Below are 144,179 nucleotides of genomic sequence, written 5' to 3'. Positions count from 1 at the left end.
TCTTAGAAATTGATGCAAATTCGAGAGTAACATTTTCATCATTAATGATTCAGACGACGGTATATTTAGAGAGAAAAGGAGTCAAAATATAAATTAATTTTAATTGCATATTTAAGTAACCATTATACTTTTCTTTTTTCATCATAAAGAAAAAAGTGTTGCCAATTTAAACTTATTTTTGCACTGGTGTTGTTGGCTGCCTTAAGTTGACTGGGGAAAGCGGCGAAAAACACCACAACCAACAAATCAGACGATATTGATCCTTTTCAATCTGGTCGAAAGAGGGCGATAGACCAGCTATTGATCTAGTGTGTGAGTGGATATTATCAAGGAGCTACTGTCCTGATCTTTTACCAAAAGGTAAACTAAACTTTGTATCCCAGATGAATTCACACATGACATGATTACTGAATAAACAGATGCATATATGAATAGATGGATTAATATATTACTGAATTAAGAAACTAATAAATAAAAATCAATCAAAAACAAGTGACGAGACTAGTCAGATGGATATAAATAGAAAAAAACCCAATTGATTCAATAAATAAAGAGGTCTAATATATATTAAGAGTGCTGAAAAAGGAACCAAAATTTGCAGGATGATTAAGTTTAAATATTTGCATTGTAAAAAGCATAAGCACTACTGTATATCCTGAATAATATTGTATGTTGTTTGTTGGATATGGAAATAAAACGTAATGAAAATGATATAGAAAAAAGGAAAAATTAAACTAGTTATAACATGTACCTAAAAAAAAATACTTAAAAAAAAACACCAAACTAAAAAAAAAGGACTGCACTTTACTTTCTGTCGCAATAAGCATTATATCTCTTCGAAAGTTGTATTAATTTGATGAAGTTGGTCTGGAAGGAAATTTGTTGTGGCAGCCGTGGTTATGATCAAGGTAAAGGGTGACAATGACGGTGGTGATGATGTTGACTGTGTTGATGTTGGTGATAGTGATTGTGGCGGTGCTGGTATAGTGGTAGCGGTAGTAGTGATGATGGGGATACAGATGACGGCGTTGTGGCAGAAATGTTTTTTGTGGTGGTGATGATGATGATGATTACAATAATGATTATGATTAATGATGGTGGTGATAATGATGGAAATGATGGTGCTTAGATATCTCATTTCTTAGACTACTGTATATAATTCGAAATATTCCGACCGCCGTCCCTTGCCCCCCCCCCCCCCCTCCCCTTCCAGGATCGTCACCCATGGTATAAAACAGGACGCAGTGATGGTGATGACGGTTGTAACAGCGAATGTTATCGCATTGCCTTCTTACCCTAAATAGACTGGGCTATTTTGATGTCTATGAAGACGGGGGGGGGGGGCTGATTCGACCCCCCCCCCTTATTCACAGACTCTTTATAGGATTCTGATCGAATGGTTTTTTTTAAGTCAATATCACAATTCTTTTCTTATGTATTATATTGTTTTTAAATGTCTTAACTATTTCTTTGTTTTTCGACCTTTTTGTTCTTTGTTTTTTTCAATGGAAATCGTCCGCGACTTTATTCTGACCATAAACAAGATGAAATTAATTGAGTTTGATTAGTAAAATTGAAAATAATGGTACAGTTATGAATTTCGTCTAAAAAACACAATTAGCATGGATTTGTACACAAATTCGCGTTTTTGAGCAAACATGCACTTACGAAATGTTGCGTAATATCGGAATCACGTCCCCGGCGGCGCGTTTCCGTTTTACACCCTGGCGAAGGCATTTTCCGGAAAAGTAGCCAAAAAGCGACTAGTGAAGAGTCTACGTCTACGTTTGTTTACATTATCAGCTGGGCGCGCGATCCAAAGTCCGCATCGAAGTTATCCGCAGAACATACCGTACTTGCAAATGCAGCTGAGCTTATACTTTCCAGGTTCAATACGAATGTTTGCCTTGATCATTTGCCTTGCCGATTTGCTGATGTCTGTCTTTCTCTCTATCTGTCTATATATCTATCTCTCAAATTCTATCTCTATCTATCTATGTAACTGCAGTATCTATCTATCTAATAATCTTCTCTGTCTCTCTCATTCTTTATCTAACATCTATCTATCTCAAATTCTCTATCTCTCTCTATCTATCCATCCATCTGTCTGTCTTTCTCTATTTCTCTCTCTCTACCTACCTATGTATAAACTACAGTATCTATCTGTTAATTTGTTAATAATCTTCTCTGTCTCTCTCATTCTTTAATTATCTATTTAACATCTCTCTCTATCTATCTATCTATCCATCTGTCTGTCTTTCTCTTATTCTCTCTATCTATTTATCTATCTATTTTTTAACTTATCTATCTGTTAATTTGTTAATATTATTTGTCTCTCTCCCTCTTTATCTATCTAACATCTATCTATCTCTCATCTATCTATCTATCTCTATCTATCCATCTGTCTGTCTTTCTCTATTTCTCTCTATCTGTATATCTATCTGTTCATTTGTCTATCTTCTCTGTCTCTCTAATTCTTTATCTTTCTATCTATCTAACATCTATCTATTCTCTATCTCTCTCCTAGCTTCTCTAGCATCTGTCTGTCTTTTTTCTCTTTTTCTCTTTGTCCGTCCATATTTCTATCTACAACATCTCCCTCTCTCTCTCTCTCTCTCTCTCTCTATCTATCTATCTATCTATCTATCTATATCTATCCTTCTCTCTCTCTTTATCTTTATTGTGTATGCTATTATGTTAATATAACTTGTATGCCCTGCTTGTTCTGTTACTCAGATATGTCCTGGGCGCTCCCTTTATGATTGTATATTTTTATTCCTTTGAACGATTTGAATGTTAATAAAGTGATGAATTACTACTCCCCATCTCCCTCTATATATCAAGCTCTCTGTCTCTCCCCCTCTCTATCTATCCATCCATCTCTCCCTCTTTCTATCTATCTATCTATCTATCCACCCATCTCTCTCTCTCTCTCTCTATTTCTATCTATCTGTCTGTCTATCTTGTCTCTATCTAATTATCAGTCTTCTATATCTATCTTTCGGCAGCTTCTAAGTGTATCAATCCATCAAACTTCAATTTGTCTTTCCATTATAAGTATCTGTTTATTTTGATTTTGTCTGTCACTCTATTCATTTAGTTAATAATTTATTTTTTGTAAAAAACTATCATAAACAACGCGACTGCAAAAGCATGTTCGGATTTCACTCCTGACTGCCGCTCTCTCTGTACATGAAGTGCCGAGGAACTCTGTGCTCTGATCAGTATAACTGTACGTGCAAATTGCATGCGGTAGTGCATAGTGGACTCGCCTGTGTCGCACGCTGCATGCAACCAGCGACGTGTGTAGACTCTTCACTAGTCGCTTTTTGGCTACTTTTCCGGAAAATGCCTTCGCCAGGGTGTAAAACGGAAACGCGCACCCCGGCGTCGCAAATTTGGTCTCAAAAGTTGCGCAAAGACTTGAAAAAAAATTATGGAACGGCGCTGAGCCAGCTTTTCACGTTACAGATTTATCGCAAAAAATGTCGAGGGGGAGGGGATGAATCAGCCCCCATTTTTTTTTTAAAGGTACTTCCCTTTTCACTACAAATATCGACCTGGGGCCCGTTTCATAAAACTTGTTACAATAACAAATTGCAATAACAGTTAAAAGCTACTGAAAATTTTCAATCTGGTTGGCTGATAGTAGATTTTATATAGAAATTGTGCATTTGTTCTTATAATAAATCTTTGTAAAACGGTACTCGTATCTTCGTACATCGTGCCGTTTCGAATATTAAAACAATGTTACATTTCTCTTCGTTATTCCCTTTTTTTATCCAGAGCTGCAGAGTGGGTTCGCCTTTAGAAGCGGAATCGTAAAATAAAATCAAAATCAAAACTGGAGAATCCGCAAACCAAAATATCCCATTTTGGAGAAGATGAGAAAAAAAAGACAAATGAAAAGAGATGATTTTTTTTCATTAATAAAAAAAATTAAGATCGCATCCATGCTAGATGCGAAACATCACTCTATTTTTTTTTGTTATTTTTGTTTACTACCTAGATGACTTGATTACTAAACCAGGATAATTATTAGTCTGCAGGCAAAGACCCTGATTGAAACTTTGATCAACAAGTGTGTCTCCACGCAAAGACTAGCACATAGACTGTTTCAATTCTGAGCGAGAGGGCCTTCAGTACACAAGGCATGCGTATAGGCTGCACATTCAGACCCTTAACTCGAGTGAAGGATTTGCACAGCAGACTAGATAATTATCGCCTTCCAACATGCCAAATGAGTCGTCTGTCTGCAATATCAGCTTCGTTCTGCTCCGAGTTAGGCACCTTCTCTTTTTACCGTCTCTTGAGATACGGAACGCGTTCGAGGGGGAAAATGGCGGGAAAACGTTTACCCGCCACAGACGATCAAAAGGGAAGCGCAGATGTTGAAAGATATAAATTTAGCAATATGAATTGCATATCATTTACGTCAAATCATGACAACCTATTTTTAGCATAAAGCAGATATAACAGATGAAAACCAGATAGGTGATTTGTACATTTTTCCCTTTTTCATTAACTCCATATTTTACCGAACTTTTTTCATGGAAATGTGGATAAAACGGATGAAATTTAACTATTGCTCTGTACACCCAATTATACAATGCTTTCAGATTTTTTAAAGGGATAAAGAAACAGGAGAAAAGCGTTAAAGAGACCTAATGTAAGACCTAGTTTTTGTTTTACCGATAGCAAATTGATTTGCTGATATTGAAGTAACATTTCCGATCTTGGTAAAATGCAACCCATCCAATTTCTTTCAAATTTGTTCAATTTTTTTTTGTTCTTCTTGTTGAGATATTGAATAGGAATATTTTTAACATGTTGCGTGAATGGATGTACTCACTGGCGCACAGACGGGTCCTAGGTTCACCCATCCCACCCCCCCCCCTTCCAAAAAAAAAGGGGGAGGAAGAACAAATACGTGCATGGATGGTTTTAAAGATGAATAAATAAGTAGATAATAAGTAAGTATAAAAAATGGGTTCATAGTAAAAACTAATAGTAAATAAATACAATAATTGATACAGATGAATACAATTCATAATAATAATAATAATACCAACATGCTTATATAGCGCATATCACTGCCAAATGCGTCCCTATGCGCTCCATTGGATATTATTACCCTGGCTTTAGCCCCGCAGCCTTTTACAGCGCGGTGGCATTTCAAGGAATAAATTCCTGCCAGGTACCCACTTACCTCACCTGGGTCGAGTGCAGCACAACGTGGACGAATTTCTTGCTGAAGGAAATTACGCCATGGCTGGGATTCGAACCCACGACCCTCTGTTTCAAAGTCCGAAGACTAATCCACTGGGCCACAACGCTCCACGGTAAGATAAACAGTAAGATAAGAGGATGAGGATAAAGAAATGGAAAACAAGTGGTTGATTGATAGCTAACGAATTTATTTCATTCAAAAATTTCAACAAAGTTGCAAATTAAAGTCAAATATAACAAAACGTTATGAAATGAAATAAAAACCTTTTGAAAAGCAAAGCTTGTTATTGAAGGTTTCCTGCATAAAATAATGAATGCATAATTTTGAGTATTGTTTTACCAAATAATTTCTTTAAAAAAACGACTTAATTTAGCCTAAATCATATTCCCTTAAATTTTAAGCACAGATTATTTTTTTAGAAACTTAAGCTCAATTCTCATGACTGGTTGCACCAAAGGGAAGGTACCATTCGGAGGAGCAGTAATGTTTTTTGGGGGGTGGGGGTGGGTAATCTACTTTTAAATTAAAATATCGAATGTGGTTTAATTTAGAGTTGTCTATTTGAGCTTGTATATGAACTCACTCATAAATTTACCCATGATAAAGTACAATCATGAGTTTCCTCCACGTTTGATAAATCGAACAAGATTACATTCGGATACAATGAATTGGCATCAGTGGGGGAGACAAGAGATTGGGTAATTGCAACCTCAACGAACATGCTGTAATGTAATATGTGCGGATGTATATGGTCGGGTAATTTGGCCATTTTTCCCGTCGACTGAGCAAATAAGCCTCGAATCATGATCACCATTTCTTCAATCTTCTCGTGGAGTAGGGGGGGGGGGGCGTAGAGGATCAGACGGACAGTGAGCGAGGGAGACGGAGATAAAAGGAAGAAGAACGCTGACGTAAACATGGTGAAAGGGGAAGGGTAATTAATCCAACTATGAAAAGAATATAATAAAGTGTAATAAAATAAGAACGATAAATTATACAGATGGAGCTAGAGAAAGTATAAATAAAGAAAGACCAGTGATGGGGAGGAGAAACGGAATCAATAAGAAAAAGATAACAGGTATGTAAGGCAAGTAGAACGCAAATTATTTTTAAAAAGCTGAAATATGGATGGTAAAAATGAAGTAATAATTGAAAGTGAAATTTTACTACGTTTGTAGGGGTTTGTATGTGGGGTGGAAGTAAGGTGAGGGATAGAGAGAGAGAGAAAAAAATAGGAGTCGGGAAGATGGAAAAGCAATGCGACGGAGATGGGAAAATGGATAACAGATGGAGGAAAGATCGAACGAGGCGAGATTTTCAGCGAGACTATAGTCACATAATCAAAATGCGACCTCACTCAAGCGTAGTTGACACGCGCCCTTATTACGACTATGCGCGGCGTGTTCGGCACAGCGGACTACCGGCGACAATAAATCGGGCTTTTCTATCATCATTTCTCTTACAGCATTGTAGCTGTTTCTCATAATGTCAGTCTTATTATACATAATAAAGTTCAACATCCGTTTGTCCAAATGCTTGTTTTACTTATTTTTGTCCTTCTGCATTTCCTTTTTTATTCTTCTGTTTCTTCTATACACCCCTTTTTTTTGCAAAATTCTCTTCAGAAGATAGCAATAACTCTATACAATTTATGATATTTTGATCAGTACCGATCGTCTTTAATAACGTTGTGCTATTTCTCAGCTAAGATTCACATTTTATGATATTCGAGGAGCCTGCGTTTTTTGCACAAGGTTTTTGGGAATAAAGGTGGCGGACCCCCCCCCCCGTCCCCTTTCGATTCCTCTGCCCTTGGATGAGAGAAGAGAGTGAAAGGGGTAGAGAGAGAGAGAGAGAGAAGGTAAATCGAGAGGGGAAGGAAGGGGGGGGGGATGGAGGATGTTAGACGGGGAGGTAATGGGTTAAGAATTGTACATTGCAAAAACTCCGGTCTTGATTTAACACCAGCCCGGGATCTATGTATATCCACACCAGAGAAGTATTGAAACAACACCAGTTTGGAATCAAACCGATGCTGTCTCAATATAAACATCTATCTGGTGTTAGACAAAAACCAAACTGGTGTTGTTTCACACCCGTCTGGTGTGGACATAGGCCCTATATATATTCCAGGCTGGTGTTAAATCAACACCGGAGATATTACAGTGTAGGAGAATATAAATAAAAATGCCGAGGATTCCATCTCCCTCTGATCTAGCGAAAATAACAGCATTTTTCATCATTATTTAAGAATTGACACTCTATGTTTTGCGATAGCATATACACTCTAAAAAAAAAACACATTCGACAAGCTGTAGGAGTGGCGACCTTTTCTAGATGTAGCATTTACGTGGTTCGAACCAACACTTTAAATATTGGATTCAGCTTTGTGCTAGATTGGATATAACATTTGGAAACTGTTGTCACTCCTCAAACCTTTCAAAAGTTTATTTAACATTCATTATTTTAAAGTCCAGCTTACATACACCCCAAAAAAAAATCATAACCAAGAAAAAAGGGAAAGAGAGAAGGTTGAAATCCGATGTTATTATTTAATGAATTTTATATGCTAAAATCTATTTTTTAATTGATTTTTGCAATAAAAATGACGTAATTTTTGCTCGCTCGCATCGCTCGCAACTTATTAGAAATTTTACGCGATGTGCCATATCTATCCTTCTCAAAATCTTTGGCTCATTACTCCACCGGTAGCTTATAATCTTAATAAAATGGTTCTTTTTTAATATAAATTACACGACAGAAATATCATCCAAATACCTACATCATTCTGTTCAATTCTCGTAGTTTCAGCCCCACCCCTCGAAAGTTTTTTTCTCAAAGTAGTAAGCCTCCAGCAAAGATGTAACGCTGATACATCCATTGCTGATGCATGCCTCCTTCACTTTCATTACAACTCGAAACAGTAATCTTCTTAATGTATCTTTTTTTCTCTCTCTCTCTTTGAAAATAAAAGTTCTTTCCATGCCGTCGCATTTCTGGGGCTTCCCAATTTTTTTCTCTCGCCGTGCTTGTATTTTGATGCCCTTTGGGCTATTTCTTTTCCCCCATCCCACATGATAGATGGACATCCACCGTCTCCCCCGGAAGAGTCGGCGAACTATTGGGCTTCGTTTTCTACTAAAAACCCTTATTACCGCGAAGCCAGACTCGCACGACCAATCGACTGTGAGCGGAACGCTGGTCGCGTGCTAGCCCGTCCGACTGGCTGAGCCGTCGCCGGGGCATGACCTGTTACATCAATCACCCCTAGGGCTTCCCTTCTTCTCTTTGTTCGGTAATCAAAGTTTGAAAAAAAAAATCAGCACAGAGAAGCAGAAAAGGTATTCATTTTCAACTTTGTTGACTGTCCATAATTTGGCGAGAGATGGACTGTAAAATTGATCAGAAGAAAAGCGACAAATATCAAGAAAACAAGAGATTACTGCGAGGTCATCACTTTCGTCCATGATAAAGAGAGATTATGTATCAATTTCGATCACTGTATATTAAGCTTTAAGGTAATAACACAATCAATACAATGAACTTTGTAATTGGGGACTTGCATCTCATATCTCCTCATATTTATCATTTAAACCAGGAATAACGAGGGGAATGAAGATGATTCATACATTTAACAAATTTTCAAGTAGGCCTCAATAGAAATTTTATAATGTGGCTTGTTAAGAGTAACTAATACAGAACTGCATTAGTACCCTAATTCAAAAGCACGATCTGCTGTTCCGTATACTTCGTAAATAGGCTTACCAACCGCAAAATACTATAGTTGACGACTGGCCTTATAAATAGAAGGGAGCCGAATGTTCTAAATCATCAATTTACATTTTAGCCATTAATCCATTCCCCAATTCATCAATACCTCTTACGAATGTTTTCTCATCTTTTATTGCTTTTAAAAAATTAGGAACATCCTTTTCGTCCGCACCAAAATCTTAACGGTCTTGAAGAAATTGAATATCTAACCACCATCATTTCCATCACTATAATCATCATCATCATCATTACCAACATCATATTTATCACCATCCTCTTTCTCCTCCTCCTCGTCCTTCTCCTCCTCATCATCATCACAATCATCATCATCATCATCATCTTCATCATAAACATCATCACCATCACCATGATTACGATCGTCGTCGTTGAAGTCGTCATCCTCTCCCTCTTCATTATCATCATGATCCATGATTCAGGACCGTCGGCAACATCACCCTTTCCCAACACGTAGAGTTAGTTATATCCTCCATTATCTTTATGATGCATGAATAATTTATGAGGTAGTTGCAATTATCTTATTTTGTTTTTCTTGACTACACTACATAGCCTTGCACTCTGCACCGATTTTCAGAGAGACCGATATGATTTTCATTATTCTTTATATTTTCTCGTTATCCCCGTCATAATGTCAGAAATACAACACATTATCATTACTATTATCATTATTATTATTATCCTTATTATTATCATCATCATCATCATCATTATTTCCATTACCAGCATCTTTTATTATTATTGTTTCAAAAACAAGAAACGCCTCACGCGAGATTTCTGTACTTTTAAGCATGTTAAGCCTACATCTATTCTATTGATGATCAGTCTTATTACGAGTTTGATTTCCTTTCTCATTAATTGAATCTTTCTAAGTGATGAGAGACTTGATTATTCATGAGAAACGCGTGCATCAGTGAATTGTGTTGACAGGTTATAATGGTATTCTCACGAAATGGGAAATGTATCTATCTAAATCAATATCAGAACAGCCAAAACGCGATCGAATCAATTTCCATTGTTTTTTCGCCTTAATCACAGCAAAAGCCATATACCCCTCATTTGTTAACTCCCCAAATTCCATACAAATTTGATGATGCTACCCATTGTGGGCAAGGGGAGAAAATGGCGTCTCAACAACACCGAGTTTACAAAAGGTCTCTCCGCTAGTTATTGTCAATCTCATCTATCTTTGAAGCAATCTGAAAAGTATCGTGGAGCAATACGTCTCGTAGGCGAGCCTTTTGTGTTTTGGTATGAATATTAATGAGAACGGTCCAATTTTGTTAATTAAAAGTGGAAACGCGCAGGGATTTGGAGTAAACTGCTTCACTGATTTTCTTTTTTGAATTATTATCGTTCCTGAGATAGAAGTCAAATTAAAAACTGTGATAGAGAAGGGGAGAAAGTAGGAAAGAGAAAAGGATGAAAAGAGATGGAGAAATTTTCCGGACAAAAACGAAAGGATTTTTTATTAACTTATCCGAATAATGGTACAGTATTATTATATGCCTATATGAGTATCGGAATAAAGGGGGGGGGGGAATCGAGAGTGAATATTTCAATATTTTTGTAGTACACTCTAAAAAATATCGGATAAAAATGCTCCATGAGGTAATTATGTGTCCAACCAATATTGGGCATTTCTTTTGCGCATTTTTCTTTATCCAGTGTGATGAAAATGTTGCCGACTCTAAAGTAATTGCTGCTTATTTTTTAACCTTACTGGACAATACGCTTCCCGCATTGGGTAAAATACTGCCCCAAATTGCTTGGACACATAATTACCCTCGTGCTGGTTAAAATTTTACCCAATATTTTTTACAGTGTAGTGAAATAGTCGTTAGGCCTACACGTTCATTCAGTTCAAAGACATATACATACATAATCTGAAAAATATGTCACAGAAAACAACATAAATCAATTGCGGCTGAGCATCCACAAAAACAAATAACATCCATTACATTTCAGATCAACTTTATCAAATTCCAATTACAAAAATACTTTACAAAACATTGAAACATTAAAAACAGGCAATTCAAAATGAACTGAATGATGAAATAATAATATGTACATGTTCTTATAAATAGTGGATTGAAATGAAGTCTCTATATCCTGTTAAATCGTTAATGATCAGATAAAAAGTAGTTAACATATTGAAATATAACTCGATAAAGAGTTGTCATTTTGTCTCACTCTAGCAAGTGAGATGGCTGATAAAGAATTATCACCATGGTCACTCTAATGGGAGTACATCATCGTTCAGTTTCGAGTGATCTTGAGTCTATTTACTCAATGATGCAAACGAGTACATGTCCATCCTATTTAGCCAAAAATTAAAAAAAGCACCACCTTGGAGAAAAAAAACTAAAGGAAAGCAAGGAGCAAAGTTTTAATAAAAAATTTTATCTTTCTTTTCAGTGATGATTTCTTTTCAGAATGTTACGTTTTTGTTCTGTTGATTATTTACTTTTTTTTATAGATTTCCCTCATTTCCAGGCATTCTGTTGTTATTTTTCTAACGCCGAATCACGAACGAATGAATGAAATCAATGAATCTTGATTTGCAGAAGATACCGTGACTTTATGCACCAATTCGATAAAAGCCTCCTAATGTTATCAATTTGATACAATCTTCAAACATAATGCAATCAACTTGAAATTAATGACCGAATCTCTCACTTCGCCTTTCCCGCATGCGATTTCTTCACTCCCCTCTGGACCAGAAAGCAATTCCAAGAGAACATGGGCCGACTAAGTCACACTGTGTCATCGGATAAGAACTCGATAGCAGACCGACCACACACACATATCGCCGTACGGGAGGTTCATGCGCTATTGGATTGAAATCGATTCAGAGGTGTGACATAGAGCAAAGAAATAGCGCTGTGCGACCTATACGTCTGTCGAATCATTCAGACGAAGAATCAACCGTCAGCCAATCAGAAAGCCGGTCTTAATCTTATTTTCCCATCGTCCAAAGTCATTACTAGTTATCGTCATTGGGGTATTGCAACTCGAACCCGGCCGGTAATGGGCCCGCGCCTGCCGGTGGGCCCCCGGGGCAACGAGCATTCGCAAGAGCTGCCCCCGAAGAAAGAATACACAAGACATGCAAGATGCAAGTATGCGATAAGCTGGAGGGAGGAAGAAAGAAAGTAAGAAGAAAAAAAGATGAAGAAAATAGAGGAGAGTGCATTATCCCGGCCCGACTGCCATGGTTGTTTTAGTGTATCGCGTGTTACTTAGGGCGGCCTTTTTGCGTGTTGAGTGTACTAATGTCACAATGAAGATACTTTTAAATTGGAAGAGACATGAGATGTATGCTGTCATAGTCCGATGTTTAGAGTCATGATACACACATCATATCATTAGGCAAGTCTTTCTGAAATTGCTTCTTTGAAGATAATGAACATGATGAAACAAATAACTAAATTGAGTATTTCTCGTTTTCTTCAATTTTGAATAGGTAAATGATCTCCGGAAATCAAAGCAAAATTGCATGTGTGTTTACTTCAGATATTTATTATCATGATAAAAATCAAATATGATGCATTTGTCATGTAAATATAAGAAAAGTATTCCTTACATCTAGAATAAGGATTTCATTAACTTGATGAGATGTAGATTTAAACTTACCGCCTTCGTGAGAAAATTAGAATTGAATGGAATCAATGTTTCTCCTTTTCCACTCTTTAGAAAAAAATCAATGTATAGTGTTTTTTTCATAAAATACTTTCAAAGTTGATGCTTCAATCGGTTTGAATCATTATATTATCATTGTATATTCATCTTTTTTAATGTTGAATTGAATAAATGAAATTACAGAAAATTCGGGATTAAAAAAACCCAATAAACGTAATGATGGGGATTTGTTCGTCTTTTACTGCATAAAACGACAATGATGAACCATACTAAAGTATTTGCGTGTGTGTTTGTGTGTATATATGTATGTATATATATATATATATGCTTCATCATGGCTCTGTTTTTCTAATTATCTTTAAAAAGAATGAAAGCGATTGTGAAAATTATTAATTTTCGTTCGCGTGCAGCAAAAGGGTTTGAGTGACACTGTTGCGAGTCTAGTAGGAAATAACTCATGCGTGAAATTAAAGTCAACATTTTTAAAAGTTTAACGAATTTCGAACAGTATACAGGCATCAGAAGTTTTCCTATTGTCATCTTATCCAAAAAAGTAAATGAATTGTGATCATACATGCTTTCTCATATTTAAAAAGAAATTGTCTATGTACACACATGCGTAAGTTGCGTACACTTTAATATACTAAAAGGCAATCACGACATATAATCGCACTATGATTACGAGATGGGGGTGAATAATGAAGAAACATTTTGTGCGCACCTTCAATTTCCCGCGGCCCCTGTCCCGCCAAAAGCAAGGTTAGTGATATAATTAATATCTTACTTTATGTCCTAACTCTCTCTCTGACTCTGCTGCATAAAAGTTTCGGAAATGAGGAGAGTTGCGCTGATTTCGATACGACGGTCATTTTTAAATTACATCGCACGCGGCGCCACGCTACCGATGCAAAATTAGACGCCAAAAACAAATCGTTTCTGGCCCATGATGTTATAGGTGAGATGCACGCATGGTAGGTCGTGCAGTCATGCATGGCGTTCCGACGTTACTCCGCTGATGAAAACCCGCTTAGCACGTGACAGAAAAGCAACATAATTTCTGTAACACGGACTTGCAAAATGCTGTATAAGCTACCAATTTCATAAACAAGATGCGTCATTTAGAAAAAAAAGAAACGTTTTGTATAACCTGTCAAGGATTATGTCCATGTGAGCGTTTTTCAAGGAATATACCGATTGAGAATAATACTAATGTCTTTTGTTTTATCTTAGACATGCACTTCCACCTAGGGAGAGATTCAATGTACAAAACTTATAACATGACGAAATTATATTTTAAAAGGGTTGTTGTTTCGTGCTAAAAAAAAGCTAACATCATAAAATCATCATGATGATTTACTTGTCTCATTGTTTCTTTTAATTGAAATGATGTTGTATAAAATTAAAATTACCGATTTATGCTCAATTCAGGCATAAAACGCAATGCCATCATCAACTTTATGTTATTAAACTGTTGATATGTTTGTCTCTTTTTCCTCTCTAATTCGTGCTTTTACACATCACGATCCTTAACATTCTTTCCTTTTCTGACTATAAGTCATCGTTGGAAAAATAATATTTTTAGTCTAATACTTGTAATATTCAGAACCCATAAAATAATAAAGTCAACTCATGTAAAGATGTTTTAATTCTAGAATATTTCTCATTGCTCCACGTTAAGGGTTATCTGATAAATTATTCACATTTCCAGCAACACTTTAAACACCCCTCGATTATTATCTTTTTTTTTTACTTTTACGTATGAAATAGAGGCAAAAGAAGATATCATTGGCGAGCGAACATTACCTGAAGCGTGTGCATCAGTGTGTAACGTACTGCGCATGATCGAACACGTCCTTGTCTGTAAGGACGGCCACGATTGATGGCATTGTGGGTAAAACAAATTGGACAGTAATTTTCAACCAACATCTTCCTTACGATAGTGGGGTGGGTGGTCATGTGATCTTTCTAAATTTCAAAGTAATCCGGATAATTACAAAATCAATGCAAATATCAAGGATGGCTCTTACTTATCCGCCTAAACATGTTAAACGTGATCGGTCAGGTTAAAGAATATTTAAATAATCTCAACGGAATCAGTAAATGAAACATACAGCATGTATTACATGCATGTTATGTGTTGTATAGAGTCGTTCGTTGTAATTACTTATTTACTAACAACTATCATCATGTTTTCTCATCATCTACAGTTAATTTTGAACAGTTTGAAAGTTTGAACAGTTTGTTACAATCTCAACGATGTGTGTAATTTAACCATCAAAGAAGAATGGTCGTTCAAATAAATCAATAGGCCTATTTAGACCCTGAAAATAACTGCGGCGTGATTTGTGGGAGTGGTGGCGCCACACAGGTGTGATGGTATGTAGTCCACAAGTGGCGACACCAAGGTTAATTGTACAAATGGAACGAATTCTCTGTTGCAATAGGTTTACCATTGTTGCCACAGATGAGTGATGTAGTCATACCAGTGGCGCCATGGATGTGTGATGTAGTCATACCAGTGGCGCCATGGATGTGTGATGTCGTTATACCAGTGGCGCCATGGATGTGTGCTGTCGTTATACCAGTGGCGCCATGGATGTGTGATGTAGTCATACCAGTGGCGCCATGGATGTGTGATGTAGTCATACCAGTGGCGCCATGGATGTGTGCTGTCGTTATACCAGTGGCGCCATGGATGTGTGATGTAGTCATACCAGTGGCGCCATGGATGTGTGATGCAGTTATACCAGTGGCGCCATGGATGTGTGATGAAGTCATACCAGTGGGGCCATGAATGTATGATGTACTCTACCAGTGGCACCATGGATGTGTGATGGCATTATACCCATCGCGCCATGGATGTATGATGTAGTTATACCAGTGGCACCAAGGATATGCGATGTAAGTTATGAAAGTGGCGCCATGGACGTGTGATGTAGTCATACCAGAGGCGCCATGAATGTGTGATGTAGCTATATTAGTGGCGCCATGGATGTGTGATGTGTGATGTCGTTAAACCAGTTGCACCATGGATAAGTGATGTTTGCAGTGGCGCCATGGATATGTGATGTCGTGATACCAGTGGCACCATGGATGTGTGATGAAGTGGTGCCATGGATATGTGATGTAGTTATACCAGTGGCGCCATGGATGTGTCATGTGTGATGTCGTTAAACCAGTTGCACCATGGATAAGTGATGTTTGCAGTGGCGCCATGGATATGTGATGTCGTGATACCAGTGGCGCCATGGATGTGTGATGTAGTCATACCAACAGCGCCATGAATGTGTGATAGACTAGTAGCTATATTAGTTTCACCATGGATGTAGTGATGTAGGTTGTGTGATGTAGTTATACTGGTGGCGTCCCGGATGGGTGATGTAGTTATACCAGTGATGCCATGGGTGTGTGATGTAGTCATACCAGTGGCGCCATGGATGTGTGATGTAGTGATACCATTGGCGCCATGGATGTGTGATGTAGTGATACCAGTGCATGGCACCATAGATGTATACCAGTGGCGCCATAGATTTGTGATGTACTCATACCAACGGCGCCATGGATGTGTGATAGACTAGTAGCTATATTAGTTTCGCCATGGATGTAGTGATGTAGGTTGTGTGATGTAGTTATACTGGTGGCGTCCCGGATGGGTGATGTAGTTATACCAGTGATGCCATGGGTGTGTGATGTAGTCATACCAGTGGCGCCATGGATGTGTGATGTAGTGATACCATTGGCGCCATGGATGTGGGATGTAGTGATACCAGTGGCACCATAGATGTATACCAGTGGCGCCATAGATTTGTGATGTACTCATACCAACGGCGCCATGGATGTGTGATAGACTAGTAGCTATATTAGTTTCGCCATGGATGTAGTGATGTAGGTTGTGTGATGTAGTTATACTGGTGGCGTCCCGGATGGGTGATGTAGTTATACCAGTGATGCCATGGATGTGCGATGTAGTCATACCAGTGGCGCCATGGATGTGTGATGTAGTCATACCAGTGGCGCCATGGATGTGTGATGTAGTCATACCAGTGGCGCCATGGATGTGTGATGTAGTCATACCAGTGGCACCATGGATGTGTGATGTAGTCATACCAGTGGCACCATAATAATAATAGGCATTTATATAGCGCCATCTATCTAGAAATATTCTATTCCGAGGCGCACAAGAAAAGAAAGAATGAGAAAGTTTGGATGAGTGTCAAAGTGCCCACTTAGATGGTTTAACTCTTATCTCAACATGAGATTGCAATGTGTTCAATATAACAAATCTATTTCTGAGAAAGAAAGTGTGTCTATCGGAGTACCACAAGGATCCATATTAGGTCCGCTACTCTTTCTAGTACTTATTAACGACCTGCCGAATGTAATAAAGAATGGTCAAGTTACAATGTATGCCGACGACATAACATTATTTTTATCAGGATGTGATATAGATAGTATGAAATTGTCTTTACAAGAAGGTGTAAATGCTTTAAACCAATGGTTAAAATTAAATAAGTTAATTCTCAATGTTGAAAAGACAAATATGATTCTGGGATCAAGACAAAGAATGAACAAATATAATAATTCAGATTCAGATATTTCTATCACGTTTGATGGTAAAGTAATAAATAAGGTTCACTCCACTAAGTGTTTAGGTGTCATAATAGACGATAAACTTCTTTGGCATGATCATGAAGAACACGTTAGTAAAAAAGTATGTGCTGCTCTCGCCATACTGAAAAGGGCTAATCCATTCATTGATGTTACCATTGCAAAACTAATCTATAACTGTTTAATCCAAAGTCAAATTGACTATTGTTGTGAGGTATGGGGTTTAAGATTCATCACACAAACAAATCAAATAGTAAAACTTCAGAAACGTGCTGCCAGAATAATACTCAAAGCAAACGTCCTCACCCCGTCTGATCAGTTATTTAAAACACTTGAATGGTTCTCCTATCCCCAAAGAGTAATGTATTTTCGATGTATATTTATATTTAAGAGCTTAAATAATTTATCTTCCGACTTTTTTGATGAAAATTTTAAATTAGTATCCGAAAAACATAACGTAAATACAAGATCCGCCTCCAATCTACTACTCGATGTCCCAAAATGCAATACTGAATACTATAAATGCTCATTCATTATTTCCTCAATATCAATGTTCAATTCCTTGCCCCTTCATTTAAAAACCCTATCCACACTCTCTAGTTTTAAAAAAGAACTGAAATCATATATAATGTCCAGCAAATGTTAAAATGTCAACGATTCTTGTACCACAAATATTTTAATGATTTAATTTTTCATGCTTTTCTGTCTTCTAATATGTATGATTTATATGTTTTTACCTTGTTTTACATTGTATGTTTTACCACTTGTATATACATGTATTGTTTTTATGCTTTTAGGGCCCCTTTTGATACCAGCTTTTGCTGAAAGGGCACCCTATTAAAATATTGTTTAATAAATAAATAATAAATAACTAATACTGTTAGAAAAAAATAAGATTTCAGTTTGGATTTGAAGGTCTCCAGTGATTGTATAATTCTTAAATTTAACGGCAAATTATTCCAGAGAAAAGGTGCTGAGGCAGAGAAAGCTCGTGCACCATATGCTACACGTGTCTTGGGAGTCTTAAGAAGTTGCTGGTGTGATGATCTCAGGCTTCTAGCTGGTGCATAAGGCGTGACAAGGTCTTGTAGATATTTTGGTGCCAAACCATTTAACACTTTCCAAGTGAGAAGAAGTATTTTAAATTCTATACGCTTCCGGATTGGCAACCAATGTAACTTTTGGAGAATTGGTGAGATGTGTTGATATTTTGACGTACCAGTTAAAACCCTGGTAGCTGTATTCTGAGCATACTGAAGTTTATTAACATTGCGTGAGGTTATATTAAAAAAAAGAGCATTTCCAACATCTAATCGAGATAGTACAAATGAGTGTATAAGCATAGCAGCAGACTTATGGTCAAGGACTTTCCTAATGCTGTTAACATTATGAATATTATAGTATACCGATTGACATATTTTCTTTACATGTGCATCCATAGACATATGTTCGTCAAATACGACACCGAGATTTCGAACTGATGGCAAGGCTTTAATCAAGGAGTCTCCAACCTGTGTAGTCCGGTCCTTAATCAAATGGCTTTGTGATTTAGAACTAATAATCAACAAGTCTGTTTAACTTTCATTTAATTTCAACTTATTGTTTAGCATCCATGACCGCATATCATCAATTGTATTTTGTAAACTCACTAGCAGAGTCAGTTGGATCAAACGACACATACAACTGTGTATCATCCGCATACATGAATGTTTATGCGATGTTTATGCGCAAGTTTTGCTAGAGGACTGGAATAGATGGCAAAAAACAACGGCCAGAGGACTGAACCTTGGGGCACTCCAAAAGGAAGTTTAACAGGAGACGACATATTTTCACCAATCTTGACAACCTGTGATCTATCATGAAGATAAGATGAAAACCAATCAAGAACAACTCCTTCTATGCCACAATATTTCAAACGATCCAATAGCAAATCATGGTCAACAATATCAAATGCTGACGAAAGATCAAGCAGGAGGAGAACAGCCTTCTTGTCACCAACAGCACGAAGAATATCATTTGATACACGAACCAAAGCAGTTTCTACCCCATGACATTTCCTATATGCAGATTGAAAAGGTTCAAACAATCCATTATCCAAGAAATAGTTGGTGAGACGCACAGCAACATACTTTTCTAATATCTTTGACACAAACTTTAAATTCGAGACAGGTCTATAGTTTTTTAATTCCTCTGAGTCTAACGATGGATTTTTCAAGAGAGGAGTGACAAGTGCTTGCTTGAAATCATGAGGAAAATTACCAGTTTCAAGAGAAATGTTGATAATTTTTGTGATTATTGGAAGCAACAGATTCATATGTTTCTTAAGAACCCAGGTTGGAACTGGATCTAATGAGCACGATTTAGCAGGATAAGAGGTCACAATATTCTTAACTTCTTTATCAGTTGTCATTTCAAATGTTTTCATTATAGGAGTAGCTGTATGTGAGGAATCACATTCTTCAACACTATGAGATAAGGTACCCTGCATTGAGTCTAAATTATCCCGGATAGTGGATATTTTTGATACGAAGAAATTACTGAAACGTTCTGCTAGGTCTAATTGAGATATATGTTCCGGCAATTCCGCTATCTTTACAATTGGACAGCTGTTCCTTCAAGTACTTTGCTTTGGCATCTTTTATCATATGCCAAACTAAGAGGCGCTGTTTAGTAAATTTTTCTCTATTTATGTCTGTTCTCTCAGCTCGCCAACGACGCTCAAGTCGTTTACGTAAGCGTTTTGCTTCCGCTATGTCAGATGTATACCAGACATTCCTCGGTCGGATTGTTACTTTACTTTTTGTTAATGGAGCATGTTTGTCCAAGATAGACTGAAGACTAGAATCATATTGATTGACAAGAGTATTGACATCAGAAGTAGGATGTAAGAGAAGATCTGAAGTAAGAATATCAACAGCCAACTTTTCATGATCAATGGCTTTGAGCTTCCTGTATGAAATGACCTTTCTGTTTCTCATAGGTTTAGTTAATTTCAAATTACAGCGTATTGCAGCATGATTAGTGAGAAAAGATGACACCTCCAGAGCTCTGATAAGCTCGTCATCGGTACGCGTAATCACAAAATCTATAATGTGACCAGTTTCACGAGAAGATTCATTTACGTGCTGTTATAAGTTGAAAGACTCGAGTAAGTCAACTTTTTGTTCTCTTGATTAGCAGGATTATCCCAGTGAATATTAAAATCACCAACAACAATCAACTTACTTGAAGTTGTAGTTATACCAGTGGCGTCATGGGCGCATGACGTCTTACTGCAATGTTATAGGAATAACGCATTCCGCGGAGTTGCTTAGCGAGTGCGCATGCTCAGAAGAAACCTCGAGTGCACTGCATATCGCTGAAAAACGACGGGTAAATGCGTTATTCCTTTTATAAGATGGCTAAGTAATTTCGAACGCAATTTTAAGCACCTTATATGAGAAAGAAATAATGAAATAGATCTAAATCAAATATCAAAAATTTTGAAATTGCACTTTCCGTGGGTTAGACAATTTGGGTGCGCGAAATTCGCACGGGCGTGCAGGGATACACTTTTCGCGAATGATCACGTGGTACGCTTTGACCAATCAGCAAGCTGCAAATTATTTAGCCATCTTATAATATATTATTCACTTAATAGCCATCACCCTGTGTTGATTATTCTTACCAAATTTCTATCATTCTCCTCTCCACTCAATGCTTGTGTTGACCTTAATGGCGGGAAATGAAACTATTTGAATAAATACGAGTAAAATTGAACAAGCAAGATACTCAGTGTCCTTAAAATCGTATTTGTAAGTTTTGCACTATTTTGATATTTATCTAGACTCTAATTTGTTAAGAAACTAACGTTAGACCTAGGCCTAGATTAACTAGATCTAGATCTACATAAGCCTTAAAACTAACATTAATCATAGAATTTACTTACCAGATCCATTCCTTGCAAAAATTCAAATTCCAACAGAGATAAAGCCAAAAGCAAAAATTGGTCCTAGTCCTAGTGGTAGTCTAAGTTCCAATGAAATTCCAATTGTTCCAACTGTTCAACGTATAACAACAAACACGAACGCAACATATTTACATAGGGTACGATGCAGTATTTTTAGTCAGCTTATCCTTCGCAAGATAAACATATCTCCTGTTGCTCGAATCTGTAGCAATAGCGAAGTCGTCTGTCCTTAGATCCTTAAGATTCTCCCTGACTCTGTTACACAGGTGTAACATTAGATTCACAAACAACAGCATTCTGGAGACCTCTCGGAGTAGAACGGTCCAAGGCTCGCGAAGTCATTGTTTTTTAAACTTCCTAATAGGATCCTTGAGTGTAATTTAACCCTTTCCTTCAGCTTTCAGTTTATGGAGGACTGCAAAAAACATGTCGTTTGCACATCTAAATTCAACACTGTTGTTTTAAGAAAGTGCCTCTGGAGACCATAGCGTATTGTGATCATGGAACTTTGCGTAACATTGGCCATATTTCCCCGCCGCACCTCTGCGTAGAATGATCGAATGCACTCGCATAACTCTTGCTCCGAGCATTCCGTCTCCACTTTTCCAAACAAAGTCAAGAGGCTTTGCCATACAATAGCTACTGAATATATCTATTGTCTGTTTCACAACATTCTTAGTAGATTTAGAATCCTTATTGTCCAAAAGCTGGTCTAATTCCTCATTGCTCATCAGCACAAATCTAGGCTCCATTTTGAAGTATTGTTGAATTAAACTGGGACTGGACCTGGACCGGAGGGGCCACTTACATTGACGAGTGGATACCATGCGCGACCAAAAAAACACGTAAAAAGGATGTCCTTTTCACGATAGGGCACGTTACGTACGTAACGTGATAAGGGTGTCAAAAACACAAAAATAATGAAAAAAGGGTATCTATTTCGCTAGGAACATTACGTGTTTAGGGTCGAATTTGCGGGGATGTTAAAACAAAATTAAAATGTTTTATAAAGGATGTCCTTTTTGCCCCAACACTTCGTGTTTAGAGTCCGATTTGCGCGAGGTGTAGAAGGTGGGGTCGTACTAAACCAAATAAGGTAAAGCAGACGACCGAAGGACCCGTAACAATAAAACATTCCTGTACTTGTTTAGGGGTTCATTTCAGGGAATATTTGCCAAGAGTATCGTTTTGTTTCCAATTCTTGTTAAGGGTAGGGTTTCACACGCCAATACTTGTTAAGGGGTGCATTTTCAGAATATGGAAATTACGTGTTTAGGGTGCTTTTCGAGACCCCATGGTCGCGCATGGTATCCACTCGTGAATGGAAGTGGCCCCCCCGGGCCGGACTCACTGCACTACATGTATGTACTACATCGCTTTTAAATTACCGGTACGCGGTACTAGTACTCGGCCCTAAAATTTATTTTTTTTGCAATATTTTTTGTTTTGTAATAATATTTATTAATCATTCAGTTCAATACAAATCATCGTACAAATACTCATGGGATTAACATAATCATATAGAGTGGATAAATTCAGTAACAAAAACTAACCAAAAATCAATATTTTTTTTTCCTCGTCCCCCCCCCCTTTCCTCTTATTATTATCATGTTTATTACTACTCTCCTTCCCACTATTACTCTTCCACTTCCTACTGCTTCTCCCGTTATTTTCCTTCGAAGACAATTTGCAACGACACCTCTATATTATTTATCACCACCTTTTTCCAATATTAAAAATTAATATTTTTTTGTAAAACAAATGCACACCTAGTTACCAATAACGCATACAGCATTTCCATTTATTTGAAAGCAATATAAAAGAGCATTGTAAATTAAATGCTTTGCTCACGGGCATAGGTGCCGCAGCCGGGGATCGAACCCCGGACTTTCCATGTATAGCCAGGCGCCTTAGACCACTCGGCCACGGCACCTCACCTCTATTGATATCGAGTTTTGATCGATTGCAAACGATAGCTACTTTAGTCCCACCTATATCATTTTTGTGTAATTGGTAACATCTAATTCAAGAGAGGGCGCCAGACACGTAGAAAATATATTCATGGACCAACTAGTCAATATATTCATCGAAGGTGGACTGGCTGGGAAAATACACTGATTTCGATCATAACTTGAAAATCAATACAATGAAAACATTACTGTAACCATGCAATTCAAATCGACTTTCAGTGTTTTGCTTATTCCATTTTACTCTATTTATTCAAGTCATTATTATCAGCTTGGAGTACCCCCCCCCCCGAAAACTTCTGAACCTCTGAAAATTTCAGTCTCACCGCACCTGTAAAATGACATTTGCTACAGGCTTCATCAAAGTTATAGTGTTGGGGTTGCAATAGGGTTTTATGTTAGGTTTATTTAGGCCAGGGTATAGTCTTAAATCCATGGTTGAAGTTGGTCATTCCATTCATCTTTCAAATTTACAGCAGAGCAATTGTCGCCAGAGCAAATGTCATGGAACCCACCACACCAACGACCTTTGTCAGAGAACACAAAAGACAAGATAATACTAGTACTTCCAATGAGAAGTGAATATTTATATTCAAACTCAAACACTTGAGAATAAGTTACAGTGAAAAAAAAGGTCACATCATTTCACAAACTGGAACATAAATAAAATTGCATAGCGCTCTATAGATACTTAACCTATGTACACAGTCCATAGACAGAAAAAAAAACCAACAACAGTGATTGCCACTGAACAAGTATCAGCAAATAAGAATTTCAAAAGACAACAGATTAAATAACTTGGCACATCAAAGCAAAAGCAAAGCGATATACAATGTAGACATCAATTATAAAACAAATATAAAATGAAGATAAGATGGCTTGAGATTCGTTGCAGGTCCAATAATATATTTCTTAGTCTCGGGTAAATCATTGATGTGAAGCTAATGATAAAATTACTAAGGTCAGACACTATTTTCATTACTAAGTCCCTTGGGAAGGACACAGAGTTCCTTGGATCATTTACTTAATTTTGTAGTTGTTTCTTTGTGTATACATGTATATAATTTTGTTTGTGTTCTTTTTAATGAATTTGGAAGTACTTGAATTGAATTTATTGTCAGTCAGGTACATTATAACAATTATTGAAATACATCATGTGATATGACTTTGAATAAACCATACATGTACATAATGCTACCAACTGAATATCATTTATATTATCAAAACACATTGACTTTCATCACAAATGCTCGAAGAAACAAACATCAAAAACATGTCATTGAATTTCAATCATAGGTGTCTAATTTGTCTCAGGTTACTTTTACCATGAAAACTCAAGGCAAATCTTCAGGAAATTTGGATTGTCTTTGGTATGATGTCTCCAAGAAAGACAAGCTTTGAAGGAAAACAAATTTCTTTTATGACTGCCTTTTAGTGTTCTCAGCAAGCGATACTGACGAATCACAAAGTTTCAAACAATGGTCGGTAATATATTCTTACTTAAATAGCTTGTCTGGTCAGCGGATCATTTATTCTACCTTCCATGGAATGTACATGTATCAGTGAAATCTTGGACCTAATATACCACAAATAATGGAAATTTACTCACAACACAAGATTCAAGTAATTACCATTCACAACATGGGGAAATATTTCTATATTTTATAATTTTTTTACATTAAAATATATGCTTGCTACAAACACAGGGGGGGGGGGATTTTTTTGATAATCTTTGAAAGAATCAGGTCGTTGGTCTCCTGGATTTTATCACTTGATCATACGGAATTCATAATCCTAATCCACACACCTGATTGCAGCTTAATCTAACCTAACATATCGCCCACATGGCAATCTTTACCCACAATATCATCAACTTCAGCAAATGCACATACTCCTCATACAGAGAAATATATGTACATGTATTTACATGCAGAGGAATAAAGAAATATACATGCAATTTCAGGCACAAGTATTCAAAGTGTTTCAATTTGGACAAAAAATATCATACACCTGAATGGTATCACTCACTTTTTGTACATATCTGCACGACCCTTTTTACAAGTTTGATCAGTCAGCAACAGTGAAGAAAAAGAATAGACTTCATCTTTTTTTCAAAAGTTTTGAAGTAAAATTATTACTCAATTTTGTACATTTACTACAATGTTCAGGAGAAGGAAAATATGCAAAATAGTAGGTATATTCATATTCATCTACAAAAACAACAAGCCAGCATTTTAAATTTGATATTGAATACACCAATTGAAATCTCATGAAGCATTTACAAATAATTTTCATTGCAATTATGAAACATTCTAAGAGAACAATATGTCTACTTATGACACTGGAAGGCATGTCTTTCATATATTGTAGAAATTAATATTTTATGTTGGTCACAGAACACAAGATAGTGCAATTATTTGCTGATATATTTCTTCACAAACATCAATACTGGATTTGCTCACACACATGTTAATTCATGAAACATGAATTATATGCTCATAGAAAAAAAATCACACTTTGAAAACACAGGTCATTTTTACATTACATAAAGTTACAACACTGGGCCCAACTGGGCGATTCCATAGAATATGTCAATTCCCCCAAAGTGGGACCTTTTGAAATTATTTGTATACATTTTTATAGTTCATATATTTCAAATGGTGTTATGTTTTCAAATTATCATGGATTGAGCATTTCATGAAGGGAAGTTGGAATGGAGGAAAACCGGGTCAAGTAGCAAGAGATTATATTATCAACCTGCCTACATGTAACTAGGAGGGATCAGGAAAGGGGGGGGGGGGGGGTAATCAGCTGACACAGATTTAAAAACATTTACGACCAACACGTATACATTGTAGAATATACTGATTGTACTCATGAATAACTTATAGCACAGAAATGATCAAAGACAAAAAAAAGACAGAAAATACAGATTTCACATGGAATAGTAATGAAAAGAGAGTATTACAGTAGACAGCATGGAAAAATGTCTTTAAAGAACATAAAAATAAATTAATAAAATCAAGTACACTTGTATGAAGTATAGCATAAAATAACCATCCATTCGTAAACCATAAATTACAAAAGGAAAATGTAAGCTTGTTAGCATTACTATATAAAACACATTTTGGAAATGTTTGAAATAAAACCTTCATAGAAATAAAAGTTAAATCGCTATCAAGCAATAAAATATTTCAACAATATCTCTGATGGTATTTCCTACGAGTAATACAAATTATTTCAAAAACCAAATCAAACAAACAGCAACTATTATAATTGGGTTTAATTCATTCAGCTCCCAAAACAAAGGCATTTTATCGCAACAAGCTTTTGATATTTACCAATCTAAACAATACCTTGTTGAATTATTGTGCATAAGATGTCATTCTACAATGACATCAGTATGAAAGGCCCCCTAAATACTCATCTTGGTATTTCAAACAAAAGTATATCTTCTCATACTTCAAATCATAATGTTAAGTTAGCACACATAAAGACTATACTTCTTACAAGTTTCATTCATTGCCTGAACATTTGATAACGAATGATGTGAAAAATTTGAAATTTAATGTTTAAACATAGAATTCCCAGTGAAGCATTTACACAACGTCACTGATAAACACGTTTTTACGATAATTCACTTTACAACCCCTACATCCACGTTGAACCAACAAATATTGTGCTCTAGGGGCTCTAAAAACCTCTAATCTTATCGACTGGTACATTCTTGAGACAGAAGTTGAGCATATAAGGAACTCCTGGGCGGTGTTTCACAAAGGATAAAGTGTGACTTTAAGTCATGCTTAAGTTTTGAAATGCACATGATGTACAAAGCATAATCGTGTTGAATAACATGCAGTAGGACGCATCCCCTGGGCATAACCTTACAACTACAGCAATATGTTTTATACTGCATGGAACTTGAAATTTAAGTGTGATTTTTAGTCATACTTACATGTAATTCTTTGTTAAACACCCCCTGAACTGCATCTATTTAAATCTGTATATTCCATCATTTTACTTTCAAATATGAAGGACAAGCACATTTACATGTAAATATATAAGGTTTCATTGCTAAGATTTCACTTTATTTTTTTAAATAGTTATTTGATCAACCTAATTTTACAATAACACACGTTGCAGCTTCAATTTCATGCCAAAGAAGATTGTTTCTTAACTTGTTGACTACCACATTCGCATATATTCCATATGCTTTATATGGAATCCACGGGTGCAAGAAGCCGATGGGTTAAGACTTGAAAAACTGCAAGGCAGCTTGGGCACTGTTGTCCGGGAAACGAAACTCAAGGCTGAATTTTGATGTCCCTTCCTTTTCCTTCTCTTTATCTGAAGACGGGAGAAAGAAGAAAAGAAAAGTATGATGAATTCATTATAAGTTCACAGATTAATTTTACTTATTTACCTGATGGTAATTTCATTATCAATTAGATAATTCTAATATGTTTATATTCCAGGCAAGACAATAAATAAAAACAAAAACAAAATACAGAAAATAGAACATATCATATAACAGAGTCGGGTGACATACACCAGCTAATGCATGGACAACACCTAAAACAATGCAACAATGCAGTCTACTGTCCTTCCAAACTGCTTACAGAATATGAAATGTTGAGGCAAGATGTGGATGAATAATCATCGAGCACATAAAGTGAATTAAGACTATTTAAGATTAATCTATCAATCATTTCAGAAATTATTTGATGAATATGAATTTCAAGGGATTCACCGCAATAAAGATGTCTTCTATAATTCTCCAATTCCCTTTTTATTTGTATTCTAATCAAAATGGGTTGACAAATGAAGAAATTACCATTTTGATTGAGGAAAAATGGAACACTTTGACAGAACAATTATACGGAGATGAATATTATGCACAAAGTGTTTCTTAATCCAATCTGGATATAGAGTCAACAGTAGCATAATCTCAACATGCGCAAACTTTACACTTTCAATTCTACTTTTATTAAATTTCTTATGTCATACAGAGCTCTGACAAATCCTCGTATTGCGTGATTGGTTTTCAGGTGTACCGAAGATTAATCTAATCCATCGCGTTCTGATCATTCAGACAGACGAGATACAACTGACAATCGCAGAGTAAATACCAAATGACAAAATAATGAAAAGTATAGCCTTTGGTACATATACAGTAGGCCAATATTCATTCTAATGGCTTTTTATCGCATTTGCGATGTAGTTCCCTTGTAGTTTCATTTAGAAAATGATAAATGAATGTCAATAATGGTGCCAAAATTTCCATGAAGGTCTCTTTAGTAATTGGCTTGAAACTGATTTTATAAATACTGATAAAGGCTGACAAAACTACATCAGATGAAAAAAAAATAGTTCTTTAATGAAAGTACATATTCCAACAACTGAACTGTATGTATTATCAAGAAAGAATGTTGAAACTGATAAGGAAAAAGAGATAGACAACAAAAAATAATTTTTTTTTTTTTTTTACAGTTCTATCCTCACAAATACTAATACAGGAAGGGCATTGCATGTATATGCTAATTCAACATGTCTCAAATGATTTGCACATCTTTAATCAAAATAGAAGATAAGAAAAATGCCTGTGCAATACAGAAAATTATGACTTTTAAAATGAACCCTGACAAGTCACTGTGTGTATATATATATATGTACTTGTGACAGCTATCTCTCAGGTCATTTTTCTGATAATCAATGAGTAAAAAATAATAAAAAAGGTTTTCAAGTTTTGTATAGGAGGCACATATCCAGACAGGCATATTGTATTTAAAAAAACAAACAGCAAATCTACTTGAAAGTATTACAGATGAAATAAATTCAACTCCAGAAATAGGACTCCATTACAGATAACGAGAAAGAAAGGTCGTCAGGCCTCATGTTAAGCAAAGATACAGCTTGTGGTTAGAAACTTTGAATTCCAGTTCACTTAAGGAACCAAAATTTGTTTTTACACAGCAACATGCATTAATGGAATTTATCAAATGGATATGGTACAACAAATAAAGCCTGGTATGAATATTGAAATTAAGAAAACTATAAGACAAGAAGTAAATCCACTTGTTGGTTTGTACATCCCCATCAAGCCATTCCACAACTTAAAATCATATTTTCCTCCATCCAATAAACCCTAAGTGCATTTCTATTTCACTTTGGTATGGTTTGACGAGCAGGCTGTCAACATTGAAAGGGCAGTCACGGGCCTAGGTTCTGATTTATGCCTTGTGTCACGCTAGAATCGCATCAAGGATACAAGAAACATGGTATCTTCTAATGGATTATTTGAGCAGTCTATCTGCATACTAAAAAGCAGAGCTTGCTACGTTGAGTAATCAACATGTGAATCGAATACATGTAGCCCCCCCCCATACACACACTCAGGAATTGAGATTTGAGGTGGGTTGTATATGGAATATGGCTAAGGAATGAAAAAAGATTGAAGCTTTGAAAGCGATTCATGCACTTCATGTGGAGACCTGGGTGGGGGGGGGGGGGATAACACATAATATCACATATTCAAGTTTAGCTAAATCTATGAATACATTAATAAAATTTATGGATTGATTGATTGATTTATTTATTTATTCATTTATTTTCTTTATTTTATACTGCAGGGTAGGCCTGTTCATTTATGCAAAACTGCTCCCTCTGTTGTTATTTATCATGATTAACTTTTGGTATGATATTGATATCTTTCTCACAATTACTAGCAAATAGCAAGTTTTAACAAATTTAAATAAGAAAATAACAATATACAGGGATTAAGTGAAAATCAAGAGTTGAAAAAGAATGACATACAATGTACATGCAGATTCTTACGTCTGACTATAGAAACCCCACTTATTGTTCAAGAACTATAATAATAATAATAGTAATAAGTTCTTAGAGATGGATACTACTATATAAATAGTCTCTATGCATGTTGTTAACCATACGCATCTCTCCCTTTTATGCATGAAAATTATATGCTTGCTGATGATAGGAATATGCATACAACCAATTCACTGAATCAACTAGAATCTTTGCAGATGGCCATGACAAAAGAATTGCAACGGGCAAACTGTTTGGAAATTTATTCAGCAAAGACGACGCAAAGCGATTAAAAACCCTACGCACCTAAGCCTGAAATGAGGACAAAGTGATCGGATATGAGAAGACGAAGAAGAAGAAAAGTTAGTGCAGCAACACTGAGAGTCCCAGAGGGAGAGGCGCGAATGGACGATGGGGGAAACCGGGCACGGCCAATCGGTGAAAGTGATACGGAAGGACAAGAACATCTTTGTTTGTTCGGCGATGCTGCTCTATTCATTCGAGGGGGGCATTCTGATCAAATAGGAATTGAATTCGGGGCAAACAGGCTAAGGGAGATTGGCTGGGGGGCACCTGCCAATGGTCATACACAATTTCACACATTTATTTCTCTATCTCTTTCTCTCTGATCGAGTCGACTTCATTCCTCCATCACAATCAGTTTTTTTCATTTAGCTTACATCACCAACATACTTCAGGAAACTTCAAAAGTTTTCAACAATGTTCCATTTTACAAACTATTATTGATCAATTACCAAAGATGAAATATTTTCGTTCATTTTTCTTAAAATCAATTATGGATGGCAATATTGTTGCTAAGCAACGGGCAAACTTAGGGAGGAAAATGTGTGTGGAAGGATTAAGTGAGATATGTAGTGAGTGAGAGAGGTGGTGAGAGGGGGGGGGGGCAGAGAGAATTAGAGGGAAAGAGAGGTGAGGGAGGGGGAGAGGAGAAGAGTAAAGACAGGCAGAGTGATGAGGGTCAGGAGGGAGGGGATGGGCAAGAGTTAAAGAGAAAGAAAGAAAGAGAGAGAGAGGGATGGGGAAAGGGAGTAAAAGAGGTTATGAAATATGAATACTGAATGCAGATATACAAGCATGATGCCTGAAGAAGACCAGTTTCAGGTGATAATAGAATCTCCCATCCCAGTTTTGTGGGGCTATCATTTATCACCTACTTTTAGTGCAAGACGTCTGGCGGGGATCGGGTTACCCCCGACCCGGCAGGATTGGCACTCATCATGTGAGATTTGTGGGGTGATGATGTTCAAAACGATGCCCAATCGGTGTCAAACACTGATTCATTGTGCTACTTCACATTACACGCCTGACAGCTCCGTCGCGGTGCGGGGAGCACACAGTTTAGGGTGTCCTAGGCTTGGGGAGTGTGGCACAAGTGTCTTGTCTCCCAATTACCAATGACAAATGCAGACTCTTTGAGTAGTAGATTATTTTTCCTGCAACCTGTTTTGCAGCTGCTCTACCCTACTGGTTTCACAGACTTTACCATTTTAAAAAATCAGTTAAAATATATTTATATTACCTGGGTTCCTAAGTATGACCATTTTCTTCTCTGGCATTTCTTCATTTGTTTTCTTTAATATCCTTTTAGTTTTAATTTCATTTATTCTACATGAATACTATTTTTCCCCATTCCTTATTTATCTCTTTCTCCATCCCTTAACCCCCCTTTTCATTTCAGTGTCATCTGTACTCCATTCTTACCTTTAGTCTTCATCTCTCTTTCAATGAATCTTCTTTACTTAATAATTCATTTAATACATTTATGGCAAGTTCCCCCAAGTCTGCGCAGTCCCCCTTGTCTGCGCACACGCGTATCTGCGCGATTCTAGAAAAAGAAGATACTCAACGAACACAAACTTTACACATGAAACACATAGACAAATATTCATTAAAAAATCTCACTCAAAATGGTGGAAAAATAATGAAATTTGGGCATTTCATGTGACGACCTGAAAATGCAGCCTTTCTCATCAAAATAACCGAATCGCGTGCAAAGTAAATGGGTGCGCAGACATGGGGTACCATTTTTTTTAATCAATCTGAAAATGACTGCCCAAGGTTTTTTTTCAAAAAAAGACTATATTTCTTTCAAATTTTTATGAGATATTTGGTACACTTACTCATAATGTTATGAGGAACATAATTAACTGAAAGATTTTGTGAAATAGAAAGAAATTCATGTTAAATCTTAACTCAAATCGTTAGGTGCGCAGACTTGGGGACCACCATCATACATTCATTTCCACAAGAATGGCTACTAGAATGGATAAGATTTATGAAATGAAACAGCAAAGTAATAACATCAAATATCGAAAATAATGCACAAAGTCTCTGGGAGAACTTATTCATATAACTGAAAGTAACTGAGGTGAAAATCGTATGTTAAGTGAGCCTCGGAAGAAATTTTATGATTTCTCTGAGTTCTTAGGGGTGTGGCAAGAAAAAATTGAGATCGACTGCAAATTTCAGATGCAAATGTACAAGTGATTAGAACGATTTTAACTGTAGCAAATCAGATTACACTCCTTGTTTCAAGAAGCAGATTGACGATCAATCACGCATTCGCAAGAAGACTTTAAAAACAACTCAGTAGAACATGCCTGTGGTCCCAAGATCAAAATGACAAGACCACTGTACTGCAGTCACATCACGCTACCACACCTCCCCTAATGACAAATGAAAGTTCAAGTATATCAATATACTGGCAAGGAAGCTTGAACACATTAGGCAAGTCAAGGGCGACAGTTGGGTAGCGTGTAATGACCAAGAAGGCATGTTTGCTCTCATCTCCTTCAACTCCAAAGGCTACTTGAAAGAATCCAGAGTGCACTAATTGATTCATAATACACCAGGCATGTGACCTGCTGCTATTACTACCAGTAGCACTACCGACGGTCAGTGCTACCGGAAGATGATATATGCTGAAATGAATATAACACTGTCACACACAGAAGGGCGCTATTGCAGATCAAAGATGTTCCATTGAGAGCCAGAAGGGCACCATGGCCATTGTCCTTGTACAGCAATAGTGGCCATCTAATTCTCATCAGAAAAATTATTCAAGCTGCAATAATGCCCTTCTGGCTCTCAACCGACCATATAATGCAAAGGCACTAGGAAAATCTTCTGAATCAGAGGAAATCATGATAATAATAATAATAATATAGGGTATTTATATTGCGCACATATCTACCTTGTTAGGTGCTCAAGGCGCTCCTATATTACCCGGCTAAGCTAGGCGTTCATAGCGCACACAGCTTTTTAAGGAATTATTTCCTACCGGTACCCATTTACCTCACCTGGGTTGAGTGCAGCACATATTGGATCATTTTCTTGCTGAAGGAAATTACGCCGTGGCTGGGATTTGAACCCACGACCTTCTGTTTCAAAGTCCGAAGACTAATCCACTGGGCCACAACGCTCCACAATGATCCGGGCCCCTGTGTGACAAAACTTGTTATGATACAAAAAATGGCAATAACAGTTTAAAGCTACTGAAATCCTTCAATTTGATTGGCTGATAGTCATAGAAATTGTTTAGTTTTTATTCTTACATGTCATTATGTAGGGGACCCAGACCCATGAAAAAATTATCACATTTTTACACTTTATTGGAAGAATTTTAACAAGCTTTGTCGATTTTTGATAAGTTTGTCCCAATGTCTAATCAATCTATAAGGAAAAGCACTTTGGTGCAAGGATCAAACTTTGGATGTCAAGGCTAGGAAAAGAGAGAGAGAAAAACAGATACAGAGAGAGAGAGGGGGGAGAAAGAGACAGAGATACAGTAAATAAAGAGAAAGCAAGTTAGACAATGATATCGAAATGTCAAAAAACCTATAGGAGAAGAAGAATGGAAGAAAAAAAATGAGACTGGATTATTAATCACAATTTCTTTTGAAAGTAGGTGATCATTTTTTGATTGAGTATGGTGTTGTAATTACGCTAATTGATTTTCAGATTCATTTTGCCCCTCTATTTGGCAATCCAAGATGAACGCGGCTAGAAACAGGTACATGTATGATTACTAACAGGTTGTATTTGCACTGCAAACCACACTCTACCAGTTTCTGTGATAACAATCATATGCTGAAAAAAAGTAGATTGTTGAAATACCAGTTCAGTATGGCATATGGCTTAAGCTAACAATTTCTTTGTAATGATTGTTCGTAGTAGTAGTTTTGCATGCATGCTTTATATTTGTTTAATGTGAGAATTAGGATTTTGGTAGGGATAAAAAAATAATTGAATACATTTAGCAGCTTTACACTGATATGGTTAGCACAAATCAGTTAAAATCATACATAAATATCACTGGAATGCTATGAAAGAGCATTACTTTGTGAGAAATTTAAAATAATTTTATAATGGGGGCGGGGAGTGGTGGAAGTTGGTTTGGATGTACACTGAGCAGTTTTACTAAAAGGGGGAGAAAAAAAGAGTAAAATTTGAAATTCTTTTATCTTTCATTCTCATCTTTACGAACTTTATGAGTGGATTTTCATGAAAAACCTACTCGTCCATTAGATTCTGTACATGGATTGAGAGGGCAGCTTTAGATAAATCAAATACTGAAATAGAATCTTGAAAAACTTTGCTAATACATATCTGGGATTTAATGAAATTAGATTTCATAATGATTTCTGGTAACATTTATTGAAAACTACACTCATATTCACATTCTCCTCATCCAGAGCATTTTACATACTGCACTTGAACATACATATCATAGAAAAGAGATTAATGTAGCCATAGTGGTCTATCAAAGCTTAAAGGGGGTGGGGTCAAATATAACTTGCTATGAAACTGAAACATGATTCCCAAAAAAGTAAAATCAATCTCAGCTAAGCGTTCAATTTCGAAATCCAACCAATAACAACAACCTTGCAATAAGGCCGCCCACCTTGCGATGAGGCCGCCCACCTTGCGATTGGTCTGAGACCCGTTTTCAGAATAAAATGTAGTAGAATTTGATGCTAACATTGAGACTTTGAATATCTTACTGTGTAATGTTCTAAATCATTGTACGAATACCTATGTTCAATTCTTAGAATAAAAGCGAATTTAATATCTAGTCGTAATGACGTCATAGCAGTCGTACGATTGGCTATGATTTAAAACTAATTTGGCCTTTACTCCAAAATAAAGGCTTGCAATCTTTCAAAATGGTTTTATTAGTATTCTTTCAATTGATTCATACCTCAAATAAAATGACATGTTCAATTCACATTTTCAGAAAATGAGCAAAATGCCATTTGTTCCAAAATCGGATCGCAAACAGTCGCAAGGTGTGCGGTGGCCCTTAAGGACTTTGCCAAAGTTTTAGAAAAGACCATGCATTACTCTTTCATCTCCCTACCACATCCCACTGCATCTCTACATTACAATTACTTTATATTCATTTTAAAGCCGATACACTTCCAACCCATCTCCCCTACCATACCATAAAACAATCACTGCTAATAAAATTTTCAATCCTTTCCAGGAAACTTCTGACTGGAGACTTTCTTATCCAAGACTTTCAAAAAAAAAAATCTTGACCACCGAGATCTACAAACAAGCCATTAACAACCCTCTTAACAGCAACATCAACCAAAACTTGCTAAATGTAGGAGGGGGAAACAGGCAAACGACTTGAAAAATCATGACAGCTCAAAAGCTTCAAATACTGAGATAGGATGAGTGAAAAATCTTAGAGTGTGCAAAGACGGGGGAGAAGAGAGTGCGCAGAGAGAACCGCACTCATTTAACGTGGAGAGGTACGTTTCATCTCTCTCACATCTCAACAGCTAATTCAACATGGTAACATGGACAGGGAGAGGACGAGAGCATGGTGTGGTGTGGTGGTAGTCTTCTCTTGAAAAGCTTTTTGTCCTGTTTACTGGAACCAGTTTGGCCACTTGACTGGCAAATTGTAGATGGTGTTTGCATCGCACTCTAACACACATTCTTCTTTTTTTCCAGTAAACTGAAGTATTCCTGAGAAGGGTATGGCAAGATAAGAGCCGTCTTCACACAAGCAGAGCGTTCAAATTGATTTCTTATCCATTTGATGCGTTGATGTAGTTTCGGTTGTACAAGGGATTATCTAATACTTTGCGAGGATACTTTGTTGCTTAATCATTCTAATTTTTCTTCTTTATTCATAAATCCTTCTTTATGGCATTGTATTTCCCAACCATCTATCCATTCAGTTATATCCAGCTTATGTTATGATCAAACCATTATTTCATCAATCAATCAACTCATTAATTCTTTATCGTCTCACACATTCCAGCATATACCTTGACACAAGTTTTTATGTGAGATATAGTAAACTTGTATCAGGAAAGTAAGAAAACATACCAAAGTGGTAAAGTTAAGGTAACTAACTATGACAAAATATACAGTATATTTTGTGTTCCAAGAACAAAAATATTTGATAAAATTGATCTAAATTGCCACAGATCAAAACGGACAGAGATTGAATCGGACTGAAAGTCGTTTTCAACTGATAAAGAGTCATTTTCATGTGGCTCAAAATGTTTTGTGAAGGATTGCAAGGACGTTAATGTCAATAAATGGTAAAGCTCAACATTTGCATTTAATACTACAAAAGCGCACAAAATATGTGCTTAAACATTCAGAAATTTCTCGAACCATTTGTGGGGGTCGCTGGAATTGCTTTCCGTTCGTGAGTAATTTGAAAATGAATTTGAACTTTTTTACAAAAGAAGCGCAGGGTCACCTCTCGCGAACAATTGATGAAGCTTTTGAACATTCATTTTTACATTTGCCTCCTTGCAAAAATCGGCACTTAAAATGTATCTGTATTTAATTTGAGAGTAGTGTGAGCTACTTGCAAAACGTTCACCAACCGATCTAAAGCCCCGTGGAAACCATGCTTAAAATGTATCTATCTTAAATTCACGAGTAGTGTGAGCTCTGCTTCAGAGGTTTTTCAAAATCCGCGTCATCTAGCAGTCTTGATGTCAACCACCATCTTCACCCTCCACCACCACTTCCTCTAGACCCCCTTCTGTGGTGTATCTCGCCCCCATCACAACCCCCTCATCTCCACCACAGCTCTACCACTCCAGCCCTCATCCCCTGATAAATGACGACTTTCTGTGGTTTTTCCCCCTCCTCACTCAAGATGCAGCCGAGTAGCCGGCGACGCATCTCTGCGGTAACGAGGCTGCCGCGGAAAGAGCGGGCACGGGTTTCTCCCGAGATCCCGTGGAGGACCGACTAAAAGGGATACAGCCTTGTCAAGTGGCTTCTACGGTGGGTCAATACACCCTTGATGACATACAGAAGCACATGTGCTTTTAGGATAGATGGTCTATAGGAGAGCAAAGTAAAGCCGGCACAGCGAATGAAGGTTTTTTCCTTTTTAAGGAAAAAGCTAACCAGGAACATATTGTCATCTCTTGAAAGAAGTCTCTTATTTCTTTTTATCTATAGAATCTATGATAAGAAGGAAGACAATTTTGATTCAGATTCACACTCAGTTACAAGAAATCATTCAATTGAACACCCGGGCCCTGTCTTACATATATTGACGATTGATCCAATCAATTGTAACTCGATGGAAATCGATGGAAATCCATCAGTGTCATAATCTTTTCTATAGAAAACCTGCACAATGTCCTTTGTAAACAAAGAGAAGCACAGTGAATTTTCAAGAAAACAATGAATGCATGAACATACATCAAAGCTGGAAAATATTTTGAACAAACATACATAATGGATGTTGACATTGCTGGCCGTCCATAGTTGTGATTGATCAGATCAATCGCGACTCTTTGTAAGACGGGGCCCCAGGACATCAAGTACTGTACTGTTATATAGACTACTTGGACAAATTTATGAAAACAGTTTTATTAGTTAAACAAACCTCCAGAAAGCAGAGCCTACATAAAAAGGGGCTATCAAATGGAAGTTTAAATAAATGAATCCCACCAAAGATATGTCTACAATTCATATTTCTTTGAGATGATGGGAGAAGGAAATTTGTGGGGCTCAATCCTTTTTTTAACACGATCTAGAGGGGGCATCTTCACATCATTTTCTAAGTTTGCCCCAAAATATTGGAATACATTACCTCATAAACGTAGACAGTGTCGTTCTATTAATGTGTTCAAGAAGATGCTCAAATCTCATTTGTTTGATATATTGCAAGTAGTGTTTCATTTTGCGTACTTTTATTTCAAGGTTTTACCGATTGTATTTGTTTTTGTAGTTTGTATAATGCTTTGTAATTGTTGAAAAGGTTCTTAATAGTAAGAATTATTGTGATCAATAATTAAATTGTCTGTTATATGGGACAGTATTTTGAGACTATCATGGCTTTTAGGTTTTATTTCAATCTCTATAAAATACAACCAACATTGATCTAGAGTAGATGTGGAAAGAGTGAACCTAAACCAATATATTCAAGTAAACAACATGATATACATATATTTTTTTATCAATCCAAATGACACTCTGATTCAAATTTATATGGCAGAAATGCCCCTTTTCATCCCATTTTATCTTACTCTGCAATTACAAAGGTAAAATATGAAAAATGGCATACTTGTACATACATTTCAAACATTAGCAAATTCTGTAAAGATGACAGATTGATACTTCAAAGTTGAATCACATGTTAAAAGCACTTAGATGTCATCGTATTGAATACCTGCTTGGTATTTTGGGGGCGTGTGGTGTAAGAAGATTCTCACCTGTGTGTTATATTGCATTACCTGTAATCCTATATAGACAAAGAACGCTTGCAGGTGTTTGCTTATTTGTGGTGCTAACTCTGTTACACTTAAGTGGTTTATAGTGCATTGGCCTCATACCATAGGATTTTAGTATTGGCTATGGTTAGAAATTAACCTTGAAACAGCTGGGGGGGGGGGGGTTGAATCATCTCCTACACACATTTTCTGTGACCAATATTTTTTAAATGCCGCTTGCTGATTTGCGCATCTTTTTCAGACCAAATTCACGACGTCCAGGTACATGTACGTGGCTACAAAGTTACAGAAAATTTTGTATGCACATGTCACACCTAAATTACTCCAAGAGGTGATTTTGCGTTTCAAGCCAATGCAAATGGAGGGTTCTAACCTTTATCATGAAGATATTCTTTTATACTTTCATCAATTGGAACTTATTTTAGCATAATTATGATTCAAAAAGTTAGAACTGCAATAAATTTGGTTAAAAAAATAAAGACATGAGAAATTCATATATAACAACGAAAGAAATATTGATTTATTTTTAAACAAAAAAAAATCAGCTTTATCAAGCAAATTATAAAGCATGCACTACCTAGCATATTCATTTTACATAAAATAATTTTTGGGGCACTGAAAGGGGGAGGTGGCATTGATTAAAACAGAGTTACCTGTAAATACAATAAATATCTTAAACATGAATGCTGGAGTAAGAGCTGAACACAAAATTTGAATTTTATGGACATCACGGCTAAAATATACGACCAGGAAAAAAAATAAAACCATAAGTCCCTCTCTCACCATTCGCATTGTGCAAACAGAAACAGAGCATAGAAAAATGGGAAAGGATTGGATGCATTTAGGCTTAATAAATGTCTTGTCGTGTCACAAGCAGTAACAAGATTACCAGCGGTGGCGCGCCCACCCTGTAAGCTTGGGGTACCTACAATAGGATTACCACCATCACTCCCAAGACTTCATCCATGAACAATGCCCCTCATCTCTTAGCAAGGAGGAGAAAGGAAAATTGACGATGGGAGGGAAGAGGGGTGATTAGAGGCTACGGCGAGAGCTGGCAAGATTTCTGGATGATAAGTTTTGCACTGCTAGGAGATGGCATTGGAAGACCATGTATGAAACAGCTAGAATGGCGTAAAGCTTATCCTTTAATAAACATTCCAGGAACAACTATTCATTAATAGAAATATGCAACTATAATCTCAGATTATTTGTTTAAAATAATATAAATTAGGCATTTTTCGGCAAGCCACTACATTTCCATTATTTCACATTTCATTGCTACAATAAAAAAGAGAGATACGAACAGGTGACTGGCTTCAGCAAAAGGTGCAATCGAATGCAACTCAAAAATTAAAACACAACCTCATTTTCAACCAATGAAGAGCATGCATTTGTGACTTGCATTTGATTTTATTTTTGTCTTTGAAAATTTCTCTCTGCAGTGAGCCTCATGAAAAGAGTAGTGGATTGTGTGCTGACAATGTTGAATGAAAATCAAAACGTGGGAAAATATAGTATCATATTGAATTTATACTATTGTAAAGAATCATTGTGGTTTCTATTATTCCCCCAAAGAGGAGAGGGAAGGGGATTATGATTTACAAGCTATCAGCGATATGCGATAAATCCTCTCAAAGAGGTTTGACGGAGCAAAGCAAAGATACAGTACAAAAGCACCATGACCATTCCATCAACACGCAAAAACTACAAAACCAAAAGGATAGTTGGGACTCGAGAGTAATACCAGCAAATCCCCTGCAGTTCGACTGTATGAGAATCAATCAAATGACATGCTCCTACACAGAGGATACACCCATAAAAAGAAAGCCAAAACAAAAGCAAACGAAAAGAGAAAGATTACGACACTCGTGCAAGGCAAGCTTTTCAGGGAAATTTGCAAGATAATATCCCACAAATCCCAGGAACAATGGAAGGCAAGCAAATCACACAAAGTCAGGCAGCAGAAATAACGTCGGAAGATGAGGAAAGGAAAGACGAAAACCAGCGCAGTTTTGATTCCAATCATTTCAATTCAAATGGTCAATCTGCTGCACAATAGAGTTGTATCAATGCAAATTTTTGACAGTGATTTGGCCCCGATTGGATTGCTCGTCTTGCGTTCTTAGGCTACCCGTCAATTCTCTAGCTCTCATATTTACTGCAATCATTCCCCCCATTTCAAATCGCCTGGCTCTGTGAATCTGATTTCACGCAACAAACAAATGCATGGTCTTTGGCACAAAAGTGCAGCACCCTACGGTCGGATGTGTGTCTTTTGACAAGGGCATCTAATGTATCAATCTACAGTTGCATTATGTAGATGTTATTATGCTCCTAATCTAACATACTCCAGGATTCTTGCCCCTCATAGTGATTTCAGTAATGGTGTAATCTATTAATGAAGAACTACTAAATGATACATGTGACGATCTTTTGTGATCGCCCTACTTCAATTGAAGGGTGTAGGATAGCTGTCTCTTGTCCCCAATCACAGTAATTGAATTCAGGACACAAATGTGGTTAACAACATGTCAACAACAATAGATCGTCAAGGATAGGAGTAGGTTTACAAAAGAAATCTCTTTCACTGCACTTTTTAAAATCAAAACAAAAGCATGTCAAATTAACTAGAATTGAATTAAAAAAATTAAATTAATGAAATCATGTTTTTTAAACAATATTAAATGTGATGCCTTAAAAAAATGACAAAATATGTGTACAATTTTTTTTAAGGCATAAATAAGTGTACGAAAAAATTATGAAGATACCAGTGTTCAAAAGGATTTCATCCTGATTTTAAATTGATTTTCATTAAAAAGCAGGAAATGAGAGATACATAAAAATGAAAGTTTGAAAAGAAAATTATCAAAAAAACATAGTTGCACTATTTATAATTATTACATATAAGAGCTGTCCTCCAATAAGTACTATAAATTCTACAACCTGCCAAATACTGCGAAACTTTTCAATGTTCTACCTGCAGATCAAAATGCATTGAATTCATATACATTTTTTCATTCAATTTGAGTGATACAAAATGGTAATTTGAGCACATTGAAAGTCACATTATCAAAATCCAGTTCTGGAGAATGAGATTCACAACTCTTTTCAATTCTTTGATAGATTTTGGTCAAAGCTTCACAGGGGCCAATTGCAGAAAGAGTTGCGTTTATACGCAAGTCAAATAATCAATCGCAAGTCAAAAATGCGCGCTGATCGGTTGAAAATCAAGTTGCCCATGATTTTTAGAGTTGCGATTGATTGCAACTCTTTCTGCAACGGGCCCCTGATCAGTGTTTCATTATTTTACGATTTTAGCCAACAGGACATAGACGTATATCACCTTTAAAATTTCAATGTAGGCATTTGAAGGGAAATGACATTGCTGACAACATCCGTCCTTCAATGTCTGTAGCAAAGCAAACCATGTTATTCATCTCTGAAAGTGACTTAGCACTGCTCCCCAAGATACCGCGTAAATGACTTAACATGAAGTCCCTATTCAAATGAAATTCCAGTCTTATATACATAGGTTCTGCCTGACCTATTCTCTTATGAATAGATACGATGAATCACACACAGGGTAAAATGAGAGAGCACAGAAACGAGAAAAGGAAAGACACAGGGAGGAGTGGGGGAGAAGAAGCCACTCAAAAACAAATATCTGCTTTTGAAATCTGCTTTTCATCCAAACCTCCCCCAACAAGCATGTGTACTTGCAAGGAGAGAAATCAATTTTTGGAAGGCTATTCACGCTCCACTTGAGCCGGCGCTTGCCTGTCGGTTTGCAAGCAGCCGCTTCTCGGCTTCTGCCGGACCGGCTCCCAGGGGGGACCTTATAACGGTCCCACCGGCCTCCTTCAGATGTAATCCGAACGGCCAAAGCTAACAACGCTCTTCCCACCGACAAGCTCATCTTCCCATTTACACGCCAGAGACAGAAAGGAAGAGAACAGAGAAAGAGAGATGGAGGACGGGAAAGAGACAGCACAGGTTGTATTAAGACTATTATACTCTACATGAACTGTTGAACGGCATCTGTAATAAAACATCCCACTATCCTATTAAAGAGTGAATATCATCATCGTACACACATTTATACCCTCAACCCCCTCCCCCTTACATTCTCCGTCTCATCCAATTTTACGAGAGGATTGGGGTGATGCCGTCATGATTGGCAGAGCAGCATTCCTTGTTAATGCCTTGATACATGAGACCAGTCGGTGCTGCCACTTCACATTCTACAAGCACCCTCGGATCGCATCCCTCGCCCTGCCAGCCCCATCAAACTCTGACCATCTTTCCTCGCACCCCAGCCTGTCAGTGGTGCAACCTCAACGACGACGATCATCCAACAACCTGATAAGATGCTTTACGAGTGATGTTTTGCCAAGATTTATGAGATAGCAAATCTGCCTCTTCAGTTTCCTCTCCTCATCAGGGCGTGAAAGAGGAGTTCTTTTTTTTCCATCTCTCTTTTTAAGACTGACTTACGCTTGCTATGGCAAGGTCACAAGCACCCATCCTCCATCTGCACTCCTCTGGCAGACAAAAGAAGCAGAGATTGTTTCCTAAGATACACATACATTCACATCTCATACTGATAAGACAATGGACCCACTTATATACAAACATCTTGTGATGGAAAACAGGATTAGTTTTCTAGCAATAAATATGATGATTGACAGACATAAAAGAAATCGAAGTGTCCTGTTTTTGAGTAGGTAAAACAACTGCCAGATGTGGGATTTAAAAAAAAAAGAGTCCACTATCAGATCTAGGTTTTTCTTGAAAATGATAAATGACAAATTCCATCCAGATGAATTCAGGTTTGGTGACTAATTTGCATTTAGATCACACAGGCTATAACTAATAATGATTCATTGGCCTCGAAGAACATCTTAAATTCATTAAAAGTAGTTGTTTAACATCATTGTCAAATAAATGATAAACAACCAGTAGAATATTTTTTTTTACCAAACATCAAATTCATATGGTATCTTGAAAGCCAATTCTAATAAGAAATAAAATACAATGGTTACTAGAACTCTGCTTTACACAATACATGTATAAAGAGTAAACAATATGAAAAAGCCTTGGAAGAAATTATGTAATAGCTTGTATTCTTTAATAGCTTTTAAATGATTCATGAATTTCAATTAACCATTTGGTTTAATCTCATGTTTGTCAACATTGTTTACTTTAAGGATTTATCCATTATCGTAATGGAGACAAGTTATTGAAAAAAGAATGTTCTTTTCAATGTGCTGCCACCAATAATCATTTAGATAGCAAGTCAAACTACAAATAGAATTAACTGAACTAATTAATAGCAATTTGCATAGGCTGTGTGAAAGAGAAGACAAATTTTGAACCTTTTATAAATTGGCATATTCCACTAAGACAAAGAGCAAACAATATACATGGTTAGATTGTCTTCCTTACCATACACGGTCCATAGCAGTCTAATATCATTGCTAAATATAACTTTCAGAAGCAAACACATATGGAAAATTTAATAAAGATCACATCACTTCAAGAGAGGGCCTAATGAATTAATAAAGACTTGTTTTTCATTCAACAAACAATGAAAGTCAATAATATTACTTATAAATGGTTTATTATAATTGATTTCTGCAATTATGTTAAAAGTTCTTTAAAAAAAAGAAATTCAAAGATTTCAAAAATCATTTCAATTATAAATTATCTCAGTCGCTCATTATCAAAATACTTTAAAGGTTCAAAGTATCACTATCATAACTATGAGGAAGTTTAATACATGTCTGATAGACTGTATTCCATAAATTGATTCAGAGAAAAAGGAGCAGGTCTCTGAAATCTTGCCGAAAAGTGAATAGCTACTGGTCTCTGTGCAATAGACACTTCAATACAATATCATCAAAGTCCAATTTTCATCTTGCTCTGCTCGTAAAGGATCTCCGAGCCTGGACGACGGTTGATGTACAAAGACGATGGAGAAACTACACATATCATCTTGTCATCTACTCGCATTCTGTGTTTTCCAGGAATGACTAAGCAGTGCTCGCTAATGGGATAATGTGTGTACATTTCAATAATTCACCCTTCCCCTGGACCCCACTCTAAATGCATCCATTTTCCGCCCAGGGATGGAGGGGTTGCTAGGCAACGTGGAAGCTTACTCAGCTCCTTATCAAACAAGATTCCCCCTTTTTTTTCCTTTTTTTTTAAAATGCTATGCTTTGCTCCATGAGAACACGTCAGAGGACTTTGAACAGCAGCTAGTGCCAGGGGTTTACACTATTACAGCCACTTGGTCTACTATCATTTGGTCTAATAGCCAGATTGTTGCTATTAAACCATTGACCCATATTATGAACTCTGGTTTAACTAACTTGGTCTACTGTCATTTGGTCCAATACCAAGATAATATACATGTATTCCTGTTACTTGACCATTAGCCCTTACTCTAAACTCTGGTTGAACTTATGTGGTGTAAGTTGTGGTTAAAATATGGACAGCCATATTTTCAGCACATTTGAGCACCACTTGAATTAAATATTTCAAACTGTCTGGGAATGACCAATGGTCACTAAAATCAGTTTTGTACAAAAAATTAAAAGCACTATAAAAAAAAGAAATAAAAACATAGTGTAAATAGAATTTTGACTTCTAACACTTTCTGCATGGACTTGAAGAATGGTTTTACATCTGTAGGTTAAAACAGACTACAGAATACAGACAATTGTTGTACAAGCAATATGGTACAATTGCTCAGATACACATTCCATTTATTTCTAATCAGTGATTAGAACGTTCCCTCTGATACATTTTAGATTTATTTCTCAATCATTTTGGTTTTTGACAGCACTTTCTCTAAGAAAAAAAACAAAAACATTCAATTGCCTCATATCAGCAGACCCTCCTCAAATATTTTCAATTCCTCACAACACAATTTCAGTCTAATACACAATTATGTCAAGTTTGTATCTAGGTAATGAAAATTTGGATAGACCGATCTTAAAGGAGAATGAAACCTTTGGAACAAGATAGCTTGTGTGAAAACAGAAAAATCAGAGACACAAATCAACGAAAGTTTGAAAAAAAAATCGGACAAATAATGAGAAAGTTATTTGACATTTGAATATTGTGATCACTAATGCTATGGAGATCCTCACATTGGCAATGCGACAAAGATGTGTGATGTCACTTATGAACAACTCTCCCCATTACTTTAGTATATATATTTCACTTAAACTGCCTCTTTTATCACATCTGTCAGTAGATCATGTGTTCTTTCTATAGGAGGGCATGTAATACAGATTTTTTAAGAATACATCATGGATAAAAGAGTTTGTATCACCGTAAGAAAAAGCAAAGAGATATTTTAGGGGTATTTTATAGTCCATCAAAGGGAAAGTTGTTCACATGTGACATCACACATCCTTGTCGCATTGCCAATGGGAGGATCTTCATAGCATTAGTGATTGCAATATTCAAATGCTCATAACTTTCTCATTTGTCCGATTTTGCTCAAACTTTCTTTGTTCTTATTCTTTGATCTTTCTGTTTTCACACAAGCCTATTTGTTCTAAAGGTTTCATTCCCCTTTAATGTATCAGAGATTTAGCAACTTCATTTGTCAACTTATTATCTGATAGCTTTAAGAATAATATATATTTTTTAAAAGCAAGTGAAATTAATTGATATTGAAACAAATAAAAAAAACGACCTTCCTTCATTGTTTCCTGCCGAAAGGTAACACCCATGCATGAGTACAGTGGAGGTCAGACAACAGATCAGTCATAACAAAGAATATATAAGGTATAAACCTACACCTTCAATCAGCTAATTTAATTAGATGGGGGAATTCATAGATATTTGATCACCTTCCCGTTGTTCTTTCTCTCGATCAATTTTTACTGGAATCAATTTTGACTTTGTGAATGAAAATACGATTTAGTCTCCGACAAGGCGGGGTTCTTTACAGAGACGGTAATTGTTCCCAGTTATCATTTATTCAAAACATCATACTGCAACAGCAATGATGGTAACGATAAATGAACAATATATTCTGACTAATACAAATAATTTTCCCATGTATTTACTATCATTGATAATTACATGCTTTTGGAAGTGGGGTTCTTCTAATGACCCTTGCAAATCAGATACCAAATCAGACATACATCTCAAACTGAACAATGCCCATATCTATCTAAAGGAAAAGTTTTGATTTTTTTTCAAAGAGAAGAGCTTTTCATATCATGACATTACTCAGGTCTCCAGAAGACAGATGCAGATTTCAAATACATCAAATTGAAGGTGAAGGACTACCCTTCTTAGATTGATGAACAGAGGAAGAATGATGGTAGCTTCGGTGGGAAGATTTCTTTATGAATAAAGTATGTAATATAAGCTAAGTACGTGGGGTCTCGTGAGGGACAGGAGACCAGTAGGTCAACGTGCAAAAGGATGGCAGAGAGGAGAGAGGTTGGAGAGAATGATGAGGGGAAAGATACAGATGAAAAGAGACTGAGAAGAAAAAAAGAGAGACAGAAAGACAGAGAGGGAAGGAAAATGGTATGTCAGACTAAAAGACAGTGCGAAAGAAAAAAAATTGCCCTGCCCCCCCCCCCAACAAAAAAAAACTTAGACAGAAGTACAGAAAAGTAGAGCAAAATGACAGCAATGACTAAGTGTTAAATGAATGAAAAAAATAAAGGATAACAACAAATGAAATAGGTTAACATGATGCGACATATATTTACAACAATGATTTTTAAATGGTAATTTATATACAAAATAATTCATTCAGAGGGAGAAAAAGAGGGAGAAGGCATAAGAAATATTTGAAGTATAAAGAAAACAAGGTGGAGAGAGAGAGAGAGAGCAATGCAGGGATGATAGATGTACCAAGATATCCATATCCTTGATATGCATACTAGTGAAAGCTGAACAGTTCTACAGAGAAAAAAAATGATGAAACAGCATATATAAATATTGTAAAGAATGTGAGTTTGAGTCAGAAATTCACAAAATAAAGAGACAAATGATTGTTGTCTGGGAAAGGAAGTGATAATGTCATTACAAGCATATTTCCAACATGGGCATTTAAATAGCAAGTCTCACTAGCCGTGTTTGGGGATATGGCGTTTGTGGCCGACCACTGTCGTCTTCGGCTCTCCTTGCAGCCCGAGGCTACGTGTAGCGGGTGGATTTTAAGCGTGTTTCTCTTGTTTGGGGGGCAAATTGAAGCAGACGTGGCAGGAGCAAATCCGGATGCAAAGGACATTTCCCATTTCTTTCAGCCGGCGTCCCTGGGCAGGACGGAGCGCGACAAGAACAACAAGAACCTCCACGTCCTAGCCAGGGATGATCCCTTCCTTGTCTGCTGGCGACCGGCTATCAATTAGCAGGAAAAGAGAGAATACAATGAGGCAGCTGAAAGCTTTGTCGGAATTTCCCTGAGGAACATAGCCTGGAGTGGTCAGGGGAATTGCAGCCTAGAAGCTTTATGGGGAAGCCAATGAAATTCCAAGTATACATCATAAAGAACACATAGAGCTGTAGAATTAATGAAATATCACTGTGTCATAATACCCTGGTGGAACAAATTGATCTTTTGTAAAATCATACCTACCTTATGATTTTCTTTGTTTTTACAGCAGGGAATTCATACATTATATAATTACTGTACATTACATATATCAAAATTATTTTCTTTTAATTTCATTTTCATCAGGACTATCAAATTGTCAAGAACAGGGAATATTAGGAATGCCCCCCCCCCTGCAAGTTAAACAATTCAATTTACTTGAAATCTCTTATTTATATCTCACTAACACTTCATAACTTTACACATCCAATATTTCTCTGACGTGCAATCGTGATTGTTTGACCCCACTCTTTTCGCTATAAACCCTATTCCATACTCTGTCGATTCTCCCGACAGACTCAATTTCCATTAGATCCATTTCCAGCTTTTTACAAGCAACATTTTTCACTTAGACCTCTCAGTAGGGTTAGATTTGGAAAAGAGGGGTAGAGAAAGCAAGACCGGGGGGGGGGGTCAGGAGGGGAGAGATAGAAAGGCAGACAGCGAAGAGAAGGGGGAGAGACAGAGACAAATAGAGAGGTTGAGAGGGGGAGGGAGAGAGAGAGGAGAGAGAAAGAGGGGAGAAATGAGCTAGAGATGGAGAAAGAAAGAGAAAAAGTAAGGGAGGATGGGGTGAAGGAGAGAAAAAAAAGTGATAAGAGTGAGCAATCAACACCTGCAGGTAATGCCATCAAGAGAACACCATCAATCCTCGCTTATACGTTTTTGTGTTCCACTCATTACACTCGGACAGAGGATCTTCCCCATGTTATAATTTGAACAGACACAGAACAGATTTTCAGAATTCATTACAAAAAAAAAAGATGGCAAATTCATGTAGCCAAATTTGTTTGATCACATGGATTTCCTGTAATTGTACAGGCAACTCAAAATGTCGCCCTTTCTTCGCCGATTGGGAAATACACAGAGAAAGAAAATTGAAATGACAATGGGGCTATCACCTTAATTAAAACACCTGTCTTCAATGCAAACGCTGTATTCCAATCAATATCACTTGGTCACAATAGAATATGAGATGACACCTCTGCTAATATCCATACATACAAGACACATTTTAACACTTGTATCTGCGTCAAGCCTAATGTTTGCATTGATTGCACATAATGCCCTTGTATAGAATTCCCTACAGAAATGGATATAATTATGCTTGAGTGCTGTTTGAGAATGCTTTCATCAATCGTCAGTTTCTTCAACTTTCTACAACATCTATGTTATAAGTGAACATTTTCTAGTTCATCATCAACATCTCGGCAATGACATACAGAAAAAAAAGGAGACATAAATAGATGTACTAAATCAATCCATCTTTGATCAGGAAGTATTTTCAATTTTGTTCTGAGATGGCATATGTACTAGGAGTATCAAGGCGCAAGTCAGTGAAATTGGTGTTGGTCTCCTTTACCACAAGATGGCGCCCTTTCTCTCTGGGTAGCAGAAAGCCAAGGAAATGTTTACAACACTTAAGAGTGCAGGCCATGATTCATAATTATACCAATGACTGGTTTTGCAAGTATTATGAAAACTACAGCCTCCCATATAAAAAAACTTCTTTTTTGGTCAATTATTGAATTATTGTCTATTCATTCAAAAGTGAATATTTCAGCAACATACAAATTAAATGTGCTGAAAATGGCAAGGAGTAAAAGTGAAAAGATTTCAAATATTCACTTCATTTTTATACTTTTATAAAAGTTTTAATAAAGAGGAAAAGGTACATGAACATAATACATTTTATTATGGAATAAAATCCAAGCATAGCACTAGCAGAGTAAAATTATATTTTTTTCAAATGCTATTTTGTTTTCAAACATGAAACTTTTTTCAATAAATGATGTAATCCCTGTATCATTCAAAGTAGATTTTAAATGTTGTTTAAAGTAGGCCAAGCCTGGCACATGGGGACTAGATCATGTCAGATATTTCTTTATTTCAAATAATACATAACCTACAAAATCAACTTTTTGAACTTCTTTTAACACTTGGGAAAAAAATATGATAGACAAATCATAATTTGAGATGAAAGGGGTAGATGTCGTATGTATCAGCCATCCATTTTCTACTTTTCCCCTTTCTAATGTATAGATTTTTATTTTTTTTAAACCAAGATATTACAAATTAAGTTTGAAAATTCAACTTGGGTTCATGCAATCCAATATGGAGTAGGTTTACAAGAACAAGATAAATACTAACCACAAGCTACCTTAATTGTATTTTTTTCATCTATCAAAGAGAGAAAAGATGGGTCAAGAAAGCACAAGAGAGTTGGTAAATACAACAACTGGTCTTTACATCGCCTTGGCATTCAAGCGGCAGTTCCTACAGCAAACTGTTGAGAGCTGAAAACTAAACCTCTCCCCACAAATCTATCAATTATGAATGCCGGGCCCAAGACACCCTCTTGAAACAAATACAATTTTGATCGAGAATTTAAGCAGAAAACACACACATGAGCTGGCTGTGGAATCTCAACGCGAAGCCCGGGTAGCACAGATATTCTAATCACAGCAAGCCAACAGTATTGGGGCTCTGGTTTCAACATTTGAACAGATGTAGTCAGACAATATCACGTTCTGTTTGATTTTCCGCAATCGGGGGCTTGGTTATGGCCATCTAATATTCCGGGTGGCGCAATTGTGGGGGAATTGTATATCCATTTCAGTTTGTTTTTCTCTACCTGGTCGTGCAAGTCTTTTTTCTTTCCTCGCCGCTCAGGTAATGCCTGAAACTGGTGCAGGGCATGACAACCATGTTTGCCGTTTCACGCCAATGCGCAGTTGCGTAATATGGGCACAGGGATGATAATTTGATCGGACTAACAAGGCACACGCGCGGGAAAAGAATGACGAGACAAGATATGCGAAGAGGGTTTTTGGTCATAGATGAGAAGCAAACGGAAGCTTTTACCAAGGATAGACGGGGGGCCAGAAGAAAAGGAAAAGAAAGAGACAACTGTCAGCCTTGTTTAGCGTAGGTGAATGTTTGCAGAGCTCAAATGGACTCGGAGTTTAGCTTGTCATTCTTGAGTTACCATGCTGCATGGGCTTTCCAGTGCAAAGCTTCGGATGGAAACGGGTCACGTTTATCAATAATGCATTGAATACTCATTGGCTGACAGAGCTCGCCGTGGAAAAGACTAGTCTGGGAATCGCAACAACACGAAACATCAATACTCGACAAGGCCTTCGCAGAGTTTGACACGTTCTGCAGAGAGGCACATCAAGAATATTAAAGTGAACCCTTTTGATAACCTGTGCAAGTTATTTTCTTAGAGAGATGGGCAAAAGCAGGAAAAGGTAAATGTGTGGAAAGGGGAAAAGCATTTACAGAGAAACAGAGTAGAAAACGTAACAGAGAGAGAGAGGAGAAAAGAAAAAATAAGATGAGAAAAAAAAACCCTCTTGTATTCAGTGAAGATAATTTGACATAAATAAACCTGCTGAGATAACTTTGTTTTCAAGACTACTCTTGGGTTTTTTTTTCATGATGGATTTAATTGCAAATTATATGATCACCAAATATCATAGAGCTGTAAAAATAATACATGATGGATATTACTTCCAAATACAATGTATCTGGCATGCATTGATTGGAGAGAGTCAATAATATCACACACCAACTACTTTTTTTTTATTTCATTGTACGAATTTATACAAAGTTTCAATTTTTGCAATTTGGCAATAACAAGACTCTTTATCAAATCATGATAGGTTACAACATTGGCAAGAATCAATCTTTGTTATACATTTTATTTTATTTATTTCCAGGCAAAAGACATCAAGAATAAGTACAAGAAGGAGAAATTACCACCGACTAGTGCCTGAGGATGACTAAAAGAAAAACTAGTTTCTGTTATGAAGCTCTCCTCACATAATATAAAGGGAAATATTGTTATTTATGACGTAATACAAACGAAAAAGTGAATGGGACAATGGATTGATATCAGTTCACTAGTATGCATCCTGGCCAGGATGTGCATATATAGCTGATTTTTTTTTCAAAATTAAGCGTTACTTTAAAAATGTTTTAACTTTCTCATTTTGCATCCAATTTTGATGAAATGTTCGGTGTTACCCTTGTCTATTTTGCTCTTTCCATCAAGTCAAATGTTTGTTAGGGCAGACTTCCTCATTAGCACATACCTTTTTTCGTTCCTATTCAACCAGAACATTTGACTTTACATGACGTGAATTGTCGATAAGTAGTTTGGACGCTAGGGGATGGGTCAATGAGTTTATACGTTTCTGCATAGATTTATGCATTTTGTGTCTAAACATGCTTTAAGACCGAGGAGCCACGCACCACTAAAGTTGGTAGGTAGCCTGGATGCTGCAGGAAGGGTGAATGAGTTTTATACATTTCTGCATAGGTTCATGCATTCTTTGTACGGACATGCGTTAAGACTGTGAGGGGCAGGCACAACTTAGAGTTTGTCTGCAGGTAGTCTGAACACTAGGTGAAGTGTCAATGATTTTACACATTTCTGTATAGATTTATGCATTCTACATCTGAATATGCTTTAAAGGTAAATGCTAGTTTTGGTAACGATATCAAAATGAGTTCGTACAGAATCCAATGAAATGACCACTAAGGTGTCTGTTTGTATAAATAAAACGCATGTGCCAAAGGATTCTGGAAGAAATCGTGTAATTGCTGAGAAATCAGCAAATAAGCACGGGATTCGGGTAGGGCGTCGGGCCCGACACCCTAAGCAATAATTATACATTGTCCCACGTGCGCTTATCTGTGTTGGGGATTTTCGGTGTGAACATTTTTCAGCGTAGTTTTCAAGATTTCACAAAGTCCAGTTAATGTAACTGTACCAGATCTAGATCCTCGATGATATACTGGCAATTAAGCCTTGTTTTACAGACTTTTTCATGAAATCAGTGTCAACTGCAACTACTGGAATTTCTCTTTAAGACTGAGGAGCTAGACACCAGTATGTCGGAAGGTAGCCTGGATGCCAGGGAACGAGTCAATGAGTTTACACATTTCTGCATAGATTCATGCATTTTTTGTCTGAACAAGCTTCACCATTAGGTGACCTGGAAGCTATGGGACGGGTCAATGAATTTATATGATTCTTCATGTATGTATGCATTCTATGTCTGAACATGCCTTAAGATTGAGGAGCCAGACACCACTAAGTCGGTAGGTAGCCTGGATGCTAGGGGATGTGTCAATACCCGTTTCCCATCATGCTATTGACACACCTGGCGAGCGTCGGCGTGCCCCAGCACACCAGTTTGCATGGATTAATGATTAGGGCTTAGGAGCTGTGTCAAGTCAGTGGGGCTGGTGCATTTTAAACTAGGCAGCAGCAAAGTCCTGGGTAAATTCTCAGTCCAGGGACAAAACCGATCATATGATTGATTTTTCATGATTGACTGTTTATTGTGGAAAATGCAATCAATTATAAAAGATTGGTATAGATGTAAATGTGTCATGTCATTAGGGCTGGTGCATTTAAACTAGGCAGTAGCAGGCGAGACAAGGCTGATGGGCAAAGTCCTGGGTCCAGAGACACAACGCTTAGCAATTGAGTTTAAGAATGATTTTCATAACCAATTGTTTATTGTGGAAAATGCAATCAATTGAAAAGTTGGTATACCATTAAATGTGTCATATCCCTGGGGTTGGTGCATTTAAACCAGGCAGCAACAAACAGGACTAGGCTGATGGGCAAAGTCCTGGGTCCAGAGACACAAAACTTAGCAACCGATTGTATGATTGATTTTCATGTTTGTGGAAATACAATTGATTGTAAAAATTAATCCTACAATCAAATGACAGGCTTGGTATAATGAAACCCTGAAATATTGTTCTTCTTTCTACATAATTCATTGACTACTGCACTCTTTTGAACAGGTTAAGTACGAGTACTTCTTAGTTTAATGAATCCTATTGGTAAAATAATTCTGTGTAAAGCTAAATGCCAGTAAAAGTAATGAAATCAAAATGAGTTCATACAGAATCCAGCAATATGACTACAAATGTCCCAATGGATTCTGGAAGAAATTGTGTAATTGCTGAGAAATTAAGTAAGCATGAGATGAGGACAGTTTTGGGTCTTTTTCCAAGACATTGTCCCTGCATGTGCTTATCTGTGGTAGCAATCTCCAGTGTGATAGTTTTTCTGCTTGGATTTCATGATGTCACAAACTATACCAGATCTAGATCCACAATGATATAGTGACAATCAATCTTCTTTCTACAGACTTTCTCAGGAAAATATTGTTTACCATATTAAATTACTTTCATAAATCTGAAATTGCTTATATTCAACTGTCACATGGGAACAACCAAATAAACAATACTCACTTCAGCCATGCCTTTAAATCAGATACTTTATTTCTAAAGCACTCTATGCTCTATCTCTCTCCAATTAACAATGTTCTTCAATTTCCACGCTACAAAACTGTTACTGCCACTAAGGCTCAAATGACAATATTCTTCCAACAATTACCAAACTGCATAACCGTATCACTGCCACTAAGGCTCTGCACAAAACAGATCCTGTATTGATCTGATCATGACCTCTCTAAATATACTCCTAATCCAATACTAACACATAACTTAATATCCGAATACCTTTAACGTTATTAAACACATCATTTTGAACCATCTCTACAATAATCAACAGAAAATATGCGCCTATGATTGTTCTCAGAATCCAAACACGCTCATTGTTTCAGTTCCATACATCACCATTCTGTTCATTCTTTGATGAATAGTTCATACTCCGAAGAATCAATGCTTTAACGACAAAGTTCCAAAGTCCCGCTGTGGAAGATCTTGCTAAACAGCACTCCATTGGTGTCCCAGTCGCATACGTCGGAGTTAAGGATGGGACGGGGGTGCATCCTGCCCCAGACTACGTGCCATCGGTGGTGCTGAACTAACTACGTGTATACAGAATCGATGAGATACCCTGTCAAAACAGGTTTTTCTCCTGTTCTCAAACAAGGAGAATTAGAAGTCTAGACCAGAAATTATTGAAGAAATTATAAAATGAACAAAATCTCCTGAGGATCCATGCCCAGGCTTGGCATGTCCACCTTCTCTAACTGGCTGGGTGTGTCTGCCCCAAGTGTACCTTTCTACACGTCCAGTACAAGGAACATGTTCAAAGTTAATTTGCATATTTGCACCTGAAAATTCCTTAACACAAAAACCTATCCTGGGCTGAATAAAATAGGCATGCAGCTCAATTAACTCTTGCATTAAAGACTCTATAGACTAGACCCTTTTACACTAGGAAATTAAACCTCTTCCTCCAGCACTGATTAACATACATTTCAACTACCTCAGGCACAAGATAAACTTAACTCTTTGCCTGCCACGTACACTATCCCCCTGCGCCACATTAATTTTGGGGTGCCGTGTGCATTGTGTGCGAACTGTGACTTGAGTCGTCGTTGGCAGTCCGATATATGTGCCACGAGTCGTCCGTGGCGGGCAAAGAGTTAATACAAGACCCCTTTCACATTAGAAAGTTAATCTTCAATTTTTCTCACTAATCCCAACACTTAGTCTCATTTAATCATCTTTCACTATCATTCACCACCAATGGCACGATAAGCATGTTCTTACTTTATCTATTTTACCTCTCTATTAATATGTATCATTTTAAGATACACACAAGTAAATGCAATTCTAAATCCACTGTGACATCAACATACTTACAGCAAAGCTGCCCGATTGATGTAAAGTGCATCAGACCATGAATAGTAGATAAACCCATCATCAAAAAAAAGAGGGCATTCTGACATGGAAACATCCTATATTCTCAAAATCATTGGGGTTTCTTTTTTTAATAAAATCCCTATGCTTGTCGACCCACAATGTGAAATTTGAAATCTAAAGAAGATATGAATGTATCCATTCATCAAGAAGATCCAGTTCATTTTAGTATGGTCTCAACTCCAGGGGTCCGTTGCATAAAACTTTTTACCTGAGAAAACTCAGGTTGTTTTTGCCCTGTGTTAAAGTCAATGGCAGAAATCAGACTAACCTTAGTTTCAGTTTTTACCAGAGTTTTCTCAGGTAAAAAGTTTTACGCAACGGGCCCCAGGAATGGCCAAGATCTTAGAAATAATCGAGGTTGGTTTTGGGGAGAATGTGACATCAGAGGGTTCTATGACATTTGCTCCAGCGACAATTGCTCTGATGGTGTCTGCATGTTAAGCCAAACATAAAATCTAGCCTCAGAAACTAAATAACGTAGAGTTTGCAAACTGTAATCCTTATCTTTACATTATTCTGAACCAAAAATTTACCATCCTAACTACATGTATAACCCTATGCCCATTGAGATACAAAGACCAGAGCAAATGTCTCGTCACTGAACCTTATGTGAGAAGAGTGGCAACAGTAAGGAGAAGGAAATCAGCACAGATGCCATGTTTGAAGACCTTTGTTTGAAAAGACATTATATCCACTCTTACTTTCAAGCTAGAGATAAAAGCTTTTGTTCAAAGACAAGTCCTGCCTGAATGATACGTACTACCAATAAACATCAAAATTGAATTCAGTACCTTCTACAACAGAGCATTTTACATAAAAGGTAAAGATTTGAAAATCTAAAATGAATGAAAATAATGAAGCGACAAGAGAAATATAACAAGAGAGTATAAGAAGACAATGGACACAAACCTAACTGCAGATGAACTGTAATTGTTGCATAAAGATATGTTTGGAAAGGAAAGCTTGTCAAAAAATATGAGCTAAAAATCGGAGAATCATCATTTTTTGTAGAAGTACACGTACGTGTACCTAGCATGTCTAAATGGTAACTTAATCAAGTAAGGGACCTGCTGGTTTTCAAGTACCATATAGAAGAGATATGTTTGGATGCATGCTACCATTGAAGCTTGACAATGCGTGAATGTGTTTGATGGCCATGCGAGAGATAGGTTTACCTTCTTAAAAACACTGTTGCTTTTAAGGTTTTAAGATGGCGCGATAGGAGGAGGTAGGGTTACGCAAACCATGGTCGGCGAGGTGAACGCGCCTCTTGATGAAGGAGCATGATAAGAGAGAGACAGAGAGAGAGAGAGGGAGGGACAACTACTCAAAACAAAATCCCTTTTCTTCCATCTCTTTTTTATATTCCATATTTTTGTTCACAGGCTATAGCTAAAAACCTCACAGAGCTGGGTGACGCTCCTCACGTTTAAGTGCCTGCCATAGCCCAATGATTGACAAAGCATACACATGATGTAAAAGATAGTGTTTGATAGCACGATAATTTTGATCACTCTCCTTCCGGCTTTTCCTGATGGGTGTTTTGTTTTATCATTTTTTGACCCATCGTCTTGTTTCTCTTTCTCCCCCCCCTACTCCCCACGGAACTCTATACCACATATCCCATGTCCTTTCAAGGGTCACGACCTTGTACTTGCTTTTTGCAAAAGCAGGGTCTGCTACCTCCAAGTTGCATGTCCAGCTCAGTATTTCAATACCATATTTCATAACGTTTGTGGAGTTTACAGTATGAATATATATTTTTTTCAAATAAATGAATAATACAAGACAAATTTGAATGAAAGAGTTTAGTCAATATTACTACATGGACGATGCAGTATGGAAAACAGACTTCATAGTTAGCATGAAAATACATTTTGCAATGACAAATTTATGACCATACAACCCCTGGGGAATCTGAGGATTGGGGAGGGGGGTGGGGGAGACCTTGCAAGTATAAAAATATGAAGAATTTTTCATTTTAATTTAGATGTCACTAACTAAACAAGAACCAAAGGTCATAATAAAAATTTGCCCAACCTTAATCATTAAGTTATGGTAAATACAATGATAATTGATCTTCAAAGCTTGAATTCACTGTCAAATAAAATAAGAAATAATATATTACAAAGAAAAAAGGTGTGTAAAAGAGGTGTTCTAAAATATGACACACAAGGGGAAGGTTTACACTAAATGTATTCATCTGTATGTGATATTTTGCACAATTCACATTATAAAATCATTCAATATAACACATACCACTCCTCATGCATCGAATGTGATGGAAATAAAGTAAACTATACCATAGGTTTGTGAAGGGCCTTCAATAAGAAAGATATCATCCATAACAGAGTGAGGGCATTAAATCTGAAATACGATCTAATTTAAAGTTTTCATAAACAATAAATGAATAATGATATAGCTTTTTAACTCTTAATGTATGATTGTCAGACATATACACGTATGAAATAAAAATGCATTTTAACATACCACAGGCACATAAAGAAGGATATACATGTACATGTATATCATCAAACAGCAAATTCAAATTATGTATTTATTCCATTGAAATAATCATCATGGGAGATTTACAATGTCAGCAAGGCCTTCAACAAAATCCTCAAGAAGAGGGGGGCAATAATTCAGTTAACATGATACAAGCAGCCAAACTTTAAGACCCTGTTCTCATTGCCGTCCTAAAACTAGCTTACTGGAAACTAGTTTAACTTGCAGTGAGAACGGGTCGAAGCGATCCTGGAAGTGATCTTCCAAGCCGGTTAAAAAAACCACCTCGCGATGTAGTTTTAATGATTGTAATGATTGCCTTGTTAAACTGGTTTTAGCAAGAGGACACAGCCATTCTGTGGGAAGTGATCTTCGCACATTTTGAGCACGCTACTCCACACGACAGGTGTAGAATGCCTACGCTGCGGTTTCGAATTTCGCGCAAAACGTGTCACCCCACTGAGAACATTTCTATAGCAACAAGATCGCTTTACGTGAAGTGATTTTGAAAACCACTTTCGTGTGATCAAGTGAGAACGCTAGCAAAGCGATCTTCCAAACTAATTTCCTGAATTGGTTTCCAGTAAACTGGTTTCAGAAAGCGTAATGAGAACAGCCTCAGTGACCCCTTTCTAATTACCATCCTAAAACGAATGTACTTGAAACTAATCTACTTGGAAGCGATTACGAAAACTGGTTCCGAAAAACCACCTCGCAATGTAGTTTTCAATATCGGGGGTGTTAGTGTGAGGACATAACTGTACTTTGGGAAGCGATCTCAACACATTTTAAGCACGCTTCTCCACACAATGTGTGTAGAATTTCTAGGGTGCGTTTCAAATTTCGCACAAAACATGTCACCCCACTGAGAACGTTCCCATAGCAACGAGACCACTTTATGCTTAACCACTTTCGGGTGATCAAATGAGAACGCTAGGAAAGCAATCTTCCAAAAATTTTCCTGAACTGGTTTCCACTAAACTGGTTTTAGAAAGTATAATGAGAATGGGGTCTTACACCTCAAAGGAATGGGAGCATTGACCAGGAAAACAGAAGCTTAGGTGGAAATCTCGGCAAAAAGGCTCTGGTTTGATACCATTAGGAAATCCTGAGGAGCAGTGCTAGTAGGGACAAAAAAAACCTCATGCAGGGACATTCAGATATCAACAGAAGGGTTCACAGAGAAGGGAGAATAATAAATGGAGAATTGAGAAGATAGGATTTTTTTTAAAAGAGAGAGAGAGAATAAGAAGAAAATTAAGGAAAGACAGAAAGAGACACACATAGAGAGAGAGGAGATAGAGAGAAATGGGAAAGTACAAAGAAAGTACTCAAAAGAGAGTGAAAACAGAAGATATTAATGAGAAAGGGAGAGATGATTAGAGAAATTAGGAGGAATAAAAAGAGACATATGAGAGAAAATACAAAAGAAAGTATGAACAAAGGACATGAAAACTGATGATATAAATGAAAAAGAAAGGAGAGAAGATAGGAGAAATAAGGAAAGAGAAAAAAAAACAGAACAAAAAAGTTCAAACAAAAATCAGGAGGAAATAGAGAGGAAAAAAAAGAAAGGAAAAGGTGACAACAAATAGAAAGATAAAACAGAAAGGGAAATTAGACAAGAGTTAATATCATGAAAACTAGAAAGAATATGTATGAGCAAAATACATTTTCTACACAGACAGGCAAGAGTATAGCATGCAAAGAGTAGAGATAAGAAGTGCTGTAAGAGTGAAAAAAATTATAATATGTATACAAAGAGTTAAAGAAGACGATATGGGGAAAATGACAAAAAATGAGAAGTAATACAATATCATGTGAAAAAAAGTGAATACATGAAGGTGCTCAGTAAAACCAAAGAAGATTCAATAGAATGAAAGAAGACAGGATAGAGAAGCAGGAAAATGGGAAAAGTAGAGAAAAGATAAAAATGATGTGACCAGAAAGAAAAAAAGAGATGCTAAAGTAAAGCGATGAGAAGAGGATGGAGAGGAGATTGTGTCGGTTCTTCAATGCGTCCATTTGGCATCTTCTCTCGAGAGAGAGATGAGACTAGCGCCTGTTTTACCGGGGTAATCCGCTTGGAGAGCGGTCTGTGCACCCTCAGGGATTCAGGCTGGATTAGAGCGTATTAAGGCATAAAGGCTTGGGAGAGGGGCCCAAAGATACAAGACGTGTTCAAACTCCCACTTACTTTGAGAGCAAAGTATCGAAAATGTGAAGTACAAATACTCACATAACATGTGCACAATTAACTAAGAATTTTCATTTGGAGAATATGAATTTATAGGCGAATCAAAAGAACAGGGGGATATGAAAACAGATTTCATAGTACATCATACGCTCCAACTACCTAGATTTTTTTTCAAGCTGTTTATAAAACGTAAAGATTAGGGAGGGGGAGTGTAATGGACATCTCTTTCTGTTTTCCAAATTTCACTTCGCGAGTTGTATTCAATGATCATTCATAATTTTGTTGATTTAGCATTCTAAATCCTCCCCCCCCCCAAGAAAAAAGATAAAAGTTCATTAATGAATTAGCCAATCTGGCTTATTGCATTTAGTTGATGTTGAAGACTTGAGTGCATGTATTAATAAACTATTTCTAAATGGATATTATCTCCAAGAATCAGGTGAAAAACACATGATTCAAATATGAATCCGAGGCCTATATCATTATCATCCCTTGTTTAGTAATGAGATAAAGCAGAGAGATATATACACATTAACAAAAAAAATTCACACAGTATATTTATTACAATAATGCTATTGGAATGCAAAAGGTTTATGAAAAAAATATCAAGAACCTTTATGTGATGCAATTACCTAACTGTCAACAAGTATGGCTACATGAAAATGCAATAGCTCATCCTTCCAAGGGTGATGATTTTGATTAGCTTACTAAAGATAACCAAATAATTTTCTTTTGTATTGACATTAATATAGATGTATGCTTATTGTTATAAATCATTGATTAGTATTGTTAAATTACGGCTTCTATAATTTCTGTCTTTACTGAGATAAACATTCATGAAGAAAAATAAGATGGAATTTTAAATCTAAACCTATCATAAACTACAGGATTCTTTCGCCTCCTGACGGGTACCCATTTTAACACCAGGGTGGAGAGTGGCAAAGTGTGGAGTAATGCCTTGCCAAACCCTTCACTCGTGTTAAGGGTCTGAACGTGCAGCCTACTCATGCCTCCTTGTATACTGAAGGCCCAAACAGCAAGTTTTGTATGTGCTAGTCTTTGTGTGGAGACACACTTGTTGATCAAAGTATCAATCAGGGTCTGTGCCTGCAGACTATTTAAAGACCGCTGTGCGATTCGAACGCATGACCCTCTGATTACATGGCGAGAGTCAGAACCACTACACTACGACCCTATACCAAAATAAATGCATTTATACTAAATTTACTTTCCATCATGACAATAATCCTCATCCACCACAATACTCTCATTCATCTGAACACACCATATGTAGGAACAACAGCAAGTCGAGTTGCGATATTTCTACATTTTTATCCCTATTCCACACAAAACCAGAGAGGATTTGATTTATGATGAAACAAAAACTGCTGGGATTCTACACTTTCTTCAGAAAAAAAAGCTCGCGTTTGGATTTTTCAGTTATTGAGAAAGAATTATATGATAAATATTGACAAGGAACGGGTGCCAATGACATAGCCATAATGTTATAAAAGAAGGTAGGCATGACAACATGGGACAATCTTTCAATCATTCCTAAAAATGTGTTGTACAATAGGATTTGCTACAGCATGTACATTTTTTCATCTTTCTTCTTTGCCACAGGCAGAAATTCCTAATACAAAAGAGACAGTAGTAGTAATGGCTTCAAGCCAAAATGCAAATCCATAACGATGATTCATGTGGGAAAAGAAAAAGAATGAAAACTGTCATTTTCAATATTTTACTCTCTCTGTGAGGTAGGCTGGTTCTGCTTGTCGGTCTTCTTTCTCCAAAGTTTTCAAATATGACTGGACATACACAGTTATCTTCCAAGAAAATGATATTATTTGGGAAGATTCCAGATTTCCTGCAGAAAGTAATGATTTTTTCATTGGACTGGCTGTATGCATATGAAAATACAATGAAATATAATTTGCTGTAGATCTTATACATGTATATATGTATATTAAAACAATCTAAGATTTAAAATATAAAATTCATGAATTTTGAATATAAAATGGATACACCATGTTCTTTTTCTTGGAACAGTGGAAGACGTGGTTACAATACATTTAGATCTATCAAATAGATTGATTTCCTTTGGGAATACACCATAGTTTTCCACAATTTTCAGATTATTTATCGACACATTGTCTGTCAAGTATTCATTATTAAAGTGTGATTAATCGATTTTGCAAAAATATATATAGGCCTATTTCCAGCAACTCATTTTCTACGTTAATGGATTATTTGTTCCCACGTATGAAAGCAGTTAATAGTTTGCTTTCTTTTGGGATGCGCACTGATTCATGGATCTAACGCATCCATGCAGTCACCCAAATTGATGTGCTTTATACTTCCAAACACGTATGTCGACACACACATACTCAGTGGTACACAATGAGGGAAAGAGCAAAATTTACTGTAGCCTGCAATGGAATATAATATATGCGTGCAGCGTAATATGGATCAAATGACAAGAATATTTGTGACCTGCAACCCCCATACCAACAATAAATCGACCAAAATGAATATTGAGATTTTTATTGAGCTTAAAAGTTCATTTCCTAAACTTTAAAATGATGCATGTATATAATACTTGTATGCTAAGATTGACAAACAATAACCATTACAAGTACTTGATTGAATGCAGAGGAAATTCAGCAAGAGCTTAACAAATAAGGAGAAAACAAGGTTTGAGGTTTGGGGTTGACTCAAGCATACTGAGTAATCTCAGTAAAACTTCCAAGCAGTCCGAAAGAGTAGAGTCCAAGAAAATCTTGTATCTTTTCTTTCATTCAGATAAGCTATCTTTCTAATTTGGGAATTATGGAGACTAAATAATACTATTTTGGCTATTTACAGAGAACCTTACCTGGCAACTTATTTGTGGTTTTGGGGTGGTAGGTCACATTTTTACGAGTTGTATCACTATAATATCATTCATTTACATTTTATATCCTTAATTCTTTTATCATACATCAGAACAGAATCGTATACCACAGACATCAGAACTTAACAAATTATTTTGAGTTTTTGCAAAGACACAAAAACCCTTTCAGAAATTTTTCACTCCAAGTAGAAAAATGTTCGTGCATCAATAAAATGGCAACAGCATGCAAAAGCAACATAATTAATCAAGTTCTAGGAGAACTGGCTATATATTGATATAGCAAAACACATAACCATTCATGCATTCAAAACCAAAACAGAAAATTCCTTTCCAGTGGAAGAAATACATTACAAAGTTGAGCGAGGCAGTGTGAACATATTAGAAGTGAAAAATAGAATTCGAGGAACCAAAAGTTGATATAAACAAACTGAGTGAGAGAGAGAGATAAAATCGAAACAAATTAGTGTGGATGCACTGCAAGCTCAATACAAGACTCTACCTAGGTCATGACTGGAGGGATCCTTCTCACTAGCATCATGCACTGCTGGGGAGTTGTAAAATTAGATACATCAAGATTACTGACTGGGTCATCAACCAGATTTTATGTTTATTTCTCATTACTCACATGCAAAGACACACTTTCCAATCACATTAAAAAAATGAATGCTTTAAACAGGCTAGTATTGTATAACACTCAAAATGCACGCCTTCATCTCCATCTGTGACAAAAAAAATGCAATTCTTGGCTACTCCATGTGCATGCGGCAGTTTTATTCAAATTATGAAGAAATCAAAATATGAAGAATGCAGTCACTGGCTATTACAAACTGCAATATTGAAATCCTTTTGTGTTTACATAAAATGCAGATATATCAGACGTATCAAACAATGATTTCCAACTCTCGTGAAAAACAGTGCAATTTTGTCGCCTCATCTCAAAATTTATTTCCATTTATGCTCCGTTAAGCTTCGCTGCACATTACCTAAGGTGTAACTAACATAGCATCAACCGATGGACTTTGCAATATGACTAGCTGTGATCAATATAAAAACCTGTAATGCCATTTGAAATACAGGAATTAGGACCCTAGTATCACTTCATTCCCCACTTGGTAATAAGTAGCCTCATGCCAAGGCCAGGAATTTCAGTTTGCTGTCATCAGCAACATAATAATAAATAGGAAAGTCTTTCAGTATTGTGTATTCGAGTTGCAGAGGGGAATTTTCGTATTCCACTGTATATCTGAATTCACTTATGTTCGTTTGTACACATCAAAATTATGGTCAGAGCACCCCTACAAAACATGAATCAACACCTGTGAAACGAAGAGAGCTTGAAGATAATATACATTCATAAACAGTTTTTGCCCAATAGCTTTCATCTTTGTCAACTGCAGGAGCAGTGTTAGTTCATAACCGCATGACTCTTAATTCGTGCACACAAAAATAAAGTGTTATTAAATGTAGCTTACCTCTAGCCTTGGTAACTGAGGGTAATGCCCCTTTGCTTTTGTCTCTCTGACGTTCCTACAAAAGAATTAATCATTCAAATCATTTATTTATTTCCACTACCATACAATAAACCATAACAAATATTTCCACTACAATATAACAAAACATATATAAAAGATACACATTTACGGAAAAAAAAAGAGTCTGATTAACATTACAAAAAAATGTATATCATTGTAAGGGACCCAAAAAGAAGACAAAATATAGTCTTCAGTTGTTATTTATATTTCTTTAATAATGGTTTTCAGCAATGTTTACTATAATATTTCAGAATTCTTTTTGTAGATATTTATTAGAAATAAGTTAGAAGTTAGCTTTCTACAAGCTATCTAAAGCGAGTTAAAAGGCATATAAAAGATTGAAATACTTATTCAAAAATTAATTAAGAAATATAGAAAGTTTATTTCGGGAAAACTTTACTACACAGATTTGTAGTTTACATCCGGCTCTACGCATAGGCAAATTTTGCGATGATCGCGCGATCAGCAGCCGAGATTTTTAAGGGTGGGGAGGGAAGGAAGGGGGTCAAATTGACCCCCCCCCTCAAAGTACAACCAGGGTCCAGTAACAAAAAGGTAAGCGATCGATAGTACGCTTGATTTTTACGATTGATTGTACATTGTAGTCAATGGAATCAATCATAGAAAAATGTTCAACAATCATTGCTAAATTTTGTGTTATGGGCCCCTGGTCTGAAATAGCCCACTTAAATCAGGAAGAAAACCTCATGTCATGCTTTATGAATTCTATATTGTGCAGAAACATTTTAAAAGATGAAAAAAGAGAGAAGTATCTCACCTCCAAAAACAACATGAGCAGCGAGCAGCTCATTTCCTGCTGAAGGATCTTCTTGTTCTCGGCGTTGTCATAGCAACACGAGATGAGGGTGGGGAAGAGGACGTTGATAAGACGTGGGTCACTGAAGTATTGGAATGGTAGACTGCACAGCTGCTGGAGAAGCGTTGGGGTGTTGCCTGTTTGAACAAGGATCTGGGAGGCAACAAGAATCAATTATTTCAATCCTTTTTAGAAAGAAACAACATGAATGCCAGCATTATGAGCTACAGTCAAACTTGTGTTGGTGGCAATCTCTCTATAGCAGTCACCTGCCTATAGTGACCACGGAAACTGCTTTCCACGGAGGCAGATTGTGTGTATAAGAACCTGTCGATAGTGACCCCTAACACTGATTCCCATGGAGGCAGTTTGTGTGTATAAGAACCTGTCTATAGCAGCCACCTGCCTATAGTGACCACTAAAACTGATTCCCACGGAGGCAGATTGTGTGTATAAGAACCTGTCGATAGTGACCCCTAACACTGATTCCCATGGAGGCAAATTGTGTATATAAGAACCTGTCTATAGCAGCCACCTGCCTATAGTGACCACTAAAACTGATTCCCACGGAGGCAGATTGTGTGTATAAGAACCTGTCGATAGTGACCCCTAACACTGATTCCCATGGAGGCAAATTGTGTATATAAGAGCCTCTCTATAGCAGCCACCTGTCTATAGTGACCACTAAAACTGCTTCTCATGGAGGCAGATTGTGTGTATAAGAATCTGTCTATAGCAGCCACCTGCCTATAGTGACCACTAAAACAGATTCCCATGGAGGCAGATTGTGTGTATAAGAACCTGTCGATAGTGACCCCTAACACTGATTCCCATGGAGGCAAATTGTGTATATAAGAGCCTCTCTATAGCAGCCACCTGTCTATAGTGACCACTAAAACTACTTCTCATGGAGGCAGATTGTGTGTATAAGAATCTGTCTATAGCAGCCACCTGCCTATAGTGACCACTAAAACAGATTCCCATGGAGGCAGATTGTGTGTATAAGAACCTGTCGATAGTGACCCCTAACACTGATTCCCATGGAGGCAAATTGTGTATATAAGAGCCTCTCTATAGCAGCCACCTGTCTATAGTGACCACTAAAACTGCTTCTCATGGAGGCAGATTGTGTGTATAAGAACCTGTCTATAGCAGCCACCTGCCTATAGTGACCACTAAAACTGATTCCCATGGAGGCAGATTGTGTGTATAAGAACCTGTCTATAGCAGCCACCTGTCTATAGTGACCACTAAAACTGATTCCCATGGAGGCAGATTGTGTGTATAAGAACCTGTCTATAGCAGCCACCTGTCTATAGTGACCACTAAAACTGATTCCCATGGAGGCAGATTGTGTGTATAAGAACCTGTCTATAGAAGCCACCTGTCTATAGTGACCACTAAAACTGTTTTAAATGGAGGCAGATTGTGTGTATAAGAACCTGTCTATAGCAGCCACCTGCCTATAGTGTACACTAAGGCTGATTCCCATAAAAGCAGATTATGTGTGTAAGAACCTGTCTCAGCAGCCACCAGCCTACATGACGAAAAACTTCCATTTGAGATCACTATACCCCGGTTTCCCTTCTCATCAATTCTCTTCTTCAAGTACGACAAACCCTAACATGCCCCAAGCAAGCAATTTAAGTATCAAAACACCTGTTTCTTGACGTCGGTCCGAAGATAACACAAGAGCCCGGCATATACAGTCACAGCAGGGGGCTACATACGATGGGATGCATGCGCAGCGCTGAGCTTGGTTTCTGCAAAACATGCCGTCATTTTTATTCGCTTACTTTCCTTATTTCGAGGTCGATTTTCTTCGTTCGAAATTGAAAATGGACTAACATTAGATTACTGAATACAATATGCCTTTGAAAACATGATTAAATATCGAATACAATAATTTCATTCCGAAGGTCCTACTACAGGCAGAGAAGTCTTACGTAATAGCACAGCTGTAGTTTATCTTTTGGTCCTTCGCTCTGGCCTGTGGAGGTGAAATTGAGACGGCGGGGATTACCCCTGGATTACCTGGCCAAGCGCATGTGATAAGGGTTTGGAAATGATATTTGGGAGATCCAAATGAAAAATGGGGTATAACACCGCAGTTTGCAATCTGAACTGCGGTCTCTATCCAAAGGGGGGTTTCACGTAATGACATGTATATTGACTACTAAAACTGATTCCCATGGAGGCAGATTGTGTGTATAAGAACCTGTCTATAGCAGCCACCTGTCTATAGTGACCACTAAAACAGATTCCCATGAGAGCAGATTGTGTGTGTAAGAACCTGTCTATAGCACGTACAGCTATACCTATCAACAGAGGCCACATTTTCTACTTTCCTTGGGTGGTTATTATAAATAGGTTTCACTATATTTGTATTTCAGTCAGAGCTGCTAACTAATCACATGTGACTTGATCACCAGCAAATGAACCGTTACTGCCTATGAGCGGGATAAGATGCAACAATTCATGCACCTTGAAAACGTTTACTTCAAAGAGTACGTAGGGACAGTGATTTTCCGTTTAAAGGAAATACTATTATATCCTTTTCTGAAAACCTACATTTTATTTACAAACGTGATCTCAAATTGAAATTCTGTTTAGTCACATAAAATGCACACATTAAAAACATGAATGCCATTTTTGCAAAGGTAATTCAATGAATTTTAACATAAAAAGTAAAGACCCAAATCAAACATACCTTTTGATATACCACTAAATAGAAAATCACTGTCCCTAAGTATATCCATGATTACCAAATTTCCTATTCCTTACATACTTTGCATATTTTACTAATGGCAGAGTTAAAACACAATACTACAAAATGTATCTGCATCTGGATTTTAACAAAGAAACTTAGACATACTCTCTTTGGGATTGGATTTGAACCATGAAAATTAGAAATACTCTGTTTAGAATGGACAAATTTCTCACAAATTTACCAAATTGACCAAAAGATAATGTAATTTGAATCTTTACCTGGTTATCTAGGTTGAGGACAGTGATGTAGCCTACGATAAGAATAACCTCGTGAAGTAGATCCTCGTTGGCGGTGAAGTGACTGCAGTACCACATCAGATAGGTAGCTATGTGACGGAACTCAAGGGATGTTCCCTCTGCTCCTAGGGCAGTCTGTGAAATCAGGGAGCAATGGTATACTGATGTTCAGAATTTGTTCTGTGACCCCGCTTTCACAGAAAGGCAACGGCCAGGGAGGGTGCTACACATAGATTTATGTATAACTTGAGGGGTGTTGCAATAAAATATTTGCAGTCAATGGCAAATATTAGTTGCAAATTGACAAGTGATAGATCATCTATAACTAAATCAAATCAATCTATACTTGTTGATATAAGAAGCAGACCAATTGCCAGCTGGCAATTCAAAAAAAAAAACGGATTTTGACTTTGGACTAAACATTTTTCCTTTCTCCGCTCTTCAATTTAGAAACTACTCAAGCCATGCTAATTAGGTAGCATTAGACTATTCATATGAAGTAAGAAACAATATGAAGTAAGAAACATAGGCAAATTCTTTCATGAAAGTCCTACTTATCGGTGGCTGATGTGCATTCTCTATGGAATTGCCCCAGTACATATAAATGTGTCATTTAAAAGAAAATGTTCAAAAACTTGAATTAATTGCAGCAATTTTCTTTCACTACATACATGTACTGTACGAGAATAATCACTTACTTGTAGAACGTTGAGATCTAGGGTGGCTATACTACTGAGCATCTTGATACCAGCATTGACGACGCTGAGGGTGTGTTCGGGTATTTCGGGCGGGGTCATGCTGCTGTCGCGGGAGGGGGCACCCCCGTGGAGGAGGATGCCGTAGAGGAGGGATACAATACCCCCAAGACCGGTCACCTGGAATGTGGCTACCAGCTGGGTGGGGTCATCCTTCTTCGGACCAAAGATACCCTCGGCCGACCTATTAAGGAAGAGGTAGAGAAAACCATCGAATGAATAAGGAGGTAGGTAGAATGCAAGTCCTACTCTATTGTGAGGGTAGAGAGACCTCATTTCTACTCTTGCAAGATTTATGATTACTGTTTGTTTTTGTTATTAAAATCCAACTCTTCAGTTACAATAAAGTCCTTCATAAAAAAAAAGACATTTTTGTTTCGGTTTTCCAGTGACCCGTGTTTGATTCCCACTTGGTGTGCAAGTGCCCTTTAGTAAGGCATTAATCCTCATTACCAGGTCCCTCAGCCATTGGTCCTTTGGTTGCTAGCCTATAACCATTCATGCTTTCTGTAGAAATCAGGTAAAAAAAAATCACCACCATTTACATGTATCACCATATGTTAAAACTCTATTTTGACTCATATTTTAGATCATTTTAATGAAACCTTCCGTATTAAATGTATGCAAAATTTGAAAACAGGAAAAGAAAAAAAATATGTAAATGGTGATACTCTATTTTGTGAAAAGCCTGGGTATGATTGTTTAAATATGACTCCGTCCCCCCCCCCCAGAAAAAAAAATGACAGGACTGCAACATAATGACAGACCAAGAGAAACTGTCCGGAGATTCAACATCTTCAGCAAGATACCAAATACAACATGAATAAGCATTTCTTTTTTCATTTGAGAAATGTGTTATTTGCATATAAAAATGAAAATTCACTAAAAATATATCAAAACCAACCTGTTGGAAGTCGTAGATATAAATCGAGTCATGGCTCCCAGGAGACCCATGGCATGCTGAAGGAATTCAGCTATCTGTGGTTCCTGATCGATAGGATTGCGGACATTGTTGAAGTACACTGTCAGTTTATCCAGAACACCACAGCTTACCAAGTAACTGGAAGTGCACAAGAAAACAATGGAATTTATTTCAATATGTAGAAGAACAATGAAGCCTCTTTCTTAACCTGAAACATACATATATGTGGTCAGCAACTCCAAACCAACAATAAGTCGCCAAGGAAAGTTCTCTGAAAATAATGGAAATACTAATTCAGTCTTAAAAAAGTAAAAATTTCACAAATTAGCCTCTCAGAAAGAGTAATTCTTTTTCTTCTTCTTACTGTGAAAATTTGAGGTTATGAAGCTGAATAAAAGACACAATACAAGAGTTTCTTTGACACCATTCTTTGCAGAGTAATCTTATGTTTGAGTGAATCCCAAACTTCAAACCATGCTCTTGTTGAATTTCTTCTACATTCAATGAATTGCCTGTGTAGGTTGTTGTTGATCAATTTTGACAAATTATATATTATTTTAAGCTGAATAAAAATCTAAAAACTCATATTGGGCGACTTGTTGTTGGTTTAGAGGTGGCAGGTCACATATTGTGTCTTGTATAAAAAAAAAAATGCTGTCCAATTTGGAGGTATGAATTCTTCTTTCCAGATTCATTTAATGTCCATATTTCCCTCTTAGATTTGTTATAATTTTATGAAAAATTCCTGAAAAAATGATAAATTACTCCTTGCACAACTCCCCCCCCCAAAAAAAAAGTTTTTGGAAATGGAATGCAAGTTGGACACCGTGAAACATGCCTTTCCTAACAATACGCATGCCCTGCTGGTAAAATGTATTCTGAAGTTTCTTTCTTGGCTGATGAGGGTAGCTTGCCATCAGGTCAATTTATGATATTGTAATCTATCAGATATGAAATACTTTACAAGATTCATTTTCCTATGATATTTATCTTCTCTGATCCTTGTTAATCAATGAACTAATTCCTGAAAAGTCCCATCTTTTCCTCTTTAATTTGTGATTATTTCATCAAAAATTCTTGAAAAAATGATGAAGCACTTTGCTTCAGGGTTTGGAAATGGAATGAGACTTCGACATCCTCAAAGACACTTACCTAACCACATCCATGCCCCACTGGTCAAAGGTATCCTTTTGTTTCTTCTTGGCCGACGATGGGAGCTTGCCGTCGGGCGAGGAAGGAGACTGCGGCCGATGCTTGACCAGGACATTGAGTATACTGGTGAGTAGAAGCATGAGACTGCCCGCTACGCTGTCATGGGGTGGCTTGAGGGAGTCTGGACCCCAGGGATGACCATGCAGGCCATCCTCTGTGTCTGGTATAAGAATCTGTGGGGATGAAATAAAATAGTATTCATCAAATCTCTTCAATTATTTCAATGAAAAAAGAAAAGGAAAGTAAAATTAGAAACAAAAGAGTGATTATTCAGACAGAGCATTTTACTCTTTTTGGAGTTTCAAAGTTACGCAGAAGCTACTTTTGACTCTGGACAGACTCAAATCTTGAACTTCATCGGCTGCTGAGCCCTGTTCTTATTATGGTACTTATCATAATAACTGAGTTATCAATAACCACAAGTCATTAATAAAAAAGGCCCCTGAAACAATCTAAGTGCTCCAAACCGAATTGAATGGGATTAAAATGAATTAAAGTAACTTTAATTGGATAAATGGAAGCGAGTATAACATAATGATAATAATAAATGATAAAGTTTATATTGTACCCAGGGTAGCCACTTCAGTTCTGTAAACTGTTCTCCCAGCCAGGCCGTGCTTAAAATGATATTATTATTATCATTACATTTCAGTGTATCAAAACTAGCTTAACTTGAAAGCTCTGTATGGCAAAGGAATTACAGATTTTGATCTTATTGAATATAAGAGCTAAAGATCATCTCAAATGACCAAACTCTTATGAAAAATAACTCACTGATAATTGATGCATCAGAAGGTCTATAAGAGGAGCCATCTTGCCACTGTACATGGTATATTGGCAGTTATCAAAGTTGTTCCTGCATGCAAGACGGAATACCTCAGCAGAAGAGCACAGTGTCCTGTGGGTGATAGTGAGTATAACAGAACAAAATTAGGAATACAAGAAACTCTACTCATTTCATACAATAAATCCAAGGTATATCTGTGAGATCTTATCCAGAATTAAAGCAAGCAAATAGCATTATTTCATTTTTCTTCATTTACACTATTCAATACATATTATTATCAAGAGACTTAGAGACTTCTGACAGAGTAAGTATTAAGCGCTATATAAGCAAGTATAATTATTAAGTATAACATACAGGTATTTGTTGGAGTAACATCTACTTATAATAATGCTTTTTGTCATTTCTTAGCACTATATTCAGAGCTGCCAAGTTGTATTTTGCATTTTCAGTATTCTTATCCCCAAAATCAGTATTTTGACAAAAAAATCCGTATTTTTACCGTGAGATAAATATGCATGCATAATGGCAAAGTTCGATCACTTCTTACATTATTTTGCGCCCCACACCGTCGCACACGAGACCAAAAGCTTCAGTCTAGATTTTGGTTGTTCCGCTGAACTGCGTTGGCTCATTCACCAATACATAGACTGAAGAATTTGGAGGCCCGTACGTACAGACAACGTATTAGCAGTAACGTTAGATCTAACATTCGACGGAAACCTGATTTTTTTCCGATCGTTTTTTGCACATAAAATCATAAAATGTCACATTATGAAAAAGAAATTGCATCCATATTTACGGAAAAATGTATGAAATTCAGAAATATCGTACCTTAGACCGCAGTTACCGCTAATTCCTTTCAAATGATGATCGAAACATCGTCATCTTTGATCCTCGGTCAACGTAAGTTGCCATCTTGGATGACATCATCATCCTTACAGACGTATTTACCAGTCGCAAAATATCGCGATTTGAGCTGCTGCTTTGCGCTTGTAAACTACGTGCGTGCGCTCGGAACTTGATTTGTCAGGATATCGAAAAATTCTAATCGGAAAGCCTTGAGTGTGTGTGTATTTGAGTTTTGTCAGACGTGTATCAATCAGATATGATTATTTATATTTATCTGGGACCGACCTTTAACGTCACCATCCGAAAGACGTGACCTGGGCTCGAACCTCGAACCGCTGCATCAATTTGTAACTTCCCCACAGCTTGGATTACAGGCGCACGCCACAACGCCCAGTTGATGAAAGCACAACTCATTAAACGTAGAGGGCAGCAACACACGGCTGTCATTTTTTTTATCTCCGCCCGAAAGCTCCCAGATGCTATAGTGGGGCGAACAATACCTTTTCTTATCTAACTTGTTTTTTCTGTATTTTATCATGAAAAAGCGTAGTGCCGTATTTTAAATTGATTTCCATATGAAATACGGAAAGATCGTACTACTTGGCAGCTCTGTATATTGCACCACTAATGAATAAGTGATAAAAATCACTTCTTTTTCAGATGGTGAAATTTTTCATAATTGAATCGATTTCATTTAAAATCATTCTACCTATACATCTAGAAAATTTGCACCTTACTATATAATTCCTATCTATTCATAACTATAACTATTCATTGGGTTCTATCTATTCATTTATATATCTAGCTGTCTATCTAGCCCTTCATTCATTCAATCAATATATCATTCATTCATCCATCCATCCATCCATCCAATCAGTCAACCAATAAATTATTCAGCCATTAATTTATTCACCCAATCAACCATTTTTATTCATCAATTCACTTATTCATTCATTCACTTATTCGTCAGTTTATATGAAAAGTAAATATTCTGGTAGGTGTTTCAAAAAGGTGTTCGTATGCAGCTAACAGTGACTTTACAATCAACTGGTGATCCTTTTCAACATAGGATCCCAAGCTGTTCGTAAAGTCGGTCGTAACTTACGAACAGCTCTATGGAACACCCACCTGGCTCTTCAAATAGGTGATATCTACCAAGAAATGAAATATAGAGTGCACTTACTTCTTTGGTACAACTGCTGGTTTATCACTGGACGCACTATCTATGAGCATCAGCACCCTGGTTAGGACGGACAACCCACCATGCGCTCTAAACATGATTTGATCAGTCTGCTCCTATAATGTCGGGCAAAGAAAATATGGATTTAATGTCGGATGGGCGTCAGCTTTCATGGAGAGAGGATTAATATTCGCTCACCCAAGACGTTTGGAAAAGCATAGGAAATACTATAAAACGGAGATATCTTTGTGGGGGAGAGCAAGTACCAACAAGAAATTCTTCAACAGCGAGGGGTGGAGGAGGGGAGGGAGTTGTAGGGGTACCAATGGATGGAATTTGTCCAGGAACTAGACAAAAAATATACATGTATGCTTTCTACAGACAATGATCTGCTCAAGTAATGTGAATAATACGAAAGCTATAAAGTGCTATCAAATTGGTGAGGTGACTATGTGATCTCGCAATGTGGACTTATGAAAAATAGTATGTTAACATGGTGAGATACATTGGCAGATTAGAAGTAAATGGATCACTTCCAACAGTGTAGATGTAGTGCGTGCAAGCCGTGCATGCTGTGGTTATAGAATTAAATCTTGCCAATCACTTTTTACATGTCAACTTGGCTAGATAACGCGTCTTGCCATGTTGGCATACAACTTTTCACAAGTCAACATTGCGAAATAACATGTCCCGCCACCTAAAAAAGTTGATGGCACTTCAAAGCTTCCGTAGAATAGGATACGACCTGTACCTTTTTATCTAGGATGCGATTCACCTCTCCTAGTGCCCTTTCCATGGCAGAGACCTTGCTCTGTTCCCACGGACCTGATGAGTCCTGAGCTTGAAGGTACTTGTTCAGGTCCTTGAGAAGCTTCTGTAGCCTGATGGAAGAAATTATGCAACATTTTTGTAAGTGACCCCAAATTGCTAAAAAACAATGTGATTTCATGCACAAATCATATGCAAAAACAAAGAAGTACATTTTAAATATTAAAAACAATAAAAAGAGAACATTTTTTTATAATGCCATGTTAAATATACATTTGATAAATATCCTAAACAGTGAGTTCAGATCAAAGTTTAGCAATTCAGAGTTATATAACTTAAGGATTTACATCTGAATAATGATTTTACGAATAAATAAGCATAATTAAATAATTGAAAATAATTTGAATGAATTTGGTGTGATTAACTATCCTCCAAGTTTGCAGATTACATGCAATGAAATTTCAATATGTCCTTTCCTTGTACATGGAGGGTTAAAATATCAGACTTTAACGCACCCATTCACAATGATACTAATTACAGTAACTTACTTTGCTTTGTGATGTGAATCCTGTCCTTGTGTCTTTGATGGCAGATTGTTCTCATACTCCTTGCCTTTGCTAGCCATTCTTTGTCTCAGTTTCCTGGCCCTCTTCCTACTAGCTTTCTGTCTCTCCCTCTCAGCTACGATCTCAGGGTGGGACTGGTCCCCAGGAGCCTCCACCACGAGTTTCACTGAGTAATTTTCCTACAAATTAATACATAGAATATATCAAGCTGAATGACTGGTTGGGTCGGTGGGTGGATGGATAAATGAATAGATGATAATAATAATAATGGCATATTTATCCAGGGTAGCCACTACAGTTCCGAAAACTCTTCTCCCTGCGGGCGTTGCTATTATTATTATCCGGCTAAGCTAGGCTACCGATTCAGGTGCACACAGCTTTTGGAGGAATTATTTCCTGCTACCGGTACCCATTTACCTCACCTGGGTTGAGCGCAGCACAGTGTGGATAAATTTCTTGCTGAAGGAAAACACGCCACGGCTAGGATTCGAACCCATGACCCTGTTTGAAAGGTGAGAGTCAGAACCACTAGACCACGACGCGCCCACACAATTAACTAAATTAACTAATAGATTGACAGATAAATGAATCTAAATCAATGAAATAAATATATAGAAAACTATCAACCCATTGTGTGTCTTAAAATGGAACATTACAGAGTTTTTGCCACATGATACGGAACACTTTCAAGAACATAGAAATGTCAAATTGCCTTTCATGACAATGAGCGACCAAGGACTCTTTGTTGAAAATTGGTGAATCAAGATTGCAGTTTGGTTCTCGACTCTTGACAAACAGCATATTTGCAATCCCAAACTTAGGACGAAGTGCTGTTCCGGATCAACAATTATCGACAAAGACCTCCCAGCTGTTCATTGTCATTTGACCGGCATTCTAAATACATTCAACGTGTTCTTGAATTTGTACTGCATGGCGGTGTGAAAACTTGTTAGTATTGTAGTGGCTATATTTTTAAAAAATTCAACAAGATATGGACTAGTGCTCAAAAACGGAACTGTCAGGAATCATTTCTTCTTCTGACGTACATGTACTTGTTTCAAAGATTGGTGTATTCTTATTTTTTTTTCATATAACTCAGCCGGAGTATGGCAAGTCAAAAGAGATTCTCAATCATCTTCATTTGCCTCAGCCACAGTGGAAATATGCAGCTGTAGATTTTTATTTTCCATTCAATTTGGCATGCTATACTCCCTGTCATGTGTAATATCATGCATACACATAAGTTTATGAACCGGTAAATGAAACACATCAGTCTTACCAATTCTTCTTCACTGATGCTAGCTGCTTTGTGTTTTTCTGCTACTTTCTCTCTGTGTTTCTTTCCTCTAAGATGGCTCATGAGGTACACCTCTGATGGGATCTGTTGGAATATATACAAATTTGAAAAATATATATTCATCTACTTGTTCTATTGCCTTGAGATTAGAATGAATATATTGACCTTTCATTCATTCACTGACTCATTTATATACTTATTTGTTTGTTTGTTCATTCATTCATTCGTTCGCTCATTTATTTATTTATTTATTCATCCACACATTCATTCATTCATCCATCCATCCATCTATCCATCCACCCATCCATTCATTCAATCTTTAAATCTATTTCAATTTCTCATTAGAAATACACAATTGGAAAAATACATAGTGCTTAACTTTGCTGACCAAACTTATAGGCAATGAGACTGTGATATGCTACAACCATAAATATATGGAGAACTTGTTATTTTCAGAGAAATTGTTGGCCATTGTGGTGTATTTCTATGCAGTGCTTAGAAACTTTTCTATCATGTGGTACATACTGTAAATGTTGCATATCATTATTATCATTATTAAGACCGAGTACATACCAATACATTGCACAAGTTGCACATCTTCTTCTTTTCATAGGGTTTCTGTTTTGGGGCGGAGTCGCTGGTACGGTAATGCCTTAGGGTACTCAGTTCAATGGCCCTCTCTCTCTTCTGTTCAATCTGCTGACTGTGACGCTTCTGGCTCTCATCATGCTGGTCACGGAAAACAAAAAATTGATATGAAATAATAAAACTTGATAAAATTTTCAGAACATGGGATTAATCTTCTTTCCTTTTTAAGGGGGCAGGGGGAAGGGTCACCTACATTATACCCTCATGCTCAATAATAGACACAACTCATGGCTGTGTGACGCATCAACTTTTTAAAAGAATTTGTCTCATTAGCAACACCTTCATGTTCAACAATAGACATGGCTCATGATTTTGTGATACGTCAACCTTTTTCCTTTTTTACTCTTCTCATCAGCTCCACCTTAAGGATCAATAACAATAGATAAGCGCATGACTTTGTTAATGCAACAGTATTGTAATTGCGACTACATCAGCAGATAGACGGAAATATTGAGTAAACATTTCAATACCACGGTATTTGTCATTGTATCTTGCAATGTTTAGAGGATCACTATGGGGGCTTTTACAATCGCTCGTGCAATCGTTTGCAATCATTGGTCACAATATATGTTACACACAATCGCAATGGTTGTAAGAAGTTGCACCATTATTTGTGAAAGGGGCATAACAGAATAAATTTGAAATCCTTCGCCATTTACCTTTTGTTGTATTTTCTTCTGAATCTCCTCTTCTTTGGCACTTTGAGCAGCTGTGAGTGCCGACAGGCGCTGCTCTCGCTCCCTGCAAGATACAAGTATAGTAAAGATTAGTGGGTCTATACTCTTTTTAAAAGCTTGTGTAGTGGTGGCATGAACAACATTACCAGACAGGTGGCTCTACATGTATATCCAGATTGAAATGAAACTGAGGGAAAGAATAAAATTACCTGTAATACGGGGTACCTAAAGCTGAAAAAAAAATTATTGCTTCCAAGCAATTACTAAAAAACTGGAATAATTTCATCCTATTTTGGGGCATCTCTACAGTGCCCCAGCTACGAATTAGTCTACTGCACAAACCCTTAAATCGAATTAAGGATCCGAATATACAGCCTATAATGCCTTGTGTACTGAAGGCTCTCTCGCTCTGTGCTAGTCTTTGTGTGGAGACCCACTTATTGATGAAAGTTTCAATCAGGGTCTGTGCCTGCAGACTAGTTGTGAATGGGGTTAACGTTGGGTTGAATTTTAGACCTACTCAGGCAAAAAAATAATATTTTTCACAACCTTTCCATAACCTAAAGACAACAAATATGATCGTACAACAAAATAATCAACCAAATGCATTGATTCCATTGAAAATCACCAAAGTTTCAATTTTATTGTTCTTAGACTATTCTTGATCAATTAAAAAGCAAATAATGTATCAACCATTGGGAACACCCTTATCATGATGAGATTTGCCATTGATATACAATTAGATACACCTACTCAGGCAAAAAATTGTATTTTCAGAACCTTTTCACAACTTAATGACAACAACTGAAACATCAGATAAGCTTTAACATTGCAGTGAATAAATAATTTTAGAGGCTCTCTTTTTTTTCCAGGGGTCTTTTCAAGTATTTTGGGAGGAAAATAGCCCCAAGCACCTGTGTAATTTTTCCCCTCCACCTACTAAAAAAGTATTGAATAGGGAATAACTTACTTTGCCTTTTCCTTGAGCGCATTCTCCCTGGCTAGTTCTCTCTGCTCCTTCAATGCATTCATCTTCTCCTCCTGCTCACGTCGATACTTCTTCATCGCCTCCAACCGAGCTATCCTCTCATCTTCCAGTGCCTTTCTTCTCTCCTGTAACAGTAGGAAAAGGTGCAAAAATAAGTCCCAGGGGCTCGCCTCCAATACAAGAATGGCTTTTCCTCAAAAAGCTGTGCGCACCGCAATCGGTAGACTAGCTTAGCTGGGGTAATATAGGAGCGCCTTGAGCACCTAGCAAGGTGGATACGTGCCCTACACAAATCCCATATTATTGTTATTATCATCGTTATTTTCCTTGACAAGCCCATCCATTCTATTTACTTATTAGCCAATGTCACTTTTGTTCGCCTCAGTTCCTATTGATCATATACCTGTATATATATTCTAATTATAATATATTTTAATGATTGGATTTGTACTTTGTGTGATATTTGACTATGTATTGTCAATTGCAATATTCCTACTCTGACCTCTATTGTAAACAGCTAATTATCATCGGGTACATTTCCAGATGGTGTTCATCAGGCTATAGTTACACCAATTATCAAGAGAAACAATCTGAATAAAGACACATTATGTAATTACAGGCCTGTTAGTAATATTTCACATTGTGCTAAAGTGATAGAAAAGGTAGTATCAATTCAACTAACAGAACACGTAAATGATAATGGCTTATACGATCCAATGCAGTCAGCATATAGATCCTATTTCAGCACTGAGACAGCCCTTTTGAAATTGCAGAATGACGTTTTTTCGATCATTTTTCGATCAGCATAAGTGTGTTTTCTTAGTCTCATTGGACCTAAATGCAGCTTTTGACACTGTGGATCATACCATACTACTGAATTGCTTAAAATCTCGATTTCACATATCTGGTCTAGCTCTTAAATGGTTTAAGTCTTACCTGACTGGTTGGTCATCTAGGGTAAGCATAGCCGGGGAGTTGTCTGACCCGTGGGTCACTGAGTTTGGGGTACCCCAACGGTCAGTTCTTGGGCCGATTCTGTTTAGTTTGTATATCACTCCCATCTCTGACATTATTAATAAACATGGTCTACAGACAGATGATATACAACTGTATTGTTCCTTTTACCCGCGCTCTTTTGAAAATATAAATGAAACACTTTCGAAAACCTCTCTTTGTATTTCAGAAATTAGTAGGTGGATGTCATCTAATTATCTCCAGCTGAATAATAGCAAAACTGAATTCATAACTCTATGTTCTTCTGCCCGCCATCTGCAATCAATATCACATATCCAGCTTAATGTTAATGGTCAATGCATCCCCATCTCCACTAAAACTACTGTTCTTGGAGTATGCATTGATAACATGTTCACACTGTCTGCTCAAGTAAATCAGGTTGTCCGTAATTGTAATTATCATCTCAGCAATTTGTGGAGGATTCGTAGATTCATTGATCTTAAGACATGTCACCATGCTGTGCGAGCACTTATCCTTTCTCGGTTAGATTACTGTAATAGTTTATATACTGTTTTGTCAGCTAGAGATAGAAGAAAACTTGAGGTTATACAGAATCGTGCTGCTCGTTTAATTTTTGGCTTTGGATCCCGAACTCATACTACACCCCTACTTAAGGAACTCCACTGGTTACCTCTATTCCAACGCATTCAGTTTAAAGTCTGTTTATATGTATACAAAACTCTAAATCAATTAGCACCTGAATATCTTAATGATACCATCAAATTATACACACCCTCTCGTAATCTTCGTTCAATCACTGACACATGCAGACTTTGCATTCCCTTGTCAAAACTCTCCTCTGCCGAAAAACGGTTTGCTGTAGCAGCTGCCAAGACTTGGAATGCTATCCCTCTTTCAATAAGAAATGTTTCCAGTGTTCTTGGCTTCAAATCATCCCTTAAGACATACCTTTTTCCTCAATAATTAATATTTTCCTTTTTATCTTGAATATTGTATAGTAATCATTGCAAACATTAAATGTTTCCTACTTTTGTACGCGCTATGGTACTTTTGTTTTTAGCGCCTCTAAATACCCATTATTATTATTATTATTCAGTTATGTTGTGTTTTGTGAATGGAAAAGAATAAAGTCTCTTGTGTCAGTCTTTTTTTTCATATCTTTTGGTAAGAGTTCTGAAAGGAACTGTTTGGTCTCAGGATTGCTCCTACTGTTTACATTGCACCACGTTGCATCCTAACTTCCTGGAAATTGTGGTGCTGCTGCCTTTATATGTATGTTCACATGAAATTACAAACATAAAGGCATCATTCAATCTTGGCAGAAGAAAATGTTGAATTCAGATTCATGCATCCTTTATCATTATGTAAATATATCTTATTTTTCCTTCTTAATGTGCACCTGTCATTTACAACCTTTTGAAGCTTTCTACAGGTGCTATCTTTGCCGTATACAAGAGCGTTTTAGTATTTTAAAAGTAGAAAATCAGTATTTTGGTGAGGAAATCAGTATTTCCAAAGAAATACCATAGAACACATGAAACTGAAACTTGGAAATCTGGGGAGCGTTTCATCAATATTTTCATCCGACAAGTTGTCAGATCTGACATCTTTCCATGATTTTGAAGGGCTGAAAGGCACTGTTCCTATGGTAACTGTCGGATAAAACGTCCGACAAGTCCTTTCATGAAACGCTCCCCAGTATTATGCATTAAACCATCAGTATTCTTCTCATTGTTCAGTACTAAATACTGAAAATCAGTACTAGTTTGCACCTCTGTTAACCTCATTCTACTATGCTTGTATATTTGAATCCCCCCGTTAATTCTGAACTATTTTTTATATCTATCACAAATGAAAATATTTGAATTTTTTATTCACAATTAAAAAAATAAATGAATTCAAAAAATAATAATAATAAAAGAAAGAAAATCCTGTAAGCATCTTACCTGCACGGCTTCCTCTTTAGCTGCCTTCTCTTCGTTCTTCCTCTGTCTCTCCTCTAGGATGTCATGGTAACGAGCCTCATGACCTTGATGCCTTGCCATGATGTCATGCTTCTTGTTCTGCGCCTCCAATGAATTGATGAACGCTATCTCATTGGCCTAACACAAAGGAAGCAACAAACCATGAGTCATAAAATTCCATTAAGAAGCAAGCTTTTTTAACATTTGACCCCACGAAGGTGATATATCGGATCACATGCTTCCTATATTGGATGTACACATGCACTTACTACTTTCATGACCATACAGTGGTGCTCAAAAGTTAACCCCATAAGCAAAAAAACATACACCTTGTACCTAGTATTTAAAGGATTCAAGTTCTACCATGTTTTGGAGCTCTTTCTCCTCCATTTTCTTCTTTTCTTCCTCTTCTTCTTCTTCTTTTATTCTCTTCGCCTTCTTCTTCTACTTCCTCTTCTTTGTTTTAATTATGGGTGTGTTTTACATTACTCTTTTATCGTAAATAATATGTACGGTTTAATGCGCAGTAGTATGTTATTTATTGCATTCAGTCTTTGATATATGTGTACTTTTTAATTATGTAAATAATTCCACTGTTTTGAGACCGTACATTTTTAATATTGTAAATCCATGTGCAATTCAGTCTTTGTACTGCGATGCATGATTTAATAAATACCATACCATACTATAGATTTTAAATTGTGAAGTCAGGTAATAAAATATTGCATTCAATAAAGTTTGTTTCTCTAGGATCGCATAATATTTGTGGTGTGGTTCACTACCTTTTGAGCACAACTCTATCTATCCCATATCATTATTGTTGTTATCGATGTCATCCTCTTCATCATTATCAATCAATCACAACCCCTTCTTAAGTCAATTGATCTAGTCTGCAGCTTACCTTTGCTTCTTCATCCTGAGCCTTCCTGATGACAGCTTGTAGCTGCATCAGTCTCTTCTCTTCGGCTCTCTTCTGCTTCTCTTCCAGGAGTTTCTTCTTCTGCTTTATCAATTCGTCTTTCCATTCCACCACCTCTTCAACCTGTGCACGACAATGGTGAGCAAACATTATAACTACATTTGCCGCTCTCTACCCAGGTATATAAATGATGATGATAATCTACAGCATTTGCATATATATTTCTGTTTTATAACATTCATATGCACAGGCTCATCCAATTATGCTAATTACTACTACTACTGTTATTGAGTGTTGGAGTTCAATGTTGTCAATTTCACAGAAATATATATAGGTACTGGTAGCAGTTCTTTAAATGTAATAAGCACTATCATTACGCGTAATTGCTTAGCTGAGCCAGGGTATGCTGGATTGTGAAGAATGTTAAAGGTAAATGCTAGTTTTGGTAACGATATCAAAATGAGTTCATACAGAATCCAATGAAAGACCACCAAAGTGTCTGTTTGTATAAATAAAACGCATGTGCCGAAGGATTCTGGAAGAAATTGTGTAATTGCTGAGAAATCAGCAAATAAGCAGCTCTAAGCAACAATTATACATTGTCCCACGTGCGCTTATCTGTGTTGGGAATTTTCGGTGTGAACATTTTTCAGCGTAGATTTCAAGATTCACAAAGTTCAGTTAATCTAACTGTACCAGATCTAGATCCTCGATGATATACTGACAATTAAGCCTTGTTTAACAGACTTTCTCATGAAATCAGTGTTTACTGCAACTACTGGAATTTCTCTTTAAGTTGACATGTTCGATAAATATCTATCCCATATTTAGTGCAATACATATAGAAATGTTGCATATCATTATTTTTCACTATTATCATTAGTATTTGGGTAATTGTTGTCATCCTCTTCATCATCGTTCTCCTCATAATCATATAATAATCAAATGAATAGAGCATGATCTATCATAGACTTCACTAGATGATGAGAACAGCACATACAGAGCTGTAAATCAAACATGCACAAAGGACATTTTTGTAACAACACACTATACCCAGCAAAAAAAACAATGATATGTGTAATTCAGCCTGGTTCAAAAAACCCTTTTCCATTTATACCAATATTTTAACAGAAAAAAGGCACAATTAATAGAATAGTGTACTGCATTTGATAGCAGTGATCGTAACTTGATTTTGAAATATGCTTCACCTTTTCATGCAGTAATGTAAGTCTGTTAGACTTGGCTTCTGCAAGCTGTTCCCGTTTGCTCTGGGCTCTGCTCTGTCTTTCCTCGTGACGCTTCTGGGATTCTTCTCTCGTCCTAGGCATGGGAAACAATTTACATGGAGGCTCAATCTATGCTGAAGGCTGCAATCATAAGGTTGTCTTGCCAAATCTTCACTCAATAATGCAAATAACATCTCCATCAACTTGTAATTGTAATTTATTTGAAATATATATTGTATTGTATTTTGTTGTGTTCCATTTATGATTAAAAAAAAAAGATGATTCATCCCTTCCCGTTCGCTGGCAGTTCATGTGGGACCCGCTGTCCTCAGATTGCTAGAGCTCCTGTGAGTTATGTACTGACTAGATTTACCCCTTAAATTGTCAGTGAACGGGGCAGCTAGAGGGCACTAGGTTCCGCATGATGATGGGCTGATGGATGGGTTGGGGTGAATGAACCAGATGTGAAATTATTATTATTATACTTTCATCGTACTTGTTCATGGTTCTTGTGTAGTATTTATATAAATTTCTATAAAATATAATTTTTACATTGTAAAAGAGAACTGTTGCTCGGCTAGCGCCATGAACGTCTACTGACAGTGTGTGCGCTCTACAAATATACACTATTATTATTATTAACTTTTGATAATTCATTTCCAACATAGAAAAATATACTTTTCCACTGGGATAGCAATTACACAATTCTTACACTTAGTGTAGAACATGTATGTCCACAAGATGCATTGCTGATTTTTTGTTGACATTTCATTTGATTGATATTTAAATGTTGTAACTCAAACATCGCTTAACATCATTGACCCTAAATGACCTTCAACCTTGATCATGTGATCTGAAACTTAACCCTATCTAGGCCGGGGTATTTTGGGACTTCATATGGCCGGGGGGGGGGGGGCCTCCCAGGCCCCCCCTAAGATCTCGGCCGTTGACCGTGCGATCGCGCCAAAAATTGGCACGCGGGTTGCCTGGGACATAATCTACAAGATCGTATAGTAATTTATTTCATGCGAATTGCTATTACGTGATTATGCTAATTTATGCATAATTAGTATGCGAAATCATACTTTTTCCTCTAACTCCCTAAATAAAGCTCCAAATGTACTAATTCTTGGTATAGAAACTCTTTGTGCTGTTCTTAGCAAGTGTACATGAAAAAAATTGCAATATCAAATCATTTTCTTATGTATTATATTGTTTTTTGCAATTTCTTATGTATTTCTTTGTTTTTTGACCTTTTGTTTTTCATTGTTTTTTCAATGAAATTTGTTGGGGACTCTTCTGTGATCATAAAAAGCATAAAATAATTACATTTAGACCAGCAAAACTAAAAATAATCATGCATTTATGAATTTTGGTTGAAAACACAATTTGCATTGACTTTGTACACGAAATCACGTTTTTGAGCAATTTTTGGTCTGACATGCACTTACATAATGTTGCGTAATTTCGGAACCACGTACCCGGGTGACTCAAAATTGGTCTCAAAAGTTGCGCAAGACTTGAAAGTAAAAAGTCAGCGAGCGGCGCAGTCAAAAAATTTTGCGCGGCAAAAATATCACACAATTTGTTGAGGGGGGGGCCTCCGAGGCCCCCCCCCGGCCTAGATAGGGTTAAGCAAGATGATCAGTGATACTTGATTACCCTACATGTATGTCCAAGTTTCATGATATGAGGACATTTCAAAAACTTTATGTACACGTCTTGATCTGCTATGCAGGAGAGACAAACATATATATGCTCACCAAATATACACCTGCCTACATTCATCAGTGAAATAAAATAGTATACAATTCATAATCAAGTGTAGTTTTCCAACATTTAGTATACTACAGTCATGGAAAATAATAACAAAGAAATGTGAGACATCTTAAAAATGAATTTGAGATTGAAATATTCTCCCACTCTATGAAGAATCAAAATATGTCTGATTTCTTTGGTGTATTTCATTTTGTTTTGTAATTTTCATTTTCAAATTACCTTTTCCTTGAAGGTGAGGAGAGTTTCTCATGCATATGAAGAGCGTATCCTGGCGTCCTGGCCGATTCCACGTTCTCTGCGATATTCACTAACTCGTTCCACGAAGCGCCCTCGCTCTCTCGCTTCTCAAAATCCAGTGCCATCTCGGCCCAATCAACAGCTTGCTGTGAACACTCCAATGAGCTTAATGTGTTCTAATCAAAATAACAAGAAAATAACCAATTCAATGTCATTAGGTAGATGAAAATGAATCAGGAGAGAGGAAAATAATATGTGGTTGTTTGGTCATGAAATTTGTGAAAATAAAACCTGCATGAAATATATAGTGTATAAAATACAAATAAATATCATTTTTCAGGAACAAGAGAAGGTTTTATATAATAAATTTGAATGTCATTCTGGTTTCATGTTGTCTGTATGAATTTTCAAAAAGCAAAAGATTTGGTATGTAATATATTGGTTTGTTGTTCTTATTCATTCCTTATTATTTCAGTCAATACCTACTGATATCACGTTATTATCAATTCAATCAATATCTTTATCATAATTATTATGATTTCTATTCTCATTAACCCTATTGATAAATCTACATTTGCATGACTGCTTTGATAAGATATATGTTACTTTTCTGACTCGAAATGTCTGAAATTCTGCTTGAGACATGTATTATCTGCTCAACTTAACAATATCTTTGATGACACTACATTGTTTCTAAATAGAGATGGAAATGAGAAATGTTCAACCATCTTACCCCAAGGTCACTCTCTGCATCATCAGTTTCCACCACTATCTCAGTCTGTTCCTCCTCCTGAATCTCTTTATTAAGGCTCTCTTCCTCAGCAATTGCCCGAGCAAGTGCCTCTTCCTGACATTTCGCCAGCTCGTTGGTTAGTGTATCTTCCTCATCCAAATCGGTGCTCCCGTTCTAGGAAAGTTACGAGGATAAAAGGAACCGTGTTGACAAAGAAATTTAGAATGGTAGTAACGATTATAAAGATGTAGAAGATGATATAAACAAACAAATAATAATATATCTTTAATTACCATGGTAGCCACTACAGCAGGCCTGTATGATACATTTTATTACTACCCTAATCCATGATAAATTGTCAAGCTCTTGCCAAGAAAACAGAAGGTCCCATTTTTATAACTCTTTGGCATGACTCAGCAGGGATTGAACCCGCAACCTCCCATTCATCAGGCAGGTGCTCTACCACTGAGCAATTGTGTCCGGAATCATGGTCATGATTATGAGAATAAAATCAACTTTTTAACAAACATGGTATCACCATCACAGTATTATCTGTAATTGCAATTTCTTCAGAACAGAAAAATGATAAAGATATAATTTTGAATGGGGTTTTATTTGATACAATACCGGTACATAAAAGTTTTGCTGGATAGGAATCTAAAGAAAATCAAAATTTGATTCATATTTTGTTTTGAATATTGGAAGATATAATATGCAGAAACAGTCTATTTCCCCTCACGAAATGGAGGCAAATAGATTCTAAAGAATAATAACGAGTCAAAGATTGATTCATATTTTATTTTGAATACAGGAAAATGTAATGTCCAGAAACAGTGTATTTATTTCCCTACAGAAATAAAGGCAAATGTCAAAACTGTGAATATATTATATTGAAATAAATAAACACCAGCAATGGTTATTTTAAAAAAATCCAAAGAAGTCTACCAATGAAAGTGCACATTAAAGAGCATTAAGTACAACTTTACTCTTTGTGAAAAACATGAAACATTAAGATTAGTCTACACATACTCAGACAAAGAAATATGTATTAAAAAAATCAGAAGGGGCAAAATGGACTTTTAGATTCTGAAGTGCAAAAAATGAAAACACAACTGAATAGGTGAATGCAAGTGGCTTTCAAACAAAGATAAATTGTAGTTAGTACAATTCAAATCCACAATGATTTCACATGAAAACAATCGTTTATAAATTAACATATTTGCTCAAAAGTCTGATTCTTCAGTAGAAAGTCAAAGATATGTATATTCAAACACATTTTGAAAGTTGATATATCATTTTTTGAATTGCTTTCCAGAGTTGTCTCCGAGTCAAGCAAAGCTAATAGAGACCATCTCTGCAACCTTGTTTAATCAATATGCTACAGCAAATACAACTTTTCCAATGTTTTTTTGTCAGACGTGTTGCTACACACTCTTCAGGTTTATTGTATTTTCTTTAATTTGTTTATGAAAAAGTTGCAAAAAAGTAAATGCAATGAAATCCAAAACTCAAATGCACCCCCAAAAAATACAATGATCCAGCAACAACAGAAGCTTGATTGCAGCATAACTAAGAAAGTGAATAGAAAAGAAAACCACTGGCGAAAAGGGATACTAGCAACCAAGTAAAAAATATTTAAAAAAAGACTGGAGTAAAAAGAAATCATGTTCTATGTTTTGTTTGTTTGATAATTCACACACGCAAGCTACTCCTTGTTGTAACAGCACCCCTTTGCATCAATCCTGAGAAAATTAAAATACCAACAATGCACTTAAACACCATGCATAAATCACTGCCTTTCTCTTTCAAAGTGATTTAAAACATTTTTTATAACCACCATGGCCCGTATTCTGAAGTCAGGTTGGATTTAAACTCTGGTCTGAAGTTGTGGTTTACGTATGGAAAGCCAATTGTTACATAAATCCGTAACAGCAGAGATTCAATGTATCAGCTCATTTGACTCTCATTCATTTTTAATGGCATGGGAAGGAATTTATAAAACAGTAATTGTATTCAATATTATCAAACACACAACTCGCAAGCTACTCCCTTGTTGTATCAGCAAACCTTTGCAATAATCCTGAGATATTGGGAAACCATCAGTGCACTTAATATACACATGCACTGATCACTCTGTTTCTCTTTCAAAGTGATTTAAAACGTTGTTTATAACCACCATGGCCCGTATTCTGAAGTCAGGTTGGATTTGAACTCTGGTCTGAAGTTGTGGTTTAAGTATGGAAAGCCAATTGTTACATAAATCTGTAACAGCAGAGATTCAATGTATCAGCTCATTTGACTCTCAATCATTTTCAATTGCCTGAGAAAGATTAATAAGATAGTTGTATTCAACATAAAAGAATCGGTTAACACAGTAAACATAAGAATAGTACGATGAATGTTTACTAACTTTGGACGGATTTGGCTTCCCATAATTTTAGTACAGATTTAGACCATGGTCTCAGTTAAACCAGACTTCAAAATAAGTATAAGTATCCACTTTTCCCTGGATCTCACTAGTAGTTTTGCTGACTAATCCCTGTTCTTCCCTGCACTTGAAATTCATTGATCAGTGAGATGTTTCTTTAATTTTCAAATCTCACTTGCACTGCATGCTTTTTCCCGATAAGTCGTCAACCCACAAAGGAAAGTAGCCCTCTCGTGATAACGAACATTGGTGGAGCATGTATTATCAAACACACAAATTCTGAAATTAGCTATAATTTGCCCAACAGAAAAAAACCCAAAGAACTTTGGACAGTTTGTTAGCATTTTGTTCAAACACAAACAGCACTCAAATGTTAATAGTGCTAGGGAAACAAAACCAAACCACCGGAAACAATTCTAACCAAATCAGTGCATTTTTTAATGAAAATCTTCATTGTTAATACTTTTGTAAATTAAATGAAACTTGAAATTTGATGCCATACAAGATTGAAATCAATTTATTTGATTTTTTTTCCAAACATGATATTGTCACCGAGCAAGGTTGTTTATTACAAAGAAAGGAAAGGAATGTGAATTGTTGGATGTCTCATAAAAGTCCTTATCAGTTCTTTTTATCAGCTTTCTCAAAGATATAAACCTATTGGTACGTATCATTTTGTAAGGCACAGGTTTTGGATTTCCACTTCTAGAATGCCCTATAAGTTGTATATTTTCAGCTTCACTTTGTGTTAGTTTGTTCTAAGATCACAAAATCCACGTCGAATTCCTCGAAAAATAGTGAAGTATTATCAAAAGATGTTTTAGTCACACATTATCTACTATAACATACCACCACTGGTTGAACTTGCAGCATATCCTGAAACAAACAACTTGGCCAACATTTTTTTTTCTTTAACCATATTCAGTAACTCTTAATATTTATTTCATTTCTTAACCTCCTGCTATACCATATGAATTATTCATAACATAAATATGGTAAGAGAATTATTAAACAGGAAGCCAACCTTTGGCTGAATCATTTAAAGATATAGTAAATACTAGCCTGTTTGGAGGAAACATAAATTGCTTCCCTTATCCTCCATGTAAATATCTGCCTCTAGTTCAAAAAAAAATTGTTCTGATTTATAGGTAAAAGCACAGAGAAAATAAGGCAATGAAGTTCCCCAATAGTTTACATTTCTTTCTTGTTGATCCCTGATCAACAAGAGAATGGTGTTTCTTCCCTATGGGATATCCTAAAAAGATACAGTCAAAAATGTGTACTAAAAGAATGTACTTCTCACCCACACTTATATCTACTTATTTCCTTTGATTAATGATCATGATGGACACTAGCTAAATGTTTAATTATCCTTTCTATCACTTATCTTTTTTTGGTCTGATTTCCTAAAATTCTCTAATATATGTGTATTCTTTAATTCTTATATTTATTCATATATTTTTCTACACTTCATCTGAGAAAAATACCTTTGGAAGTCCAAAATATTTCATAAAGTCTATTGATTTTAAATTGGTATGTACAGTATATTTATTATTAGTTGTTAGTATTAGTACAAAAACGTCAGGAACACAGCATACCTCAACATCATCAAGTTTTGTGGCTAATACCTCTTCATTGTCATCATCTCCTTGCTCTTCATCAGAGGAAGAATCTATTGCTTTACCTGGAAGAAAGGAGAAATACAACTTTTCAAATTTTTAGCCGCCATGAAGCAACAAATGCTGTATGTATTCAGCATCAGCTGGTATGTATGAATGGATGGATGGATGGATCGGTCGATCGAGCGATCAATCAATGAAGGAAGAATGAATGAAATTGAATGAATGAATGAATGAGTGAATGAATGAATGAATGAATGGTGGTGATTTTTTTACCTGATTGCATGAATGCTTTTTAGCAAGCAACCACAGAACAGATGCTTGAGACCTGGTAATGGGGATAAATACCTTACCAAAGGGCATTAGCATACCAAGTGGGAAATGAACCTGGGTCACCAGAATCCAAAACCCCTGCTCTATCATACCGACTGAGCTACATGTATTGCGCCTCCTAATGATGAGCTAGAAATGCTTTGTGTACACATAGCATGTTCATCTAACATAGGTAATTCCAAACATTGGACATACAATTCAACTAACACTTGAAATTTTTAGGAACAGTTCACAAGTCTCCCAAAGAGTATTTCATCAACAAAACTGTATACTTGCTTATATAGCGCTTAACACTCACTTTATCAGAAGTCTCTAAGCACTCTACAGTAGTGCAGCATAATTACCCTGGCTTTAGCAGAGCAGCTATTACACGCTCTGCATTTCAAGGAATGAATTCTTACCAGGTACCAATGCACCTCAACAAGGTTGAGTACAGCGCAATTTGGATAATTTTCTTGCTGAAGGAAAACACGCCATGGCTTGGAATCAGACCCACGTCCCTCAGATTAATACAACGCGAGTCCCAACCACTAGCCCCCATCAAATTAGTCATCATTAGTTATGAAAATAGTTCCCACTAGATAGTCAACTTACGTGTTGAGGCGCTGATGATGCAGGGATCCTCTTCCTTGATGTCCAATGACCTTACGGCGGGTGCAACATTCTGTGTCTCCTGCATCAACTGTCGATTGACAGATCCTCCACCGCTGGCAGTATTCCGCTGTTCGACCTGAAATCCAAGTATTGAAAAGCCTCATTCAAGAGCAAATTGCCATTTTGTCTATGACCAATATGTCTATTTTCTGCTTGGTCTATTCTAAGACGGTCTATTCCTAGCTTGTCTGCAACCAGTTCATCTCCCGTACAACTTTATTTCTTTAGGGACTATGAAAACATTCCCCCCCAAAAAAAAAATCTGATTCAAACATAATACTTTAATCATTCTTTGATAGTACAGGAGATACTATTTTCAAGATATCTACAGATAACATGGACAGTTAGAAACTTGATAAGATGTCTCACATGGTCTGGTCTGTTTTCTTTCTCACTATCAGCTCTCTCCCTTGGTTTAGACTCGGCAGGCAGTGGGGGTTTGTTGGACACCGTCGTGGTACTAGTCTGAACCGAGTAAGAACTGGGAGGGGCAGGGGCTCGGTTTGTGCTTGATTGCATGGAGTTGTTGCCGGTGGGGTGGTGACGGCTGTTGTTGTTTGATGACGTTGAGGAGTGCTTGGCCGAGGAGGGGCGGGAGCGGTTCTGCTTGCTGCGTTGGACCGTCTCCCATCCTTCATCATCGGCATCTGTCAAGGAAGAAATACAAGAGACCGATTTTTAATGAAGTACAATTAATTTAGGTGCAGAACAATTCAAAGATCTCTCAAAAACCTAGCAAGTGACCTGCTTACTTGGTGGTCTCACACACATCAACAAAGTTGGCGGAGTACAGCAAGTCTGCATATGCCGACTTAACCCAAGACAAGACAAGATTATCAATACCCCATTCCATCACAGGACAGAACCTTCAACATCACTGTGAGTACCACCTATACATGTACTTGGTAGAGTATACAGTATATATATGCACACTCCACTCTTTGGGGTGTGTTGTGGCACACGTGGATAACCATAAGGTCCGGGCTTCAAATCCCACTGCAGGACTCGCGTTCTTTGGCAAGGAGTTTATCTACTTTGCCACTCTCCACCCAGGTGGAGTAAATGGGTACCCGGTATGAAGAAATTCCTTGAATGCTCAAGCGCTCGATCAGGGTAGCCGTGGTAAAGCTGGGGTAATAGTATGCAGTGCTTAGAAACATTTATATTAAGCGCTATAGTAGTGCTGTTGTCGATAGGCCTCATATCGACATTGATGTCGACATACGAAGGATTTTCAATGTTCCCGACATGTCGACATGCACGCTCCCACATCGACATGCAATAATAAAATAAAAAGGGGTCTAGCCTAAAGTCACGAGTATAAAGCTTAGCTGAAAAGTTGGAAGCTTTTATCCACAGTAAGTGGCGCGATTAAAAGGTTTATTCAGCTATAAAGCGGCACATTAAATGAAAAAAGAATACCTGCGAGCTGCGCGGCAGCAGAAATACGTCAGTGCCTGAGTGTGGGCCGGCCTGCCCGATCGAGCTGCCGCGCCCCTCGACGATCGCGAGCGTAGCGTAGCCATCCATATGTACCCATCGCTATTCACCGTGCTTGATAATACGTTGCTCCTCAATGCATTACTTTTCACATAAACGTTTTTGTCAAAGTTGTGACCGCCGCAATTGAGCGCTTAATTCAAATCACGAAGTCACAGAAAACTTCCCTTCCTTCGTTTGGAGATCGTTGCACGGATCGCCGCGGAAGTGATACTGAAATTATCGGTCGATTTTCATTATTTTTTACTGTCAATTTGAGGAGCTTGCGTTTGCAGCACATGTGTACCAGCGTATAATACGCAATGATCACTATTGTAATTGGTGATTCTCAAATTGGCTCCGAGTGTTATTGCGCAATGCTTTCGAGACCGGATCGTGGTACAAAACTTGATTCTCCAGAAAAATATGTGGATTAAATCAGTGATTTTGAAAGTAAATTCACTCTAGCTTAGTGAAAATATGTTTTCCCAAACTGAGCCTGTATATCTAGTGTGGGGATATTCTTCGTGTCAAGGTGAATAAGTTTGATTGAGAGTGTTATGTTCCACGATCGAATGATTTTTTTTGTTAGGGAGCCGAGGCTAAATTACGCTCCTTTTTTCATGTCGATATTGTCGATGTCGGGATTAATTTTTAAGCGACATGTCGACATGGATTTTTGTTCCCGACAACAGCACTACGCTATATAAATGTTGCATATTATCATTATTATTATTATTCAATACGATTAAAGAAACCTTCACTGTGATTCCCATCTACACTTGGTACATTATACAGTAAATGCACAATCAAATTCTTGGAGAGCAGCTCAAGCTAAAGCCGGGGAAATAATAACAACCCGCGTCGGAATAGAATATTTCTAGAAAGATGGCGTTATATAACTGCCTATTATTATCATTATTACTATTAGTCAATAAGAGTAAGATACCTTCCATGTGATTCCCATCTACAGTTGGTACAGCATATGATGCAGTATTTGGTACCCTGGGGTACCAAATAATAATCCGCCATTTTGTTGAATTATTTATTTTATTTTTTGCGCTGTACACTGGGTTTTGTATAGATTTTTTTTTTCTTTTTAGTGATCTTATGTAACAATTAATGCATGTAAATGATAACTTTATTCTAATTTTCATGTTCTGTTCTAATCTTCACTGTTCAATAATGATACCTGTAGTTGTCATTATTGATCTTATGTCTTTGAATTGAATTCAATTCAATTATTTAGTATAACATAATTTGTTTACTATTATTGGCATTACATTGTATCAAAGAAAGGAAATAGGCGTTGTGATCATTGTCCCTATTCATTGTCATGATTGTCGCACTGATCGTATGACCGTGGTCACCATTACAACAATGTAACTGTACACCATTACAACACGAGATGGCGCTGCACAACGCCGTACCCCGGGGTACTACGGTACCCCGGTGTACGGCGTGGTGCATCATATAGTAAATTCACACTCCACTCATTGGGGATCAGTCAATAAGATTAAAAGATACAGTCATTCTGAGTCTCATATTCACTGGGTAAAGTATACAGTATATCACACCCCACTCCTTGAGGAATATTCAATATCAAAGATACCTTCCCTGTCAGTCCCATCTCCTCCAGGTAACATATAAAGTATATGCACATTCCACTCCTTGAGGAGTAGTAAAAACTATTAAAGATACATTCACTGTGAGTCCCACCTATTCCTGCTAAAGTATACAAGTATATGCACAATCGCCACTCCTTGGGGAGTGGTCTGAAATCAATAAGATTAAATATACCTTCACTATGAATCCCATCTACACGTCATACAGTACATGTATATGAACACTTGGGAAAAGGTCAGTGCAAACTATACAGTTTATGCACAATCTCCACTCCTTGGGGAGTAGTCATTCAATGAGGATACATACCTTCACTGTGGGTCCCATCTACACTGGGTACTCTCGTATCGTTCTGGGCATCTGCAGACGGGACAGCAGGAGGCGGAGGAGTTTGCTTGGCCGGTTCTTCTTTGATAGGAGACTGAGGGACCGGTCTGATGGGCTTCTTACCCTTCACTCTGTCGGCCCAACTTGTACCCATGGGAGCCACTGGAACAGGACTAATCGAAGAGAAAGAAGAAGAAATCAGGGTTCCAAACAGAAGGATGTAACTCTCTTTTGATCCATTTTTAGATTTTGCTACAATAGTGGCAAGTAAAACCTACAGATTCTGATTACTATAAGGCCAAAACTCCATCCAACTTACTATTGCCTAAATTTGTGCTTGGTAGAATAATTTCAAACAGTACTTTTCTCTAAATCCTGGTATTATTTGAGTAAGGGACTTTCCTTTGTCAATCCTCAAAAGACAAGTTTAAACAATCAATTCTTTTGGAACATTGTTTTGAAACAATTTTTTTGCAAGAGATCATGTAAATGAGTTTCATTCAAATCTTAAAATCTTATATTCTTCATCTTCATCTTTGTCTGACTCTTTGCCTAAGGCGATTAGCGTTGTAAGGCGGTGACCGCAAATGCAACTTTGCACATAAAAACCACGAACAAGACACCTGGGGAGTGTTTCACTGAGCATCTTGTTAGTGATTTCCAATGACGAATTTGCTCTGAGCCAATGAGATGCAAGGATTTCAGTAGCTTACAACTGATGTCAGTGAAAATGGCTATTTGTGTCATGAAATGCCCACCAGATGAAACATTCCCTAAAAGGTCTTACCTTGCTTTTCCTGATCCTTGTGCACCTGTTGTCCCAAAGTTCAATGACCTGTTGACCGGACTAGGGGTGCTCCTGTACCCATCGGGGGTGGGGCTACCTAGGGTGTGTCCGGGGGATGTCTTACGCACCTCCCATGCTAAGGATGTAGGCCTGTGAGAAACGTGCAGTGAAACCAAGCATATACATACATGCAGATCATGCCAGAATCTTGCTTGCAACTTACTACCATGGTAATTTTACCATCAATAGCTGGTGATTTCAAGTTCAGTGTTGACCTTTAGGTGTTTGCGCTATGTTGGGCTTTACATGTACATGAGCATAGCACCACAAATAATATGAATTTGGTGCTGAAATGCTACTCACTATTATATTGAGCAGCCAATATTGTGATATGGATCATTTGTATAATCTCTGAATTGGTTTTGGAGCTAGGAAATGCAATCCAAATTGTGCTCCAACACCAAGACCTACGCCAGACTTAAAATCACCCAGTATCTATCAGCGATAACATGATTTGAGATACTTTTTTTTAATCAAATTCCCTGATTTTACCCTGACTGGTAAAAAGTCAAATAATTTTCCTTGATTTCCCTGATGAGCTTGGAACCCTGCTTAGATAGCATACATGTCAAATGTGAGAATAATCGTCTTGTGCGAGAATTCTAACAGCTCACTAGAAATAAACTTGATGGTAAAAACAAATATCTACAGCCAAATAAGAAAAGAAAAAAATGGCATGCATTTTAAAATTAGAAATTAAAAGGGCAATTTGCATGCAGATCTTGGGGTTTGCTTCTTCCAGCAAAGAAATGTCAGTTTTGTATTCAAAATAGAATAAAATAAAATAAATGCAAACTTGGTCAAAATAAGGAAGAGTGAGTGCAACAGAAATTAAGCATTTAATAACTCAGAAAAATTGAGAAATATCAGATCAACCACCAGAAATAGAGATACATAATCAGCAACATCTTTCAATATAAGAAGCAATATCCTTTTAATAGAGAAGGAACATCTTTACTGCTTAATTTATTGTATTCTTGTTTGGGGTTTAAAAAAAATAAATTGCCATTCATCATTCCTGATGTCAGATATTTCATTTCCACACAAAAATGTTCCCCCCCTAAAAATAAATAAAATAATGATAATACTAATATCATAGGAGGGATATGCGTGGATGGATTGTAAATGTATATGAATATAAATTTTATCTTACTGATAATGCTTTGTAATTAATTTCTCCCTCTACATTCCAACCCCAATAAATAGGACTAATACGTGTACCAACCGTCGAGGTGTATGAAGCCGAGCCTCGGCAGGCCAGCTGGGTGATCTGTGCTTGGATGGGGATGAAGACGACTTCCTAACCTCCCACACGATGGAAGTCGGTCTGATAATTAGAGATGGATTAGTGGTCAAATTGGTGAAAAGGGGGGGTGAAGGGTGGGGGATCACAGCAATAAAATGAATGAATAAATCAATAAACACGGCAAATAAATAGAGAACAGAAAAAAGGAAGCAAAGCAGTAAACGGTTTAATAATTAATAACTTCAGTAGTCTGACTGAAACCAAAGAAAGAGCGCATTTCAGAAAGTTATTTTGTTATAAAAACAAAAGCAAAGTATTTGTTTCGAAAGTGAGCAGTTGTATTGATGGAGAAACAAGTGGTTGTTTCAATTTTGCAAAAAAAAATTGTAAAACTGTGCCAATTTACCATTTTTGCTGCTGCACTTAATACTTATCAAAACACAGGAAAGAACTTTGACTTCTCAACTGTACTCTCTTTTTGAAACTGTAAGAAGCAATTTTCTTGTAGCTATAGATGAAAGGTGAGCTTGTAGGTTTTTGTTTGATTGCATCTTTGAAATTTACATATTTCTTTAGTTTTATTCATAGTTCGTTCAATATTTCAATGTGATGTTACTCTTATATTCTGCTCTTCCCTTTATCAAATGAACAGCAAAAAGTTCAGACAAAGGTGTAAAACAAATCAAAGATAATGTTAACAAAGTTAAAAGAAGGATGACAAGGTGAAACCTGGGGAGCGTTTCATGAAAGGCGTTTTATCCGACAAGTCCAATTTTATCCGACAGTTACCATAGGATCAGTGCCTCTCAGCCAATAAAAATCATGGAAAGATGTCAGATCTGACAACTTGTCGGATGAAAATATCGATGAAACGCTCCCCTGGAGCAGGAAAAGATGGCTCGCGAACCAGTGCACTGAACCGGCTTCACATTAGCATGAGTTCTTATTGTGGTACTTGCTTTAACCCACAGAGCATTTCATCAACATTTGGCATCTGACGAGTTTCCAGATGTCTGACTGTTACTACGGTAACCATTGGATAAAACAACACACTATTTCTTTCACAAAACTCTCCCCTAATGGGATCATGTGATTGGAATTAATGTCAACTTCTGATCTTGCATTTTCTAGTCTTGTCCCCAGGTTTCACCATGTTGCACTACCTTTGATAATAGCATATTTTTTCAATCACTAAGCAGACGCTTTCTACAACACACCAATTCCTTTTAAAAGGCAAGTCAAATCACAATGGACAGCCGAGAGGTCTTTGTCGAAAGTTGGTGGACCGGAGCAACAGACAAGACAAGACAAGACGATTAATCGCGAATTGTTCAGGAGTCCAGGACGACACCGTTGTTTTGATTCACCGATTTTCAACAAAGGCTGTTTTGTGACTGACAGGCTTTTGACAAAAGATTCTCTACATTATAGAAAGCATCTGCGAAGTGATAACGAAAATGCCATACTTTTGAAAAGTCAAGGACACAAAGCACCACAGAACTCCTCCCCAAACTGAACAGCAAACTGATAAATAGCCAACAGTGAACCAAAACAAAAGACATACACGTACCTGTTTTCGGCGTCTGCATTTTCAAAATCTTTCTGAACGGTAATCCTCTTGATGAGGGATTCAAAATCCTGTGTAGCACTCTTCAGGATCATGATCACTTCCTGTAGCAAAGGTCACAAGGAAAGGATAGAGAAGGAAGGTAGGATAAGACTGAAACGTATTAGGAGAAAATTATTATATTATCAGGATGCCAACTAGAACCAAGGGGGGGTGAATCAACCCCCCCCCTTGAGATCTCAGCTACCAACCATGGGAACACCATGGAAATTGGCATGATAATAGTGTGGGATGTATGGTTAAGTTTTCCAAAATAACTATATTTTATTTTTTATATGAATTAAATAGGGGAAGGCGGGGTAAGTTGAGCATAGGGGCAAGTTGAGCCACCAGCCCCAGGCCAATAATGAATGAGTCAGACATTGTGGTGGTGTCATGTATTGATGACCCATAGCATAACCCCTAACCCCACCACATTGTTTTCAACTTTGAAACAAAAAGTAGTATTTTAGAGGGAAAAGTATGAATTTCAGCCAAAAAAGTAAAAGAGTGTGAAATAGATAAGTGCTTTATACACACACACGTCTTTAAATATAGTAAAGACATGATAACAACATTGTTAGTCCAGGTATGGATCTTCATTCTTGTCATAGTCTTTTATATGATGGATGCATAATAAATGTGTGGATACAAAATTATCGCACTAAGTTTGGACCGTGGGGTAAGTTGAGCCAAACAGCATGGGGCAAGTTGAGCCACAGTAATTCTTATGGTAATGTATCTTAAAAAAACAAAAAACCATAAAAATCGATTGAAATGCAGCCTGAAAGGAGCAAATTTACATGACTGCTCTTTTCCTTTTAAAGGGTGTTAGTATCTATAGAGAATTAGCAAGTGAAAAGACTTTAAACAAGAAATTGACATGCTGGTTCTCCCCCCATACATTTTGTACGTAGTTTTTGTGGCTCAACTTACCCCAGACGGTGGCACAACTTACCCCATATATGGGGCAAGTTGAGCCATTTGACATCGGTTTTTTCAAAGGTCACGATGACTTTCAGTGTGGGGGTAGAAAGTTATATGTAGGTGAAAAACATTTCCCAAGAATCAAATTTATAGGCAAGGTACTTATTTCTACAATAGTACTAGTCATATCAATTCTAACATGCAAAATGCAAAAAGTGTCACAACTTACCCCGCCTTCCCCTATGCTTATACGTAAATCACACTTTAAGGGGGATTGATTTAACCCCAACCCCCCCCCCCCCTCCCTCCGGATGTTTTAGTGGTAAAAGAAGTTTCAAACTTTATCAAATTTCAAAAACTTCACGAGCAACAAGTTCAATAAGTGCTCTGTCTATAAAAGGTTATCAGTGCAACGATTATTTCAATGTAAAGGATAATACAAATGGATCAGCTGGCGAAGGCGAACAGAGTACACTGACATAGACATGTAGTGAGGTGGGATAATGATCATGTTTCGAGAAGGTGCTTGAGTTTGAGGTGGCTTGTCAGAGGGGAAGGGGGCGACCGAAGAAGACATGGAAAAAGCAAGTGGTGGAGGAGTGTAGGAGGATTGGGTTGAGGTGGGGAGGATGCATCAAATAGAATAAAATGGAGGGAGGGGGTGAGGTCAATTTCATCGCTAGATATAAATCTCCGAGGGATTTCATTTTAAATGGTACACACCCCGTACGTAATATAGACCTCGTAATTATGGTGAATCAGAAAAGCCATCATTCTTCATCTAGTGATCATACCCTCAAATATTATACAAATGGAACAAGCTGATTGACGAAATTGATAACACAAGTCTGAGCGTGCATAGGATCACATGAGTGCAATCAACAGATAAGTGAATTAACAATAAATTATTAATGGCATGGCTTTCCATAGAATAAATTGATTTAAAATTAAGTGTATTTATTGCATGACACAGGGCAGCAAAAAGACTTCAACAGAGATTGAGAAGGATAATAATTCCACTGAAATTTTAAGGAATCAATGCTATTTAGTACTGTCATTCAATGTAACACCATAAGCCTGAAAATTACTTTCTATCAATATTTTCACTGGTACTGTAAGCGATCTTACCTTGCATTCTACGATGCTCTCATCAACCTCACACGTCTGGTAGATTTCATCTACCGCCCTCTGGAGGTTGTCAAAGAGAAATGCCCAGTATCGGGCCCTTAGGTCTACTTTCTTCGCAATGGCCTTCTTGCGGCCGGGTGTGAGGCTTCCCTGTGGAATAAAAAAAAACAAAATTCAATTCTTATTCATGGAAGACAAATTAAAAATCATGAAACAAATGTTCACTAATTATGGCCACATACATGCAAATATGTAATTCATACTACAAAACAATATTAAAAGTAAAAGTTAAATCCCATTCATTCAAGGAATACAATATTATCTCATCCCAGTGCGAAAATCTGGTTATGTTAAAGGCCAAACTACAATTTCTTTAGACCTCAAAATCTATGGAATGCATTTGTGTTTTATGAATTTATGGAGGAACAAGAAAAGCAGAAAAAAGTCAAAGAAGTTTTCCCAAATCAAGATTAATAACATGTATAAACAAATGAAATTTAAATTTAAAAAACCTGTTAGCAAAGGAAAAAAAGTCAGATATCAAAAACTACATGCAACTGATAGATTTTTTTTTCTGTGGGGCACTGAGTGAATTGCAAAACGAAAATACATGTAGGTAGGCAGGCAGACATCTGAAATACACTGCCAGTAATGAAAAACATAAACATGTAGGCAGACTATCAGACATTATGTACCGTAAGGGCACTAGTATTCAACCCGTTTGGAGAGTTTCCTCAAATATATAGAAACATAGAATTTACCTGAATTTCAGACCCGTCTTATTTCTAAGAGCAAATGATGGTTATTCTTTTTCCGTTATTTTTTTCTTCAACCAGTTGACTGTGTGCGCGGGCGATCGAATTATACGGCGACGGTTTTTTGCACTAGTATTCAACCCGTCTGCACTAGTATTCAACCTAGCGATGAAAGATGGTCCTGTCTCTCAATCTGCCCTTGTCCCATCCGACTATGGACTAGACCATTTGAGATGAGACCAAACAGGGAATTAATCAAAGCCAGATACTTACATAGATCTAAATCTAATTTAGCAATATAAACCCTTTTGAGATTTGCTATCTATCCTCACTAGGTTGAATACTAGTGCAATTCAGTGCAAAAGGCCATCGGCGCATAATTCGATCCTACGCGCATACAGTCGACAGATTGATAAAGAAAATACAGACAACAGATTACCCTGGAAATAACAAAGGTATGAAATTCAGATAGTTTCCATATTTCTAAATATTTTTTGAAATATGTCAAAATCTTTTAATTATGCCGGGTTGAATACTAGTGCCCTTACGGTAGTCGGTTTCAAATAAACATGTTGCTATCAATAAGTGGACTTTAACACACTTTATGTTACACATACTACCAAAATCTATTGTTATTCTTCCACGATTATGTACATGTACCCATATAGTTTGATACTACAGATGTAGTTTGTCTTTCAATTTTCATAGCCTCCTTTTGACTCAGAGCTGCATACTATTCTCCACTCAAATTAAATTCGACTTGGCCAATGATCTTCGGTACCTTGGTACTACAGAGGCCCATTTCATAAAACTTGTTATAAATAACAAATTTACAATAGCAGTTAAAAGCTACTAAAATCATTCAATTTGATTGGCTGATAGTAAAAGAAATGCACATTTCTTATCATCATAACAAGTCTAAATGAAGCAGGAACCAAACAAGAATATCAACAATGATTTCAATCAAACTTGCCTGTGTGTCTCCACTGCTAGACTTCTGATCTCTAGGTGAGTCTAGCGACGGCATCGACTGCGACTTCTTCCGAGCTTTCCCCACCACAAGAGGGTGCTGCTTACGATTCCTTCTCTGCTTTGATTCATCGTCTAAAATATAATCACAATTACTAGCAATCAATTTTTATATTTACTGTATGGTTCTACTTGAAATGCACACAAAATTATTTGAACACGTGTGATGATTGATCCATCATTGATGATAGAAACAGGTGGAATAAAATGGAGAGATCAACTGGTACAATACATTTAGATAAATGTACTGTAATTGGACCCATACAAAATCAAATAGGCAGGTATACTTCATAGCAGACTTTGATTAACTTTTGTGCACATCTACTGAAACAAATCATGCTATTGCAGTATATTACATTAGAAAGATTTTTTAGAACATAGCAGCATTTTGATTTCCTCATTCAACACCTTAAACATGTGCAGTGCAACAGAAATTAATGGTCTGTGACATTTACATGAATTCAATTGTGCCATGTGCACTCAAGTTTAAGAAATGCCATTTTTTAATTGATCTGACAAGCCCACCAACAACAACTTAATTATTAAAGAAATATTTTTTCATAAGTACAAGTATCCCAGAAAAATTCTGTAAAAATCTGAATAGTGTAAAGTTAACTATTTTTTTAAAATGTGTGTCAATTTTAGATTTTTAGGTCTTTACAAAAGAGAAATATTATATGTGAAAATATGAAAATGTAGGGGTTCATGATATCAACATCTCATAATGCTTTATTAGAGTATCACAGGTAATGTCAATGATACAGTATCAAAGCTCTTCATCCAACATAATAAGTTATTTATGTTCCCCGGAAAAACAAAAAGAAGCACTGTGTGTGTAACATCATCAACCCCTCGTTTGCATAGTTTGCATAATGTACAACCATAATGTGAATATCACCGTTTGTAAAGATACACGTGTAAAGTGAAACTTACAATACCAAACCTTCCTTGTATATTGGTTTGTGTGAACTGGAAAATTGCGAGCATGGAACCCTGTTACAATTTATGGTTTACAAAATTATCACTTGACAGCAAAATATCTTTAACTACCATACAGTAGCGTAATGAGCCAAAAAATTTGAAGCCAGATATGGCATATAGGGCAAAATTATAAAAAGTGCAAGGGAAGCATGCAAGCAAGAATTTCAACATCTTTTATAACAAAACTCAAATTTTGAGATAGCTCTTCATTTAGACATAATATTCAGAAAATAATATATTACACCCTTCTCTCTTTAATTTTCTTCTTTTTTTTGGTCGTGAAAAATTTTGGGAGTCCATGGCCCCCTCCCCCATAAAGCTCAAAGAAAAACATGATCTCACCGTCACTGTCATCACTGTCTACAGGCACATTCCATGTGACCAAGTTACGAGCCATCCTCCCTTCCTCCTTCACTAAACGTCTCACCTTGTCATAGCTACCAGACCTCTGGTATGAACTCTGAAAGAAAAATCAATCAAAAGATGGAAAAAAGTCTTCATAGAAGAAAATAAAATGTTTCTATGATCAATATGAGATTGTGGGTGGATATTACATTGTACATGCATTTGCAATGAAGTGCTCAGTATATATATGTACCTGCTTTAAGGAGAAATCAAGAATGAGTATGGAGTGAATGAATAAACTGGGAAGTTTAAAAGAAACAAATTGATTTAAAGTTAAAGAAATAAACTGTCAGATAAATAAGCAAAATATAATTTCAAATTTCAAAAGATGAATAATTGATGATTAATGAAATCCTGAAATAAAGAATAAAACTTTTGTGGTAACATACATTGCATATAATCCAAGAACACAAAAGTATATTCTATCACACTGTAACTTTCACACTGTAAATAAAAAACCAACAACAGGATACAAACAACACAGACAGACACAAATCAAGTTTGCAGTTAACAACAATACTGATAAAAAGTTTTCTTTTAATGTACATTACACAAGTCATATTAAAAGGATACACACCCACTGACTGCTACTGAAAATGCAAAAAAATATGGTATACAACAAATACTGTGCTACACCTGAAGTATAATCCAGAGCATATGGATTTTATGAGATAGAATGTGGCATAAACATGAAGTTCCTGGGTTTCTGGCACTTCCTTCGTAAAGATCAACAGCTTCCGATCACAATACTCTATTCAGGTGATTTCAGTGACAGTGTATTACTGGGGGTTAGGGTGGGGTGGGAATGTCAAAAGTGGGGGGGGGGGCACTGACATAGTGAGCTTTGTACATGTAGTTGGAGAAAATAGAACAAGAGGAATTAGAATCAATATGAAGGCTCCAAATTTTGAATAGTTACCATCGTAACGGCTAACATCATTCAAAATTTTAAATAATCTATATATAGAAAAAGAGACGAGTCGAGCGAGATTATGATTATGGTTGTCAAAGTCCGTCATCAAATGTTAACAGACCATTTTGCTGGTTCTCAAACTGTCAAGTACTGTGCGTGAGTTGCATCCTTCTGTCTGTCAATGGATTCTGTGGAATACTGAAGGCCTGGTCACATCACCCGAGCGTTGTTGGAGCGGTCGTGGAGCGGAGAGAAAAAAAATCATCACCACTCGCTACCGTTCACCATTTTTTTTCTATTTTTTCCCCAATTTTGTGAGCGAAATTCGACCCTCTCTCCCTACCGCTCCAACAACGCTCAGGCGGTGTGACCAGGCCTTAAGCTACATGTACATCATGGCTAGTCTGTAGGCACAGACCCTTGTTTTTTTTGCAATTCCTACAGTGCATAGTCTGAAGTAGTGAGACTAGATTCACTATGTACTGTAGCTGGCTCTTATTTGGCACAGACAGAAAGTTTGGAGTCTCTGTAGTCTTCACCACTCTAGACATGGTTTTGGTTAAAGTGTCAAATATAAGAATGTGCTTGCAGGCTACTACACGGCCAACTACATGTACATGGTTATTAGGTAAATGTTGAACAGGGTGAGTCATCCATGAAAAATTCAATAGAGTCCAAAAGATCCACGTCACCCTGCACACGTATATGGAACAGAAATGTAACTAAATTTAGTTTCATTTCCCTGGATCAACAATATGTACATGTACACATGCACAGGGTGTTCCAAAAGGTGGTTTCAGACCGCCTCGAAGTTCGTCAGTTCCAGGTATTTTCTGATCAGGAAATTTACCCCGATCAGAAAATACCAGCTAATATTGGCAATGTGAAAGCAAATTACGTGTAATCTCTCCGAAAGAAAAGACCCACTATTATAATAGGTACCTGTACTTGTCAAAAGTACGAGAACTTTCATGGGGATTTTTCCAAGGTCGCAGGTATTTTGGCAATGAAAGCAATTTACTGGAACTTTTAGCCCGGCGTGTAGTTTGGTGCGGGCGCTGTGGGTGGCTGCTGAGCTAGTGATTTTGAATCTCGCGCCTTGCCTGCTTATCAGACCATACTGCACATGCTCGTAACTTCAGGAACTTATCATGCAGGGTATGTTTCAGGGCAGTGTGAATGCAGGAATGATTAATGGGTAATTTTTAGCTTTAAAAAGTTCTTGTTATTGAACAGGTATTCTTATGTTCGAGGCGGTTTGAAACCACCTATTGACTACCAAAGTTTGGTGCAGGCCTTTTTATGCTACCTTCATAAGAAAGGGAGGGTGGACTCGAGTATACCATACAGTAGATACCAGGGAGCACCCCATCAGTATGTACAACGAATACATAAAATGAAGCATTTTTACTAACCCTGGAAACTTTTAAAAATGCCAAACAATAGTAATACATGTAGCAATTAATTCAATTTATCTATTGTATAAATTAAAAATAGTGTCAAATAGGAGCCAGTAATTATTTAAAATTTTGATCTGTAATGCTAATGGTTTTTCTAATTAAGCTATTTTGATTTTTTTTTACTTGAAAATAATGAAATGAATGCAACATACATGTATTTTTACCAATGGAAGCAAACACAATTTTAATGATAAAATTTGACAATGTTGACAATTAAACATTTTTTTTATTTCAAAGAATCAAAGTTATTAAATGGGCATTTCTTCGAAATCTTCATGTAAAAGCATATTTTCAATGATTGATTGATTTTTTTTGTCAGACTTATTTCTATCCAAAGTTCTAGACTTGGAGTGTAGGGTATTTTTTTAATTACTGTATTCCATCAAATACAAAACATGCTAAAGTATGTCTGAGTAAAACAAGGTACCTGTATGCCTAAAAAAAAATTTGCAAGTAATATACATTTTCCTTTATTCACAGTGAATTCAAGTAGAAAAAAAGATGGAATTAGCATCAATACCTTTCTACCCAACACAAAGCTACAAAAGAATGAATGGTTTTGGTTCTAAATATGAATTTTTTTTCACTTCTGATGCACAAACTAGTACAGTTGGCAGAAATGTTTTTTTTTCTGTCTTAAAAAGAACCCATCCACATAGTGTTTTTTTCTTCAAATTTTTGATAAAACAACCCATTCATGTACATGTAGGCCTACTTGATGTGTTTTATATAAAGCATATCAAAGTTTTCAAAAGAGATATTTTTAATCTACTACTAGCATTAAATTGGTATCTACCACTGTCCATGTTCGTATTGATGAACACTTAATACACCACAACTGGTTGATAAAAACATTAAAATATTCTGTATACTTACTTCATCGTTTGGAACATTTGTCACCTCCATGTTCTCTTACATTCGTATAAACAGTACCACAGGAAAATGTCCAGTGATAACACAAATCTTGAGAATGTTTATGATATGAATCCCAATGCATGTAATGCTGTATGAATCATTACAACCAAATAACAGTACAACTGATCATGTAGGGCACCATTGGTAAAGTCTCTGGAGCTCTTCAGCACTCAAAATATTTCTGACATTCCAATACCGGCCTTTGATGTGTGGGAACAAGTCCGTTGAGCACCCGTCTATAGGTCAGAGTCAATTAAATCGCAAGCAAGGAGACATATGTAGCATACAATGTATTTATAGATCCATCCATCCATCAGCCTTAGCCTCCACTGTGGAGGGAGCATGAGCAAAACCAGAGGTAAACAAATATCAAAACAAACACTTTGTGGGAGATATAACATGGTCAAAGTTCATTGCAAACGTGCCATCCACCAGAAAATCATGCAAGACAACTTCAGACCAAAAGTTCCATGCTGGTCCAAACTCCAAGGAACATACTGTAAAAGGAATTTTTGTCAATTTTTTTTCTCACCCCACCCAAACATGTACATTACACATGATCATACTGCACTACATGTATAAGGAAACTGGAATTTGAATCTGAATAGATTTCAGGTGGATCAGCACTGCACACTCAGTTGTATGTGGGTGGAAATGGGTCGGTCATTCATTGGGAATGTTCATTGATGTATGAAAATGCTTGGATTTCCTTCTCTAATTTTGTGGGAGTTCTTTGGAGGAGGGAGGTAAACACTTGGACTGACCTGGATCTGTTTGTTTACTGATAAACCATCAGCATGGCAACTGGATGAGTCTAGTCCTGATTGGCTTGAACTTGTAAACAGAGGCAAATTTAAACGTACACACATTGTGTACAGAATAAAACTGTACTATGTGTAAATATGACAATACATGTAGTTCAATTATTACCGGTAAATAGTCACATGGGTTCTCAATCAATACAATGGGATTCCTATTAAACATTCCACTTTGTTTTTTTAACTTCCATGCAGCACACCATTCTTCTGTTGAAGATGATTCAGTGGCGTAACGAGCCAAAATTTTGATGGGGCTCGATATGGGGTATTGCGTAAAATTGATAAGTTGCGAGCGAGCAAGCAAAAATTTCGACATTTTTATTACAAACATCCAAGTTTGTGATAGATTTTGACATACATGTTATATTTGAAAAATAATCATATTTCACCCTTATTCCTTTCCTTCTCTTTCCTTTTCTCTCTTGTTTTCTTGGTCGTGATTTTTTTTTTTGGGGGGGGTGGGCATGAGCCCCTTAAGCCCCAATCTGCCCATGAGTTTTGAATAAGTTTGATAATTGTTTGTCCATAGGACACCAATTGTGAGCCAGAATAATTTAAAAAATCAATATTTGATTACATGTATGTTGTGATCATTTGCACACATTTTAATATGTCCTGATTAACAATTTTCAATATAATAAGGCACCTTACATGTAGGATCAGAGCTAAAAGTCCTGAAGGCGCCACATACATGTTATACCCTTTTCATAAACCCATCCTCCAATTAGCCGCCTAAGAGTAATGCGGATAATTCAATAAAAATTGTGTTCACAAACTGAAAATAATCCGCACTTTTTTTACGGGCGCCGTCCTGAAAAAGGCGGATAATCGTCATGACAACTGGACACGCCCCCTCCGATGCGGTGGTGTTGGAAAAGGGTGACCTTGTGACCGCACCATGGCATTATTTGGAAATGCGTTCATAAAGTCAGAATCTGGTCCCGATGCTGCTATTACGCGGATAATAGCAGCATCAAAATAATGCGCATACATGTAACTCTGGTCCTCCTCCGATTTTATGACCAAATTATGCTGCTATTAGCCGCATAATTGGGTTTATAAAAGGGGTATAAGATATAACATAAATTTTTGCATTTTCTTTCTCTTGGGAAAAATTAAAAGTGCAACATTGCAACAGGCTTGAAACCATAACAATAGACTTCACAATAAAATGCAAGACAAATGAAGACAATTTCATTACTATGGCTACAACAAAAAAAGTCAAGTCACCCCAAAAATGTTGATTCGAATCAAAAGAGAAAAATCAAACAAGAATAATGCTGAAAATGTCATCCAAATCGGATGTAAAATGAGAAAGTAATTAATTCATGCAAATGTGAGAGTCGATGATGTTCCTCACTCACTATTTCTTTTGTTTTTTATTGTTTGAATTATATAATATTTTAATTTTATTAACAGATTTTAAAATAATGACCAACTTGACTGAACCACAAAATGTTGAAATAATGGTATAGATGTAGTTCACATGTTAAGGGAGAAACAAAACTTACAAAATGTAATTTTACATGTACATGACAATGAGGATAAAATAATTGTTTTTCTCTTTTTATAGAAAAACAAAAAAAAATGAGTGGATATCATCAGTCCACTCATTTGCATACCAACCAGGATGTGCATATACATGTAACTGTTTTGCAAAATTAAGTGAAACTTAAATGTCATAACTTTCTAATATTTTACATCTGATTTGATGAAATTTTCAGTGTTATGCTTGTTGGATTTTTCTCCTTTTATTCAATTCAACTTCTTGGCAGGGTGGACTTGTCCTTTAATTTAATACAGGGAAGGGGGGGGGGGTAATTGCAATTTGTTTGAGGTGAAAACTACACATACATGGAGATTGGCCCACTATCATAGAAGGATAATTCATCTGAAATGAAAAAGATACCCATTGCATGTACATGTACAAGGAGGAGGGCAAGAGAACAGATTTTAAAATGGGATTTTTTTTATAAAAAGTGAGCTTTTGGTACTTCAAAAAGTACATGTACATGTAGGGCATATTGCCCCCCCCCCCATCCCCACTCCCTCCCTCAGCACCCCAGAAAACATCTAATCGTAATCAAGACTAGACAAATGTAAAAACCAGGGTAGTAATAAAAAAAAATTATGTAAAAATTAGCATTTTAAAACATGTGGAGCACCATGGCCAAGGGGTTTAGTCTCCAGACTTTGAAACAAACGATTGTGGGTTCAAATCCCAGCCATGGTGTACATGTAGTTTTCTTCAGCAAGGAATTCATCCTTAGTGTGCTGCACTCGACCCAGGTGAGGTAAATGGGTACTGGCAAGAAGTAATTCCTCAAAAAGCTGTGTGCACCTGAATAGGTAGCCTAGCTTAGCCAGGGTATAATAATAGTAGGGCCTGCTGAGACAACGGTTTTTGGAAGTGAAGTGGCTACCCTGGGTCAATATACCGTTATTATTATTTAAATAATTTTTAAAAGATTTTTTTCAATGAATGATGCAATTTATTTTTGAGTAAAGTCAGTGATGACTACATATTTTTATTACTAAATTTCCAACAGAAAAGGTCCTCATTTCTCCCAAATTCCTTGCACATGTACAATATGTACAGTAGTCCCAGGGTACTTTGAGTCAATCCAGGGGGGAGGGGTAACAAGAATTCGCACAATGGTAGAAAATGAAATAATAGAGACCTTTCGTTTTCTGTGACGAGCCATGTGGACATACGAGATTAAGGAATTTTAGGAGCGCTGCACATGCGCGAAGTAATCTGTAACGAGCCTTCTCGTTCACTGCCCAAATCTGTGACTCATACATGTATTTGAGGGTTTTGACGTTCGGTGTCATAGTGCTCGAATGAGCGCTAGTTCGTACATGATGACGTCATCCAAGGTTAGCAAAAATGAATGAGGCCGCATCAACATTCGAGTTTCGTTGATTCAGCAGGGCTGGTAAACTGCAAATTACCGCTTGTTACCAGCTTTCTATAACATTTAGTGTGTCCTGTTTTCAGACACTACATATCCGATACATTGTAGGTAATTGATGTTCTCTTTCCAAACAACTTTGTTTTTCTGCTTTTTGCGCAAAAGTGCAAATGTTGCACCCACAGTCACCCCACTGGTTCGTAGCGTGATGCTACAGTACGCCTGATTCTCAGGCCGAGCATTGGCCCACGGCCCGCTCGCTATCACGCTGGTATATGCTGTGGCCTGGTACGGGTACGTAGACTTAAATCGATGTACGAACGTGATACTGAACAAGCGGTGTCACCACTTCCAGTGAACTACATGTAGGACTACGTTGCAGTCGCAGACAATCGAAAGCTTACTATTCTATGGGGTTTCAAAGCTCAATTTCATTAAATCAATAATTTTATTTGACTCATTTATGCCAATTTTAGTGTATGAAATACAAATGTGGATTTAAATAAAATAAAGCCATTTAACTGCTTATTTTTTTAATTGAGGAATTCTGATCAAATGCAAAGAAAGAAAAAAACAGTTAACAAATGTTTTTTATTAATGTTTTTAACCTTTTTTTATTTTTATGTACGGGTCAATCCACATCAAATCAACCAGACAATTTGTCACCCGACCCTCTTCGATTTTCTTTAAACTCGCACCAAATGTTGCCCCAAGTGTCTGACGGAAAAATCTGAAATATTTTGCCCCAAGGTCAAATTGTTGCTAAGATACGGCCTCCCATAGCAACCAATGCGCACTCAAAGAAATTATTTAAAATAAAATTGCCTATTTTTGATTGACTACTGCAGCAAAGTTTGATTGATTACAGTCTTCATTTTAAGTAAATTGGAAGAACTTTTTGATCTAAATATGCAGAGTATACTATAACGCGGACCTGTCAACCGGATTTCGCACACGAGGTCACCGAAAATGGCGTTAAGCATCCGTGTCAATGATTTCAGAAGCATGTTTGGAGGCTCATAAATCCAAAACTAAATTAGCTTAGAACCAAATATTATGCACATTTATGGACTTTCATATACTCAACAGAATTACAAAAAATTGACCCAAGAGTGTGTGTCGTTTTCCTGTAGGGCGCCCTCAAAGTTGGATTTTTTTCAAAAGATGCTAAGTTCAAGGTCACGGATCACCTCCCGTCCCATCGAGGAGGGGGACCAATTTCTGTGTTTTGATAGACATTTACCCATATTTTCAAACTGTGTTACTTGAGAAATTTCGCTACCGGAATGTTTAGGGGCTGATTTGCGCATTCCAAAATGGTCGTTAACACCCTAAATTTGACGTTAATGACACATACATGCTTTTCAACACTTTTCAAATTGTCATAACTCAAAGATGAAATGCCAAAAGACATTGATATCTTCTGTGATGATAGTCTGTAATTGGTATTAAAAGGATATCTTCAGAAATAGTTTTTATTGTTGGTAATGACCTTGAAAACACACCTAAAATTCAATAAAAACAGTAAATTGGCTAATTTTCCAGAATCATATGGCATTCAAATGGTGTTTACATTGACTTTCAAATGGGTGTCATTTCAAGACAAAGGGTGAGCTTAAGCCAAAACTTGAAAGACATGTTCAACTTTTGTTCTACTTTAAGCAACATAAAATATTTGAACTCAAAACTAGATCATTTGACCTTGAAATTATTCCAAATATAGCTAATTATTGCTTCATAAGTAGCATATTCAAATCGTGCGAGTACATTGCACTTTGCAACACATTTCAAAATGGATTTTCTCATAGAGAGAATACCTGATCAGGCTGATATTTGCAGTATTGGTAGTCTGTAATGAGTTCTTGGAGGATCTACAGATTAAGTACCTATTCTCTCATGACAATGACCTTGAAAATACAGCTGAAAATCATGAAAATCAATAAATCATACAATTTTCATTAGTAATCTGTTTTTACCCACTTCATTGTGTGTTGTTCCATCTTAGATTGTGAGCTCATGCTGATAATTGCAAATCATGTTCCACTTTTGGTCTACTTTAAGCTACATAAAATATTTGAACTCAAAACCTTATCATTTGACCTTGAAATTGTTCCAAATATAGCTATTTGTGCTTCATAAGTAGCATATTCAAATCACACGCTGTATTTTCAAGGTCATTGTCATGAGAGAATAGGTACTTAATCTGTAGATCCTCCAAGAACTCATTACAGACTACCAATACTGCAAATATCAGCCTGATCAGGTATTCTCTCTATGAGAAAATCCATTTTGAAATGTGTTGCAAAGTGCAATGTACTCGCACGATTTGAATATGCTACTTATGAAGCAATAATTAGCTATATTTGGAATAATTTCAAGGTCAAATGATCTAGTTTTGAGTTCAAATATTTTATGTTGCTTAAAGTAGAACAAAAGTTGAACATGTCTTTCAAGTTTTGGCTTAAGCTCACCCTTTGTATTGAAATGTCACCCATTTGAAAGTCAATGGAAACACCATTTGAATGCCATATGATTCTGGAAAATTAGCCAATTTACTGTTTTTATTGAATTTTAGGTTTAGGTGTGTTTTCAAGGTCATTACCAACAATAAAAACTATTTCTGAAGATATATCCTTTTAATACCAATTACAGACTATCATCACAGAAGATATCAATGTCTTTTGGCATTTCATCTTTGAGTTATGACAATTTGAAAAGTGTTGAAAAGCATGTATGTGTCATTAACGTCAAATTTAGGGTGTTAACGACCATTTTGGAATGCGCAAATCAGCCCCTAAACATTCCGGTAGCGAAATTTCTCAAGTAACACTTGAAAATATGGGTAAATGTCTATCAAAACACAGAAATTGGTCCCCCTCCTCGATGGGACGGGAGGTGATCCGTGACCTTGAACTTGGCATCTTTTGAAAAAAATCCAACTTTGAGGGCGCCCTACAGGAAAACGACACACACTCTTGGGTCAATTTTTTGTAATTCTGTTGAGTATATGAAAGTCCATAAATGTGCATAATATTTGGTTCTAAGCTAATTTAGTTTTGGATTTATGAGCCTCCAAACATGCTTCTGAAATCATTGACACGGATGCTTAACGCCATTTTCGGTGACCTCGTGTGCGAAATCCGGTTGACAGGTCCGCGTTATAGTATACTCTGCATATTTAGATCAAAAAGTTCTTCCAATTTACTTAAAATGAAGACTGTAATCAATCAAACTTTGCTGCAGTAGTCAATCAAAAATAGGCAATTTTATTTTAAATAATTTCTTTGAGTGCGCATTGGTTGCTATGGGAGGCCGTATCTTAGCAACAATTTGACCTTGGGGCAAAATATTTCAGATTTTTCCGTCAGACACTTGGGGCAACATTTGGTGCGAGTTTAAAGAAAATCGAAGAGGGTCGGGTGACAAGCATTGGTTGATTTGACATGGATTGACCCGTACATGTTTTTTCACTTTTTGTTTTTTATTGTTTTTCATTGGAAATTGCTGGCAATAATATTCCAATCATTAAAAAGTACAAATAATGATAGTTTGTATCTGTATCAGATACAAATTTTGGCAAGAATTCACATTGGATTTATACATATGTAAGAAATCATGTTTTTGAGCAATTCGGGGTCTGACATGCACTTGCTGCATATAACCGCATCTTTTAAAACGCAAAACATGCCAACCCTGAAAAACGTACTTGCTATTTTCTCCTATGTACTGTACATGTAGTGTTTACATGCACTAATCTATGAATTCAGACAAAGTATTACAAGTGATTTTGGGACAGATATTTTTCCTAGAAATAAAAGCAAAGTGTACTTGAAGTTGAATTACCCATACATTAGGAAGCTGAATATTATTTCAATATTGATATGAATTTCTATCCTTTATAATTTTGTATTTTTCAGGATCCCAATTAAATACGTCAAGGTGTGCTGTGAGCTATATTCCGAAAAAATTATTTTAAAGCTTTTAACTGGACTTATATGTCCTTGAAGATGGGGCACCGGGGACAGGACCAGACGCTATGCGACCTGTACTAAACTCAATGAAAAATCTTTATTTTTTTTAATGTGCTGTTTGGGGGACATCATTATTTTATTTTTGTCAAAACTTGGCCTCCAATTAGAAACTTGGTACCAGTATTGAATTAAACTTATCAAAGCCTACATAAGTAAAAATTTAAATACAAGGTCAAAAATAAAAACATCCAAAAAATGAAAACAAAAATTATTGCAGTGATTTGCTTACATTTCTTCAAGATAAACAAATATTCCTTTCAGATAAATTTCATTTCAATTAAACATGTGTAGAAAATAGGAATACGATGTATACAATTCTGTAAGAATAAAAAGTTAAGTTTTGATCCAAGTCTAAATTCAAAGTTTGGTAACCTTAATATAAAGCGTTGTGGCCCAGTGGATAGGTCTTCTGACTTTGAAACAGAGGGTCGTGGGTTTGAATCCCAGCCATGGCGTAATTTCCTTCAGCAAGAAATTTATCCACACTGTGCTGCACTCGACCCAGGTGAGGTGAATGGGTACCCGGCAGGATTAATTCCTTGAATGCATGAGCGCTGAGAGGCAGCTCAAGCTAAAGCCGGGGTAATAATGATAATAACAACGCGCCTCGGAATAGAATACTTCTAGATAGATGGCGCTATATAAATGCCTATTATTATTATTATTATTATAAAACAATGTGTCAGAATTATATTTAAAATGTTTCATATCTTATTTCAGATGAACACAGCTAGGGTTTTAGTAACTGCAAGCCCCTTATTCTAGTATTGCCAGCTCTCACAACAGAGAACATACACGTAAGAGCTAATAGAGTATGTATGCATTTATTGTGTGCCAGGAAAAAAATTACAGGAGGGCACAGGAAGATTTCACCCCTGAAATGATTTTTTTTTAAACTGGAAAATCCCCATTCACTACAATGTAATACAACATGTAACTAATAACCTATTTAATAGTTGGGAAAAGTAGCCCCGCCCCCACCGTAAATGAAAAATCAATTTGTCGACTGCTGGGTGCACCTCGCACATCAATTCAAGAAAGCTCCATCACTAAGTTGGCAGTGGAGCTACTCGAGTTAATTGAAATATTTGCAAGCGAGATTCAAACAAAGACATCAAATAAACAAATACATGAATTATACAAAGTTTTGCTGGAATTCATGTGTCAAGAAGAACAAAACACTACTAAATCAACACAAATTGTAATTTATTTGTAATTGTTAGTACCATTGCTATAACTTAAATAACAATGGTTTGTAAAACTGTAATGCATCTACCCACAAAGACTAGGTGTGCACATTGTTGCAATGTAAAGGTTAGACCAAAAGCTTTGGTCCTGTTATATTGGTTGTTACTTGTTACATGTACCCAGTACGCTGAACTCCGTTGGCTCCACTCACCAATTACAGATACCAAAGTTGTAACTTGATCTGTACATGGACTCAATGGCCATACAGGTGTATGTTTATGTATTAAGTTCGGATAAACCAGGGAATTTGGAGTTGCGCGACAGCCGAAGTACATGTAAGTCACTGTTTTTTTTCCTTTTAAGTTTTTTTTCCTGTTTTGGTGCATTTCAGGCCAAAACGGAATACCGGTAATAATCTTGATTTTGGTCCAGTTTTCATATATTTTTCTGAAATAAAGAAAAAAATCGATGAGCCCTGTTGGCGGGATTTTGCATTGTTAACCCCTTAATAATGGTGGCTGCACAATCACGAGCCATTTGTGTATGAGGAGAATTTTTTGAAAAAATAATTAAATATGCCAGCTGTCTTGGACTCTAGGCTACATCGAAGCGTGCTTCCCAACCTCCTTTCGCGATTTGGCCACACAATCAAAACAATATAAAAGTCTAGGGGATTATCAATGTTTAACGGCCTTATCCTGACATAAGTCACCTCTCTTCTCATGTGGAGTGTGTGCGCACGTTGTGTAACTACAAAGTCAATGGGAGGGGAAAGAAGTCACCGTTGCTGACCAAATAAACGGCAGTGAATGGAGTGGTGACTTATTAAACTAGGATAATGCCATGTTTTACATGAGTCTAAAGCACAATTTGGCATTATCCTGGCTTAACTTTAAGTCACCACTCCATTGATTGACTGCCGTTGAGCGGCGGCGACTTCCTTCCTCTCCCATGGCATGCCCATGCCAGCCCATGGCATTGACATTGATGATTGAGTTGACTTTCACTTTGTATGGCAGTGTATCCTATTGCGAACACCTTTATTTCAGTGCTTTAAAAATGACAACTAGAGGAAATAAAATCAAGAAAACTTATCATTTGCTATTCCAAATATTCTCAATATTATGAAATTTTATACTTTCCGTTTTCTGTGCACTGCACTTGCCGCATACCCCTTCGCGAAAAACAATTATTTTCGTGCATGACAAATTACATCATTCCGGATGCGCGCCGGATGGGTAAAAATATTCTTAATTATATTGATGTAAGAAAGAATTGGTGTGATTTTTTCATGATATATCATACCATGAGTAAATTCTAAGTTTTTGTTTGCTTTCTTATATCGATTCTGTGCAGATCTTTGTAATAAATTTGTGTTTGCTAATTTCATTTGTTTTTTGTTGCGCGTTCGATATTTCTTGTGTTAATGCTCGTTCTATGACCCTCCGTCATCAAGTTCTATCGATGCACTGTCGATCGTTGACGGCTCTCTATCACGGTAAACCTCGCGCACGGCCGGGGTAACAGGTCCTAGGTATCGGGTACCTTGAGAACTAGCCGTCAACGAGATTTAAGAGATGGAGCGAACGAGATTGAAATTCGGCAAATCAGGTCCGTATTTCCATCAGAAAATAGACCAATTGGGGGCAATTGGGATCAATTGTTAATGCAAAACAATGAACGGTATGTTATAATGATATTTAAAGCATTTTCTGTTATTTTAGAGAAAAATAAAGGTAAAAGTTGGATTTTTTCGCCTTGTTTTGCAATCTTTTTCTTTGAATTGATCTGTGAAATTGAACTGCAGAAGTCTTACGGAACGAAATCAATTTTCGTACACAGTAATATGCACGTCCGGAAATATGATAGTGTCCGGTAATACAATACGTGCCTATGGCTATACACAACGAGCACACACACACACCGACACTTACGAGAAGACAGGTGACTTATTTCTGGATAAGGCCCACAGTTTTAGGTGCACAGACATTTTTTGGCATAATTGTACTTGATGCCCCCAGGGGACATCAACGTTTTACCTTGATTCGTGGATCCTCGACCCGACCTTGTTAATCATCTGCGACTTGATATCCATCCGCGCGTGATTGGGTTGATCGCGCAACAAATAAAGTAATTGGGGGCATCAAGTGCAAGTAATATATGAGAGACGAGCTATAGCTCTCAAGGTTACATTAGCTACATGTATCAAGGTTAATTTTGCCAACAAGGTTAATTTTGGCTTCAAGGTCAATTTTGTTGAAATTTTTGGGGGCATCAAGTACAAGTAATATAAGAGAGTTTGTTCTATAGCTATCAAGGTTAATTTAGCCAACAAGCCAGGTTAATTTGTTTCGACGATGTTATGAAGGCTTGCGCGGCTAGAAAATAGAAAGAGGGGAAAATGGGGTTAGTGGAATGTAAACTTCTGAATAAACGTGCTGAATAACTGGAAAATTTGGGGGCATCAAGTACAAGTAATATAAGGGAGACGAGCTATAGCTCTCAAGGTTACATTAGCTATCAAGGTTAATTTTGCCAACAAGGTTAATTTTCGCTACAAGTTTAATTTTGTTGAAATTTTTGGGGGCATCAAGTACAAGTAATTTAAGAGAGTTTATTCTCTAGCTATCAAGGTTAATTTAGCCAACAAGGTTAATTTGTTTCGACGATGTTATGAAGGCTTGCGTGGCTAGAAAATAGAAAAAGAGGGGAAAATGGGGTTAGTGGAATGTAAACTTCTGAATAAACGTGCTGAATAACTGGAAAATTTGGGGGCATCAATTACAAGTAATATATGAGAGACGAGCTATAGCTCTCAAGGTTACATTAGCTATCAAGGTTAATTTTGCCAACAAGGTTAATTTTGGCTGCAAGGTTAATTTTGCTGAAATTTTTGGGGGCATCAAGTACAAGTAGGTATATAAGAGAGTTTATTCTCTAGCTATCAAGGTTAATTTAGCCAACAAGGTTATGATTCGACGATGTTATGAAGGCTTGTGCGGCTAGAAAATAGAAAAAGAGGGGAAATGGGGTTAGTGGAATGTAAACTTCTGAATAAACTTGCTAAATAACTGGAAAATTTGGGGGCATCAAGTACAAGTTTATTATCCAGCTATCAAGGGTTAATTTTGTCAACACGTCTAGGATTACTTGCCGGATCTCCGCTTTCATCAATTTTGGGGGCATCAAGTGCAAGTAATATAAGAGGATAGATGAGGAGGCAAGGATGCGCGATCATCTAGATGCACCTGTTTGCGCATTGGTGCTAGCGCAAACCAGAACTAGGCCAGGGCCACTCATGGTTTCAAATCGTCTCGTGTGTGAAGGATTCATATGCACCTGGTGCACGCGAATCTTTCACACCATTTTTACTAAAATAACTATGACTTTACATCATAGCTATGACTTATAATTTTTCTATAACACTTATCGAACCACATAGTAGGCGGCAAGTAGTAAGAATTCCAAAAATTTTCTGTAGAATCCGATTTTTTGTGCTATTTCTCCTATTTTTAGGGTGCTGAATACGAATCTGCTTGTTGCCAAATTTATAAATGCCGTCTTCGACCGTTGCCATGGCAACCGATTAATTTATCAAAAATAACATGTATTCCCATGTAATTGGTAGATAAACATGATATTAATTAGCCAAGAGATTGAATTCAAGGTTCTGATTAAATACAAATAAAATTCAGAAATATTTAAGATCATCAAAATAGTTCCAATTAGCCTGTTGCCATGGTAACGGCTCATTTTTCCTCCAGAAAAGTAAAAAAAATTATTTAAAAGTTGTATAATCTGTTTTTTGTTTCTTTTTCCCTGCGATTAGGGTGTTAAACATAGGGAGTGATTTTGCTAAATGTATAAATACACTTTCATTCCGTTGCCATGGTAACCAAATAATACCTAATTTGGTAAAAAAAAGAAAATAACATGGAAAAAAAGATAATGGCAGGAAAGACAATAAAAGCTACTTAATCTACATGTGTTGGGGTTTTCCCACTCATTTACAACAAAAACTACATAAGTGATATGCATGAGATTATTGGAATGATAGGAATTGATGTTGCCTTGACAATGCTTGAATTTAAAAATATATATCAATGTTGCAAATGGCCCGTTGCCATGGTAACATCTTATTTTTCTCAGAAAAGTACAAATTTTGATAAAATCATGTAGAGTCACTTTTTATCCTTAAATTTCCACTAAGTTTAGGTTGCTAAAAATTGGTAATTATGTAAGTACCATCTCAGACCATTGCCATGGCAACCAAATACCAACTTATTTGGTAAAAAATAACCTGTTGAAAAAAGGTAATGGTGGATGTACAGTAAAAACGAACTAATATACATGCGAAAGGCTTGACCCATTAATTTAATTTTTTAAAGCAAAATTCCGGTAAGTATTCTGCATTAATTAATTAGAATGATAAAATGGATAATTCCTTAGCAACGCTTGATTTTATCAATAACTATCAATGATGCAAATGGCCTATTGTCATGGTAATGGCTCCATTTACACCAGAAAATAACATTTTAATAAAGATATGTCTGATTATTCTTTCATTTCCGCCATAGTATACATGTAGGTTGCTAGACATTGATATGCTTGTTGCTGTTGCTTTGATAGTGGTTAATCAATTTAATTTCATATGATAAATATCAATGTTGCAAATTGCCTGATGTCTGATGTCAAATTGCCTGATGTCTGAATACATATCTTCAGAACCTCCCTGCACTCCCTACTCATTACGACACATTTTCAGAGCTGCTGAAGAAATCATCAAGGAAGAATATTCCACAGGGATGCCATACAAGCTATACTCAGGGCCAGCAGAAACACCAGATTTGGATCCTTGGGAATGACTCTACAAAGTCCCAATCTACATGCAGGTCCCAAGTTACCGCCGGCCAAGTGGCCAGCCAGCTTCTAGTGAACAGCCAAGGCAACCCGCGAAGTTCCATCCTCAAAGTTTGGGAATAGCCTGCCAAGAGTCATCTGAATTCAAAAGAACTTTCAGCATGAACAACTTGTGCAATGCTATCACAGCAATGAAGATCAGCAAGGCAGCTGGATTGGACGATGTCCTCGATCTGTGAACAGATGGGACATCTTGGACCTGTTGCACTCCAACGGCGGCTTGGCATGCTAAACTACTGTCTTGAGTGAAAGCACAATGCCAAACTTATGGAGGAAATCAAGGGTAGTTGCCTTACTCAAGCCAGGCAAAACACCAGCCAGCCCAAAGAGCTACAGGCCAATATCTCTGCTTTGTCATACAAGATCTTTGAAAGGCTCCTCCACCACATTGCTCCCTTGGTGGATGAGCTCCTTATTCCAGAACAAGCAGGATTTAGGCCTGGAAAGTCTTGTTCTAGTTAACTGCTGAATCTGACACAGTACATTGAAGATTGCTTCGAGGAAGGGTTGATAAAAAGAGCAGCCTTTGTTGACCTCATTGAAGCTTATGACACAATCATTGAATACTCACAAGAAAAGTCTTTGAGATGACCATGGACCTATCCATGGCCTGACAGACAATTCAGAACATGCTCTCAAATCAACAGTTTTGTGAATCTCAGTGGTTCCCGTAGCAGATGGCTGACACACAAAAGGTCTCCCACAAGGAAGCATCATCGTCCTACTCTTTATCATCTACACAAATGACCAACCAATCCAAATAATGAGAGCTACCTTTCCGCTGATGACATTTGCATTACTTCACACAAACAGTCCTTTGAAGAGATGAAAAAGCACTCAGCGATGCTCTGGTAGGCCTGACTCCTTACTACGCTGCAAATCATCTCTGGGCAAATCCATAGAAAACCCACTGAGTCAGTGCTTTCCACCTAAAAATAGAGATGCAGACCAGTAACTAAGGGTCAGATGGTATAGAAAATGGTTGGAACACACCAGTAAGCCAATCTACCTTGACATCACCCTAGACAGTTCCCTTACCTACAAAGAACATGTTGCCAAGACAAAGGCTAAAGTTGGAGCAAGGAACAGCATCCTGAAGAAGCTTTCGAACACAAAATGGGAACAAGTGCAAAACCATCCGTGCGACAGCTCCTGCTCTTTGCTACTTGACTGCTGAGTATGCAGTCCTCATCCGTTTTAGGTCATCACATGCTGCCACGTTTGTTACAGCCCTGAATGCTGCTTGCAGAGCAATTACTGGCTGCGACAAAAACAAGAGCAGATGATCTCTAGCTACAGTGTGGTATTGCCCATCCACACATCAGAAGAGAGGTATCAGCATAGGTGGAAAAAACAAGCAAGAAGATAACCATCTTCATCCACTCTTTTAAGTATGAACCTGCCCCAAAAAGACTCAAATGAAGATGTAGCTTCCTTCACTTGACTGAATCCCTTGATGGCTCTGCTCATAATCAAAGGGTCACCCTATTGTCCAACTACCTACAGTCTGTGGTCAACGCTCAATCTCTCCAATGGACCTAGCGAATCGTTTCCCAGGTTCAAGTGAGGAATGTGTAGTGTAAAGATTTTTTTGACCATTTGTGCTCTAATTAATTTCATAACGAAAAAATAGCCAGTATGCCAATTTTTCTAAGGGTTTGTGAAATTTGGGAGAATTCAGCTAGAGACAATTTTGAGAATATTTTGGGCAATTTGGCCTAGAAATCTGACAGAAATAATGATTTAGGGGTAAAGTTTTTAAGAACTTGACATGCGACAACTATTTGCTGAATTGAATTACCCCCGACTTCTAACTCCAAGGTGGCTGCCAATTTAAGGGTCACAAATGATTCCATTTTGATAGAGAGTTGTTCAAAATATTTATTTGGGGGTTTTAGAGACAAGAAATCAAAATTGGGGCCCTGTTGTACAAAGAGTTGCGATTAATCCGATCAATCGCAACTATGAAAAACCAGCAAAATCAGCATATGAAATGCATGTTTGTTCAAAAAGATTTCTAGATATGAATGTATATCTGTAAAGTCATTAATTTCTTAACAAGTTTGTGTGATTTCATTTGTTTACAAAGGACATTGTGCAAATTTTTCATAGAAAAAATTATGACACTGATGAATTTCCAGAGTTACGATTGATCGGATCAATCGTAACTCTTTGTACAACAGGGCCCATTTACATTTGACACACTGACCTTGCCTTTAAAACGAATGGCGGTCGGTAGTAATTAAAAATGGGTGATGGGTTTGAATATGGCGTTCCTCAGGGTTTTGTACTGGGACCTATAGTTTTTTCTCTGTATTTATTACCACTTGGGGACACTTTGAGGCAGAATAATGTTGAATTTGATTTCTTTAGTTCCAGTATTCAAAATCAGTTCATGTCCTTCTGTACAATATTTTTTTGAATTTTATGTATAACACCCACTTAATATATTGTAAGCACTTGAAGAGTAGAATTATTCATTTTTATGATAATAAATGAACTAATATAGCCTAGGATTTGTATAGTGCTACTTTATTACCCTGGCTAAGCTAGTCTACCGCATCCGGTGCTCACAACTTCAAGTATCCATTTACCTCACCTGGGTTGCAGTACAATATGGATAATTTTCTTGCTTTAAAAGGAAAACACACCCCGGCTGGGAATCGAACCCATGTCCCTCAGATTGAAAAAAAGAGGCTTAACCACTAGACCACGACGCCCCCACAATGTTAAGCTATATTGGAAAATGCTTTGAGCATGTTTACATGAAGAACTTGCTATAAATGTTAAAATGTATTTATTTTAAAGGACAAGTCCACCCCAACACAAAATTAAGTTTAATAAAAAGAGAAAAATCCAACAAACACAACACTGAAAATTTCATCAAAATCGGATGTAAAACATGAAAGGTATATTTTATATTTTCGCTTAATTTCACAAAAAACAGATACTTGCATTTTCTGGTCGGTATGCAAATGAGAAGACTGATGATGTCATCCACTCACTATGTCTTTTGCATTTTATTATGTGAAATATGAATTTTTCCTATTTTCTCCTCATTCTCATGTCTAATACAAAGTTTTATTCCTCCATGAACACATGTAATTAGCATTGTTTAATAATATATATGGTTCTTTCAAGTTGGCCCTTATTGTCAAATCTGTATAAAATGAAATATTGTATAATTAAAACAATAAAAACAAAAGAAATAGTGAGGGACATCATCGACTGTCTCATTTGCGTATTACTGAGTTGTACTGTTATGTGAAAAATAAGCAAAATTTAAAATGCCACAACTTTCTTCTTTTACATGAAATTTTCAGCATTATGCTAGTATGATTTTTCTTTATTTATTCAAATCAACATTTATCGGGGTTGGACTTGACCTTTAAAAGAAAGCTGTTAAAGATAATAATTATAACTCTAAAGTTTATTTGGCAAATTGACATAATCCTGGCCTTCTATTAGATACAACTGAACTTTTAAGGATACAAGGTAAAATTCTTCCATGTTTTAATGTAGACTCAATGTGGGACTTTCATGAAAAACCCATTCATTTAATAATAGAATCCTGAGAAGTTTTTTTTACCTCAAAAGACCCTTAACCTTCACCTTGTGACATGATATATAATTAACTTGAAAATTAATAAACCTAAGAAAAGTTTTTGATGTTGATACCACAGTACAGTCAAAGTTCATTGACCAGAACTTAAACCTGAAACTCCTGCACAATGATCAGTGATAGTTGAATACCTATATGAACTCTCAAAGTTTTGCCTTATCAGAAACTTGATGAGATCCAATGATGATAATACAACATGGCCAAATCTTGGCGATCGTAAAAAACCTAAGACCTTGATCATATGACCTGAAACTTGAACTTTATGATTAATGATAATGATTATGTCGATTGGACTTTATTATAAATTGAAAATGGCCCGAGGGAGTATTTTTACATTAACAAGCATATGGATGTTGAGCACCCTAACATTAGGGGAAATGAAACGAAAATCAGAAGTTTTTATCAACTTTGTATTTTTTTGAGAAAAATCAGCTGTTACCATGGCAACGGGGGGGGGGGGGGGGGGGGGGGGGTGCATTCATATTTATATTAAATGCAAGTCTTACCAAGGCAACAGTAATTATTTTCTTTCAAATGAACTCATGCAGACCACTTACCGTATGTTTTGTTCAATATTAAACGAATGGTTCAAAATTTACGCAAGTAGATTGTGATTTTTATGGTATTTTCCATTATTATCTCCCCCATATTATTCGGTTGCCATGGCAATGGCTTAAGATGGTATTTATACATTTAGCAACAAGCATATATAGATATAGCATCTTGTAATTAGAGGAAATGAAAGAAAATTCAGATTCTGTAATATTTTCTATCAAATGGATACTTTTCTGAGAAAAATAAGCTGTTACCATGGCAACGGCCAATTTGCAATATTCCTATTTATCTTTAAATTCAAACATTGTCAAGGCAACATCAATTCCTATCATTCCAATAAACTCCTGCAGAATACTTACTGTAGTTTTTGTTCTAAATGATTTGGAAAAAACCCAACGCATGTAGATTAGGTCGCTTTTATTGTATTTCTCGCCACTATCTTTTTACCATGTTATTCCTTTTTTACCAAATAAGGTATTATTTGGTTGCCATGGCAACGTAATGAGAGTGTATTTATACATTTAGCAAAAATCACTCCTATGTTTTTTAACACCGTAAACGCATGGAAAATGAAACAAACAAAAAACAGATTCTACAACTATAAATCAAATTTTTTACTTTTCTGGAAGAAAAATGAGCCGTTACCATGGCAACGGGCCAGTTGGAACTATTTTGATGATCTTAAATATTTCTTAATTTCATTTGTATTTAATCGGAACCTTGATTTCAATCTATTTGCTAATTTTTATCATGTTTATCTACCATTTACAGGGGTACACATGCTATTTTTGAGAAATTAATCCGTTGCCATGGCAACGGTCAAAGACGGCATTTATAAATTTGGCAACAAGCAGATTCATGTTCAGCACCCTCAAAATAGGGGAAATAGCACAAAAAATCAGATTCTACAGAAAATTTTTGGTAACCTTTAATATTATGACGAGGAGCTGTGTACTAATATGGATCGTTTGTTGAATTCTCTTTGTTTGTTTTAATAAAATAAGAGCATTTTTCGTGATCTTCACGTAGATGCCTCTTGATCAGCGTTGATATCAACTTTTGCCTAAAGAGGGCGCGCGATATTATTCACCAAGCCGGTAGGCACTTAAGAACCAAGTTTGAAAGGATACTCGTAAAATTATGTCACTCTCGCCGATGAATATTCATTAGATCGTGGTCGTGCGTGTTCAATACACACCGAGTGCATGCATGCAGAGAGTTTGTATTGAACACGCACGACCAGGATCTAATGAATATTCATCGCGAGAGTGACATAATTTTACGAGTGTCCTTTCAAACTTGGTTCTTAAGTGCCTACCGTACCTTTGTTTACGGTGTTGCAAGCTAGCTGCATTCTAGGCGATCAGCATTATTTTCTTGCTCGTTCAATCCACTTTCATCATCATCTTGTCAAAAGATGGCGTACTTTACCAATAAGTATATACATGAGATGCAACCTGTTGATTTTTGGTACAATTTCCTATAATACGCGCTGACGACTTGAATTGAGAATGTTCGATACGAAAAATTGCTTTTCGATTGTTGTTTGCGTACTTTCCACCGCAGTATTAAGGACGGATCGAACGGAGTATCCTGGTTGAGACTTGGAGGTAAGCGATAAAAACAGTTTTATAAATAATTTCCAATTCATTTTTTTTTAAAAAACTAAAACTATTGAAAAGAAATCATTAGTGGAGAAATACTGAAACGTTTGGCGTTTTTTATTCCCTCACATTCGTGTGATGAATGAAAACATCAAAGTCCACTATGAAACCACATGCGTTGTGCGAGGTTAGTATTACTAACCTCGCATGTTGTGTGAGTGGGCCAGGGCCTATTTTTTTTTTTAAGCGAGAGAAAAGAAATGTTTAAATTTCGCATTTTCGGAATCGAAGAATCATCAAGAAATCAAGGAGTATAGTGAGTGATTGTATTACCGACCGGCCTTGTATTACCGAACGCACGCATCATATGCGTCAGAAAATAATCAAATACGCTCAAACCTTTGCAACTTCCTTCCAAAGGGAAATTATAATAGAAAAATGATGAAAAATTATCAAAAACACAATTTTGAAGTCTTTATATCCTCAAAACAATAAAATATGGTCAAAATAGCTCATCAGTGACTTTGTTGTTTTCCCAACTTTTCCCATAGAAAACACACGTTCGGTAATACGATACCTTTTCAAGTGACCAAAATATTTCACTTGCGAAGAGGGGTCCGATTGGAAGCTGATGTCGTAAAAATGAAAAACAATTTCAGCAAAATTTCTGCATATTTACATTTTGTAGGGCCTAGGTATTTGTGTATTTATGGTGAAAGTTTGGTAAATTTTAATTTTTTTTTATTGGAATAATGTGTTTGATATGATCAAATTCATGAAAAGTGTTCGGTAATACGATCCACTACCATACCACAAGGGAAAAAACGTTGATATCCCCTGGGGCATCAAGTACAATTAGGGGAATTATGCCCATTTTTTCATACCTTAAAATTTTTCGACCGCACTCCAGAATCCCGGCCAGTCAATGACCCGTTGGTCTTGGTGTTGGATGCGTCGTGCCCGCCGTTTACGGACGAAACGGACCGATGGTTTTGCCTACTGTTCCCCGACGACCGCCGCCTCCGAGAGTCGTTCATTTTCCGCTGAAATTTGTTAACCAAATAGTGTTTCTTGGAAGGATGTTTGGGTTCACAGCAGCACTATAATTCTGGAGAATTCATCACAGCTGTCTGATTTCTTTTAAAATCATTGCACATGATTTAATTCACCATCTGAAGGATGATTCTCGAGAGGCAGTCTCGATTTTTGGTGTTTACTAGTTTGCGTTTTGCAATGACGCAGAGGGCGTTTTCAATTTGAGAATTTTGGAGGGGATCGATATTATCATGGGGAGGGGGTTGGAGGGGGGCTGTCGAAATAAATTTACTGGTTTTCAAAAACTTCAAAACAATATAAAACAAAAAAATCACGATATCATATACATAATCAAAGTAAAAGGTAACAATATGAAAATAAAATAAGGTAAACAAAACAAATAGAAAAAAGCAGCTCATAGCACAAGATTGAAGCCCGGCTTGCTAAAACATAAACAAAGGGAAAGAAAAAATCGACTGAACAATCGAAATAATGCTTTTGTTATTTCTAATATGAATATTTCTAATTTATATTTAGATAAGTTCCTTAAATCTCTTCTATCAGAAACCAAAAAAAGAGTATTCGTAGTTCGATGAACAGTGAACACTGACCTGCCCAATGACCGGCACAATGCCAGAAAAAAGCAGACTGAATTATTCCTATTACTTTGTCTTTGTACGCATTTTATTTTTTTTTTTTTTTTTTTTTTTAGTAATCTTTTATTCTCTTCTCTCATAAAACACAATTGAACATAGTAAAATATAACGTTCATTACAAAGTTTGATTTAAACTTACAAATATTATGGTTACATTTGACAATTCTTAACAAAAATGAGTTTAAACAATGTCATAAATAAATTCTAAATCAATTCAATTTGTTGTAAGTGTCTGATGTACATTCTTTTCTCTTACATTTTATATATACATAATTAATACATATGTTAATTGAAGTGAAAAAAAAGTACAGCCTAAAATCAAATTATTCACCATTTATCACAAAGAAAACTCTGTAAAGAAACCTGTAAGTTTATTAAAATATGGGATTTATGAGAGAAGAATTACTATTGATAATCTTCAGACCTTCCCGCACACTCACATCCCACCCCCATCACACTCAAAACCGATTCACGCACAAACACCCCTGCCCACACACCCTTACACACACACACACCCTTACACACACACACACCCTTACACACACCCTCACACACACATACCTCCACCAGATCAAATGCATTTCATCTGTCCGCATAAGTGTTAAGGCAGCTGTCATGAAAATAAGTGCATATCATGCATTAATTAAAAACAAAAACAAATGGATTCCGAGTGCCTCGTCATCGTGAAGTGTGAAAGTTGTCCCACTTCCTCAGGTGACCGGATAATTTTCCACGTGCCTCTGCTATTCTTTTTTCCTCCTTTTCATTTTCCAATATCTTTTTCCTTATCTCTTGAGGGGTTGGGGGTCTTCTTTTAGCCTTACTATGCTCAAAGATCATAAATTTAATTAGAAAGATAATATGATTTAGTAATTGTTCCTTCCCTATATCAAAAACCTTAACTCCAATATGAATATCCTTCCAATTAACATTTTCTATTTGACGTAATTTAAATAAACAACCACAGTCTTTCCATAAAGTTTTTATGTATTCGCAGGTGAAGAATATGTGCTCATATGTCTCTTCACATTTGCCACAGAACGAACATAGATTATGTGTTGATAATTTAAATCTAAACAAATATTTTTTAGTATATACAAGTTCATACAGCAATTTAAATTGAAACTCCCTTAACTTGCTATTTAAGGTAGCTACCCTAGGTCTTAAAAATATTGTATCAGTATCTTTTTCAGAAAAGTCATATATTCTTTCAATGTTTTTAACAGCGCATGACCTCTTATATGTGATTATATACGATTATGTGACCTCGTCATTATAATGTTTAATCATTTCAGTCTTCTTCTTCTTCTTTTTTTCATTTTTATTCTTGTTTGATGCATGACTAATTAGGGTCAGTATCTAAATAGGCCTTTTAATGTCTTTAGGACTTAGATTTAGACTTAGGTTTATTTATTTCCGTTCAACAAAATAATATAAATCGAAGTACATGCATGTAACAGTTCAAGTACATGTTCAAAATAATACAAAAACATACAGTTCAGTGACACTTCATAAAAGATATTGAATTATCATAACCTCTATATACAAGAGACGGAGGGAAACAAGCTTAAAATAAGTATAATCAACAAAATACCAAAATAAAGCGAATAAGCGACAAATATATATATAGAAAGTAAATGAGATCATAATTACAATTATAACAATGATAATAATGATGGATTTAAAATAGTTATAATGAAATTATAATAAGAGAGGAAAAGGGAGACAAGGAAAGAGGGAGGGAGAGAAGGAAGTTGAAAAGGAACATGACAGGTCCACAGGTCATAGCATTCGGTAGCCTCATTTAGAATGAATATTTGACAATTTTTTTGAAACTGTATAAAGATTAGATTTAAATGCTTTTAGTTACATTATTATGTTAGCTTGACTTGTTGGTGTGGAGTATTGACGAATTAGCATCTTTTTAAGTTTGCGCTTGTAATGCTTGGATAATTCCAACACATGTACACGGGTCCAAAAAAAGACGAAAGCGTTTTTTGCTAATAGTACGGGTTGGAGTCACTGATCTTTCCACTAGTGGAGAGATCAGTGGCTGAGGTAGGTGCACTGTTATGTTGTCTCGTTAATTGGGAAATCATGAAAGGAGGAGTTGACAGAACATCATCCTCAAAGTATATAGGTCCTAGGTGTACATGAAAGAAAAAATACTAATTCAACGCATAAAGTCGTCTTGCTAATCAACTAATCCAGACTAAGAGTATGAAATCGTGCTTTTACTATGTTTATTTTATCCCCCTTTTCTGGTATATATATATATATATATATATATATATATATATATCAATGATAAAAAAGTTCTCTTAAAATATTACATTTTCCTTCTTTCCCATAAATATTTGAAAAGTTATAAGAATTTTATAACATTTTTTTTTACTTGTGACGTCATATACGAGCAGCTTCGCAATAATAAGAATCAATTATCTTTTTATAAAAACAAGAAGAAAAATTATATTATTGTACCTTCAGTACATCAAAGGATGAATAATTTCACCCCGCTCCTGAAATAAAAAAAAAGTCATGATGAACCATTCAAAAATAAAATTTATGCATTGTTTTATTGCATTACATATAGCAGAAAGCAAAAACTTAAAATTCTTAAAACCAAATGATTTTGTTAATCTTCAATGAACTCAGTTCCTCAAACCTTCACCAATTTTTAAAATATTCATTTTGGTATTTTTACACCAATTTTTTTTGTCAGGGTAAACTTCCCCTTAAAAATATTCCGTTCTCTCTTTCTCCGACACCTGCAATGGGAGGTATACACCTTGAAAATATATAACATGTGCAGTCTGGATTCAAATTATAGATTTTATTTATGAGGGGAAGGTGAAAGGCAAGTTCGATTTAAAAGGGTAGGGGTGTATATACGGCCCCAGTCTGAAACCACACCCTTAAGAACTGAAGTTGCTATGAATTGAGGGACTTAAATGCGATGTCCACCCCAGAAAATGTTGATTTGAATAAATAGAGAAAAATCAAGCAAACATAACGCTGAAAATTTCATCAAAATCGGATGTAAAATAAAAAAAAGTTATGGCATTTTGAAGTTTCGCATTTTTTCACAAAACATGTGATATGCACAACTCAGTGACATACAAATGAGTCAGTCGATTATGTCTATCACTCTCTATTTCTTTTTTTTTTAATTATACAATATTTCATTTTTTACATATATTCGACAATAAGAACCAACTTGACTGAACCATATTAAACCATCCAAATTCCACATGATCAGGGAGGATTGCTGTTTCCCTTGACAATGGGGAGAAAATTAGAATAATTCATATTTCATATTATAAAATACAAAATAAATAGTGAGTGGATGACGTCATCAGTCTCCTCATTTGCATACCGACCTGGATGTGCATAACTGTTTTGTGAAATTAAGCGAAACTTAAAAATGTCATAACTTTGTTTATTTCACATCCGATTTGGTGAAATTTTCAATGTTATGTGCTTGGTGGATTTGTTTCTTTTTATTCAAATCTACTTTTTGTTGACTCAGGTGGACTGGTCCTTTAAGAACTGAAGTTGCTATGAATTTAGGGGCTTCAAGGGGAAGTTCACAAGTAAGAAAAGTTTGTTGTGAAAATAGAAATAATATAAAAGAAAACATTGAAGGTTTGAGGAAAATTCAATAAAGATTTAAGGTTACTAGAATTTGAATTTCGGATTTGTGACGTCATTTACGAGCCCCATATATTACATAAGTTATGTAATATAAATTTAAATTTTTTTATGGTTCGTGATGACTTACTTTATTTTTTAGGAACACGTAAGAAATGATTCACCTATTGGTAAACTGAATGTACAGTAAAAACCACTTACAATTTTTGAGAAAATGAAATTTCCTTGATTGTTTTTTTACCATACGATAAGCAGGAAAGCTGCTCCCATAATGACGTCACAAATAAAATAATCAAAATTCATAGAAGTTTTTCATTCTTTAATAGATTTTTCTCAAACCTGTAATATTCTTCAATATATTTTCCGCTATTTTTTTTTCAAATTCACTTTTTGTATGGGTCGCCTTTCCCTTTAAGAACTACATGTAGATGGCACACTAAGAGAGGAAATTTGTGTGATCTTCATTTAATTTGTTGAATACTGAAGGGCGGGTATAAAAACCCAAGTAAAACAGGAAATCATTCAATTTTCACCAAAAAAACCGTAAAAATCAGAGTTATAATAAAAATACTTATAGGGAAACGGTACTAACATCACACTTGAGACGGAAACAAAAAGATATTTTGTGTAAGTATATATGCAGTTCACAAAATGCTTGAAAGCACTTTTATTCAAATTCAGAACCATAAATTGTTCACAAGGAGGGTTAAAAACATGGGTAGTTAATTGTGAACGTCTACTTACGCTGCAGTCACATTTCTCTTACGGCGGCCGTACGGCGAGTCGAAAACAGCCGTTATATTCATTTTTATTCAAACCACTTGTATATGAAGCTGGTTCGAAAAACGTTCAAACGGCTGTTTTCGACTTGCCGTACGGCCGCCGTAGGGGGAAATATGACCCCGCCATACATCATTCTAAAATAAGTCTGAATATAATTCAGAGCACTCAGCTCATATGCATGCACTTTAAAAACTGTTCATTTGGATAGGATTCCAAGTGCTTGTACACTCCTTTATGATTATGAATACTGAAAGAGGTATATCAACCCATTCTGTAATAACCTTGTAAGAAATACCCAGCAAGTTCATACAAAAGTTTAAATACAACACACCTCTATCAAAATACTTTTTAAAGAGTATATGTATCTCAGAACTAACAATTTAAGAAAAGCAAACACGTATTCCATTATTTTTTTCTGGACAAAATTAAATTTTCATCAAAATATCTTAATAAACATGTAACATCTATAACATTTTTATGGTTTCAATACAGACTAATATCATTAATCTTCTCATTCTATAGTACCAGCTCCAACTGAATCTCAACAACTAAAATAAAACAACAAGTATTCCCAGAAATGAAATGTGTGAAGCTCAGATCATGTAGTTATTACACAAAATGCTTTTGAGGAGGGGGCCGGGAAGAGAGAGAGAGAGAGAGGGGGGGGGGGGGTTCTGCTCCCACTGATAACCTAAATAAACCAAGAATGTCTTCGATCTAAGCAGGATAAAAAAAAATTAAGTCAGTGGAATGCACCTATCAATCCAATCAAAATTGTATGAACATATGAATTTTTGAAAGGTGTTTTTCTGTGAATGATGAAACTGAAAATATGTGAACATTTTTTTTCCTTCTTTTCTTTTTTTACATTCAGTCCAGAGCCAAACATTTATTAGATCAGAAAATGAAAATACATGTATTTGTAATTTTCATATCTGACAAAAGAAAAGTGGGGTATAGTCATTGGCGGCAGATCAGAGGATAATCTTTTGTGTTTGGGGGGACACCTATTGTTGCGTCCCCCCAAACACAAAAGATAATCCTCTGCTCCGCCGCCAATGGGAATAGTGACACCACAACCAATTCAATTCACCATACAAAATCAGTCTCACTATTTTCAGGGAAATATTTAATGATAATTTTTTAATACTGTCTTTGTTTTAATTCATCCGAAATTGATGAAATTTCCACCATTATACTTGTCAAAATTTACGCTTCCTATATAATTCGAATCAATTTGATCTCAGAGTGAAGTCCACATGTACTCCTATTGCCAGCTGGTGGTTGCTCGTATGTTGTTACCCGCTATGAAATCAATTTGAATATTTAAATGATTTTCAAATATGTAATTAAATTGCATGTATACATGTATGTGCCTTCTGACAATTGGAATTGCTTACAGTGAGCTTCTCCTGTCCCCATCTTACAAAGAGTTGTGATTGATCCAATCAAATCAACCACAACTATGGAAAGCCAGCAATGTCAACATCTAAAATACATGTTTGTTCAAAATATTTTTGAGATATCATGTATATTCATGCATTCATTGTTTTCTTGACAATTCGGTATGCTTCTCTCTGTTTTCAAATGACATTTTGCAAATTTCCTAAAGAAAAAATTATGACATTGATGGATTTCCATATACTTGAGGTTGGGCGGATCAATCGTAACTCTTTGTAAGACGGGGCCCAGATGGTCATTAAAGTGTGATGAATCTTACTGTATAAACATCACATTATTGAGATCATATTATTGATCAATGCATGCTTTTTTCCCCCATTTTATGTACAAGTATCATTCCAAATGAAATAAAAGTACAAATGTGAAATGAAAATCAATAAATTGTGAAATATGTACATAGTACAATTTCAGTCTGGAATGTTTGAAAGTTCAAAAAAAAAATTGCTGAACAAATTTAACGCTGATCACATTTTTTCTCCTACTGTACATACATGTTTAAAAAAAATGTTGATTTCAATAAATAGAGAAAATCAAACAAGTACATGTACACCTGTACAACACTGAAAATTTCATCAAAATCGGATGTGAGATATGAATGTTATGACATTTCAAAGTTTTGCTTATTTTTCACAAAACAGTGATACAGTGTATGCCCAACTAAGTCGCTCAGTGATATGCAAATGAGAAAGTTGATGATATCCCTTACTCACTATTTCTCTCATTGTTTGAATGATACAATATTTCAATTTTTACCGATGTGACAATAAGAACAAACTTGACTGAACCATGACATGTTAAAACAATGGTACATGTACATGTAATACTACATACTCAGGGAGGAACAAAATTTTGTTTCACAGGACAAAGAGGCGAAAATATGAATGTTTCACCTTTCATATAATAAAATATAAAAGAAATAGGAGTGGTGTGAAGTCATCAGTCAACTAATTTGCATACTGACCAAGATGTGCATATAACTATTACTAGAAATTTAGCGAAACTGTACAATGTCATAACTTTCTTATTTTACATCCGATTTAGATGAAATTTTCAGTGGTATGCTTGTTGGATTTTTCTCTTTTTATTCAAATCAACTCTTTGTTGGGTTGGACTTGTCCTTTAATTTGGAAGTAATAGACAAATTCATTAGTACCCACAAAGACTAAAACATCTTTCATTGCATACATGTTTATGCAACTTGACAAAGCTTTTCATTTTCAATAGTCACTGCATCAATGATGTAAATTTCCGAATAACCCAAGGTGGGAATTGATGGTTTTCAGGTGACAACTTGGACTTTTTATCTTTAAATGCTTCCTTTTAAGGCACATGGGAAATATCACACAGCATAAATGTAGTTATTCTTGGATTTCTTGACCTGAAACTACTTCTCCAGCCACGATGTCCAAGTACTGCACAACAGGGATCTGTGAAAGCACAATAGTCTTAGCTGCTTCATCATGCTCAGCCATAGTGACCTGAACAGACTGCAGATCAGTATTAGGGTCATGGATCTGAATCTCCTGGGCATGCATCTGCAGCTGCGGCTGGTACTGGACGATCGTCTCCTCCACCAGTTGTGGTTCACTGTTCTGGAGCTGGATCAGCTGCCAGGCAACATCAGGTTGCACATGGGTCTGTTTATGGTCCTCGAGGTCTATTTCGGCCTTGAACATCTTCCCACAGTTCTCACACATATAAGGGCAGTCCTTCCAATGGCCAAACTTGTGCTTTTCGATGTATCTTTTGTTGGGCGTGGTAAAAGGGCAGTGGGAACAGGAGTACAGTGGACGGGAATCCTTTTGGTGGACCTCTAGTATATGCCGCTTGATATTGGTTTTCCAATGGGTCTTGAAGGTACACTCAGGGCACTGGAAGACATCCCTAGACATGGCATGGATCCCTTCATGGCGGCGTAAAATCTTTTTGGTTTTGTACGATTTGCCACAAATATGACAAGAGTAGGGTCTCTCTTCCGAATGGACAACCATATGCTCTATGATAGCTCTGCGATCATGGCAAATTTTCCCACACTCTTCACACTTATAAACCTGCGGATGAGTAGGAGGGCATCCTTTTCTTGTATGCTTCAACAGGGCCTTGTACGAATCAAATACGGTCTCGCAGACATCGCACACGCGACTGTTGGGATCCTTGTAGTGACTCTCAAGGTGAGATTTGAATTCTTCGGAAGACTTTGTCGTAAAGTTACACATCTTGCAAGTCTTATTTTTCCTCCTTGGCTTTTTATTGCCCTCGTCCTTTTTCTTTGCTTTCTTACGCTTCTTGTTTTTCTTGGATCGTCTGTTTTCTTTGTTGGTTCCACCCTGCATCAGTTTGGTCTCTTCACCAGCCGCTTGCAGAAGCACGTCACTGTTGGTCTGTAGCATCTGCAAGATCTCTTTCTCGATATGTTTGCTCTCGGCTACCTGCCTGGCAAACACTAAATCAGCACTTTCCCCCGCAGCCTCCTCCTTGCTTCCGCTGTCTTCCTCCTCTGTGAACTGTACCTCGGTGTCAGCCACGGTGCTCGGTTCGTTGGGGTCGAGTTTCATCAGACCCTCCACATCTCCTGGATGCACACTGTTCATGTGGGATGCAACCACAGTCTTGTGAGTGGACGAAAAGTCATTGCACAGCTTACAGCAGTACACTTCCACCATGTACACAGCCAGATGCTTTTTGAGGTTCAACCACTGGGTTTCATCCATCTTGGAATCTGGTCATCGATCAATACCAAAGAAAGAAACCACCTGAAAAAAAAAGAATAAAAAGTTTTAATTCAGTGAGACAAAACTGTGGCAGTGTGGGCATGCATGCTCAGGCATATCAAAAACACAAATTCGATAGGCCTATGTATAATAGAAGTTATCTGAGCTATTAAGCCGTTATGTAATTAGCAATAGTCATGTTACGAGGTGCTTTTCCCTTTCTTTGATAATCTAGATCATGCAGACAGAAACTTTGAGTAGGCCTAGAACTAGGACCCTAGAAGAATATTCTGATTGAAAAAAGAAGACCTCCAATTTTTGTCAATGGAAGATTAAATATGAGCTTGGATAGAGAGCTGATATCTTAAAAGAAATTAATCTCTGCAAAAAATGTACAAGTTACATTTTGTAAGTACATTTTGGTGGAAGCTTGAAATTAAAAAAAAATATTGTTTGAATGAAAATGAATTTATCATGTGAAAAGTGTTCAGTATAAATTCACTAATTATGGTACAAACAAACCTAAAGTTCCTCTTGAAAAAAAAAAGAATGTATCTGCCAAAGGCAAAATTATAATGCCTAAAAAAATCCCTAAGAAAAAGTTTGTGAGCAAGGAAGCTAAATACATGTATACGGCAGGCATCGTCATGATTGATTGCAAAGGTAAACTAAGGGCCCATAATATACATCCATGGCATGCCATCGCCATCGGACTGCGATCTCAATCAATGCAAATGCACGCGATCACACAGACACAGTAGTCAGTACAAAGCACCGGTGCACAAGAATGCACAGTGCACAACATGCGACACTGCACTGCAGTGTCGCCGACACGAGCACACCGCATTCAAATACTGCCATCATTTTCGCATCGAACAACTGTAACACGTATTCGTCATGCAATAGGTACAATGGTATTATCCTGACAAAAGTATTGATCTCTCGTAATTGTACATAAGATATTAATGCCAATAAAATATACCATAATCGTCGATCCACATACATGGGGAACCATAGCAGACGCTTTTCTGTATTTTTGAACAAATTACTCACCAGAAATCGCTGCTACTCTGTCGCAAAAATAGCATGTAGCTTCGCCGTCCATTCACTTTTCGGAGGAAGCTCCTCAAAAAAGCGCATGCGCAGCTGTAGGCTTCGCGCTATTCGCTGATTCAGCATTTCGTCACACATTCCCCTTATAGTCGTCAGACCAAAACCACGGATCAGCGAAGTTGTATGCTGCTATAAATTCATTTTTCTTTTTCATTTTTCATCTTTTTTCAGTATTTACTCTACTATAAATATTTTCGCTTTAAAAAAAAATGATAATGTTGATATGGTTCCGATCGATTTGACATAAATTTGCACCTGCGGAATTTAAATCAAGTTCCACGAGGAATTGGATAGAGCGCCCCCTGCTTACGTTTGAGAGACATAGGGAATACAATTTTTTTGTACTCCTGAGACGCCCTCGAAATGCACCTCGAGTGGGCTTGTCAGGATAACGTACTAATACAGGGCAGGAGAGGTGGTCTTGCACAATTTCCTGGGAACTTTTCTTTCCTTTCTTTCTTTTACGTTTCAAACTGACATAATTTGAACAAAGAAATAATCATATTTTGAAAAAAAAAGAAAAGCATATTTATAAGGCAACAATAGTCAAAACTGACTAGTTTGCCTATTCAAAATAACAACAACAACAACATTCTTCTCAAGATCAATGTATGAAAGTGTGGGGATCTGGAGGAGGCCAGGCGCTTATCCAGCATCAAATCCTACGAAACATTTCATGGGCCAATGTCTGGGGACAATAGTGGCATGGGTCCATGCACATATAGGCGGATGCAGAGGAGGGCCCAGCTATATAGGGGGCCGGTAGGGGGCTCGATCGCCCCCTCCCCTATTGGCAGAGCAAAAAAGGAGAATGGGGGGATTAAAGGGGAGAAAGAAGAAAAGGGGAAGAGAGAGAAGAAAAAGAAAGGGAAAATAAGAGGAGAAAGTTGAATGAATAAAATAAGATGAAGTTATATGACTTCGATCTTTCCGTCACTATATAAAAGTTTTGCTCGCGCTTCGAGCTCGCATACGGATGATACATATCTTGCTCAAAAAACTTAAGAATATCAAGTTTTGAAGTCAATATACAAAGAACAGGGGCGGATCCAGGATTTTGAAATAGGGGGGGCGCCAGCGGCGAGGGAGCGAAGCGACCGAGTGGGGGGAGGGTGTGGGAGGGGGATACCCCCCTCCCACGGCAAGGACTTTTTCAAAAAATCATGTCCAAAAGTCGTATTTTGAGAGCACCTTTAGAAGAAAAATGCACACTTAAATCACTGTAACTTCATGAATAAAAGACACATACTGACTCATTTAGGAGCTGGTTTCCAGTCACACACCGTATAAGCGGTCATTCAAAACATACATTTGGCAAAGGCTCTTCACTTGCTTGCATCGTGTGATTGAAACGTCAAATTTAAATTATACGAAACTGAGACTTGTAATAGATAAGTTCCGAATAATCCATTCTGTTTATTGTCATTTGTGTATTTACATTGTGTGTTTCAAACGAGAATTGTTTAGTCGTATGGCAACATGCATAAAATTTGGTTCTTTTTTCCCCAAAATGCACAGTAAATTGTTACAAACTACAGAAAAAACGACATCATCTTCTGGTAATCAACCTTTTCCCTCGTATTATTTTCAAATCATCTTCAATAATCCAGTCATTCTGCACAACCTCAAAGTAATATAATGCTTCTTAAGGGGATTCTCATCATTTTTATTGCTTACGTTCAAAGTCTCTCATCGCGTTGCCATCTTAACTTATGACCAGCCAGGATGAAATTGTATTTATATTCATTTTAACATAAGATAATGTTTACGAAGCACTTGTTAAAACTATACCACAAATAATTAAATAAGGTCAATGATAAAATGCTAGAAAATACATGTAAGGAGCTTTGATATCCAGTCCATAATTGTATAAGTTATAACTATCAGTGGCAGAAAATGTAAAATAAACCGAGGCTCGTCTTCGGTATACAGAGTTCAGAAGGCATTTTGTAAGCTTTTCATTTATGAAATTACAACTTGTTTAGACCATGAATTCATATAGGCTTCCAATTTGATGTTTTTTCTACATGTTGAATCAATGTATACTAGCTTTCCAACCAACAAAGTAAATGTTGTAAACTGTATTGATTGCCTTCTGTTGGGCAAAGCTATTCCTGCCAAGTTTGAGCTCAATCATGACTTTTATTTTTTTAAGATGAAAATATGGAAAGTTTATTTATGCAAGACAAACGAAGAACAGACGAAATAGTGGAATTTAATTACTCACACTATAATATATAAGGGATATACTTTTAAAGCTCTGCACTATATAGATCCCGTTTGCTGCCTGTGCAAGTCTCGAGGTTCTGTGGGCATAGCCACAAAATATAAGCTCCTTGATAATTCGTTGGAATGATTGCTTCGGCGAAACTTAGTTGGGGCGCCCTGGATAATATGCCTCTGAATCTACCAGAAAGTGTAAAAGTTAGTTTACATTAAATACAAATATGTCTGACCTATACATTTCAGTGAAAACGTACATGACCAAGGCAGAATGATAATGCTGCGCACGTGGCGCCCGATATAGGGCTTCATCTTTGAGTGAAGAATAATCTCGGGGATAGACATTATCATTCGCATCGTTGACACTTTCTCTCGCGATCTGTTACTTACAATTTACATGTATTTGCCATAAAGACGGACAAACGCATGTTACAAAAAACACAAAATTTCGGGAAAAAATGATATCCAATCCAACATCTTCACACTGGTCACTGCACTGCAACTCCCGATTACAAGTGGTGCAACTTTCCAACCAATCGACTTGCGCGCCCTGGAATTCCGGAATTTACATATTGCAATACAGTATGACAGAGGTGCATTTGTGCGAACACAAAGGCCATGAGCGTAAGTTAAAATATAGTTTTGACTAGATCTAGCCCTTGAAATTGACTACATTGTACCAATCCAGTAAATATAACCATCCAAAAAAAAAATAAATAAAAAATCCGGCGAAAATAGGGGGGGCGCGCGCCCGGGGCGCCCCCCTCTGGATCCGCCACTGAAGAATATATCAACTCAGACATCGAGCTTTCATTATTTTGTTTGATTTATAAATTAATTTATAAATGAGCCCATACATGTTTCCTATCCCACCACTAGGCAATTTAAAAAACTGTTTTTAATTGGTCTGAATATTATTTGAGCTCGCGCTGCGAGCTCGCATTATTTGATTTTTCATGTATTCCAAAATATCTCTCTTTAGGTCTGATGCGCGCTCGCATTTTGATTGAGTTATGAGCACCTAATTTATTTAATTCTATAACAAAACTTCTTAAATCCACTTTTCGTGACAGTTAATCAAAATTTTCGGTTAGTAATTTGCGCTCGCGGCATCAACGTATATTATTGACCCATGAATATTCATATAAAATTCTTTTAAGCCCGGTTTTAAAAAACCGGGGCTTAAAATGTCAAGTTTTCAGGCCTTAACAAATTTCGCACGCTCCGAGTTAGGCTCGTTAGATTAATGAATAAAATAACATTTTTTTTATGAATTCCTATAATAATTAAAGTGTCACTTTTCAAAATGGAATATCGACAAGTTTCAGGGGCGGATCCAGCTTTCGCCAATAGGGGGGCCGAAAAAATATTTTCATCAACATTTTTCTCGATTGGCCACTATAATCTGATTTTTTTTTTTTGGGGGGGGATTCAGGGGGTATTCCTAACTAAAGACTGAAGTCTTAATTATATGTTAGTTTTTATTGTTATGAACAAGATAATGTATCTCATGTGGTCTTAATATATAATGCGAGCGCGAAGGGCGAGCTAAAATTCTTTGATACTTTATGTCCTTAGAGCTGAAGATTCTGAGCAGTTTTTATAATCATGAACAAAGATAAGTATGCAACTACAGAATGCGAGCGCGAAGCGCGAGCCGAAATTTTATTGTAGTAACGTGAACAGGGACTCAATTCGGACTGTTTTTTGTGATTAATAAAGAGGATACAAGTATCACCAATTAAATAATGAGAGTGCGAAGCGCGAGTTCAAAATTTTTTATATTCCAACCTGAAAACTGGACACTAAGCGCGTTTTTATTTAAATAAACAAGCTGTGTGTCTCAAACAGTTAAATGCGAGCGCGAAGCACGAGCTTAATTCTTTGATACACTGACATAATAAAGAAGCATTTTGACAAATTTTGGAAAGAATTTCCAAACAGGATAGGTATCTCACAAATCAAACAATGCGAGCGCGCAGCGCGAGCTGAAAATTTTGATATAACAATTTGTGTAAATCAAACAAAATAATGAAAGCTTGATGTGTGAGCTAAAATATTGTGTGCAAATTGATTTAAGAACTGGATATATGAAGTGTCATTGAATCCTCTTAAATGTGATTTATTACACAGGCAATGCGAGCGCGAAGCGCGAGCGAAAATTTTTATACAAAGTCAAGTTCAATTCTTTCCCTCATCTTTTTCTTGTTTCCTTTCAGGGACGGGCCGGCCGTTACGAGGCTGTAAATTGCACATCATGGGTATAATACCTCTTTCTTACTTTTCTTTCTGTTTTTCGTAGTTACTATTAAGATAAACAGTACACTTTTTCTGCTGGTTGTCAAAAAATAGGGGGGGGGGGGGCCGGGGCCGGCTCGGCCCCTCCTGGATCCGCGCCTGAGTTTCATCTCGTGCTTAGGAATAGGAAGAGAGTCATCAATTTCATCATATGATGACGAATGTTCTTAGAATGTCCTAGTCCATGCAGGTCAAAATAAACGATCTCATTTTCATTAAGTGAGATCCATATCTACTTCACAATATTTCTACACAGTGCGTGCTTGAAATAGTGCATAATTGACCCCTTTTCAGATTGGAATATAAAAGATTTTCAGCTCGCGCTTCGCGCTCGCATTATTGATTTTCATTTAAATCTAGAGCACACGCACGTATATGTTTATTCAG

The 144,179-nt window shown here is 36.7% G+C and overlaps 2 protein-coding genes across 4 annotated transcripts; both read right to left on the bottom strand.

Annotated features, from left to right (window-relative positions):
- Positions 1-64,134: 64,134 nt before the first annotated feature.
- LOC121415132 (S phase cyclin A-associated protein in the endoplasmic reticulum-like) lies at positions 64,135-129,090 on the bottom strand. Its single transcript, XM_041608255.1, has 31 exons — positions 128,746-129,090; positions 104,858-104,975; positions 103,493-103,552; positions 103,185-103,231; positions 101,751-101,900; positions 99,660-99,760; positions 96,784-96,933; positions 95,979-96,169; positions 92,937-93,214; positions 92,508-92,643; positions 91,560-91,645; positions 87,534-87,707; positions 86,783-86,976; positions 84,767-84,878; positions 83,541-83,681; positions 82,622-82,777; positions 79,683-79,825; positions 78,695-78,776; positions 77,961-78,116; positions 77,370-77,471; positions 76,073-76,269; positions 75,508-75,637; positions 74,760-74,872; positions 72,715-72,838; positions 71,881-72,113; positions 70,707-70,866; positions 69,750-69,980; positions 69,034-69,186; positions 66,007-66,198; positions 65,169-65,223; positions 64,135-64,240 (listed from the first exon to the last, which is right to left on the bottom strand). Exons 1-31 carry the CDS (start codon positions 128,896-128,898, stop codon positions 64,179-64,181), a joined length of 4,380 nt encoding a protein of 1,459 aa, XP_041464189.1. The 5' UTR covers positions 128,899-129,090; the 3' UTR covers positions 64,135-64,178.
- A 7,145-nt stretch (positions 129,091-136,235) lies between these two features.
- Positions 136,236-139,311, bottom strand: LOC121415131 (zinc finger and BTB domain-containing protein 24-like). Of its 3 annotated transcripts, none has more exons than XM_041608252.1 (2): positions 139,212-139,311; positions 136,236-138,200 (listed from the first exon to the last, which is right to left on the bottom strand). In XM_041608252.1, exon 2 carries the CDS (start codon positions 138,156-138,158, stop codon positions 136,806-136,808), a length of 1,353 nt encoding a protein of 450 aa, XP_041464186.1. In that variant the 5' UTR covers positions 138,159-138,200; positions 139,212-139,311; the 3' UTR covers positions 136,236-136,805. The 3 variants fall into 3 exon arrangements, with proteins under 3 accessions (XP_041464186.1, XP_041464188.1, XP_041464187.1); XM_041608254.1 differs by lacking the exon at positions 139,212-139,311 and adding an exon at positions 139,141-139,205; XM_041608253.1 differs by lacking the exon at positions 139,212-139,311 and adding an exon at positions 138,785-138,945.
- Between the last annotated feature and the right edge of the window lie 4,868 nt (positions 139,312-144,179).

The sequence above is a fragment of the Lytechinus variegatus genome, chromosome 5 (assembly GCF_018143015.1).
Source record: "Lytechinus variegatus isolate NC3 chromosome 5, Lvar_3.0, whole genome shotgun sequence".
NCBI lineage: Eukaryota > Metazoa > Echinodermata > Echinoidea > Temnopleuroida > Toxopneustidae > Lytechinus > Lytechinus variegatus.
The sequence above is the reverse complement of the archived record's forward strand: the minus strand, read 5'-3'. Positions and strand labels throughout refer to the sequence as shown.

What these genes read in the sequence shown, in the direction of transcription:
- LOC121415132 (XM_041608255.1), bottom strand. Translation starts at nt 128,898, where the DNA reads ATGAACGACTCTCGGAGGCGGCGGTCGTCGGGGAACAGTAGGCAAAAC. An exon ending in CATCATCAGCGCCTCAACAC is followed by an intron (nt 91,646 to 92,507) that starts GTAAGTTGACTA and finishes CCTTTCTTCCAG; the next exon opens with GTAAAGCAATAGATTCTTCC. An exon ending in GCGCTCAAGGAAAAGGCAAA is followed by an intron (nt 78,777 to 79,682) that starts GTAAGTTATTCC and finishes TGTATCTTGCAG; the next exon opens with GGAGCGAGAGCAGCGCCTGT.
- LOC121415131 (XM_041608252.1), bottom strand. Translation starts at nt 138,158, where the DNA reads ATGGATGAAACCCAGTGGTTGAACCTCAAAAAGCATCTGGCTGTGTAC.